This window comes from Nansenia antarctica, assembly GCF_963989245.1.
Source record: "Nansenia antarctica genome assembly, chromosome: 3".
Taxonomy (NCBI): domain Eukaryota; kingdom Metazoa; phylum Chordata; class Actinopteri; order Argentiniformes; family Microstomatidae; genus Nansenia; species Nansenia antarctica.
The window spans coordinates 60,384,617-60,528,795 of NC_137688.1; the positions used below are offsets into that span (position 1 = coordinate 60,384,617).

At 41.8% G+C, this 144,179-nt stretch overlaps 6 protein-coding genes across 6 annotated transcripts; 3 read left to right on the top strand and 3 right to left on the bottom strand.

Moving 5' to 3' along the window:
- Window positions 1-26,043: 26,043 nt before the first annotated feature.
- LOC308154236 (XK-related protein 6-like) lies at window positions 26,044-36,182 on the top strand (the record flags this gene model as incomplete). The annotated part of the gene is made up of 3 exons (XM_080527404.1): window positions 26,044-26,561; window positions 28,130-28,326; window positions 35,212-36,182. The coding sequence occupies 3 exons, from the start codon at window positions 26,044-26,046 to the stop codon at window positions 36,180-36,182; spliced, it is 1,686 nt and encodes a 561-aa protein (XP_080383530.1).
- Window positions 36,183-43,676: 7,494 nt separating this feature from the next.
- Window positions 43,677-72,861, top strand: ccm2 (CCM2 scaffold protein). The gene is made up of 10 exons (XM_080525886.1): window positions 43,677-43,709; window positions 59,451-59,627; window positions 60,314-60,397; window positions 60,911-61,094; window positions 62,932-63,068; window positions 64,339-64,474; window positions 67,952-68,009; window positions 70,378-70,516; window positions 70,747-70,885; window positions 71,717-72,861. Exons 1-10 carry the CDS (start codon window positions 43,680-43,682, stop codon window positions 72,013-72,015), a joined length of 1,383 nt encoding a protein of 460 aa, XP_080382012.1. The 5' UTR covers window positions 43,677-43,679; the 3' UTR covers window positions 72,016-72,861.
- Window positions 72,862-86,369: 13,508 nt separating this feature from the next.
- On the bottom strand, window positions 86,370-88,034 carry fam167ab (family with sequence similarity 167 member Ab; the record flags this gene model as incomplete). The annotated part of the gene is made up of 2 exons (XM_080527405.1): window positions 86,370-86,633; window positions 87,657-88,034. 2 exons carry the CDS (start codon window positions 88,032-88,034, stop codon window positions 86,370-86,372), a joined length of 642 nt encoding a protein of 213 aa, XP_080383531.1.
- A 7,690-nt stretch (window positions 88,035-95,724) lies between these two features.
- On the bottom strand, window positions 95,725-103,892 carry lca5 (lebercilin LCA5; the record flags this gene model as incomplete). Its single annotated transcript, XM_080527406.1, has 9 exons — window positions 95,725-96,617; window positions 96,945-96,995; window positions 97,427-97,649; window positions 98,088-98,260; window positions 98,433-98,529; window positions 98,665-98,802; window positions 101,079-101,384; window positions 102,399-102,643; window positions 103,514-103,892. 9 exons carry the CDS (start codon window positions 103,890-103,892, stop codon window positions 95,725-95,727), a joined length of 2,505 nt encoding a protein of 834 aa, XP_080383532.1.
- A 3,166-nt stretch (window positions 103,893-107,058) lies between these two features.
- On the top strand, window positions 107,059-123,954 carry sh3bgrl2 (SH3 domain binding glutamate-rich protein like 2). The gene is made up of 4 exons (XM_080526872.1): window positions 107,059-107,209; window positions 119,173-119,358; window positions 120,179-120,259; window positions 121,983-123,954. The coding sequence occupies exons 1-4, from the start codon at window positions 107,165-107,167 to the stop codon at window positions 121,995-121,997; spliced, it is 327 nt and encodes a 108-aa protein (XP_080382998.1). The 5' UTR covers window positions 107,059-107,164; the 3' UTR covers window positions 121,998-123,954.
- Window positions 123,955-140,066: 16,112 nt separating this feature from the next.
- On the bottom strand, window positions 140,067-144,157 carry LOC308154239 (SH3 domain-binding glutamic acid-rich-like protein 3; the record flags this gene model as incomplete). Its single annotated transcript, XM_080527407.1, has 3 exons — window positions 140,067-140,129; window positions 143,467-143,634; window positions 144,113-144,157. The coding sequence occupies 3 exons, from the start codon at window positions 144,155-144,157 to the stop codon at window positions 140,067-140,069; spliced, it is 276 nt and encodes a 91-aa protein (XP_080383533.1).
- Between the last annotated feature and the right edge of the window lie 22 nt (window positions 144,158-144,179).

Here is a 144,179-nt window from a genome sequence, read left to right on the forward strand (position 1 = left end):
TTTTAGATGGATGATTGAAATTTCAAATTAGAACAATTACATGGAGACTTTAAGATACATTCTGAAGATATTATAAGGCATCATACAAGCCTATAATAAGTTATAATGCATCACCTCATAGACAATGTTACCATGTTGTTTAATGCCTTTCTATACCAGAAGAAACTGTCAATGGAACAAAACCATATTTCAATGGTTGATGATGGATTGTGTGCTGCATACCAGAAAAGACTAGTACCGTACTGTATGGCAGAAAATAAACTTAACACAGATACCTATTGCCCTTTAAAAACCAACAAAAGATCATTAAAAAATTCACAGACCCAGCCATGTCCTGGTATGACTCATATCAACATGAATAACACTCCAAAGGGCAGCACTCCAAGCCTGTTAGCATGACGCTACATGTTAATTCATTGCCTTAATGTGGCTAATCGCTTGACAGAAGCCGCCCTTGGCACCAGCCAGCCTTTTAGCCCAACTGGAGACATAGAGTGATCCTTGGCAAAGTCAGTTGCACATTGGCTAGAAAGCCAATCGGAAAGGGCACTGTTTTCTACACAATTAGCCCCGTCCTGGTTCCTCACAGCAGGCTGTGGTACAGTACAGGCTCCTCACTGACCTCAGTGATGTCATGTTGACAGACATGATGTAGATAAAAACACTTGACTGATGAACCGTTTTATTAAAGAGAGAGTTGGACACTTCTTAGAATGGCAACAACAATAACAACCAGGCTTGAAGTCTCGAACGTAGCAGGCTTTCATCCTTCAGACCTGGAACATCAGGTGAGTGGGCTCTCTGGTGAATCAATCGATAACTCAATTAACGACCAGGGAGAAGAGAAAAACAGCTGTACTGCGGATAGGTTAGGTTGATGGACTGGCTCTTGGAGGATTTTCCTGTATTTAGTCCCCAGTTTTTCTTTTGCTCCTCAAATGATAACCCACACTGGACAGTGGAGCTCAATTGCTGTTGATAACTGCTAATTCAGTTAAATCCGTTACAGCAGAGTGAAAAGCCTTCTTAGCAAATGATCTAGCATCTGCGTTTCCTTATCCTTATCATTCCCTTCACCGTTATCTGCAAATGACCCAAACTGATCTTGGAAGCCGCATCTCAGGCTCACGTCCACGAGTACGCTGGTGAGAGGAGGTGGAGGGGGCCTGCGTCATCGAGCGACATCGCCTTCTCCTCAGAGTGAGACCATTGTCACGTGACCACAGCACGACGTAACGGTACCTGCGGACCGTTGCTAATGGTGACAAACGACTGGGGCGTGTGGAGAGAGGAACAGTGTGGAAGGAGCAGAGGAGGAGAGAGAGCTGCTCACTACATGCTGGGGGTCAGTGTGCGTGCTCTCTGCACAGTTAGGCGGGCATTTGACAACATCACATGAAAAAAGCAATATCGATAGCCCATGAAGTGAAAATGAATTGCGTTGAAATGACGTGAATTATGCAATGCGTTGAACTGCAGGGACACTAAATAGAGCTTTGTGGTAATTTGCATATATCTCCATTTCTAATGTCATAGATTACAACAGATTTGCATTCCACTGTTGTATTGGTTTTAGAAGTCAGTATTTTGGAGGTGGGGTTCATACTAAATCACTTCTCGTTATTGACTTTTAAATGCTGTTTATTTATGGGGTGTTATGGTTATGGTGCTAATATTCCGTAGGCAATGTCAGGGGTAGTTCAGTCCTACAGGATGATGTCAGAGGTGGTTCAGTCAGACAGGATGATGTCAGAGGTAGTTTAGTCATACAGGATGATGTCAGAGGTAGTTTAGTCATACAGGATGATGTCAGAGGTAGTTTAGTCATACAGGATGATGTCAGAGGTGGTTCGGTCAGACAGGATGATGTCAGAGGTGGTTCAGTCAGACAGGATGATGTCAGAGGTGGTTCAGTCAGACAGGATGATGTCAGAGGTGGTTCAGTCATACAGGATGATGTCAGAGGTGGTTCAGTCAGACAGGATGATGTCAGAGGTGGTTCAGTCAGACAGGATGATGTCAGAGGTGGTTCAGTCAGACAGGATGATGTCAGAGGTGGTTCAGTCTGACAGGATGATGTCAGAGGTGGTTCAGTCTGACAGGATGATGTCAGAGGTAGTTCAGTCAGACAGGATGATGTCAGAGGTGGTTCAGTCTGACAGGATGATGTCAGAGGTGGTTCAGTCAGACAGGATGATGTCAGAGGATGATGTCAGAGGTAGTTCAGTCAGACAGGATGATGTCAGAGGTGGTTCAGTCAGACAGGATGATGTCAGAGGATGATGTCAGAGGTGGTTCAGTCAGACAGGATGATGTCAGAGGTCAGACAGGATGATGTCAGAGGTGGTTCAGTCAGACAGGATGATGTCAGAGGTAGTTCAGTCAGACAGGATGATGTCAGAGGTAGTTCAGTCAGACAGGATGATGTCAGAGGTAGTTCAGTCAGACAGGATGATGTCAGAGGTAGTTCAGTCAGACAGGATGATGTCAGAGGTAGTTCAGTCAGACAGGATGATGTCAGAGGTAGTTCAGTCAGACAGGATGATGTCAGAGATAGTTCAGTCAGACAGGATGATGTCAGAGGTAGTTCGGTCAGACAGGTTGATACACACCGAGGCCTGATGGGGCAGAGCGGCGTTGACACAATGTCCCTCATCCCGCTGTGTCGCTCCTCATCGCTTTCAGTTATGATCATCTCTCACTGAATGTTCCCCCTGCTCCAGGTCTTCTTTCTTCTTTTCGTGTCCACAAGAGAGTCAGTTACACGGCTTGGCTAGATTTGGTTCAACCACAGCTGAACACATTGCTGTCCCTTCTCATTGAACTCTGCCAGGTCCAATGCTGTGCAGGGCTGCTCCAGCAGGGGGCATATCAGGAGGTGCTGCATGGTCTGTGGTTCAGTGCCACAGTCACACACACAACGTCCCCGTCATTTAGGCATTGCTCCAGGTGTACAGCAGGAGGGGCCTGGAGGCAGGTCTAGGATCAGCTTTCCCAGCCTGAATTTAGGTGAACCATTAGGTGATGAAGACATACTATCTGACCCTCTGTGAGGTTGTTAGGGGTTAGGGGTTGGGGTTGGGGTTGATGGAAAAAAAAAAAAAATGTTTTGTGTGTCCCGAGCAGTGTTGCCACAGTTACTTTGAAAAAGTATTCTGATTACTGATTACTGATTACTCCTTTAAAAAGTAATCTAGTTACTTTACTGATTACTTGATTTTAAAAGTAACTAAGTTAGATTACTAGTTACTTTTTTAGTTACTATTGGCAGCTGCCTAGGCACCCGACCCCCCCCCCCCCCCCCCCGCAACATAAAAATGAAAACTGGTTTTGCCAAAACTCACTTTATTTTAACAGTAACTTAAATTACATAATTAAACTTTAAACAATAACTTAAAACAACAAAATAAAGAGTCTTTCTTTGCCTCACCCAACATAAATACTTGTTTTTAAACAATAAAATAAATATAATCTTTATTTAACAGTAACTAGCACGGAGTGGTTTCACAAAACCTAAAACCTACCCTGACCATTCAGATATGATCCTAATATAATCCTAATCCTAAACTGGGTGAGTCTTATCAATTTAGTTTATCAATGATCAACATTTATGTTCTTGTCATCCTTTGCTGACACAAACTCAAAATAATCCTTATATTTCCAGCTATTTAACGCATATCTCTGTTCTCGCTCCATTGTGTAGGCTACGCTTCTGTTTACACTGTGCAATCAGCGTGGTGATACACGTGAGCGATTCTGCTGCAATCTCGCGATAGTCGAGAGCCGTTTTTTGCGGGCATGGCCTTCCATAGTAACCTCGTGTTGAAAACGTGGGCACTGACGTCACTCCCCAAGACGCGAGAAATGTTTGTTTACTATCGAACATTACAAAGAAATACTGCATTTAGCCTAAGTTATGAGGTAGTAACGCAATAGTAACGCACAGCCACTTGAATAAGTAACTTTAATCTGATTACTGATTTGGAAATAGTATCGCGTTAGAATACTCGTTACTGGGAAAAGTATTCAGATTAGAGTATCGCGTTACTTAGTATCGCGTTACCGGCATCACTGGTCCCGAGCCTCATTTACCACATTACTACTTTGGAATGGAATGGAATGGAATGGAATGGAATGGACTTCATTTGTCATTGCTACAGTACAGGTACCAAACAACGAAATTTAGGAGGGGTGGCTCCCCTGGTGTTAGGAAAGGGAAAAAAAACCTTATCAACCTATCCTGCTGTTGTGACATTTCTCACCTTTTTTTTTCTCTTTTTTTTTTCTGAGTGGGGCAGTCCCACTCATATTTTTTATTGACAGTACAGTATAGATTATGACAGGAAGGATGGGTGAGAGAGAGAGGAGGGATGACATGCAGGATATGTCCCTGGCTGGAATCGAACCGGGGACCCTGCGGTTACATGATCGACGCTTAACCCGCTACGCCACCTAAGCGCCCCATTTCTCATCTTTTTAAAGGACAATAAATAGGATGATTATTAGAAAATGATGTTAATGACAGCAAAGCTGATGTGAATGCGGGTTGTTTTTCCAAGTATTTTTCCCAGTGGCAATGTTTTGGAATGCTGACTGAAACTGTGAAATGGCTGAGACATGGTAATTCTTTCCATTTTACTGTATCTCAAAACTAAATAAGTAGCAGATAACGTGAGGCAATTTTACATTTACCCAAATTAAGTCTAGTCACAAATGGGGCTACATACTATAGATCATGGGTCACCAACAGGCGGCCCGCGGGCCAGATGCGGCCCACCAAAGCTTTCCATCGGGCCCGCCGAATATTCATGTTTTTACGGGGTTTTTTTAACGTTTTTTTTTTCTTTCGGAAATGAGGGAAATACCGTTTAGAACATATATCATAGATTCATATAGTTCTTACAATGCAGGAGGAGTCAGACCTACCTCATTCACAAAGCTGCAGCCTTGCTTCTGGTTGGGCACTAAATAGCAGTAGCGAAGCTGAAACTAATTCCCCTCTTTTATTAAATGGAATGCGGCAGACGTAGCGCTATTCTCATGCAAGAATGAGGACAAATTCATAGCTCTCATTTAACATTTCGTTGTATTTTATTTTTTCACATAGCCTACTCATAGGCCTATTTAACATTTCGTTTTATTTTATTTTTCACTCTTTGTTGCTCTTGTTTAACATTTCGTAACATTAACAGTGACTTAAATAACTAACTTCTCAGTCAGAAAATGAAAAAGATTAACATCACTTAAATAAAAAAAATAGCATGGCAAATGATAGGCCTTCATTGCCAGAAATGTTGTTTTCAAGTCGGTCAGTCAAACGTTCACCGCGGCATCCTGGTATCGCCTGGCATCTGTAGCCTATATCAAATAAAACGGTAATAACCAGGTCATTAAATTACACTTTAACAATGAATAAACCATGCCATTTAACATAGCAACAATAAAATCCTATGTCTGCAATACTTAATGAGAGAACTAACATCTCCCCTCTGACGCCAACTTCTTAAAATCAGGCTGGAGGTCCTCGTGAATGGCTTCAGATTCCAGCACAAACTTGCGGAACAGGCGATGCTGCGTACTGGAAGTTCCTCTGATGAAGTTAATTATTTTCATTGTTTTGTCCATAACCTCTTTCAGATCCCCACTTAGTTTGACACACAGCACGCCAAAATATCTCGATTGCCCCCTGGTGGCTGGTTGGATAATAGGTGTCAGGAGTCTGTTCACACTGATAATAGGCTAATAATCATTAATAACATTAATTTAGTAAGAAAATGAAAATATTAAACAGTAATATGCTAATAGTACTATATACAATAGTATGCCTAAATAAAATAATTATATATATATATATACGTATATATATTAAAGTCCGGCCCCCACAGTGTATGCTTTGAAAAATTCTGCCACTTGGACAAATATAGTTGGTGACCCCTGCTCTACAACCTCTACATTAACTATACTATAGTAGATTAACTGTTTCTCTGGTGAAACATGATTTCAAACTCAATTCAAGTAAAAACATTTTTTAAGTTGATTAACTGAAGTTTCCTATATAGAGGCACTTAAGTCTGTATTGACAGAACATAGGTACTGTACACACAGTAGTGCCCGTACACCATAAATAAATAAATATACAACCAGTGGCAGACTCAGGGGGGGGGCAGGGGGGGCGACCGCCCCTCCTCGTGCCCCCACGGTTGAAAAACATCTCTCTTAAGTGCCCTTTTGAGTGGCAAAAATGCCATTTTGAGTGGCGAAAATGAAAGGACGTGCCCTATTGGTGCCCCTCCAATGGTCTAAACTTGACCATGTGCCCCCACCGTTGAAAAACGTCACACTAAAGTGGCGGACTCAGGCTGTTTGAAGGGCAGGGGCGAAAAGAAAAATAGGGCACCTACTGCACAACATGGGACCCCATCAGTGCACATGGTCAAGTTTAGACCATTGGAAGGGCAGCCAATAGGGCACATCCTCTAATTTTGCCACTCAAAAGGGCACTTTAGTGCGACGTTTTTCAACTGTGAGGGCACATGGTCAAGTTTAGACCATTGGAGCCTCCAGTTAGAGATTTAATACCTACTCTCCTAGATCTACAAATCGCTCTGCCCCTTGTCATAAAAGGCTTTTGTTGGCCATTCAAGTACATGGACAGCCATCTGGCCCGGTGGGAGCCGTTATCTGCCCCGCCGCTACCGTCCCACTGATGGAATGTGGAACGTTTCAGGGCGAGACCCACTAGTCCTAAATCTGTCCCTGTCACACTTTCATAAAAAGGCCAAATTAAACTCAAAAGCTGTGTGTGTATGTGTGTGTGTGCGTTTGTGTGTGTGTGTGTGTGTGTGTGTGTGTGTGTGTGTGTGTGTGTGTGTGTGTGTGTGTGTGTGTGTGTTTGTGTGTGTGTGTGTGTGTGTTTCTGGACTCACTGTGAATATAACTGATACTATAAATGCTGGTGATGCAGGGAAACAGTAGGGGATCTTAAACCAGAAGAACAGACAAGAGAGGGGAAAGAGAAAAGACAGGTATGAATGAAGGACAGAGGGGAGGAGTGTAGAAGACTAGAAAGAGAGGGGAGGAGTGTAGAAGACTAGAAAGAGAGTGTGGAGGGCAACAGGAAAAGACTCAGAAGACAGATCTCTACTATGCCCTATCCATTCATCCCCAACCCTCTAACCCCCTTCCTCAACTGTTTGAAACTGGATTCCTCACGTCCTCTCCTCGGTCCTCCACTCACAAAAAGCATTGGAGGACAATATCTAAGCGAACCCCCTATAACTTCTCCAATGCAGTTTGAGTAGGAAGAGGAGAAAAGGAATGCAAGGAATCAAGTTTCTAACAATTGAGAACGGGCTATACTGACCAGACAGACAAAGGAGAGGATCCTAGACAGACAAAATGAGGGGAGGAGAATAGTATAATATAGACAGAGGGGAGGGGCATAGTAAATTGGACAGACAGACAGAGGGGAGGGGCATAGTCAACTACACAGAGGGGAGGGGCATAGTAAACATTTACATTTTTGGCATTTAGCAGACGCCTTATTCCAAAGCGACTTACAATCAATACATTTGAATGCTAAGCATGTGAATCATCAGTCCACCATTCGTGGCAGGAAGAGTAATCTAGCTCGGCCCGGGGCCATTGATAGAAGGATAAACCTTCTTCTGTCACCTTCTTCTAAAACCTAGTTTTTTTGTTGTTTGTTTTTTAATACTGGAGGAACAGAGAAACAGTACAAGGGGGGGAATAGAAGTTCTTAGGGACACAGTAGAGGGGAAAGCGGGCGTCTTTAGGCGACGTAGTGCTGAGGGGCAGAAGATGTCTCAGGAGGAGCAGTTAAGGTGTAACCTGAAGAGATGGGTCTTCAGTCTACGATGGAAGATGGGTAGTGACTGCCGTTCTGACAGCCGTGGGGAGCTCATTCCACCAGCAGGGAGCCAGTGTTGTGAAGAGGTGTGATCGGGCAGCACAACTGTTGTGCAGAGGTGGTGGGGCCAGTCGGCCAGCCGAGGTGGAGGAGCGGAGTGAGCGGGCTGGAGTTTGGGGGGTTACCATTTCCTTCCAGTAGGCAGGGGCTGTCCCTTTAGCTGCCTGATATGCAAGCACCAGGGTCTTGAATCTAATGCGAGCTGCTATCGGGAGCCAGTGCAGGGTGCGAAGGAGAGGGGTGACATGAGAGTGTTTGGGGAGGTTGAATACCAGCCAGGCAGCAGCGTTCTGGATGAGCTGCAGAGGTCTAATGGCGGAGGCGGGGAGCCCAGCCAGGAGTACGTTGCAGTAATCCAGGCGGGAGATGACCAGTGCCTGGGTCAAGAGTTGCGCTGCCTCTCTGGTAAGGAATGGTCGTATCCTTCTGATGTTGTAGAGGAAGAATCTGCAGGAGCGAGCCGTTGCTGCAATGTTCTCCGCACAGGATAGTCGGTTGTCCAGGATCACTCCAAGGTTCTTGGCTGTCAGGGAGGGGGTTACAGTAGAGTTCTCCACTGTGATAGAGAAGTATTGGAGAGGGCAGGCTTTCCCAGGGATGAAGAGGAGCTCGGTCTTGTTAAGATTGAGCTTGAGATGGTGGTCAGCCATCCATGTTGAAATGTCAGCGAGACATGCAGAGATACGGGTTGCTACGTGTACATCAGACGGGGGGAAGGACAGGAAGAGTTGAGTGTCGTCTGCGTAGTTGTGGTAGGAGAGCCCATGTGAAGAGATTACCGAGCCAAGAGACTTGGTGTAGAGAGAAAAGTAGGGGCCCTAGGACAGAACCCTGGGGTACCCCAGTAGAGAGGGTTCGTGGAGAAGACAGCAATTCTCTTCAGGTCACCTGGTAGGAGCGGCCCGCCAGGTAGGAAGAAAACCAGGAGTGTGCGGTGCCAGAGATGCCCAGTTCTGAGAGGATGGAGAGAAGGATCTGGTGATTGACTGTGTCGAAGGCAGCAGATAGGTCATGGAGAATGAGAACAGAGGAGAGGGAGGAAGCTTGAGCAGAGTGGAGGGCTTCCGTGACAGCAAGGAGCGCAGTCTCAGTGGAGTGCCCAGCCTTGAAGCCGGATTGGTGGGGGTCTAAGTGTTCCATCTTCCGGAGATAGTCAGTCAGTTGTTTAGATGCCGCGCGTTCAAGGGTTTTGGAAGGGAAGGAGAGAAGGGATACAGGTCTGTAATTGTGGACAGATGATGGGTCAAGGGTAGGTTTCTTGAGGAGAGGCTTGACTCTGGCTATTTTGAAGGCCGCTGGGACAGATCCTGTGGATAGGGAGGAGTTGATTAGGGTGGTAAGGTAAGGAAGGATGTCGGCGGAAATGGATTGGAGAAGAGGGGAGGGGATGGGATCGAGAGGGCATGTGGTTGCCCGCTTTGATGTGATAAGTGTGAGAATCTCATCGGGGGAGAGGGGGGAAAAAGATGACAAGCCAGAGACCGAGTGTCGAGGAGCGAGTTTGGAAGGGGTGTTAGCATCGTTAGTAGGAGGAGGGGAAAAGGTGCTGCTGATGTTGTCCACCTTTTTTTCAAAGTAGGTGACAAAGTCATCGGCAGACAAGGAGGAAGGAGGAGGGGGAGGAGGTGGATTAAGGAGTGAGGAGAAAGTGGAGAACAGTTTTCTAGGATTAGAGGCAGAAGAATGTATTTTGGAATGATAGTAGGATGCTTTAACAGCTGATGCCGAGGAGGCGTAGTTGGAAAGGAGAGAGTGATAGAGGTTAAGGTCATCAGAAAGGCCAGTTTTTCTCCATTTCCTCTCAGCTGCTCTGAGCTCTAGTCTACAAGCATGTAGCGTTTCAGAGAGCCAGGGAGCTCGAGGAGAGGATCGAGCTGGCTTCAAGGTTAGTGAACAGAGGGTGTCGAAGGATGAGGTGAGAGCGGACAGGAGGGTTGAGGATGCTGCATCAGTGGATAGAAGGGAGAAGGATTCAACAGAGGGTAGGGAGGATAGGACAGAAGAAGAGAGGGTGATGGGGGATAGGGTACGTAGGTTATGACGAGAGGGTCTTAAGTGGTTAGGGGCTGACAGGGAAGAGGAGGTTTTGAGGGGAAGGGAGAAGGATATAAAGTGGTGATCAGAAACTGGAAGAGGGGTAACAGTAAGGTTGGAAGTGTGGGAAGATCTGGTGAAGACAAGGTCGAGCTGATTGCCTGCCTTATGAGTCGGAGGGGAGGGGGACAGGGTAAGGCCGAAGGAAAGGAGAAGGTCAAGTACTGATGAGAGAAACTTCTCTGATTGGAAATTGAAGTCACCTAGTAGTACAAGCGGAGTGCCATCGTCAGGGAAGGAGCTGAGAAGGCCATCCATCTCGCCTTGGAAGTCACCGAGCTGGCCTGGGGGGCGATAGATGACAACAATGTGGAGTTTGACTAGGGAGGAGACAAAAACAGCATGAAATTCAAAGGAGGATATAGACAGGTGTGCCAGGGGAAGGACAGTATGTGACCACTTGGGCGAGATGAGGAGTCCTGTGCCTCCCCCTCGACCAGAGGGTCTAGGGGAATGAGAAAAGGAGTAGGCGCCAGAGAGGGCTGCTGGTGTAGCTGTGTTTTCAGGTGTGATCCAGGTTTCAGTGAGAGCGAGGAAATTGAGGGCCATGAGAGATGCATAAGCTGAGATATAGCCTCAGCTTTCCGGACTGCTGACTGGCAATTCCAGAGACCGCCTGTGGCGATAAAGTCATGGTCAGTAGAAGAAGGTGGGTAGATGAGATTGGAAGGGTTGCGAGGGTGGATGTAGCGTCTAGGTGTCCTCCTGAGTGTCAGAAGAACAGGAATAGGGAGAAAGCACATTGTGATAAAAGTCCGTAGAGGGGAAGAGGGCTAAAGAACCAACGGAACTAGGAGTTGCTAAGCGCACTCAGTAGACCGATGTAACAAGAGAAGACAGCAGCACTGCAAACAACTGGAAGAGAAGGTACTTAGTACCCTGGCTTCCTCTCAGGCCTTCCTCGATGGACTCCCACAGATAGACTCCCTTGTCTTGTTGTCACGAGTCTTAGTGTCAGGAGGCTGTCGCTCTCAGACAGGCCAGATATTTATGGACACTAGCAGGCTTGTAGCCCCTCCCCACTAACGAGCACTAATGAGAACGACTGACAGGTGTTCTCACTAGTCACATGTATGATCCCCCTGGCCCTGGTCTATCTACTATATAGGGGAGATAGAAGTCTCCTCCTACTACAAATTAGCACCTACTTAGGTCCAGAAACTGGTAGTTTCACTAGAATTACTCTGAAGCCTTTGTTTTTAAAACAGACAGCTATCACACTATTACTAATACACAAGACAGGTATCAGTAGTCCAAGTTGAACTAGATAGTCTTAAAACAGACAGCTATCTTGTACTGTATTTGCCTGTGCAATTGATAGATGAGGATGAGGACTGAGGGAGGAGGATGAGAGGAAACCTCAAAGAGAGAGAGAGAAAGGGAAAGGGAGGGAGAGGTTCGCATTTGACACTATAAGTAAGAGAATGATAGCCACCCACACCTCCCAGGAAAGCAAACAGAGACCAACGTGTGTGTGTGTGTGTGTGTGTGTGTGTGTGTGTGTGTGTGTGTGTCTGTGTGTGTGTGTGTGTGTGTGTGTGTGTGTGTGTGTGTGTGTGAGGGTTATGCCTTGTTGATAGTCAAGGCACTGCTGAGCCCCAGAGAGAGTGCTCCTGTAACTGGTCTCAGTGACTCAAGGAGTGACTCATCTGAGCTACCGTCACACAGCCTCCACCCACACACACACACACATACTCACACACACACATACTCACACACACACACACACATACTCACACACACACTCACACACACACACACACACAGACACACACACAGACACACACACATACACATACACATACACACATTCACAAAAGCCCACAGGTAATGTTTGGTTACATTTGTGTTACAGCCAGTTCCACTAAGGACAACAATGAGGGCTCCACTGTAGCGTCTCTCTGGCTGAAATAATATCAGAGATCCCATTATGAATCATCTTATGACAAGAGATGAGGGCAGTTTGAGCATCCAAACCTCCCACTGGCTTGCCTTAGATGATATATGCAGTTAATCCTGGTTACGGTGTGTGTGTGTGTGTGTGTGTGTGTGTGTGTGTGTGTGTGTGTGTGTGTGTGTGTGTGTGTGTGTGTGTGTGTGTGTGTGTGTGTGTGTGTGTGTGTGTGTGTGTGTGTGTGTGTGTGTGTGTGTGTGTGTGTGTGTGTGTGTGTGTGTGTGTGTGTGTGTGTGTGTGTGTGTGTGTGTGTGTGTGTGTGTGTGTGTGTGTGTGTGTGTGTGTGTGTGTGTGTGTGTGTGTGTGTGTGTGTGTGTGTGTGTGTGTGTGTGTGTGTGTGTGTGTGTGTGTGTGTGTGTGTGTGTGTGTGTGTGTGTGTGTGTGTGTGTGTGTGTGTGTGTGTGTGTGTGTGTGTGTGTGTGTGTGTGTGTGTGTGTGTGTGTGTGTGTGTGTGTGTGTGTGTGTGTGTGTGTGTGTGTGTGTGTGTGTGTGTGTGTGTGTGTGTGTGTGTGTGTGTGTGTGTGTGTGTGTGTGTGTGTGTGTGTGTGTGTGTGTGTGTGTGTGTGTGTGTGTGTGTGTGTGTGTGTGTGTGTGTGTGTGTGTGTGTGTGTGTGTGTGTGTGTGTGTGTGTGTGTGTGTGTGTGTGTGTGTGTGTGTGTGTGTGTGTGTGTGTGTGTGTGTGTGTGTGTGTGTGTGTGTGTGTGTGTGTGTGTGTGTGTGTGTGTGTGTGTGTGTGTGTGTGTGTGTGTGTGTGTGTGTGTGTGTGTGTGTTTATTGCTTATCATACCCAACACCCACTCAAGGGATTAGTGTAAGGGTGGCCAGATGACTCATAGGTCAATGACTTTGGAGGAGAGGGAGGCATGAAACATTCTGGGGCAGTCACCCACACAGATGGATGTGCGTGTGTGTGTGTGTGTGTGTGTGTGTGTGTGTGTGTTTGTTTGTTAGGTAATGCTCTATTGTTACCTCCAGAGAAACAACTTGAGTTTACCCAACAACAAATGTTGATCAGAGATCAGAGCATTTCTATTTTCAATGTCGACATAATTGGTGTAGTTTCAGCTGATTTAGAAACAAACCATGTCAAAATAGTCAGGAAGCTATCCAGCATTTTTCTTTTAGCTATACACACAGACAAATATAGGATTCTTCAACACGTAGCCTTCTCATGCACCTCATCTTTTGTAATTAAAACAATAACCTACATCTTTGCACAAAAACTATGTTTATCCTTTCTTTAGTAGCTTAATAATACGTACTAATCCACCTTATCTTTTCAGCAATTAAGGTGGCATGAGCGACAGGGCAACAGGGGATTCGTCTTTGTAGTGATGTGGCAGACGGCCGGGCTTGGAACATGACCCGGCGCGGCGTGGAGCTGTTAGGCCATGCGTACGCTGCTTAACGAGGCGTGAGCCATCGCTATGATCTTGCCACAAATAATTCATAGGGAGCCATGTTCAGGGCTATGGAGCTAAAAGGACAAAGGGCTGGACGACAGTCAGGAAGGAGGAAAGAGAGAGAGAGAGAGCCAAGGCATCTGACAAGTGTGCCTGGGCGAGAGCACCCATTACAATGACATGGCAGTGGGGGAGAGAGAGAGAGAGAGAGGGAGAGTGTGTGTGATGGGTGTGTGAGGAAGTATGTGTTCATAGCCCACTGATGTAGCAAAGTGGGAGGGTTGAGAGAGTTATCATCACACCGACAGTGTGCGTGTTTTTAGAATTGTGTGTCAGGCTCGGGCTGTGTGTTAGACAAAGAGCAAGCGACCTCAAATGTGTCTGACTACTTTCTAACCAAATGTGTTTCTTAATATTGTTTGTGGACTGAAACACAGGGAACATGAATGAATGAACATGAGTACTACAGTAAAACACAGGGAATAAAGACATATGACCACTATTATTGAAAGCAAGTCCAGGTTGCTTAATAGGACTAGGTGTTACAATCCCTGAAGATTCAGCATGCAACTTACCCGGAGTGGGTGTGAAGATGACCTCTTGGGTGGGGTTGGATTCGGTGAAGACCACCTGTACACCCTCGGCCCAACACAGGATGATCAGACCCGGGGGTGTGTGTCAAATGGTGACATGATGTGGTCATTTGGCAGCCCACACTGTCTCCTTTCGTTTCAGCCACAGCCAGTGACTACTCCTTTCGGCGACAGCGGCAAGTTCTTTAACTGTCTTCCATTGGGCCTGCCCTCTGATGCCTACTTCCTTCAGGAACCTTGTGGTGGAACTGGCTACAAAGCCCCTTACATCCCACCTCCACTGGACACACCTTTGCATTCCAGCCTTGCTCCTCTGCTTCAGCTGCCAGGTTGGCATACCGCATCCTTTTCCTTTTGTATGCCTCATCGACGGCATCCTCCCAAGGAACCGTCAACTCAACGATGAGGCCACGCCGGCAGGAGTTGGACCAGAGGACCAGATCTGGGGGCGCAGGTTGGTCACTGTGATGTGGGATGGGAAGGTGAGCCTCTGGCTTAGGTTGACACGCATTTCCCAATCCCTGGCTGCATTCAGTGGACCTGTGTCTGGAAGTGAGGAGTTAGTCCGCTTTTTCTCTCCTTCCCGGATGAAGGATGTTGGGTGTGGGAAAGTGGTTTGGGCATTTAGGGGCATGGAGTTGGTTGCTACTCTCTTGTACTCAAATGCTGAGGCCAGGCATTTCAGTACTTGGTTGTGGCGCCAGGTGTATCTCCCTTGAGTTAGGCTGGTCTTACAACCCACCAGGGTGTTTTTGAGGGTTGCCGGGGCTGCACACTGGAGACAGGCCGGATCTTCTCCAAACCAGAGATGTATGTTTGTTGGAGAGGGAAGGACATCATATGTGGCTCTGATGATGAAACGTAGCCTGTTAGAATCCATGTTCCATATCTCACTCCATGTGATTTTCCTCCTCTCTACGCCATCCCACCTCATCCAGCGGCCTTGCTGGGCTTGGGAGACTGCGCTGGCACACCTATCTGCTTCTTCCTGGTGGCGCACCTTCTCCACCACCAGTTGCCAGCGTTCAGTTGGAGTGGCCTTTTTTTTTCTTTTATTTAAAAGGGACAATGGACAGTCATTGACGCTCCCTGAATTAGCTGGGTAGCTAAATTGCATCAGCAGTCCCTGGGCAAGTAAATCCACAGGGAAATACGGCCTCAGATGTTATAAACAATTTAAAACAGAACTACAGGACATAGATGTATCACATAAAACAGAACTACCATGTGGGTGTTGTTGCTCCCAATCCGAGGCCCCCTCTGCCATGTTGGACGTGGCCCACTATGTACTGGTGTCTGAGGGCGGCCTTTGCCTCTGCTACTGCTACAGCGGGCTTCCATTTCCTCCCTGTTGCTAGGGTGGGGGCAGCACCTCTTACGAAAGGATCCCGGGACTCCGTGAGTGTCATGACCAGCCTTGTTTTGGCACATTTGTACTCCTCCACCAGGCTTGAGATTGGCAGAGAGAGGGCTCCATTCCAATACAGCCCTACGCTGCTGCGGCATCTTGGTAGCCCAAGCCACTTTTTTTCACCAGTCTCTCCAGCCGCTTGTCATGGGATAGAGTGACCTCGTAGATGGTAATTGGCCACATGAGACCCGGCAGCAGCCCAAACTGAAAGCACCACAGGCTCAACTTCCCTGGGAGAGCAGTGTTGTTGATTTGCCTCAGGCCACTGATTGTATCTTGCCTGAGTTGTTCCACCTGTTCGGCGTCTTTGAGCTCCGCATTGTACAATTGTCCAAGGCCTTTGATGGGCTTCTCCTGGACTGTTGATATTAGCTCTACATTAATGCAGAAACTCTCGTTGGTGAGCCAGCCCTTGGCAATTGAGATGCTGCGAGATTTGCTGGGTTTGATCTCCATTCGTGCCCATTTGATGTTTTCCCTGGAGTTTCTCCACTATTTTCCAGCCTTCTTTCTTTCACAAGTCTTTCAATTTCTTGCTGTCTCCTGGATTTGAGCTTGGCGGCTGGTTCCTTCTTGCTTTTTAACCCAAATCTCTCCTCCCCGTAGCTGTAAATGTTCTCTCCCATCTTTTCCAGTTTTCTTTCAACACCTCCTTTCAACCCTTCTAGAAGATGGACGAGGTCTGTGTTGATGGTTTCCCACCATTTCTTCTAGCAGGATTTAGGCCACAGGATTTGAGGCTTTCGTCCATCCATCTTCCTTTCTGCTGCTAGTTGTGGAAGGTTGGGCTCTGGGCTCATGCCCCTTGGTGGATCTGTATTTGGTTGAGCTTCGTCTGGGGTTCGGATATCCTGTGGACTGTGGTGGTTGTCCTGCCACTGGATGCAAGCACTTTTTCCTGCCCTGATGGATCTTGAGACCCTTCTCTGATGTTATCTTTTTCCATCCACAGATGCAGCTTTGTAGCTTGTGTCCTGCCAGCGCTGCTGCTCCATCAATTGCCGTGCTGATCATCTGACTCATCTAGGCAAGGGGTCACAGCCATTATAGGCGACCCTGGAGCAATTAGGGGTTTAGAGCCTTGCTCAGGGACACTTCAACACGTGGTCCACCGGGGATTCGAACCGCTGCGAGCTGCCGACTTTGTGATCATTAGACGCCGGCTCTACCACTTGAGCCACAGCCGCCCTCAAAAGGTAACAAAGAATAATCCAAAATGGTTTCCAAACTTTTGCACAGGACCCTTTTCCTTTTTTATCATTTAAAAACTCTGAAAAATGAAAAGAAAAAGAAAACTTGCTTTAAAATTTGCAGAACGGTGTCATGTTTAACTTTGTAGCATTTAGTGTTCAGGTTTGCTTTCAATCACTTGGAGATTAATTGTAACAGACATTTAAATCAGGGGTGCCTAATGTTTTGCACCACACTGTATGACAGTAAACAGTATTTTGTAAAGCTATACCGTTGGGAAAACTCACTATTGAATTATGCACTTATTATATCAATATAAAATGATATCATGCTAAAAGTATTATTAACATTTATTACAATTCAATTGGGTTTAATCTGTCTTGAAGTTTCCCACAAAAAACCTGTTCCTTTATTCCCATCCTGCGAAGATACGCAGCCATGTTGTCAGTGAAATAAATCTAACATAAACCTCCTCCAGGGGTGGTATAAATGTAATTGCTAATCGAGGTTTAAAACTACTGGTGCAACAGACTTGATTTAAACCAGGTTTAAACCTGGATTACCAGAGGCTTAGATTTAAACCAGGATTAAATTCAAACTAGGTTTAAGATAGGTTTAAAGTTTGGGGCAACAGGATTAGTAGATAAACCTTTATTTAAACCAGTTTAAAAGTTAAACCACGTTGGTGCAATCCAGCCTTAGTGTCGGAGGCCGTATGGACTAATGGCCAATATTGCAGAAAGAGGCACCACAGAAGTGGACCACAGAAACCCTTCACTGAAACAAATAGATGAATGAAAACTAGGCTAGTGAGATGGAGGGCTTGCGTGGATTTCTGTGGCATGCTATTAGTGGCTGGGGTCGGCTAGCCCTCCCTGACATTTACCAGTTGGACTGAAAATGTCACAAAATGCCAGGCTTTTCCTCTGGATAGAGGCCTGAGCTATTGATCCCAAAACGTTCCATCTTTTCCCTCTCCCCGTGCCCAATGTCCTGAGACAGCATTCCCTTCCCCTCCACTATTCCGTGAGCTACATTTTCCTGTGCATCAAGTTACGGTATTGGCAGAATATATAGCGGTTGAATCTGGGCTGTGTTTAATAATAATAATAATAATAATAATAATAATAATAATAACTTTAATTTATATAGCGCCTTTCAAAAACCCAAGGACGCTGTACAGGGGGATGAAAACGGACAGACAAAATAGAAAACTAAAAACTAAAACAATGACTAGGGGCCAAATGCCTTGGAGAACAGATGGGTTTTGAGGGCTAGTTTGAAGGAGTCCAAGGTGGGGGCATTGCGGATCACTGTGGGGAGGGAGTTCCAGAGAGTAGGTGCAGACACGCTGAATGCTCTGTCCCCAAAGGTCCGTAGGTTGGTGCGGGGGGTGGATAGCAGGCACATGTCTGCGGACCGCAGGTTCCGGGAAGGGGTATGCTGGGGGAGGAGGTCAGTTAGGTACTGGGGGGCGCAGGCGTGAAAGGATTTGTAGGATTTGTTTAGGATTGCAACGTTGTACAATTGCCTTTTCTGTTCATTTGTTACATATTCAATTCCGAAACTATGTTTGCAATGCACAGACCTGACAGCAAAATATTATGCCTACCTTGTCAGCTGGTGTGTGAGAATCCAAATGATGTTGTAGACAAGACTTTATCCTGGTTGTCTGTCCACCGTTTTGGAGTGACCTCAACTACTTGTAGCATGAAACATCACCATGAAACATCTTCTAACAGCCTCACTCCCTTCTCGTGGGAAACTCTGGCTGTCTCTCTGTGTTATCTAATTGAGTGACTGACTGGAAGACATGAAAGAGGCAGCTTTTTTTCATCCAAAACACTTTTTTGAACACTTTTTTGCCTGGTGCCTCTAATAGTAGCAATGGTAAGGCATGAAAATGTAATTCTGGCATCATATCATGTTCCCTGTCTGGTTGTACACTTAAATTAATCATTCGAATAAATCAGAGAAAAAATGACAACATAACAGAAATTATGTTTTAGCAACGGAACGTGGGAATTAGCCATTGTTTAATATTCTGTGTCTGGGGAGTGGGGTCAGGTAGGTTTAACTGCTCATGCCAGCCAACATAATAATCATGAGCAATTGATCTCCACTTGACCCAATTTCACTGACACTGAAACTTAAACAACCCTCTTCTGAAATAAGACAAAACATAAACAACATATGTGACAACAGCTGGTGAAAGCAGGAACAAGTCGGCAACTGACCAAATGTTCAGACTTTTATTCTGAAAAATTTAAATAAATGTAAACGTTGTTGAAAATCACTGACACTCGCTAGTCAAGCCAAAATATTGCATTCGGTGAGTAATCCCCACTACTACCTAGTTAGTGCATTGCATTGCAATATTTTGACTTGACTAGCGAGTGTGTTATTGATTTTCAACAACGTTGACATTTATTGACATTTTTCAGAATAAAAGTCTGAACATTTTGATCGGTTGCCGACTAGTTCCCGCTTTCACCAGCTGCTGTCATATGCCTCTCTCTCCCCTCTTTCAAATGCAGCGTCTGGAACCACTTCAAAGCCAGTGTGACTTTCAAATAGGCCAACTGTGTTAAAGGCCCAGGCCGGGCCAGTTTTCTTCCTGGATTTTCTTGAAAAAAAGCACTGAGTGGTGACATTAGTCATTCACAGAGCTATTTGGGAAAGTAATGGCAGATAAAGCTAGGAGCAATTTTCAATAAAATGTGTAGAACGGTTGTTTGACTCAGTCGCAGAAAAGCCAGTGAACAGGGTTCGGACGGTTATGTTTGACTCTGGGCGCTAGCCACGTCACACAGGCTAGCAACATCACACTGGAGCTCTATAGCTAAACGAAATGTCATACGTCACAACATGTGGGAAACTGTTTTAGGAGGCCCTAAGAAAATATTATGTATTGCCCAAAATACACATACCTAAATGGCCATTTTCAGACTTGAATAATTGTGCAATAACATTGTACAGCCCCAGAATGTCACATATCAGTTAAAAAAACCATCAACATGACTAATGTGGACCTTTAAATTACTCTTACACTTTTACTACTGTCTGAATTTAGAAATGCAGCCTCGTTCCTTGTTTTGAGAGGGCTACTGTCCAGGCTATTTCTGTCCTTGCTACGCTATTGTCCTCGGTTGAATGCCTTCACATCAAGTGGTAGATTTATTTGGACATTCTGCCAGCTCAGGCCTTACAGTTCCCACCAATACACAGAGGTAGAGCCACTACTATAGGAGCCACAAACCACTTTAACTAGTATGGAGCTTCCAGTGATTGTATTCTCAAAGGGCAAAGTGGGGTTAACAGTGTAGTGTCTATCCTCTGGGGTAGCAGGAATAACAGTCCTGCATTGTTTTGTCTACAGTACTTGTTTTGACTTGTTTTTGTCAGATAGATAGTTTGAGAAGGTTTACAGCACAATTTTAGGACATATGTGCGCTTCATTGACCACAGCTCATGATGATTTTTCTTTGTCTTTGTTGTTTGCTCGTTGTCTGCATAATTGGCGGCTCCAATTGCAGCATTGCAATCCACAATAAGCCCAAACCCAGAGACGATTACAATCTTAATTAGCCATATCAAAGCCCTCAGCTACATATTGCATTTCACTCAGTATAGTGTGTGCGTCAATGGCTTGTCGTTTTCAAAGGTAGTGGTACAGCATTGATTATGACTAGAGCTTGATTTAATTAGTCTCTAGTTTCAGTCTCAGCTGCACTATCCATTGTTCTGGTTGGGTGACCTAACCAGGGTTATCATTATCCCATAAATCTAGTAATACCAGCTTTCCACTGTGAAGTTTGATGGTACATTTTAGCAGAGCAAACATTTCACTTCAAGCAAGAAACAATGTCAAACAAATGATGCAACAACCCAAACCTCATTTCATTTCTGGTAATGGTGAATGTTCCAAAAAATGGAGCGACGGCATTCAGTGCTTACCATCGCTGACATTATTCCTCCACACAGGTACCACAGTATAAGGCTGTGCTAGTATATGTTGTGATACCACCGTTTTCTTATAATTGTAGAAAATTTGTGTTAAAAGACGTTCAAATTGTAGGAACAACATCTTTATGCACGTCCCCCATTCAAATCAAGTCTGTCGATCAAATACTGAAACAGACTCAGTGAGACTGTTTCATGATCAGTGTCATTCACAGATGGTGTGTGAAAGGGCTGCTCATTATCCTTGCATACAGTAACTAGGAACTACTTGTGATACTTTAGATGTTTTATTGTTTTTTGTTGTTGTAGAGTTCTTGTATGGGCATTCATGTAAATCGTTTCTAGCTTCTTCCCTGACCTTTGCATTTCCTCACCATGGCCTCACACTCACATTGGACTAATATGTTTTAGATAAGATAAGAAAAACTCATGGGATTACTAAGCAAGTGTTGTACCAAAAGGCCCACTTGAATGAATGTTTCTGAACAGATGGCTTTGTTATGGAAGGCAGACAACAGAGAGCCATAGTAGCAGAGTGGCACTCTTACACACTTACACTAACACTTTCTTGCCTTAGTAGGGGACCACATGCACATTGTGTGAATGAGGAAACTGCGAAGAAACCTAGGTGTTTTTTTTCCATTCCTTGTCCTGAGGACACACAGGGTGGCACATCTATGGTCTAGCCCAGCATTTTAGCTGCACGTTTGCAAGAAAAGTGCTATACAAATAAAAGGTTATTATTATTATTATTATTATTATTATTATTATTATTATTATTATTATTATTCACACACCTGATCCTATGAATCCAGGGCTTGAGGCCTTTTGGCTTTACATTACTTTTTATTTCTGCTTTTAATGGGATAGAGACAGTAGAGATTGACAGGAAGGATGGCATGCAGGATATGTTGACAGCCAGAATCAAACCAGGGACCCTACCCCACCAAGCATCCCTACATTACATTGTAACCATTTAGCAGGTTTTATCCAAAGCAACTTACAATTATTATTATTAGATTACAGGGACAGTCCCCTCGAGTAATTTAGGCTAAGTGCCTTACTCAAGGACACACTAGTGGTGGTGTTCCCAGGTGAGATTTGAACTCATCACCTTCTGATCACCAGTCCAACTCACTATCCACTACCCATTAGCTGATTCAGGTCTGTTAGTGTTAGGCTTATGCAGCATCAGTTGTAGAGGACAGTGTAGGTGTGTGTTAGTTTCAGGAAAGCAAAAGCAGGTTAATGGTAGGCAATATTTTAAGATTGTAAATGATTACTGTACATACAAGGAGGACGGAATGTGTGGTTATTTGTGCGTAAGTGTTCTTGTCTTTGCATGTGTGTGCAGAAAATGTATTTGTGGAGGATTGACTCACATCATGATGTTAAACACTGAACCATTTAGAAGCAACAATCAATGGAGTCACATTGAATGCAGATGAATGCAGGTTTTAAATACAGGATTGTAGTTGAGTATGCCCTCTAGTGTTTTCTCAAAATTATTACATGTAGATGTATGATGTATTCAGACTTATAGGTAGACTCTGGGATATGACTTCACACCTGTGAAAACAACTTTCTTAAAATATATTTAAGAAAGAGAGAGAGAATGAGAGCGCCCACTTTGTTCACTGCCCTTCACTTTCACTTAATTTCTTCCATGTGCCTTGGTTTCTTCTTTTTTGGTTCCATCACTCTGAAAACTAGCCTAAAGTAAACAGCTGCCGGGGATGAGAAACAAAACTATTTGAATTCTATCAGAGATGCTTTTTTTTTCTTAAGGGTATTTTTGAGTGGGGCAGAGATAGAGACAGTGATGGGCATGTCAACAGGGCACGGGCCAGATTCAAACCCATGCCAACATGGGCACACAAACACACCGTAGGCTACGGTGCTAGACCATTAGACCACCACAGACCACACAACAAAACTGTGACGCATGGGCTCAGTCTTAACACACGCTATTCTGTGTTTGTATTCTGTTGCGTCTCCGTTTTTTAAAGCCTCTGGTAGCGTTGCCCCTCTCGTTTTTGCCATTAATGTCATATCCCACACAGTATACCTTTAAAGGCCCAATCCGTAGTCTCTGCAATTCATTGTGGAAGGTAAACATTGCGTTTTGATCCAAAACATGAGGGCTGGCCTTGTTTTGGCCAAGGTGTGTCTTTACAAACATTCTGCCTACACAAGTTTTCAATTCAAGACAAAACAAAACAAAAATGTCCCCTCTAAGTTACTGCAGCACCCCTGTAGCTACCATGTGTCTTGGTGAATTTTACTCGACCCTTCCTTCCAACAGACTCCTCCAGTAGAAATAATATACTCTAGCCTAGCTAATGCTGTTTATTTGAGTAGTTTTAACACTACTGCAATTCTCTTCCATATCAGCAGAGGTCGCAGGGACACACACACTGTGCTGAATCTTCCTGCTTCAGTGCATTAGATTCAGTTAATAAGGTTGATATGTGTAACATAATGTGTTTATATATAGGCTATATATAACAATAGTAATACATAAGATATGTATATGTACAGACTGTTATGAAAATGATAAAGTGTACAGTATGTCTCCCAATCCCTTCGGATCTGAAGCTGGCTTTCCACAGTGGGTTTACCCAAGTTACATACGCAATAGTGATACGATATTCTGATATGTGTATGTACAGTTATGAATGATAAACTGTACAGTATGTCTCCCAGTTGTGTGTTGTATGCTATAGCTATCACAGAAAAATTATTGCAGTAGCCTACATTTGATTATCTCTGTAATCATCAACAAATATTATATAACGAACAGATATTTATAATACAGTATATAATGTATTGATAATGTATTCGCGGTTTCTGCTGCTGCAAAGTCGCTTGAAATGACGTGCATTGTGCATTCAATGGCACTATTTACAGCTGTAAAAATAATGCAATAGGCTATATACATGAATCACAGAAATGATCATCATGAATAGAAACATGCAGAGCGTGTATTTGACAAATAAACGTGTAAATAAGAACTAGTATGTTACAATGTGCAGTGAACTAACAATTGTTGGGTGAATAAACTCTCTCTTGCCACAAATCTCTGTATTCTCTTGCCATGAAATGTGTAAATTTCCATCTTGCATATGTTGGCACCATTGTGAGATATGAGATATTGTGAGATATATGGAGATACACACTCCCAATTGCGCACTGCTTCATTCATTCATTTGCCTCACTTCCCGGGGGGCTAACATCAAAATACACACATCCCCATGTTTAACACGCATGACACCGACCTGTGCAACATGGAACAAATAAAATGATATTTATAATACAGTATATAATGTAATCAAGTGTATTTACCCCGCTTGATAATGTATTTGAGGTAGGATACAATGTACAGTGAAATGTCTTGTACATAGATATATCAGATGGATATTTGTACTACTTTTCAAACATTGCAAACTACGAACACAGACAGAAAGACAGATTATTCAAATTACATTTTTATTTACTTGCAAATACTTGGGGGCCTGAACGTGACGTTCCATCGTGATCAAGCAGGTGCCACTGACCTAAGGCAGGTGCACACGAGCTAGCAAGAAAATTCAAAGAGACAACAAAATTGCCAAACGGTTGGGATAGAGAAAAGTTGATTCACAATGCAGGGTATTTAACCAACAGTGGACAAGTGATTATTTGTTTGTTCAATGCAAAGAAAAGGCTGTTTGTCTCATCTGTCAAGAAGCAGTGTCTTTGTCACAAAGAATACAATCTGTGCCGACATTATGAAGTCTATACAAAGACAAGTATGCTAGCTTGCAAGGCCAAATGAGAGCAGACAAAGTGTTGATGCTAAAAAGTAATATTCAGCTCAGCAGAATGTTTGTATGCCAAACCCAGTTAAACTAGTCATCCGAAAACCAGTTTTCAGGTAGCTAAACTGATTGTAACCAGCGATAGGCCATTCAGTGATGGTGAGTTTGTCAAGAAATGTATGAATGTGGTCGCAGAGGAGGTATGTCCGGATAAGAAAGATGTCTTAAATGCGGCGAGTCTGTCCGCAAGTATAATCACAAGATGAATTGAAGAAATGGGGAATGTATATGCCCAGCTGCAGGAGAAAACTAAAGAATTTGAGTGTCCGAGGAGCTGGCAGCCCTACAAAGTCTGAGAGGTACTACAACAGGAGAGGATATATTTGGTAAAGTGTGGCAAATGATGGAAGAGTTGGATCTAGACTGGTCTAAGCCGGCCAGCATCAAAGGGGCTAATAGGACGCATGAACAGAGAAATGGAGGAACGAGGTCTCACCCCCCCACCACAAGTCCACTGCCTGATTCACCAGCAAGCACTGTGCTGCAAAGTTCTGAAGTGGGAATCTGTTATGAAGGTGGTGGTGTCATGTATAAACTTCATCAGAGCAAACAGACTTAAGCACAGTCAGTTCCAAACCTTTCTCTTCGATTTAGATGCCTTTCTTCTGACAAAAGGCAAAACTATCCCAGAGCTGATCGACCCAGAATGGAAATGGGACCTCGCGTTTTTTAACAGATGTGACAGAAATGTTGAACGGCCTCAACTTGCAGCTCCAAGACAAGGGGAAACTAATTTGTGACGTATTCCCACATAAAAGCATTTGAGGTGAAACTAGCACTGCTTGTGGGACAAGTGCAAAAGCAAGACTTCACCCATGGGCCATCTCCCTGCTGCCCAAAGCCTCTCAGTTGAGGAACCAGCAGCCCCATTCTCAGCTGAAAAGTGGGTGGAAGTGCGATTCCGTGAGCAACATATCCACGCTAAAGAAATCTGTCTTTTCCAGAACGCCTTTGCCATCAAAGGCCTGCCTTCTTATCAGTTTGATTTGGCTGAGTTACAGAACTGTGATATTCTGAAAGACACATTCAAACCCAACAGTCTCATTGAATTCTATGCTGCCCTCCCTAACAAGACATACCCAAACATCAAAAGGCATGCAATGAAGATGTCCACACTTTTTGGCATACGTATATCTATGAGCAAACCTTTTCACGCACGGAAATGATGAAAACTCAGATGAGATCAAGACTCACTGATGAACATTTGCATCAGTCTTTGAGACTGGCTGTGACAGGAATGGAACCTGACATTGGACTTCTCCCCAGCCAGAAGCAGTTCACACTGAATAATATGCATAGGTAAGCCCACTGTTTTGATTTCAATAGCAATGAATATGAACAAAAACTGTCTTTTCCAGAAATATAAATAATGCTCTTTTAATGGGCTATATATCTCTTGAAAAGTAATGCCCACTTGTCAGTACATTGCATAACTAAATAATGAACTAATCTAGCATTAGGGGGCATAATAAACAAATATAAAATCTCCACAATAATAATGGTAGTCACTTTTCTGTTACAGACCGACCCCGGCCCCCCATCAGAAAAAGGAAAAATTATTTGGCCCTCACAGAAAACACTTTTGGGACCCCTGTCTTAAATCATCTTAAACAACACATGGCCTATCCATTAGAATACTCAACAATGCCTCCTGGTGAGTGTTTTGCCAAGGTGAAATACCTTAACCTTAACTTTGCCGGAGACCATCTGAACATGCCTGAAGGTTTCTGGAAGTCCATTCTCTGGACAGATGAGTCCAAAATTGACCTTTTTGGTCACAATCAAATCCACTACGTTTGGCGAAAACCCAACACTGCCTACCACCAAAAGAACCTTATCCCAACAGTCAAGCATGGTGGTGGGAATGTCATGATCTGGGGCTGCTTTTCCTCCTCTAGACCTGGCCGACTCCACATCATTAAGGGAACCATGAATTTTGAGGTATACCACAAGATCTTTGAAGAGAAGCCAGCAGCCAAGAACAAGACAAGGACCAGACAAGGACAAGACAAGGACCCAAAGCATTCAAACAAATCTACCAAAGAATGTCTCAGGATAAAGAAGATTTGTGTTTTGGATTGGCCTAGGCAGGACCTGAATCGGGCAGTTCATGCCAGACACCCCTCAAACCTCACTCAATTGGCTCACCTCTGTAAGGAGGAGTGGGCAAAAATATCTCAAAACAGATGTCAAAGACTGATTAGTGGCTATACGAGACGTTTACTCGAAGTTATCGCTGCTAATTTTAGGTTTTTGTAGTTTTAGTTTAGTTTTAGATTATCTTAGACTGTTTTAGACTAGTTTTAGTTTTAGACTATGTAGTTTTAGTTTAGTTTTAGTCCATATTGACGGAAAGTTTAGATTATCTTAGACTATTTTAGACTAGTTTTAGTTTTAGACTATGTAGTTTTTAGTTTAGTTTTTAGACTATGTAGGCCAGGTTTTGTATTGTATTTGTTTGTGGTGGATGTTGTATGCCTGTGAACAGGTCACACTTGAAAATGAGCCCTTGGGGCTCAATGTGTTCTTTACCTCTTTTTTTTTCTTTGGCCTCCCCTTGGGGCCCCCCGGCTGCCCCGTGTGCCTGGTCTGTTCCGCCGCCGGGGCACCTGCTTGGCCGTCCTTGTGCGGGGCCTCTTTGGTCTGTGCTTGCTTGGCTGGGCCGGGTGTGCTGGTGGTGGGGCGGGCTGGGTGCGTGGGGCGGCGGGGGCTCCCCGGGGGGGGGGGGGGGGCCACCGCTGGGTACTGGTAGGCAAACTGGCTAGTAGACGCTCTATGTGTAGAGGGCTGCAAGGGAATTTTCCTGGCTACATAGTGTACAGGTTTTTACTTTTGCCTGCTCGCGGCTCTGTCAGTATTGATTGATTGATTGACTGAAAATGTTCATTGTGTGAAGCGCATTGAGTTGCATCTTGTAAGAAATGCGCTATACAAATAAAATTTGATTTGATTTACCTGTATAAATAAAGGTTAAATTAAAAAATAAAAAAAATAATGGAGGTGCCACAAGCTATTGACTGAAGAGGTTCACTTATTTTTGCACCTGCACTCATTTCTTTATAATTTAGGGATTCACATACTTTCAAGCAGCACTGTACATACATGGGGTATTTTTTGTATTTCAATTTTAATACATTTACAGAAATAAAAAAAAAGAGTATTTTAATATAATCCATTTTAAATTGAGTCTATAACACAACAAAATGTGGGAAAAGTGAAGGGGTCTGAATATTTGAACCAAAAGTATTTTTAACACTGTTTTTATTCATTTATTTTAAGCAAATTTTTCAGCACTGCTCGCGGAAAGAGTTCGAGCAGGTCCGCGGAAAGGAGAGGGCTTTGGTCCGCCTTTCACCAGCCGCTGTCACAAATGAATTATTTGAAATTGGCGGCTCCATCAAAGGCCTACAATGTGATTTTGAATCCCACAGTTAAACTATAGAGCATGGTTAAATTTGGTGACGGTTTAACGGTATAAAAAGTTGGGAACCACCCACACACACCCACACACACACACACACACACACACACACACACACACACACACACACACACACACACACACACACACACACACCTTCCCTATCTCTTTATTTGAACCACTGGTCCCAAAAAAGCCAATAGTTATTATTCCTCAGGATTCCCCTTAAACATAGCATAAAACAGGACTGAAAATACTATAAGATTAATGCTGAAATCGTCTGACCACTTTCCCCCCTCCTCCTTGCAGGTACATTCGCACCATGTACCTCGGCATTCAGAGTCGTCGGCAAAAGGAGAACCAGCGGCGCTTCTACTGGGCCATGATGTACGAGTATGCTGACGTCAACATGCTGCGTCTGCTAGAGACCTTCCTCGAGAGCGCCCCCCAGCTGGTGCTGCAGCTGTGCATCATGATCCAGAGGAACCGGGCAGAGACGCTGCAGTGTAAGGGGTTCCCCTAGGTTCCATGTTGGGAACGCTCCACTTTCAGTCTCATAACTCATTTATACTATTTTCTTGTCAGTTTAGCAGTGTGTTACAATGTGTGTGACAATATGAAAGTGTGGAGGACTCGCAGACGAGGCTAAATTGTAGTTAAATCAGTTGTACAGTAATTTCCACGCTGTGGTTCACTATAAAGTTAACTAACGTTTTTACCAAAGTACACTTTCATGATTCTTGCATGATTTTGCAACATTATCACAATTAGATGTCTAAGGCGGGCAAATTACCATCAAGCTTTAACGTCTGTCAATATGTTTGTGTGATGACTAACCTTGCCTGACACAGAAAGACACTGTTATCTCCCTGATCTAGGCTGATGCATGTCTTCCTTTTTTTATTTATTCTTTATTTATCCAGGGGTCACTTTGAGACTAGGGTCTCTTTTTCAAGGATGTCCTTATTACATTCAGTTACATAAATAGAAGGTCAAAGGACAATCAATTTACATATGCGATTTATACAATTTGCACAGACAACAATCAATTATGACATGGGTACTCCACTGAGAAATCCTTAATCAATTGCAGGGGTGAAGCTACATTTCAATTATTTAACTGTTTTCCAGAATTAATCTGGGTTTCCATCAATACTATACACAGGGTTCCTACAAGTTTCAACAAGTAAAATTTAAGACCTTTTTTAGACCTCGTTGAATAGAATTTTAGACCTATCGCGACACCATATGATAGCTTTTTGTCATTCTGCCGTAGCTTCGTTCTCCAATAATTTCTCCCGGGGGCAGCGAATTGGCATTTTTTTGGTTCCAGCTTGATTCATTTCCACGTAAATAGATGTGGTCGGACTGATTTCTTTGCAGGACAAGCTAATAAACATTTTTAGACCTAGCACCTCATTTCTTAGACCTAATAGCTGGAACTTGGGGCCTTTTAGGCCTTATAAATCAGCTTGCTGGATTTTAGACTTTAAGGCTTTTTAAGACCAGGGCGGGAACCCTGTATACAGAGAATCTAAGTAATAAGCAGATTTTGCTTTCTTAATCATAACAATGAATCTGTTTCTCAATTGACTGAATGACTGCCAGTCAGTATTTCTTACTTTGGCCCAGGCAGTAATATAGTTTAAGGCAGACAAAAAATGCAAAAAAGAATGCCAATTCTGAAAAAGATGTTAGTCATTGAAGTTGCTAAAATCCTTTTGGTGAATTCTAGACCTAGTTTTTATTTTTTTATGAAGTTATTTTTTCTGAGTAGCTTCGAGTCCCACTCATATTTTTAATGACAGATATAGTATAGATTATGACAGGAAGGATGGGTGAGAGAGAGAGAGAAGGGATGACATGCAGGATATGTCCACGGCTGGAATCGAACCGGGAGCCCTGCGGTACATGGTCAACGCTTAATCCACTACGCCATCTAAGCGCCCCTAGTTTTCACATCTTTAACACAGGCCAATAGGACAACTGTCACTGATGTCTTGGGGAAAGACACAACTGGATCAACGTAGCGTTCACTGGGTCCTTAGCATTATGGTTGATTTAGTTATTGATTGAGTCAAATTCAGATCAGTACATGTTTCTGTTGTCCATGTTAAAGTCACCCATAATCAACATTTCTGACATTGCATTTTTTTAAAATTAAATTGCTAAATTGTCTAGAGCACAAGGGAGTTGATGATGATGGTTGTTATTACCAAAACTCACTCTAAGGGCCAAACTGATTTGGTACTGATGATGAGATTAATACAGACCTGCTGAAACCATATCACCCCCTTTCCTTTTTCTTTTTGCTATAAGATATGTATATCTATGTAGGATTACATCGGAATCAGATACTGATTTCTTTAGCCATGATTCTATTAAAGAAAACATGTTTGGCTTTATCTGAGAGGTCATGATTAATCAAATCAATTTTGGAAGCTAAACTTCAAACATTAACTGTGTAATTTCTAACAAAAGTACAGTAATGAGATTTATCCATAGACATCATACAGTATGTCAACCTGTTTGATTATTTGATTGATTATTCCCCATCAAACATCAAAGAGAGACATAAAAACACTGAACTGAACAGTTGTTTGTCATATGTCAGCATTTTGATATTATAATTTGTACCCAAAGTAATGAGAGTTAGAACATCCCATACTTGACAGTTTAAAGTCTTCATGTCTTGATGTTTGACATTTAATGATAGCCGTAGTAATATCATTGAACATCTGACAATTAAAGAACATTCATGACTTAATTTCCAAATAATGTGTATATCCTTCAAATATCAACTGCACAGTGTCTCATGACAAAAAGTCACTGCCTGACTTGAGGCATAATGTGTTAGTTTCAAATTAATTGAAGAAGAAGAAGCACACTTTTTATAATGCGTTTTCTTTCAGTGTGGAAATGCCAGCCCCACTCCATTCAAATCCATTCCTACAGAGAGAAACCTACACACACCTGTCCAGCTCTACCTGCCATCCAACCAGGCAGCAGAAATCCCCTGACACTCCCTTTTCTACACTCTTCTTATCTAAAGCCCCATGTTTGGAGAAAGTTGTTTGTTTTGATTTCAGCAGGTTGCATGCATGAAGCAGTAAGTGTGAAAAGTGTTTTATATATAGTCTATTGTCTTTTTTTTTTACTGTTCAAATTATGATGTTTTTAGGAGTTAATTATTTACAATTTAACATATCTCAAACAGTCAGATGGGGAGAATCGAAGTATACTTTTAATTGATATTAGCCATGCTAAATAATTTCAGTTTGAATCATTTAAACTAAATCATGTGATTTCAGTATTAGTGTGATTATTGTCATAATAGTTGTACTTTATTGTACTTATTTGCACATTATATATACATACACATATACTGTATATACATACACATTAGATATGCAATTAATGATTAATCTTCACACATTATTAGTTAGGCCTAGATATTGGAGGAAAGACGGGAAAGAGCTTTGTGTCACTAGTGATAGGAGAAGGACTAAATATTGCTATAAATCATGATACACCCTCAACATCTGTGGTCGATATGTTCCACGCTTGTGGGGAAAAGTACAATAATAGCAAGTAGAGACATTCAGTTGTGTCCCCTAACCCAATCACCAGTGTGTCTAACCAGTGGGAACAGTCATGTAGAAACAGACCACCAATGCCATGGCCAATTAATCCTATTTTATCTATGTCCTTTGTTGTCAAGAATAAACAAGTCAAGATAAATGAGAAATGCAGTAAGCCTACTTGCTGCAATAGCCAGTAGAGAAGACTAGTTAGCAGTATAATTGCAAACAGAGATATAGATAACACTACCTTACTTACTATACATAACTACACTAACTATTTACATTTAAGTCATTTAGCAGACTCTTTTATCGTTAAGGGATTTACAATAAGTTCATTTGTAAGTAAGTTAATCAACTATACATCAGCCATCGTGGTTAAAAACTTTGATAAGAACAAGTGCTATCGGCACGGCAGTCACAGTTTTTTTTTACCATTGGACCACGGTGTGTACTTCATCCACCGTGATTCCAGTTAGACGTTTGTGAAACATGGGCCTCTGCAATTGACTTCTCCATTGATTGTTGCCAACGAAGGTCTCAGGCAAGCCAAACACTACCCTGATGTCTCCGTTTACCATCCTGGTGTTTGTCTCTGTCAGTGATTGCAGCAAGTGTCCCTTTATCTTGCAACATCTTTGCTTGATCCTCCATGATCGACAGAAAAGAACATAACACTATTCAAATCAGATTTTCTGGCCATTGATGGTGGTAATTTTAACACAGAGCACAGTGTTGGCAATGCATGGTAGATTAGGCTTTTGCCATAACCTGCTGGCAACCAAGCAAAAATGTCTCCCTGCATGAAGTTTGCACACACATGATAGAACTGCATCAAAAACTTCTTCTGAAATGTCCTTGTTTCAGAGTAGTCACACGGGGGGGACATAAACAGTGGGCAGGGTTAGGGTTTCTTCAGAAAGGTTGAGGCTAGAAACATGATTCCACTATGTACAGTCCATGCTCAGGAACTCTCCCAATTAAAGCAAGTGAAAAGAGGGTCAAAGGTCAATCCATAGAGAACCACTGTCTTCTCCCATAGAGAACCATTGCCTCCAACACATAGAGAATCAATGCTTGTCTGTGGGTTGGATTAAGCTAGCAAACCGTCCTTTCACATAATTGATCGTGAATGTATAGGTTTGTGTTGAATTTCAGCTTCCTATATGCACAGGAAGTAGCTTACTTACCACTCACCATGGCCCTGCAGTCTGTCCCTGCCACTGGCGGACTCAGGGGAGGGGCAGGGGGGGCGACCACGGTTGAAAAACGTCCCGCTTAAGTGCCCTTTTGAGTGGCAAAAATGCCCTTTTGAGTGGCGAAAATTAGAGGATGTGCCCTATTGGTGCCCCTCCAATGGTGTAAACTTGACCATGTGCCCCCACCGTTGAAAAACGTTGCACTAAAGTGCCCTTTTCAGTGGCAAAATTAGAGGATGTGCCCTATTGGCTGCCCTTCCAATAGTCTAAACATGACCATGTGCACTGATGTGGTCCCATGTTGTGCAGTAGGTGCCCTTTTTTTCTTTTCGCCCCTGCCCTTCAAACAGTCTGAGTCCGCCACTGGTCCCTGCAGTTGTACATTTAAAGAGACATTTATAGAGTCTCGTGTCCACATGAAGTACTTGGATTAAGGGCCATAGGGGCTGTTTTGAAGGGTCAAAAAGGTTGACATAATTGGTGAGGAGGCACTCTACCAGTAGGAGGCACTCTACCAGCACAAGTAAGGTTTATATTTAGATCATCTTCTTGGATGTGAAAAACATGGAATTTATTTTGCTAGCAATTAAGATTGTTTTCTCAGATATGAATTGAAAGGGTTAAAAAAGTAAAATCCTCCTAAATGTGACTTATTGTAACAGATGAGCCTCCCGTAGCCAATCAGTCATAAAAAAAAAAAATCTTCTGACCACAATTGAACAGATTGGTCTTGGAGTCTTAAGTAAGACACAAATAAACTTGGATGTTATGCATTTCAAGTGGTATCTTTGTAATCATGACAACGTAATCATGTCTAAGAATGCATTTCACCATGTAGATTACCAAAATAACAGCTGTTTGTAAATGTGCTGCATGTAGGCTATTGCCAGGTTTGTGATGTCCGATTCCTAACAAACCTGGCCAGCAGCCCCGTTGCCCTTTCCTCTTACCTTACCTCACGGGACGTCCTGGGTCCAGCTCAGCTCCTGCTTCACTCACCAACATCTTTTCATCAGTGATCATTTACTAATACAACTTTATAACTTTATAAGTCTTTTTTTAGGGTGAGGGTTAGGGTTACTCAAACAGTTTGGAATTGAAATCAAACATTTACTATGGGGTCAAGGTAGAGATTCTCATGTTTAATTCAATTGGGGTTTTAAACATATTTCCTGTATTTCAGGGCTACAAACGTTTTGGAAAAAATCATATAATGTCCAAATAAATACTAATGTTTAGTATTTGCTCAACAATCCTTTGCATCTAATAACTGCCTGAAGTCTGCGACCCACTGATCCCATCAGCCGCTGGGTATATTCTCTGGTGATGCTCTGCCAGGCCTGTACCGCAGCCATCTTCAGTTGTTGTTTGTTTTGAGGCCTTTTTGCCTAAAATCTTATCAGGATATGAGATGCATGTTTAATTGTATTTCAATCTCCAGATTGACTTGGCCATTCAAGAACTTGATGCTGTTTGGGGCCTGCCATGCATTTGGAGGCAATTGCTTGTACTCGAGCAAACAAGATGTCTCTGTACAATTCAGAATACATTCTGCTCCTGCTGTTAGCCAGACAATTATAATACTATTTATTTTAGCCTAAACAATTATAATAATTTGTCATGCCATGAGGGCTCTCGGATCTGCGCAAATAGGTCCTGGAAACGCAAGCAGTCAAAAACGGAGAGGTCCCAGAACAGAATCTGACAGGGTTAACCCTAACCCTTGCAAACAGTTCTTATTATGCACTGCACTGTACGTGTGCAAGCTTGGTGTACTAAATGATTCTTGAGTTTCATTGCTCTGTTTGAGACTAAAAACCTTTTTTTGAATGCAAAATGCTATAGGCCTATACATTTCTAAACTGATTAACCACTTTCATGAATCAAGAAACACATGTTTTAAAGTTAGGCTGATCTCTCTTTCTTTAATATGTATTCATTACATTGTAATGTTTTAAACTTTTTTTATGAGTCTGAACATGTTGATGTTAGGTTAGGTACTTAAATCTAGACGCTCAAAGATTTCACTATGTAACAACAGATTGTTTTGACTGTTCAAGGCCTAGGTGTCATATCAAATCATCAAACAACTGTTAGTCCTCCATAATATCTGCAGTCAACTGAGTATCAACAGTGCATATGTGTAGTATGCTGGGGCCTCATTTATAAAGCTTTGTGTAGAACTGGCGTAAACAGCCTGCGTACGTACGCAAAGCAAGAACATTTACGCACACCAACATTCAGATTTATAACAGTGCGCACGCAAGTGGAATCACAATCAAAGATCTTAATTGTATTTATCAGAAGTGTTTGACAGTTGTGTGTTTTGTAGTACACCAAACCTGTCCTTTCAGACAGGAATTTGATCAAATTTTTCCTCTCTTTCCATTTCTTTCTACCAAACTTTTGGTGCTCTGCATGTCCTCTTTCTCTCTCTTCTTTCTTCTCTCTCTCTCTCTCTCTCTCTCTCTACCCCTCTTTTTCCCCTCTATGTTTTGTCTGGCCCCTCTATGTTTTGTGTGGAGTATCTACGATACTCTCCACCACACTATCTCTCTCTTTTCTCTCACTCCACCCCACTCTCTCTCTCCTTTTCTCTCTCTATCTCTAGGCGTCTCAGCCATGGCTTCCCTCCTGTCCCTGGCCTGGGTGCTAGCCTCGTACCACAAACTCCTGCGTGACTCACGTGATGACAAGAAGAGCATGAGTTACCGGGGTGCCTTGGTGCACCTGTTCTGGCGCCTGTTCACCATCTCCTCGCGGGTGCTCTCCTTCGCCCTCTTTGCTTCCGTTTTCCACATCTACTTCGGAATCTTCGTGGTGCTTCACTGGTGTGCCATGGCCTTCTGGGTCATCCACGGCGGCACTGACTTCTGCATGTCCAAGTGGGAAGAGGTGCTATTCAACATGGTGGTGGGCGTGGTCTATGTCTTCTGCTGGTTCAACGTGAGGGAGGGCCGGACCCGCTACCGCATGGTGGCCTATTACACGGTCGTGCTGCTGGAGAACGCCGTCCTGAGCGCCCTCTGGTACGCCTACCGTGACCCGGCTACCACTGACACCTATGCCTCCTCTGCTCTCTGCGGCGTCTTCCTATGCTTTGCCTCGGGGGTGGCCTGCATGGTCCTCTACTACGGAGTGCTTCACCCAATGGGCCCCGGGCTGCGGGTTCTGGCCAGCTCTTGCTGCGCCGAGCTGCTTTGGGGCCTCCCTCTGCCCCCGGAGGCTGAGCCCATGGCACCGACCCCGGGGCCCCGCGGTTCCCAGGCAACCCCCACACGGGGCCTGGCGGGAGACTACGAGGACGAGGACGAGGCCGCCACCGACACCTGCCTGCCTGTGTTCCAGGTGAGATCTACAGAGCCTGTAGATGCGGCCGGCAGGCCCATCCGGCCCGAGGGGCCCCTCATCAAGATAGACATGCCCAGGAAGCGCTACCCGGCCTGGGATGCTCACTTTGTGGACCGGCGCCTGCGCAGGACCATAAACGTGCTGCAGTACATCAGCCCCAACGCGGTGGGCATCAGGTATAGGGATGGGCCACTTCTCTACGAGCTCCTGCAGTATGAGTCCTCCCTCTGAAGGCATTCTCTCCTTCTCTCTCTCACACACACACTCTTTCACTCTCTCATTCCGTACTTCCTCTTCTCTAGATCTGAACTCTCTCCATTTGGTGCTTTTCTTTTCTTTCTGATCATTCGGTTATCCTGCAGGAGCTGTGAGTTATGTTCAACAAGAATCTGTCAAGACAATATTATATACAAACAATCATGATTTATTTTGGGAAAACATCCAGAGAAAAATTATAACCTAACATAATTTTCAAAATGGGATATAGCCCCAACTACCTTGGTTGGGGAGATTTCTGTATGAGTGTGTAGATAACGTATGAATGTGTTATTATGAAGTGTTTTGAACGCATATACTGTATTGGTGATTCAACCTGTGTATACTTGTGAAGGGCATATGTATGTCCCTGTCATTTGGGACTGGTGCAAAGCCTGATGGGAATGATGGAGGAGGGTCCCAGTAGTGTCAGTTCTTTGCACCTCAAGACTAACTGCCATTCTTTATGTAATCAAATACTTAAATTTCATTTACTGCACACAAGTCAAATCAAATCAATTCAATATTGTTGTGAAGCACATGAATCTCAAATTATGAAGGCAGGCGCATAAGCAGCCTTGCGTTTCCAATGTTTGCATAACAAGCATTTAATGAATATTGCATCTCCAGCAGTGGAAATGTATCATCCTTCATATCACTGAGGCAGAGGCTGCTTTCAATCAGTTCCACCCATACTGTCCACACAATAAACAGTGCCCTCTGCTGGTGGTAGCCTTGAATAGCATGCATGATTAGATGATTTTCATGCTGAATGTGCTGTGACACAATGTGAATTCAGTAAGTATCAAGGAAATAGAAAAGAGAATAGGGGCAAAAGGAGACAACTTGTCTCACTCCACTGATACTACATTATCTTCCCCCAAATGGTAATTTGTTGAAGGCAAAAAATATGACTTTGCATGGGATAGAGGACAGCACAAAAGTTTTCTGTTTTACATCTCTGACTAGCACAATGGTTGTACAAAAGGTGGAAATTGTGTTTCAAAGTTAAAACATTCCAAAGACCTTTTTTTAAGGATGCTAAGATTCTATAGGCTATAAGTATAGGTCTAATATCAAAGTACATGACATACATGAGACCTCATGGTGTGTCTGTTTAAAAGCAACAATCACACACAACAGCACACTGTTACATGCACAAACATGAGGTGTGGTGCAAAGACTGCCTTTTAGAAATCCTCCACCATTCCCTGCTGCCTAGAGAGTTATATGTACCTGTTCTCTCCTCTTCCTCTTCCTCTTCCTTTTTTCTTCACCATCTTAGTTTTTCACAGAGGTCTTCGGTTGAATAATAAGCTTGTTGGGTGCAAATACTTGTCACAGGTTCTTGAAAAAGCCTTGACAAGCACGTGTTGATATTTCTATTGTATTGTATTATACTTAAGTGTTATTTTTGTGCCCTTTTCTTTTGTGCACATTGTAATTATGATCTTTTTGCCTGAGTATACCTTTTTTACTTTACTTGTTGCAGTGTTGAAAGGTATACTCCTCTAAGCAGTGTACCCTAGAAGAGGCTACTCTCACGAGGGTGTACAGGGCAACTGTTCTGGCTACTGCTAGGGCAGATCAAAACAAAGCCAAATCGCATGTCTTATAGTACTGTCTATCCTTGCTAATAGCATACCTAGCCCCCTCGACCACTAGAACTAGCCAATGCGTACAAGCGTGCCATGTGTACCATACAATTGTACATGTCTATATCTCCCACCTGAATCAATGGGGGCTAGTCCACGGTTATCCATGGGGTGACAACTGTGTTCATCCCTGAGAAAAAAAATTGCCTTCTAGGTCATAGGAGCTTAACACAAAATCTCAAGAGAGGGCTACTGCACAACAAAATGGGGGGAAAATGAATGCATTTCATAGTCAAATGTATCCATTTACTTGATGAGTCATCTGGATATAATGTGTATTTTTACATTGTAGTATATGGCATGAAATTAGTATGAAGCATTAGTACTAAGACACCAACAAGGGATACCCAAGAGCACTGTACAAACTTGTGGTTCTCGGCTCTGTCTGGCCCCTCTGTTGGCCTGCTAACTACTAGAACATCGTACTGTAACATCGTACTGTAACAAGCAGATGCCATGAGGGTTGAGACCAATGGGGGTGAAGGGGTTCTTGCCAGGGGTGGAAAAGAACATGAGGACAGACTATGTGAAAGGGAGGTTTGTGAGTGTTTTTATGTGTGTATGTGCTTATATGATAAGCGTACAGAATTGTTTGTGTGTGTGTGTGTGTGTGTGTGTGTGTGCGCGTGCGCACGTGTGCTTGTGTGAGTGTGTGAGTGTGTGTGTGTGTGTGTGTGTGTGTGTGTGTGTGTGTAAATGTATTTGTATGTTTGTGCATGTATTTTTGTCTCCCTAGCCTGTTCACACAACTCTGTTCTCTTGCCGACAGTTCGGCTCCATCCCTGGTTGCTGCTCTGCCCCTCCACCCCTCTCCAGTGTGCTGAGCTCGGGTGTATTCCCATGCAAACATTCTCTTCCTGGGTACTGAACAAAGGGAGTTGTGGCTGAATAACTGGAGATCCTGACGTGAGAACATGCAATGAGGTGAACTGCCATGAAGAAGAGCTTAAACATCTGGGTCTAAAACCCTTCAGCCAGAGATGTTCAGCCCTGACTATTGAGAACTGTTGGGTCAGCTAAAGTGGGAACATCTGTGTTATATTCCTGTCAGTATGCAACTTCCTCATCTTTTTCATAGTGATCAGTTTGCTGTCTAAATAGATAAATGAACAACCTAGCTCACGGCTAGGCCACCATAGACAAAAACAACAATAAAACAGCCAACCCAAGGGTTCCTCAGGACCAAGGATTAAAACCACTGAACTAGCTGACTCAGGGGTCTCTCAATGCAGTTAATATCCCCAGGCATGTCCTCAAGGCATGTCCTCACCATATTGCATTCTAGTCCACCGCCGTCTGCTGGGATATTGCTAAATGTTGTTGTTTTTTTCTCGCGGGTGAGGTTACCTGTTCTTATGTGTTCCACAGTGTGCAGGTTTTGTGTGAGTTGGCTGCCTGGCATTCCATGGTGCATCTTCTTTAATCTCCATTGACCTTGTCCTTTTAGATATGGAATACATGTCAAAATCAGGTGCAGATACACTGTGATTCATTCCTTTCGTCATAGCCGTGATGCTAGTTAGCGTAGTATACAGGATCATTTGCTATGTTATGCTTCATTCAATGGTGCTTAACCTCACATGAAACCAACTCATGAAGACACTATAACATGCCGTCTAACATGATACAAGAAGTATAAGCCAGATAATATGAAACTTTGTGAATTCATACATTAACACTGAGTGCATGACATTTGCAGCAAAGTACTTGAGTGATTAAGCAGTTGTTTCAACACACATTTTGGACACATTCTATATTATTTGGACCATAGTCTTGAGTTCACCACCTGTTTCACTGTATGTCTAGTAGCAGTGGTTGGAAAGAACTAGAGAAGAATGATGAGCATAAATATTCTTCAGAATCCTATTGGTGCTGTACCTCCAGTCTGTGTCCAGTCAGTGTACAGAGATTAACAAGTGGCAGTCATCCACGGATAATCATGAAGTAGCCTACCGGTTTTGACCTGGTTTGTAACTGGCCTCAGTGTAAAGCTTGGTATGCAAGGCAACTTTAAACACAGTTAACAGTATTTACTTACTTGAGTAAAGACTACCTGAGAAAATGGCTGAGACTTCTATGCCCCTCAACAGCCACAACACGCAGCAAGAGTGACAAAACAACAACAACAAATCGTTTGCTTCTCACTCCTTGTTGTAGTGCCTTGTTTCTTTGGGTGATTCTGTTCAGCCATGGCAGCCAGTTCCGCAAACAACAATGCCAGTAGGGCCTATTTTTCTTAACTTGTACTGTACCATGTGCCAGCATGGTAACCAAGGTGATGACACCAAACAACCTATGTGACCTAATAACATAAAGTGTTTGCTGGTAAAAAAAAAAAAAAAAAGTGGTTACGATGGCGAAGTTAACTCCAACGGGTGCAACTGAACTGAACCAGAATTTGGGTACTTCTCTGTGATGCTCAATTTCTTGTTCTTCCAAGGACAGAGGGGAAATAAAAGCGAGGCAATATTGAACATCTGCTGTACTTGAACGTTGAGTTCTAAACATTTTCTATTTTCGAGCGAGCTGGATTAAAAAGCAGTTGGTTTTGAAAAAAAAAGAATAGTAATTGAATGTCCTCAATACCATTTGGGTTATAGGTTTGTTTGAGTGACAGTCTTGACAGATGACAGCTAAAATTAAGCTGAATAATTTGGTCTATGATTGTTATGTACTGTCTATGCCTTCTCCTGTCTTGCAAGATGAATGATTTGTAGTGCCAACACGTGAACCTTCTCTGTCTGTCGTTTGTCTTGTGAACAAAACGTCTAGCCAAATGGAAAAATGCCTGCAAAAAAAGTAGAAGGGAAAGACATAGTAAAGGTTTAGAGAAATGGTCAATGTTGACAAATGTTCATGGGGTTGAATCATTTCACATCTCCATTCAGATGAGGCAAAAGATTCTAAATGGCTCGATAGAAAGGCGCAATTGCCAACCCACTATCCATTGTTTCCTGGTTTTCCCACCATCTCCCAGCATGCCTATAGAGATCATCGTATGGTGGCCCTCAACATACTAGCATGTTAGTGCTCTCTTCTGTAAAATGCCTCTCTCTTTCTGAATTTCTCTGAATGCGTTTATGTGTAGCGGGGCCAGTCTTTGGCTTGGTTGAAGTCTGTGCATTTTCATGGCCATCCGTTTAGAATTTGAGCCAAATGCTCAGATGAATGAAATGAAAAGTTTTTTTTTTGTTTGTTTCTTAACCTGGTGCTGAACGAATACATCCTAAGGTGCTACCACAAATTGTGGACTGCAGGGTCCATCTTCTGGTTTTCACAGAGCATGGCCTTGACGTTGTCTGAAAGACCTGCCTCCAAAAACTTGCAGACTCAATGCTCGGGAAGAGCAAGCACCTCAATACTACACAGTTTACAGCAAAAGTCAAATCTTTCAAATAATGGTGCCACTTATGATTTATCAAACTGCACAAAAAAACAACAGTCTTTTGTTAATGTAATGTTTATCATAATGTTTTAAGCTTTAATTTAATTCAGTATGATTCAAACTGCACTAGGATTACTTTTTTTTTCTGAGAGGATAAAATAAAGAAATAATCAAATGCATCATTTTGGCACACACACAGAAGCATTAAAGTACTTCTGAAAATGGAATTTGGGTAAAAGTATAGAACGTGATTGCTGTGTTGTATATTCCTGTCATCTCTATGTCCTAAACCTGTGTGTATCTATTTTTGTTGTTACTGTAGAATTGGCTGTAATATTTTGTTTAAAAAAAGGATTTAATATTCCAATCAAGCGACTATGGTTGTCAGATTAATTGCTGCTGATTTTGGAAATTGTTATCAATGCTCTTGGGGAATATTGGTTTGTTAAATATTCATTAAATTTCTAGATTGTGTTAGATTGTTAATGTATTTCACAATTCTATTAGGATACTCCTATATATTTTATCTGGGGTATTCAAAAAGGTGGCACAATGTCAGTTAGCAAAGTATTTGCTACAATATGTAGCATTATATAAAAATGTACTCATACACAACATTGTTGAGATTGAGACCATAAAGAATGATTTATTTGTCGTTGTTGAATATAAAATGTAAGTAAATTGTTTCATGGAATCCCCGTTCTTTAAAAAACAAAACTGATGTCCAGTATTGTACTAACCCTTTATTTTTGGGAACAATATGAATATTATTAATAACATATGGTGCTAAAGTTCTTTTTTGTATGTTTTGATTTTTAGATGAAAAGAGAAATATTATGCCGGAAAATGTTATGTCAAGCCTTACTGTAGAATATATCAGACTGTTCATCCCAGAAGATAAAAATAAATATAGTCTTTGAAAGTGAAAACAAATATACCAGATATTGTATACTGTGTACACATGCACATTTACCTTTTGACAGATCAAAAGTGGCTATACAAGATGTATATGTACAGATGTGTGTGATGTATGATATAATACACAGTAATGATAGTTTTCCCAGAGTAACAAATGGCTGTTTATTAAAGAGTTATTACTAAGTTGCTCTCATTAAGAGTTATTATTGCAGAGTTATCAATATGTTGAGCTTGGCAATGGTTGCCTTGGCTTAGACCTTAGAAAATATTAAGCTTCATCAATGGAATGACTAATTGATTCATACAATATTATCATAAGATGCCACACTCATGACGCAGACTAATGCCTGGATAGGCCATCTGTGTCCCACAGTTCAGCCAAACTAATGATTTTAGGCATAACTCATCAGCCAGCCGTCAATTGAGAGGTAGTCCATCATTCGCCCATCAGAACACAGAATAGCACGTGTAATAGTCAGATTCCATAGTGATTGGGCACAAAATACAATGGAAGGTATTCCTTGTTGCAATTTTTTTTAACAAACAATATAAACCATTAGACATCAAAAATGAATGTGTTTTGGGTTTTGTGACACTGACCATTAGAAACGTTACATGACACCATTAGACACCATTACACCAACAAATAGATACCAATAAAAACCATAAGAGCTCCCAAATTTACATAAATATTTCCTGTGACCACACCAACTTGATCTCAGGTCATACCAACACATAATAATGTGTATTGTAGTGATCTGATCAATGCTCTAATCAAGTGGTTGTCCCCAAAACATGTCTGTCTTGTGTTTGTAATTATGTATCAAATCAGAGGTTAGTCAGATGTTCTCTGGGGTACACAATTTCAGTCAGGGTTCCCAATATGGGGTCTCAACCCCAAGTTGGAGAACTCCTGCATTACAGAAAATAGGCCTACATAGTGTGTTTTGGAGCACTATAAATAGCATGTTGAGCTTGTTCATTTGTGTGGATGCCTCCCACTCCCATCATATTAAAACCTAATCCTCTCCTATTAGCTCAGACATAATGGCGAAGTTAATGAAGCAAATCATATTTACCAACTCAAATATAGTTATTTTTTAATTATTGTTTTGCATATCACCAGAGTTAAATTTTTCTGGACTGTTTTGCTGTGCTTTGCAATGCATGCTGGGACTGCAGTTCTACGCCCAAAATGGCGGTAGGATTGAAAAGTTGATGATGTTTGTCTCAGTTTGTTTACCCCTTATCTTTCTTAGCCGGTTGTGAAAGTTATACAAAAGTACTTCAACCTAACGTAAGGACAGTAGTGTTTTGATAACGTTGAAGAATAATGCTAACTATGATTGTTCAGTTCTTTTTTTATGAACACATTTGCCGAATTAGCTAGCTAGCCTTTAGCTAGCTAGCCACATTGGGTGGAAATGTCACTGTCACTGTGGCAACATTAGATGTCTTTGGGCTGTCGAATCAATCCTCTGCTGAACTGAACATGAAGAGGATCTGTACATAGAGATGGAGGAGGATGTGAAGAAAGTGAAAAAGGTAAGCAGCTCCTTTGCTTGTTAGTTAGCTAGCGAAACCTGTTGCTACTTTCCTATGGGCTAAGGCTAAGCAATGCCACTGACAGCAGAAGTAGCTGGTTATGTGTCTACATGCCTCACTGTCACTGCATGGGTCTGACTGATCCAGTCAAGAAAGGTGTGTAGCTAGATACATCCTTCATACATTTCTTATTCGACAGAATTCCCCCCAATGGATTGGAAACGAGCTATGAACACAAAAGTCACGTTTGCTTTTGCTCAATCACGTTAGACTCACCCAGTGTTAATTAAAGGTACAGTTTACAACCAAGTGTTCCGTAAACATGAATGATGTAGCAGCCCTATAATATCATATATTAAGAGAGTGATGGAGAAACCTGTGAATGCAGCAAGACGTTTAGCTAATCATCCACTTCTGACTATGACACTCTGGTTGTCTGTGTTATAGAGCAGTGGGTTTCAATTGCGCAAGCCAACATCTTAAGGCACACCTGTATTCACAATTTTCACATCCATCCAAAATAGCCTCTATAACCGGTGTTATCACTCTTGTCACTGTAAAGGTACAATTATATTACTCAATTATATTACTCAATTATATTACTCATGAAATATTTATGAACAAAATAATTCAAGCATTTGTTAGAAACGTTTGTGAAGTTACATCAAAGTAGCAACATACCCATTGAGTAAAAAATAAAATAAATAAAAAGTTGAGTTTAACATTTTTAAGAAAATAGAAATGCACTGAGAATGAAAACGTGGCATGCAAAAGTGAATACAACCCTAGTATCAACAGTTGACATTGAGTTGAAAAGAAAACGTTTAGTCGGAAATTGTAAATGTAACTTAAATTAGAATCAGCATTAAAACATTTGCTATTGTTGATGTGTTTTGCCTACTTCCAAGCTAGTGAGACAGCTCATATGGACACAGTCACACGCTATTATATCTCACACCAAATCATCTTATAAATTCAACTACAATGATCTGGAAAAGCGAATTCTCTGAATCACTAAAACTAACAATTGTCAGCACTGCTACATATACCAATCAATTGTAAGGATGTTTCCATATGTCAAATACGTTTTTTATATATCAGAAACCACAACCTTGAGTTTTTCACTCCACATAAAATCCACAGAGCAATATAGCACCAAAAAGCTTCACTAAATCTTAATCTCTTAAGAAAGTGGTCCATATTCCCCCTCAGATTTCTCTGTCTTAACGTTTGCTGTTATCCTTCACACTGGCTGTCAATCAGGGCCTTTGATGTGTCACACTCTAAGAATTCTCAACTGCGTGAATAATGATCAACTACACAAACTGAGAAAACTGTGGTCCGCTTTGATGGAAGGTTTTTTGGGGGTATAGAATTTCCCCTTGTATTAGGAAATGAGTGCGTACGAAGTACTGATATAGTGATTAAAAACAGTTAAAATAAAACACTTTTTTTGTATGGTTGACACAAAATCCCATGGCACACCTGGATTTGCCAATATGTTCATCAGTGTTGCTTCTTACAGCTTTCTGTACATTTTTAGAAATATTATTTCTCAAATGCATCTCAGAGGCCGTGTCTACAAGCAAGCTTTAATTTTTAAACGGCGGCTGTTTTTCACAATGGAACTTTCAGCACTGTAAAACCAAAAAGGTTCAACGTTTGATAAAAAGCTGCACCCATCAATGTCACTTTTACACCAGCCGACCAATCAGGTTAAAGGAGGGCCCAGACAAACACACATTTCACAACTAGATCACACTTTCTGAAATGAATAGGCTACACAATTTTTGTATGAAATAAACATTAAATGTTTTTAACCCCCTCTTGCTAGCAAGCTACTTGCATAGAAGTTACTAGCATAGAAATGCCTGCAAAGTTTGTGTTAGCATATAATCGTTGCTCGCTATCTTGCCAACCACTAGGCCTATATCAGGTATTAGGTAGCCAAGCAATAACAAAAGTCCAGTGTTGCTTGAATAAAAAAAGCTAGCTGTGGACATGGCGCCTTGCTACACTCCTAGCTCTCCACCCTATTATGAAGTGTTTATTGACATCACCTCAAAACTCAAATCTCTATGGCAAGAAGCATCTTTCACTGTAGTTTTGTCAAAAGTGGGCCGGAGGAAAAGCTTGCGACATATGGACGGACAGCGGTGTTTCCACTAGGTTTGCTGCCTTGGCATGGACCGTGGCATGGACGCCCCCTCCTCTGTGAAGATAATACTAATCCAGTAACTCAGGGTTCTTGCAAGTTTCAACAAGTCAAATTTAAGACTTTTGAAGGAAAGAAGAAATAAGCCCCAGAATGACTTACAAAGTAAATGTATTCACGTTCAACATAAGAACGAACATAACAGTAAATGTAGCCTATGTTAAATTAAGAACAAACATAACAGTAAACAGAACTGGTGCCCCATAGACATAAGGTTTGGCAGTTGTGTAATGTGTGGAGTCCACAGCAACAAGCTGAGCACCTCCATACCGTTCTGCATGCTCTTGCTGGAGAAGTTCTAAGAATTTCCCGTTTACATTGGGCCCATCCATCGAGATGGACACCAGGCTCCTCAGTTCAAGATGGTCCACACACACACACACTACTGACAAAAAAAATGATTTAAAAACAGAATAGATCACATTTTGACATAGCATTGAACTTGAAACAAGACTAAGCAGGCCTAGTTTAAACAATTAAATAAATATTTGGATGATCAATAATTTATTGATTAGTTACTTTGACGTAGCATTGCTAATGAAAAGTGTCAATGAATGTGAAAGTCAAAATTAAGTAATACTTGCTAATAAATAAACATTAACTCAAGTTGGTCCACACACTCCTGAGAAATAATTCTGTTATTTATGCTATATCTAGTATTGTGTTGATAAGCAATGGAAATGAATTAAGAAATGTATAGAATAGGCTTACTTAGGCCTACATTGTCATTGCTCTATATGCAACTGTTAACAGAACAGATCACACATCATTGCTAATGAAAACAATCAATGAATGTGAGTCTAATACCAATACTTACTTAAATATACATATTTAATTATCAATATATCATTACTTACTTTGACATGTTCAACCAAGTCATGCGCTGTTGCATGTCCATCATCAGAACGAACGGACCGTTGTTACTTTAGTGACAAGTTCTCTCTTGGGTTGCATTCGTAAATACACTCTGGAAATCTGATCAGCACTCATGGAGTGCCTCTTGACCAATCAAATTACTTGGTCCCTTTGTGACGTTGAACCCAGTGTGCGCCGGCGCTCTCGGAGCGAATTTACGAACGCAGCCTTGATGTGCTCAGCTAAACTTTTGTGACGTATGATGTTTTGTCACTTACCAACTCATATTTAAGACCTGCCAATACTTTTTAAATCCTAACATTCTGATTATGGGGACTTTTTTTATTAGGGCTTTTTAAGACCCCCGGGAACCCTGTTTTTCTTGGGGGGCGGGGGGTCCCATTGGGGGGGGGGGGGGGGCAATTGTAGGGGAAACTCTGGACAGAGACTTCTGTGTCATAGTTCCCCTCTCAGTTCATCGGTGATGGACAGTAACAGTGTTATGTAGGGTACATCACTATTCTTCTTGCGCAAGGGAGGAACTGCCTTTCATTGGTTAGTTTTAATGTCTTGGCAGTTGGCACCAAGCACAATACGTAGTGCTACAGGTGCTACTAAATACAGGACAGGCTGCATTGTATTGTTAATTTCAAATACAATAATCTAATCTAAACACAAGTTAGAATACAAGATTTCTATTTTAATGTAAAAAAAATAACTCTCAGCTATAGCTTCAAAAAGAATGCATAGATTTCATTTTAGAGAATTGAATACCGTAGCTTAATTTCACACAGAAAACAAATTATTTTAGAACTTTGTCAGTTTTGGCTGCAATATAGACTATGCAATATACCGTAATTCAACAGAATCATAAGAAAATCAAAAAAAAGTTCTGATTCTGAGCCTCTTCTCCTTGTCAAAACAAGAAGAAAAAAAATAGGCTATGCTATAGAACACAGCTCACTTTTTGGAATGGATGATCTTGTCATCTGATTACCCATAATGCATTTGTATCTCACCCTTAGACAGATATCATTACATTTTATTTATTTTTTTACATTTTTGGCATTTAGCAGACGCCTTATTCCAAAGCGACTTACAATCAATACATTTCACTAAGCAAGTGAATCATCAATCCACCATTCGTAGCAGGAAGAGTAATCCAGCTCAGGCCCGGGGCCATTGATGGAAGGAAAAAACCTTCTATCACCTTCTTCTAAACCTAGGTTTTCTTTTTTTTTGTATATATATATATATAGACACTGGAGAAACAGAGAAACAGTACGAGGGGGTCAATAGAAGTTTTTAGGGGACACAGTAAAGGGGAAAAGTGTGTCTTCAGGAGATGCAGTGCTGGGGGGCAGTAGATGTCTCAGGAGGAGCAGTTAAGGTGTAAGATATAGACAGTTTGAATCTATTAATAAAGGAAAAGTGGTGTTCTCATAGTCTCTGCAAGGTGTTTTTGATGTTTTTGACATATTTCCAGAATGAATAAGACCCTATGGAGCCCAAAATATGCACTAATCAACTACAACCAAGATCTGGGCCTAACCAGAAAAAAACTTGTTTTGGGTGCAACATCCCTTTAAAACCCATGACTCTGGGTCCACGCTTCCTGGACTCATGCTCTCATTGTTAAGGCAGGCGTGGGTGTCGGAAAGGATGTCTACTTAGTGTCAGCTGTCATAGACCAGGGTCATCAGTGTCACTCATGGTAAGAGTCAGTATTTCATCTCGCACATGATTCTACAATCTCTCACACTATGGACACACATCTTATTTCTCCATTCTGCTAGACAGAACGACTCCCTATCCTAGATATCATAGGCCTGGTTTTTTTTGTTTTTGCATCTTTTTTCTTTACTTTTTTCATGCCATATTTTTCAGCAGGAGGAAGTGTTTTCATTTCTTTCGATTCCATTTTTTTCCTTCTCTGGTTCACCCTGGAGAATGAAGGGCAGGGCTTACAGAAGTCAGACAGGATATGACGACCCTCTGTCTGCCCGCACTGACATGGGAATTGGAATTTCTTGCATCTTTTGTGTGCCCTTTTTTTCCACCTTGGGGAAACTGCTGCTAGAATTTCCCATTAAATTGTCAGAGATTTGCAGGCTGTGTTGAACGTTTTGATTTGGAGGAAATGCATTGTTGGCAGGTGGGTCGTTTGAGGCCAGTCAACTATGTGCAAAGGACATTTCCTGGCCTTTGCTTTGATCCTGTTCACAGTAAAATAGAAACTGTGATGTTAAAGTTAGCATTGTTTTTATGTTTTGGTTCATACACTTGTTATGGTGCTGGCCACCAAGCCTGGTCCTATAGAGCCACAGGGTGAATAGGCTTGTATTCAAGTGAAGTTCAGTTAGATAGGCCTACCATCAAGGTCATTACTTTATTAGGTGCAAAAAAATAAAATAATAATAATAGGCCTATATATATACATAGATTAGCCTACTTTTTCCTGCTGTGACTGATGGATAGATGATTCACTTACTTAGTCAAATGTATTTGTTGTAAGTCGCTTTGCATAATGGCATCTGCTGAATGCCAAAATGTAAAGTAAATCTTCGGTTCCTTAACCTAAAATTAGTTAAAGACAGAAACTTTAATTGTTTATCAGGGCACTTTAACTAGGCCTAAACCTAAATTAGCATCTGTGAAATGTCATTCCCAAATAATCTCAAATTCTCTGAAGAGACTAGTTAGCTATTTGATTTAAATGCCTTTGTGATTATTTGAGCATGCTAATTTAGGGTCCATTGACTTGCATTGGGTTTAAATAATATCAATAATAATAAATAAATAGTTGTTAGTAAACAGAACCAAAGTGTGGATTAAAGTCTGCTCTTGTCCATACACTCCTTTAGGGTAAGGAACCTAATGTGATTTTGTAATTTAGGTTTAAATTAAGTCTTGTTTAATCCCACTAGATGGCGGTGTTGTGCTATTTTAAACTTGGCCCAGCTGTGCTGAAAGTGTATCAGAAATTATTATTTTTTATATATGTGCACATACAGGAAAATAACTTGGTGCGGTTGGTGCATAGGACATTAAAAACAACACTATAAGCAAAAATAATTTAAAAGATAATGCCAAAAAGAGTAATACAACAATAATTATGTAGGCTGTAAATTAGAATACATGTAAAACTAATAAAATTACCCTGTCAGTGCATTGTATGTGTGCTTTCCGGATGGAACTCTTTGCTGACCAGGGTGGGAGGGATCAGCGATGATCTTTCCTGCCCCCTTTTGTCCTGGAGTGGAACAGCTCTCTTACTGGTCCTGGAGTGGAACAGGTCTCTTACTGGTCCTGGAGTGGAACAGGTCTCTTACTGGTCCTGGAGTGGAACAGGTCTCTTACTGGTCCTGGAGTGGAACAGCTCTCTTACTGGTCCTGGAGTGGAACAGGTCTCTTACTGGTCCTGGAGTGGAACAGTTCTCTTACTGGTCCTGGAGTGGAACAGCTCTCTTACTGGTCCTGGAGTGGAACAGCTCTCTTACTGGTCCTGGAGTGGAACAGCTCTCTTACTGGTCCTGGAGTGGAACAGCTCTCTTACTGGTCCTGGAGTGGAACAGCTCTCTTACTGGTCCTGGAGTGGAACAGCTCTCTTACTGGTCCTGGAGTGGAACAGCTCTCTTACTGGTCCTGGAGTGGAACAGTTCTCTTACTGGTCCTGGAGTGGAACAGCTCTCTTACTGGTCCTGGAGTGGAACAGGTATTTTACTGGTCCTGGAGTGGAACAGCTCTCTTACTGGTCCTGGAGTGGAACAGGTATTTTACTGGTCCTGGAGTGGAACAGGTCTCTTACTGGTCCTGGAGTGGAACAGTTCTCTTACTGGTCCTGGAGTGGAACAGCTCTCTTACTGGTCCTGGAGTGGAACAGCTCTCTTACTGGTCCTGGAGTGGAACAGGTATTTTACTGGTCCTGGAGTGGAACAGTTCTCTTACTGGTCCTGGAGTGGAACAGCTCTCTTACTGGTCCTGGAGTGGAACAGCTCTTTCACTGGTCCTGGAGTGGAACAGGTCTCTTACTGGTCCTGGAGTGGAACAGCTCTTTCACTGGTCCTGGAGTGGAACAGGTCTCTTACTGGCCCTGGAGTGGAACAGCTCTCTTACTGGTCCTGGAGTGGAACAGCTCTTTCACTGGTCCTGGAGTGGAACAGGTCTCTTACTGGTCCTGGAGTGGACACAGGTCTCTTACTGGTCCTGGAGTGGAACAGGTCCAGGAGAGATGGCACATTGTTGCTGATGACCTTCTCGGCTGACCGAATAATCCGCTGTAGTCTGCCTTTGTCCTTGGCAGTGGAGGCAGCAAACCAGACACTGAACAATGAGCTGAGGATGGACTTAATGATGGACGTATAGAAGTCTACCATCACTTTCTGCTAGGGTTGGACAGTTTTATGGTTAAACCGAAAACAGCTGTTTCTAAAAATAGCAACGGCTTTTATTAACTTTTTTATTTTTAGTAGGCTATTTTTAACATTTAATTACAACGTCATAAATTGCTATATATAATAAACGCCATAAAAGTGTGTGGTTGAAGATGCCATGAAAGTGATTTTTGTAAATAATCTCATTTGTCAATAGATTAACTGTCTGAAAAGACCTGTCACATGACAGCTTCTCCTCAGAACTGAGAATTAGGGAACAGTGTTGCCTCATTTGGCGTATTCCCACCCAATTGGGCTACTCAGGGCTCTACAGTGCGACCATTTCACTCGCATTTGCGACTAAAAATACATCTGTGCGACTAGAGAAATAAATTCACGAGCACACGTGCGAGTACCGATTTTATTATTATTAAAAAAAAAATTTTTTTTTTTTTTTTATTCTAAAAATAAATCTGCGCGAACCGTGTGGCCACATTTTAAGCCGTCAGCCAGCCCGCTACGACCACGGGAAGTCATGTTAAAAGTGAAGTTACTTCTGTTAAACTGGCGCTAAGCTAACATCGCTAATCGCTAACTCCCTCCTGGGCCTTAAAGAGACAAGCGCCCTTTTCTCATCTCAAGCTTCATTAGCTTCATTAGCTCACCACATCTACAGATTTGGTCCCACACACTCCAGATTTGAACCCAAGGTTACAACCAGGGTTAACTACCCAGGGTAGAAAGTAGAACGCTCTCAGACCTTCAGAACCCATTTAAAGTAGTGGAGGTACTCCAGAAGTCCAAATGCATCTCTAATCCTAGGAAACCCTAGGAAGCAAGTTGCCTAATGGCATGAAAATGCAACATGTTGTACTTGAGTGTGGCAGAGAGGTGGGACCCCCGGGGATGGTGGTGTGCTAACAGCTAGCCGCCGCAGAGGCACCGTGCTGGGCTGGCCACCTCCACATGTCACCACCCCGGGCAGCATGGGGCTGGGGACTGGTCATCTGGATGTGGGGTAGTTTAATACCCCTAGATGTGGAGTTGTCTGGCCACCGTGTGTGACTGATGTAGCCTGACCCAGCAGCAGGGAGGTGGGCAGCATGGAGACAGACCTCTGCATGGCCTGGCTGGGCTGCTAGCTGACAGACCTAGCCCTAAAGCCTGGCTGGGCTGCTAGCTGCTAGCTGACAGGCATGACATGGATGAATGAATGAACATGCTGCTAACCAGGAGAACTTGACACAGCTAGTTACCATAATACAATGCCATCAACTCTGCGTCTAGTAGGGCATGGGCCAATGTGTGATTTTGGTACAAAAATGGCAAAATCACTAATAAAAATGTGTTATAATTACATTTTTCACTGTGCTCCTAAATTTCTTTGTGTGCCCCTAACATTTTTCATTTAGGAGCACATGTGCTCCTAGTGAAAAAGGTTAGCGTAGAGCCCTGCTACTTATGATCACACCGGTCGGTTTTTAGACTGTGGTTGGGTTGAAAATAAAGTGTGTTATGAGCACTTCTGAAGACTGTAAAGGTGAATACGCTTGTTTTTCTGGCCCAAAAAAAGTAGAATAGCCTTACGTGTCTTTGAAGTTGCTGCTGCGCTGCTGATGTGAATATGATGTTTGCTGGGTTGAATTTCCTTTCGGTCTATGCCATGGGTGCGTCTTAAATGCACAAATAATGTAGACTATTGAAAAGAAATTGCATTCCAGTAACCACTTATATTTGTGAGACAATGAAGTATCCTAATTGTGTTGCGACTGTGCTTCCGGTGTTTTCGACATGAATGTATTGTAGTACTATAATAGGGCTCAACAATGTCATTTTGAATCCTGGTTAACCAGAAAAACGCTTTTTCGGTTTAAAAAAATTGGAAACCGTCCATACCTACTTTCTGCGGCATATTGAATTTCTTCAGCTGCCACAGGAAGAACATCCTCTGCTGGGCCTTCTTGATGGTGGAAGCGATGTTCTCCGCCCACCTGAGATCCTGTGAAATTGTCCCCAGGAATCTGAATGACTCCACACTGCTAACTGGGGAGTCACACATGATAAGGGCGGTTGGGGCTGGGCTCCTCCTGAAGTCCACTACCATCCCTACAGTTTTTAGAGCGTTCAGCTCCAGGTTGTTCTGGCTGCACCAGGAAGCCAGTAGTACATGGACATTGAAGGTGGTGGCAAGATTTGAGCTCACACATGCCTTTACAGACCTTAGTCCAAGGTTTTACCAACCTTAATCATGGAGAGCTACTGAGAGCTCAGGTTTATGTCCCATCCTGCTCTAACACAGATTTGATTAACTATGGTGCAGAACAAAAACTATGAGTAGGCGAGCGAATCATTAGCCTTTGTAACATGATGTTGGGCTGGAACAAAACCCTACACACCCAGTTAGCTTTCCAGGAGTGTAGTTGGAGTACCTACAAACATTGCCAAGCTTTCCAATGCTGACTATAAAACCAGTTCCTCACAAAATGGCCTCCATTCATCTCAGGGCCATTTGGCAGGCAGAGGTCACCTGTGGTAGCTGTGGTCTCACATTACACCAAGGGCCATGAATTGTTAATGCAACTGTCCTATACTTGCAACAGGAGGCTTGCACTGTTAAATAATGCACCAGTAGAGTGTGATGTACCACAGCCATGCTCATGTGTGGGATCATGTGTCAAGACAGGATGACTGTAATTGAAAATGCCAAATGCTATGTTTAGAGACAACTGGCTTTACTCTCGTTTCATGGTTGAGAAACGATGTCCTGTTTACGTTCCGTTTACGATCTGAAATTGCCAACTAGGCCTTTTTCATTTGAGACCTGTCCTCATGCTCATAATCGTAACTAACAACAACATGCAACGATGAAACTGATCTGATAATATGTCGAAGCCCATGTCATAGTAGGCCTATGTTGACTAAAACATCTGCCGTGGTTTAAAGCACCACTATGGCAAAGGCGTGCAGCAGAATGCGTCATCACAGGAAGTTGGTGGTTGATCTCCTTCCTGTATCGCATAGAGAAGCAGAGGTACTTCCTTTACTTTGTGGGAGGCCCCCCCAGTGAGCTTGGCCTGTGTGTCAGTCTTCACATACCAACTGTTAGGCTATCTGTGAGTGAGTGGAGGCAGCAGGTGGTAGACACAGTCTGAGGGAAGCACCTTGCGAAGCCTGGCACAACCGGCTCCTCCGTTCAATATCACAGACGACTGTTTGTGGGGCTTCATGGAGAACGAGGTAAGGCATTCTGCAATGCTTCATGCACAGAGGTTTGTTTCCATCATGTGTCATTGGTGATTCGGTGGCCTAAACGTTTTGTCAAAGCTCTCTTGTCAAGGCACTCGTTGTAGGCTATGCCTTTTGCACATATGAGTGTTGCAACACTGGGGTCTAGACATAAGTAGAAGGCAGGGTTGTGTTCAAGTTTAACATGTGAACATTTGAAGAAAGAGGAAGGAAAACATTTTGATTGCTTTTTCCTTTTTAAGTCCAAAGTCAGTGGTTAGAGCCACCGCAATGGAAATGGCAGTTTCTTTTCATTGGATGTTGATGTCATTATCCTGTATCATCTTACCTCTATCATATAAAACCCTAGAGCAAATGTAATGTTTGTATTAACCCCCTATCTTTTTATTTTTATTTTCCTTTATTTCACCAGGGGAATCCATTGAGACCAAAGTCTAATTTTCAATGCTGCCCTGGATACAAAGCATTTTTTAAACAATACAAAAACATCACACATTAAAACAAATAACATTATGGCAACATCTTTTAAAAACATGCACAGACCTCGACCTCAACTTCACTTAGCCTATCCTATTTTTTAACTTGCCCAAAGAGACTAAGGCATCCAATTTGAGGGTCTCTTTACACTCATTCAAAGCTTGATGGGCACAGTAACTAAAAGCAGTTTTTCAAACTCAGTTCTGACTCAAGGGAGTGTAATGAGGCATGTCAAGTATCTAGGTAGCTTTTGTAAGATTGCTTTATAAACATACAGGAGCGAAATGCTGTGTTCTCCTAGCAGCCAGGAATGGACAGCCTACTGCATGCATGATAGGCCTATAGATTACAATGATGCATTCTAAAATTATCACCAGTAATAAAACAGTAAAGTAAAGTTCTGAATGATAAACAGTGTCCAGCTTTTTCAAGGTCGTAGAGAGGCAGCATGTATATACATAATGTCACTATAGTCAACTACTGACAAGTAGTAGGCCTAGACTGTAAAGCTTCCTGTCAAAACAAGATTTATTGAATTACACCGGCAACTTTACCGTGTGTGTGGCAGAACCTTTGCTGGACTTTTTATAGCGTCGTCCTCACTGCACGCCTGTTTGTTACGGCTCTACCTGCTACTTTAGCCCTATCTTTGTACATTGAGTTTGCCTTTGATAATGGCCATCAATAATATAATGTTTAATTTCACTTCATTATAAATTGTTCTGGGTTCGGTCTGCTCTCATCCATCCATCCTTAATGAGCGAAAAGTGAAACGACGCAGAACGCACACACACACACACACACACAGACACACTGATTCTGAGATGGCCACGTACATTTGAAGTAATTCCGTCTTTGGGTGTCACCTTCCTCATGCAAATCTTACACACAGCCTGGTCAAGATTTGCTGCCTCTCCCGGAACCTGAAATGCTTCCAAATTGCAGCAGTTTTTTTTAGGGACCAAATCGCTTGCGCACACCATCTCTTTCTCTGCTGTGTTCGAAATGGCATACTACATACTAGCATACTCAATGAGTATATACTGCCTACTAAATTAATAATAAGTATCCCAATACCAGCCGACCATTTACACTGCAGTATGCATACTGCATCCAAGAATGCATTTCGCACCGTCCGGCAGCAGGTATTTTAAATCCTCCATTGACTAAAAGCTGTAATTTTGGATCTACAAGTACTTGAAGTGTTAACTGAAGTTTAATATTTTTTTAGGCGAGAAAGTAACCATATACAGTACAGGCCAAAAGTTTGGACACACCTTCTCATTCAATGCGTTTCCTTTATTTTCATGACTATTTGGTACATTGTAGATTCTCACTGAAGGCATCAAAACTATAGGAATTATGTATTTAACAATAAAGTGTGAAATAACTCTAAATATGTCTTATATTTTAGATTCCTCAAAGTAGCCACCCTTTGCTTTTTTGTTGTTAATAAAATATATAATAATAATATTAAATATAATATGTGTTAATAATAATATGTTATTATATATATATATATATATATTTAATATTATTATAATATATTTTATTAACAACACGTTTATTTTATTTTATTAAAACAAGAGATGTGGCTGATGATGGCCAGATTAAAATGTATTTAAAATATAGTTTCTACTCAGGAACAAATGAAGCTGATAGTTAACTAAAGATTCAAGGGTTTTGGCTAAGCAAGATTTTGGAAATTGGGTGGTAATTATTAAGGTCTTTACAGTCACCACCCTTATGAAGTGGAAGGACATGAGCAGTCTTCCATATCTTTGGAACAATCCCCAAACTAAAGAGAAAGATTACAAATAGTGTTAAGGGCTCAACTATAACTGAAGCAGCTAACCTCAAAAGACCAGATTTATTTTAGCAAAAATATGGCCGTCATTAATAAAATGATCATTAAAGGCATTGCAGATTTCTACCTTGTCATGTATGGGACCAGAGTCAGACAGTAACTGCTGGGGAAGTACTGGGGCTGAGTTGTTCTTCATAAGCTTAATTGTTTTCCTAAATTTAGCTGGGTTACCAGCACTCATCTGTAGGGAATTAAGATAATATGCAGATTTAGCTCTGATCATAGTAGTACATCTGTTTTGCAGCTAAATCCAGTCCAGAGCAGCCCCAGTTTTTCTAGCTTTTGCCCATGCCAAATTTCTCTCAACAATTACCTCAGAGAGCTCTCATGAGAACCAAACCATATGTCTGTCCTTAATGCGTAGACTCTTAAAAGGAGCATGATTGTCAGCAATAGTATTAAAAGAAATATGCAAGGGCCAGGTCTGGATCCCTGTTCACACACATTTAAATCATCCAGGAACCCCTGAGCATCAAAGCTCCTAAAATTCCTCTTGGATATTATGCAGCTTTGTCATACGTAATTTCACATTCCTTTTTATTTTTTTCACAACTTTGTTTATTGACGTTTTCATGACGATACAAAATGAGCAGTAGGTCAAACTGTATGCTAGACATATTGCACATACCTACATATATGTAGTAAAAATAGAAGTCTATTGAACATAGACTACAGTAAATAAATCACACCCACAAAAAAAAAAAAAAAAGCTAGGACACATCCCAATTGAAAACACATTGATTGTATACTTAGACGAAACCTTTTTTTTTTTTTTTTATGAGACGGTAAACATTGGGTTACACTTCACCATACATGTAGATAGATTATCCCAACCAGATGATACTAGGATAAAAGTGATTATTGCTTATGGGGTGTCAATTGAACACTGATAATTTCACATTCCTAATACAGGCAATAGAGCAGTGATCACTGAAGTGTTGAGGAAAGATTCCACTGGATGAGTATGCCTGAGGCATATTGATTGAGGTATAATGTTTTTTTTCTCTGTTAAATGTTAATGGGTACATTTGGAGAACACGCGTTTGGTTTGCCACAAGTTTGCACTCTCAAAGCAAGCCAACAATCGTGTTTGCCGGTAACTGGAGCTTCCAGCTAGGGAGGGGGAAAAGTAAGGTCAGCAGAAATTACAAGGCATGTAAGACCAAGTCCACTTCTAGATTCAAAACATTGTTTAATTTTGAGAAGTTAGTTGCAAGGAATGTAGGTTCAGTACTCTCAGACTACCTGGAATATGGAATATGTGTGTGATGAAGGATATGAAATTAAGATAATTAGTGTTGTTCCGATACCATTTTTTGATCCCGATACCGATACCTGACCGTGCAGTACTTGCCGATACCGAGTACCGATCCGATACCACGGCGTTTGAAAAAACAAAACAAAAAAACATGTTTTTTGAGCCGCATACTAACCTCGATGTAAAATTATTGCTAACACTTAGTCACTGCTCAAAACCTTTGTAAAACTCGTAAAGTTTTTGTAAAACTTAAGTAAAAAAATAAAATAAAAAATACGTTTTTGTAAAGTACTCGCCGATACCGATACCAGCATTTTGGTGCGTATCGGTGGCCATGCCGATACTAGTATCGGTATCGGAACAACACTAAAGATAATGGATGTATGTTGTATGTTTATTTCTCACATGCTGCTAAAGCACTGCATGTAACTACTACCAGGGCTTGACGCTTACCTTTTCCCCAGGTAGCACTGTGCTACCAGGTTGAAAAATTTAGTAGCACACCAAGAATTTCAGTAGCACAATGAAAATTGCGCAATTTTCGTCAACAACGACAACAAATTATCATAATCATAACATATCAAAATGATCATAACCGGCTCTTGGCCGTAATAAAAATGGAGACTCACACAATATAAAGGGGAAGTAAGAATAGTAATTTCAGTTGGCCCACGGTTCGGTATGAACCTCGGTTTTTGGGTCACGGTTCACGGTTCGTTTTTTTTATTTATTTTTAAATGCTACTATTTATTTACAAACTGTTACTTTATTTTGCTTATACTTATGGAACTTTAACATTTAGACACATTCCAGAATATGACTGGTAAATTGTATAATATAAATATATATAAACAAAAAACACTTTCAAATGTAAAAAAATTACATAAACACTTTCAAATGTGACGTGTTGTGGATTGGAACTACGGATCATAAGCTTTCAAATGATGTGTCATACATTGAAATCCGAAAAAAGATGAAGTTAGTCATTTGAATGTTGTTAGACCTCAGGCACATATAGGGTTAACCTCTTTGTAATGAAACCGGAAGCAGACGCTGCTAGCAGCTAGCAGCTAACAAAACACAGCGCTACGAACTATGAGAGCTGTATCCCATATACCAATTATGCGCATTTTAAGCGCATATAGGACTCGCGTGAAGCATTTCTGCGACACGCGTTTCTGTTCACTGTTTTCATTCCCTCATCGCTTATACACATAAGTTTGACTGCGCATGACAGTAGTTCAGCAGTCTTTTAGTCGCACTGGTGCGATTGAATGTATTTCCAAGTCGCACAGAAATATATTCACTCGCAAATGCGACCAAAACAGTCGCACTGTCGAGCCCTGACTACTCCCTATTTCAGTTCAATGAGCTTTGGTTTGAAAAGGCAGTATCTTTCATTGCTTAAGTAAAAAACTCACTTTCTTTCACTTTCTCTCTCTCCCTCTAGCCTGGAATTGTGTCTCCATTCAAGCGTGTCTTCCTGAAAGGCGAGAAGGGGAGGGACAAGAAGGTGCAAGAGAAGGCCACAGAGCGCAGGGCCCTCCACACGTTCGCCCTCTCCCTCCCAGACCACCGCATTGACCCAGACATCTTGCTCAACGACTACATTGAGAAGGAGGTCAAGGTAAAGCCCAATGTATACTTCTGCGTTAAAATCTACGGCATAGCCGTAAGTTAACGCGCACCTCTCCAAAAATGTAACTACGCAACACACCTACGCAGACCGTAAGCACTGTGATTGGTCCGCTTGGTAGCACATGATTCCGACATGATTCCGACTCTCTCGTAGGCCAAAATGCGGAAGCCATGACAGAAATGTAATTTACTTTTTCTGTAATTACTTATTAATAAAGATTTGAAAAATTATGATAACCATCTTATTATCTTAGTTTAATGTCATTTCAATGCATTATAGACATTTTCTTTACAACAAGCATAACAAAAAAATCGCTATTATGCCGCTATGAGTACACTGACCAACGCGACGCAGACCGACCAACACGACGCAGACCGACCAACACAGAAGTATAAATTGGGAGAGTCCTTGCGTAGGCTACGGCGTAGCCGCTCGTAAATTCGACGCAGAAGTATGAATTGGGCTTAAGTGGTCCTGCCCATTGGTGTTCAGACTACTGACTGGCAAAGGTGTGATATATCTGAATTAATTAGGAATGCCTGGTTTGCTGAAACAAACAGCATTGTCAGTCTGATCATTCAAATGGACCATAATCAAAACTTGATGGCACTGTGTGTGAACACATTTTAGATGTTCATATTTAGGGAGGTGAATGTGTTACTTGTGTTTTATAGTACCTAGGGCAGCTGACATCTGTGCCAGGTTACCTTAACCCCTCCAGCCGAACAGAAGTTCTGCAGCTGATTGATAATGCAAGGGTAAGTTTCAAATTTACTTATAGTGTTTACTTATCCCAAACCTTGAATAGCCTGCTACATAAAAAGAAAATGCAGAATCTATGCTGTCATGGTTTGGAATTTCTCCCCCACGGTTGTGTAAGTGGCAAACCCCATGGCAAAGTGGTGGCTAGTAATGTGATTTGCTTAATTTCCGATAAAAAATGTGTCCTCATTTGAGCCGTGGTGCTGGTGTGGAGTGCGATATAATTGACCAAAAAAATTGTGAACTACAGTGAATACCCAGACTGTAACCGTCTCTTTCTCACTCCTCATTGGGAGATGAAACACATTTGACATGATTAGAAAGCTGCGATTCTCAGCCTTTCAACTTCTCACCCTTTGAGTTTTTAACTCAATATACAGTGGGGGGAGTATGCCACTGCGGTGGCACGGTTACTGCAACAGCCCTAATTTGCACAATCGAGAATAATCTGCTCTGCAGTCTGTTTCCATGGAAACAACGACAAAACTCTTGTTGTTGTTCTTTCACAGAAGTCCCACCAACTGGCTGGCCACCTGACGTCAGAGCAGGACGCGGTGGTCAGCCTGTCGGCGTACAACGTCAAGCTGGTTTGGCGTGATGGTGAGGACATCATCCTGCGTGTGCCCATCCACGACATTGCGGCAGTGTCCTACATCCGCGACGACTCTCTCCACCTAGTGGTGCTCAAAACAGGTACTACTGAGCTTCTTTTACAGCAGCGTTATCATCGAGTATATTACGAGAATATATGCCATTTACCAGACACCTTCCAGTGAGTGCATAATTGTTTTGGTATATAAGGTCCCAGTAGGAATTGACTGCTCAACCTTAGCATTGCTAATAGCGCTAGTAGTAGTTGTGTTAGTGCTTCGCGGATTAAAATGTCATACTAATTTGCATACATAGAAACAACATTTACAATGTTCTATAAAACTATATTATAGGCTACTACAAAGTAGGTGAGTGCAAAGTTGCTAGCTCCATGCTCTACCAACGAGCCACACAGGACCAGTATGTTTTTGGCACACTGTCTAGGGATGGACGGTTTTTCGGTTATACCGAAAACCGGGGTTTATAAAAATAGAAACGGTTTTTTATCAAAACCGTCTGAAACCGGATTTTTAAAATGTTTTAATTTATTTTTTATATATTCTATGTTGTTCAAAGAATAAAACTGGAACATGTCACATGTTTGTCGTGTGTGAAAATAACAATGATACAGTCTGAATCTGCCGCGCAATGAGTGAGAGGTTTGGTCAGTTGTGAAGAATAACTGAGGATTAATATCTAATTGGGATTATATTTAAGGGTAACGAATCACTCTATGGGAAAGATAGTTGCCTTCAGTTATTGGTAGATAGGAAAGGTTTTTTACAATTACTCGCTTACATTTAATAAGATCATTTTCGCTGCTCTCTGTAAAGCGCATTGGGTCACTTTTGTGAGAAATATAGAAATAAAATGTGATTTGATTTGATATCAATCAATCAATCAAACTGTATTTATGTTCTATAGCACAAATCATGCATTGAATGTAACTCCAAGTGCAGTATTTACTAAACCACAATATAATAAAACAAGAGCTATACGGATCAAGAGTGTTTGTGCACAGCGCCACTGTGTGTGAAGGCGCTACTGAAAGTGATGACAGAACGCATGTCTCAGAAGATACGCGGTCACTTAGTGACGCAAAGGTAGTTCTGTATTTATCTGTATTAGTACATTTATTTTGAAAGCTCTATTTTGACAGCTCTACCATGGGCACTTTTATTTTGATGGGGCATTCTTTGTTGATTGACTTACGACAGTTCAGGACGAGTCAGTCTCGCGGCATGTGGTTTTTATGAAAAGCTTTAAGTATGTTCACTGCATAATTCTAAGTCTAATATTTCAGTGATTATTGAGCAGTATTCAAATATTTAAATACATTGAGCAGCAGCTGAAACTTTGTCTAAGAACCAAGATATTGAGAAAGCAGTTCATTCAATGAAGACGCTGTTCCAAGAGATGATCTTCCATGCAGGCGTGCACCCTGGATCAGCGGAGCTGGTGTGTTAAGTGTTCATGTGTTTTCATGTATGGTGTAGCTTACAAAAGTCTGCCTTTCCACTTATATTTGTGAAACTGAGTAGCCTAAATGTGTTGCGACTGTGCTTACGGTGTTTTAATGGTGTTCGACATGAGTGTATTGTAGCAGTAGGGCTCAATTATTTGAAATTGGCGCTCTTTTTTTTTCTTCTTTTTTTTTTATTATTATTATTATTATTTTTTTTTCGGTTAACCGGAAAACCCCGGTTTTAGTCTTTGACGGTTTTTCGGTTTCAATAATTGGAAACCGTCCATCCCTACTGTCTATATGAAAAGTGCTTTGTCTACTCATTTTGTCTGACCCTATGTGGTGTGAAGAAGAGTTTACTCCCGATGCTATGTTATTCGTTTTATTCAGTTCCTTTGCTTTAATGCATATGAGTTCCTCTGGATAAACAACCCCCCCAAAAAATCTCCAAATCGCCTCCCTTTTTGTATTCAGCCCAGGAGGCAGGTGTCTCCCCTTGCCCCAGCACCTGCCCAGAGCTGTCAAAATCCCAGACCCTCAGCTCCCTCTCCGAGAGTGGCGCCGTGCTGGTGGATGTCTGCTGCCTGCTCGTGCTGGCCGTCGAGAACAAGGTATTCAGGGTATCCGCGGTGTCTTGAAAAGTATTAAAAGTTGATAAATCAATTTTGGGATCAAGTATTAAAAAGTCACGATTTTATGAGGTCTTGAATTTTGTAGGTATTTTTCTGAATTAGACTCTGTCCAAAGAGTTTGAGTCCTAAAAACTTTTAGTAAAAGTTTGTGAATTTATTCGTTTTATTAAAAAACAAAGATGAACCGGAAATTCTGTTGTATGATAGTGGTCTAGTCTATTGCAAACTAAAACTGTTAAATTAAAGGTGTCACTGATGTAAACGGTTACAGCTCGAAGTGGCGGTGAGGTCTGGAAAAATATTGACACAGTCTTTAAAAAGTCTTAGAAAGGTATTGAAATTAACCTCAAGATTCCTGTATAAACCCTGGTATTGCCACGGTACACAGGCCCAGTAGTTCAATGAGTGACCTTTCTCCTAAATAGAAAACTCTACGGGCAAACATAATGGCAGATTTTAGCTTTCTTTATTTGTGTTCCTCGCACACCCTAACCAAGTTGCACACCAGTCCTAGAGAGCCAATGTTACCTACTGGTACATTTGTTATAGCCCATTGGTTGTGATTGGTTATTTAATTTATGCAAGTGTTTTAGTGTAATATCTACTGTTGGCATGGGATAACCAATAGTCAACTTATCAGGTTGTCCTATCCCATTGATGCCTTTATCCTATGCTGTAATGTCCATACATTTGCCCATCTCTAATAAATAAAGTTCTCATCTAATTATCTCCATGGATAATAATATTTCTATTTTTGTGAGTGGGAGGAGGAGAGAACTTTTTAAGTTTTCAAATTATACTGAAATCTCACTTCCTGAAAGACTGTATGCACAAACATTTGGTATAATGTTTTTGCCAATACAGTGGGGGAAATAATTATTCAACACATCAACAATTTTTATTTTCTTATATTTCCTTTGCAACTATCCACATGAAATTTAAACCAGAAGTTCTACATTTTATTAACTCAATAAAACTACACAGCTAATGAAATTGTAACATTCCAATCCATAAAAAAGCAATGAGCAATAAAGTGGAGTTCAGTTAGTTCCGACCAAGTCATTTGATTGGACAAGAGGCATTCCATGAGTGCCGATATACAGTATAACAGCACTGGGTCTTTTAACTATATGCATCACTCCGCCGCACAGGTCTTCTATTAAATGATCGTTAGCTAATACAAAGTAGCTAGCCTGCGGATGTTTGTGTTCGGGTTACTTGGCAACAGTGGAATGTCTGTCATTTGCAGGCAGCAGCAGAGGAGCTCTGTCTACTCCTCAGCCAAGTCTTCCAGATAGTTTACACAGAGTCTACCATCGACTTCCTGGACCGCGCCATCTTTGATGGAGCCACCACGCCTACTAGGCACCTCTCTCTTTACAGTGGTGAGTACTAGCCGTCATTTAGTCCCTACAATTATTTTGTTATTGATTAATCTGTAGATTATCTTTATTGATTAGTCTATACCAGTGGTTCTCAACCTTTTTTGGGCCAGCGCCCCCCTGTCCATTATCCAGGTCTCTTACCGCCCCCCATCAAAAAAAGTTGGCTTTTTTTCTTCCCTGAATATTAATGTTGACTAATATTCTGTGTTATATCATTTTACGAACGTACCTGTAATAACACTGCTGACAGCTGATCAATCGCAAGCAGACAGAGTAGTGGTTTCCTATAGCAACAAAAGACGTTGACAGCTGGTCGGAGTGCTTATGTGTTCGTTTCCAGGACATCACAAGAGGATAAACATATCACTAAAAAGCGATCGTATATTTTAGTTTGTAAACGTTAAGACGAACACATCGCAATGCTAACCTCAGAATGGCACTAGGGATAACATCCACAACAACACTTAACAGTAATACATTTATGTAATATACTGTGATGAACCTGCGAGGGGAGGGGACATTCGTAGCTGATTTCTCCAGGTTAGATTATTGGTAGGCTAAGCGACAGAGAACTTTACGGACTGGTTTATTACAATACGATCGCTTTTTTGAGATAGGTTGTTCCTGCTGCGATGTTCTGGTATGGTGGTATGGTATTAGCACTCATTTTAACTAAATTAAATAAGCTCTATTGAAAGGAAGCGAACGCATAAGCGCAGAGGGTAGTGTGTATACGCGGGGAGTGAGTATTTGGCACGACAGGCTTATGACATGGACTGAGTATCAAAACTAACATAAGAAATATTCTCTCTCGCTTATAGCCAACAATTACAATGAGCCCACAAACTGAAACACATGTCACTCAAGCATAGCCTACAAGGAAAACACTCATAGAAATGAAACAAGACCGTAAATTGAACAACACCTTATCGCTGTTAGATGAGCAACACAAATTAAATAGCCTATTCCTCATAAATCTTCGCCAACTGGCTAAATCCAAAGACAATCAACTATTTACAGTTATATAGCCTATTCCACTCCTATCCGTGTTCATTTGCGGGTGCTATGCAAGAAAAGGATGGCAAGGGTTGAAACATGACATTACAGATGGGATGAACCGGGGTTCTTTCTATCGTAGACTAGCATAGTATTGCAATTTCTGCACTGTACATGAACTGTCAAGATTCTTCTACAATGCAGCTTACCCAGACACATTGGAAACTATCAAAAGCTCTGCCTTTGCTAGCTGAGTTTTTAGCTTCATCTTCTTGATGACACTCTCACTTTAAAAAAAAATGTGGGCGCTGCGCTACGTGTGTCTGCATCACAGAGCCCGGCCAAGTTCAGAACACTGCGCTCTGGGAGCGCTCAGAGATGGGTGCTCTGACTGAAAAGACTGTTTGTCCGAGCGAACTGACCGTTCGTGCATTTACGAACGTACCCGTAATAACACTGCTGACAGCTGTTTTTCATGAGAAAAATACTTAATGCGTGAACACCCCCCAAGAACACCTCAACGCCCCCCTTTTTAAAATATTTGCTCCAGCGCCCCCCGATGTTGTCTGAACGCCCCCGTTGAGAAACGATGGTCTATACGTTTCATTTACCAAATATATATTTTTTCGAATGCTATGATATTGATATACTTTTTAAAGTGTGGGTAGTTCTAATGTCATCATTCAGTGGTCACATACTTTATTTTATATTGTACCAGTTGATAATATGACATACATACATATTCTGAACAAAAATATAAACGCAACACTTTTGTTTTTGTTCACATTTTTCATGAGTTGAAATCAAAGACCTAAGACGTTTTCTATGTACACAAAAGGCCTATTTCTCTCAAATTGTGTTCTCAATTTTGTTTAAATCTGTGTCAGTGAGCACTTTCCCTTTGCCAAGATAATCCATCCACCTAACAGGTGTGGCATATCCAGATGCTGACTAGACAGCATGATTATTGCACAGATGTGCCTTAGGCTTGTCACGATAAAAGGCCACTCTAAAATGTGCAGTTTTATCACACAGCACAATGCCACAGATGTCGCAAGTTTTGAGGGAGCGTGCAATTGGCATGCTGACTCCAGGAATGTCCACCAGTACTGTTGCCAGTGAATTGAATGTTAATTTCTCTACCATAAGCCGTCTCCAAAATCGTTTCCAATTCCAATTCTCGGAGACGGCTTATGTTAGAGAAATGAACATTAAATTCATGGGCAACAACTCTGGTGGATAGATAGATAGATAGATAGATAGATAGATAGATATTTAGTCAGGACAGTGCACATTAATGAACAGTCGTAATGGTGACAGTAAATATGCCGGATTTAGCTGTGAGTTAATTTGCATCCTTAGTCCTCATGACATAAAATGTACAATACGTACAATAGATTAAATATATATATATATAATAATAATAATAATGGACATCACAACAGAATACAATAGGACATAAAACAATGAGTATGTGACCATAGGGACACACCTTGGTGCAGTAGAAAATAAAGTGCACAGGTTAAAAGTGCAAAATAAGACAGAGAATTAGGTAGTGCAATGGTACTGAGGGAAAGGTAGCTGGACAGTCTGTAGTGCAACAAGGGGAGGCCTAGAGAGAGTTATGGGTGGTTATGGTTACAGTATTGGTTTGTTTTTAGCCAGTTCTTAAGGTTTGCTTTAAAGGTTGGATACGTGGGGCATTCCCTTATTGTAACTGGGAGACTATTCCAGATTTCCCACCAGCGAGGGAAAATCCCAGTCTCCTCTCTGGCAAGCCCTAGTGGTCATCATGCCTTCCACAGCTCTCTGTTTGAGAAATTCTCCTACGGGAGGTGGTGCAAGACCATGAAGAAAACTTTTAAACACAAAACAGGTGTATCTGAAGGTTTTAAAATGATCGAAATCTCAGAAATTTTGCTTTTTCAGGACATTACAAATATAAAATGAAAAGGGTCTTGTATCAAAGATTTCTATCGCTTTTTTGAAGAAAAACAAAAAAAGATTAAATGGGCTTAAGTGCTGTTTTTACAGGCTAATGATCAGCTTGTTAAGCAGTAGTCGACATGGGAGAAAATCATTGCATGCAAGAACATCAAGGCGGCATCGTCAGTCAGTGAGTTTTTGATCTACCTGAAGTTTGAGAGATTATATTTTACCTTTTTAATGTGCTTCCGGAAGAAGAGTTGGGAGTCCAAGATTACTCCCAGGTACTTGAAATCCCTCACCAGGGACATTCCTACTAATTGCACGCTCCCAAAATGCGTAATGCTGGGTTAGATGTGGCTTGCTTTGTGCTGTACTCTTTTCATGGAAAGAAGGCCAATTCAATTCACATGCTTTGAATTGTTTTGGTTAGATTATGTATGAATATGCTGGCAACAACAGCAAGTGCAATACTCATGGGAGTTGTCACCTTCCAGCACAGGGTTCATATAACGTCAAGATATAGATCTGCATTTTGTTTTTCTAATCCTGCAGATGACTCTTCAAGCAAGGTGGATGTCAAGGAAGCCTTTGAGGCAGAGGCGAGCACATTGTAAGTATACGCTGCTTGGCCACTGATGTCAGAACTATACCTGTCTCCATTGGTTCTCTATCCAGGGTTCCCACGCTGGTCTTAAAAAGCCTTAAAGTCTAAAATCCAGCAATCTAAGTTATAAGGCCTAAAAAGGTCTCAAGTTGCAGTTATTCTGTCTAAAAGTGAGGTGCAAGGTCTTAAAAATGGGATCCTGCAAGGAAATCAGTCCGAACACGTCTATTTACGTGGAAATTAATCAAGCTGGAACCCAAAAAATGCCAATTCGCTTCCTTTTTTGTCTGTATGGCAGTGAAATCCTTAATTTCATCACCTCGAGGATGACAAAAAGCTATCATATGGTGTCGCGAATTGGTCTAAAATGTTATTCAAAGAGGTCTAAAAAAAGATCTAAAAAGGTCTTACATTTGACTTGTTGAAACTTGTAGAAACCCATACTCCAACAGTTTGGATTTTAAATCAAACGATTACTATGGGGTCGAAGTAGAGATTCTGTTATTTTCTTTCAGATTGGTTGAACCAAAATATATATATATTTAAACATACTCTGCCTATTTCAGGCCCCCAAAAGTATTGGAAAAATCCTGTACTCTATTTTTTGTATTTTGTCCACAATCGTTTGCTTGCAATAACTGCCCGAAGTCCGCTACCAATTGACAGGGTTCCCACGGGTCCTTGAAATCCTTGAAAGTTTGTGCATTTGAGAAAAGAAAAATCAAGGTCTTAAAAGTTTTTGAAAATAGACATGGGTCATTGAAAGTGCTTGAATTCCCCTCTCTCTCTCTGTCTCTAAAAAAAAAGATATATTCAAAAATGTTTTACTTAGCTGCTCGTCAACAAGTAGATAAGTATCTGTATTGCTTAACTTTACACATATTTCACAATATATTGTTTTGCTGTGCTGTGGTAGAGACCATCTAGTGTTCACACATTCAAGCCTCTCTTTTTAATTGTTGTCTGTGAGCGGATAGTTCCTATTATATAAATTATCATCTAGATCTGTCTCAAACTATGCTGTGTTGGGTCCTTGAATTTGAGGGAATTGAGTCTTGAAAGTCCTTAAAAGGTTCTTGAATTTGATGTTTCAGAAGTTGTGGGAACCCTGAATTGACCCCACCAATTATCTTCTCTGATGATGCTCTGCCAGAGCTGTACTGCAACCTTGTTTGTTTTGAGGTCTTTTTGCCTTATGTTCCCTCTTCAGCCAATGAAATGCATGTATAATTGGATTTAAATCTGGAGATTGACTTGGCCACTCGAGAACTTTCCACATTTTAGCCCTGAAAAACTCCCTAGTTGATATGGCAGTATGTTTGGGGTCATTATCTTTCTGTATGATAAAGCTCTGTCCAATTAGATTGGAAGCTTTTTTCTTGTACTTCAGCAGACGCGATGTTTCTGTACACTTCAGAATTAATTCTGCTGCTGCCACCGTTGGCAGTTACATCATCAATGAAGACAAGTGAGCCAGTTCCAGTGGCAGCCATACAAGCCACAAGAGCCCACCATATTTCACAGATGAGGTGGTATGCCAGGGGTTTTAGGCAGTTCCTTTTCTCGCCACACTTACTACACAGAGCCATCTAGTAGGCCTACATGTTAATGTTTCTCTCATCTGTCTGTTTCCCAGAACTATGGCTCAGGCTATTATTTTAGGTACTTTTTAGCAAACTGTACTAACTGTACTTACTGTTACTAACTAGTGGTTTCCACCTTGCAATGTACCTCCTGGAGAGAGTTCCTGATCTTTGGGACAGTCGTTTGGGGTTTTTGCTTAAATATGGTAATCTTCGGTCATCCATTATAGAAGTCTTCCTGGCCTACCAGCGGTTGCTGAGCTCACTGGTGTTTTTCTTATTTTGGACGAAGTTCCAAATTTGGTGTTGGCAAGCCTAAGGTTTTGGATATGTTTATGATAGTTTCTCTGAAGCAATACTAGACATTGAAGCTGCACAAATGATGTGACGGAACACACATGACTACTACTGGTTCCCTGAAATAGGAGGACTATGTACGAAGGGTAAATGGTGAAACCAATCTGAAAAAAACAACAACATTGAATTAAAGCTGAGAATCTCAACTTTAACCTCATAATAAATGTTATTTTATTAATGTTAAAAAATGTATTTAGCTAAAAGAAGACAAAATGCTTCCTCTTTCCAATACTAACATTGTATTTATGTAGTGTTTACAGGGATTAATGTGATGTCTGTGTCCTGTTGATGTACTTACCGGTATATGTATGTATTATAAGTGGAGGATCGTATTGTGACATGGGAATGCCTTTCTTAATTGCCCCTTAAGGAATGAATAAAGTGTTTGTATTGAGTTGAAAAAATAGGTTGTTCAAGGTTCTGTTCTTTGTCAGCTCATTCCAGGGTTCTCTGGACGCTGGGGGGAACTCCCCCTCCCCCTCCTCCACCCCGGCCTCTCCTCAGACCAAGACGGCCAGTGAGGGCGAGCTGAGCACCACCGCTGCAGAGCTCCTGCAGGACTACATGACAACGGTGTGTGTGTGTGTTTGTGTTTGTGTTTGTGTTTTAGGGGGGTCTGTATAAATGATGTACTGCATTATATGGTCTTACTTCACTTGTAGTTGCAATGTACCTGTGCTAGCAATGACATTCAGCTCACATTGTTTCTCATTCCACTCTATCTCTACCTTTTCTCCTTACTACTATCTCATCTCTCTTTTCTCTCTCTCTCTCTCCCCCCCCCCTCTCTCTCTCTCTTCCAGTTGCGGACCAAGCTGTCATCTCAGGAGATACAGCAGTTTGCCACTCTGCTGCATGAGTACCGCAACGGCGCCTCCATCCATGAGTTCTGCATCAACCTCCGACAGCTCTATGGAGACAGCAGGAAGTTCCTCCTACTGGGTGAGCACCACTTCCTGTACATTGACTCATCCAAACCTGCTGTTCCAGCTTCACTGTGTTGGCAGTGCATGAATTGGCTCCCAAGTATTCCCACCATTCTCCATCTCCATGACAACGTGTGTGTTCTGAAAGTTAATTGCATCGTCAAGTTCTTAATGTCTATTCATTTCCCCTACTGTTTACTGTCTATATTCCTTTCTCAATTAGCATTTGAAATAACTAATTTCTAATACTTTCACCTTCTAAGACCTATAAAATCGTTATGAAAGCATCATAACTGATTAGTTATTTTAATTTTAAGTCTTTCTGGAGAGTATTCCAGGCAGAGGGGGCACCGTACTCAGTACGAGCATGCGGAACATGCAATTGTAAAGTGTCCTGTGAGCGGACGCTATAATGTTCATGGTTTTGAGGAGATATACACAGATAGGTAGGGACCAGGCCACGGAGAGTTTTATATATAAAGCTCAACCAATGGGTATACCTGCATACATAAAAGCATGGCCAGTCCGCTTTTAAATACAATGTGCAGTGATGAGTAAGGTGTTTACAACCAGTGACAAATCTCAAGGCACAATGATACACAGAATCCAAAGAATGCAGACATTGAGCAGATGTGTTCATGTACAGGAGGTCACCATAATCTAGCAGAGGTAAGAAGGTCGTTGATACAAGATATTTCCTGGTTCCATGGGAAAAGCATGATTTGTTTCTAAAATAGAAACCTAACTTTACCTTGATCTTAGAGACTAGCTTTGAGATATGGGGCTTAAATGTATACATGCAGCTCCCATGGTTTAACCTACCAGTGACTCCTTCCCCTCTCTCCAGGCCTGCGGCCCTTCATCCCAGAGAAGGACAGCCAGCACTTTGAGAACTTCCTGGAAACCATCGGCGTGAAGGACGGCCGCGGCATCATCACCGACAGCTTCGGCCGCTACCGCCGCACGGCCAGCTCTGCCTCCGACTCCACCACCAACGGCAACGGAGCGGCGGGAGGTGACGGCGGAGGCTCGGAAGAGGGGCTGGCGCCCTCCGAAGGCGACGAATGGGACCGCATGATCTCCGACATCAGCAACGACATCGAGGCCCTGGGCTGTAGCATGGACCAGGACGGTGTCACGCCGTGATCTTGAAAAAAAGGGAGATTAGGAGGAACCAAGGGGATTTAAATGGTCGACACTAAGGATACTGCATTGTGGCCCGTCAGCTACTATCTCTACTGACTACTGTAACAGGATGTGGCAGACAGCCTCCGTTGTTAGCGGTCAGCTGTTAGTTTGGGCCATGTGTAGTTGTGTCGTCATTTATAGTGTGTTTTTTTATTTTATTTTATTTCAAGGACTTGATTGGGGGGTTTCTTGGGTTTGTGTCTTTATTGGCAGTATCTGCCATCGCTGACAAGGATGTAGCTGAGTCACCCCCTCGAGAATCCGATACCCAAAAGGCTCTGGAGTCTCTCACAATCATATTCACCAAAGGATTGTGTGGTTTTGGAATATTATATATAATGACTGAGGCTGTGGTGTTCTTTTATTATAATTATTATTTTTATGTCAATCAATAACTTAATCCACCAAGTGAACCTTTGCCTCACTGCATATTTACTTCATATCTTTTTGCGTGTATACTTTTCCTATGTGTTGTGTGCCTCCATGTTTTTCACGAGCATTTTCACAAGAGTTCACCATTTTGTTTTGCTACCATTGACTTCGGAAATTATTATATGTGCCTTATCTTAACAGAATATTCTCATTCTCGTTCAAAATATTTGGATGGAAATGTATTTGACAAAGCCAGCCAATGGCTGATTGACAATTCCAATCTCTTTGTTTTTTATACTGACCACCACCTTATGTGATATGACATTGCTGTGCATTCCCCCATGACCAGTCATTGTGCCTTTACATGCAGTACTGTTGCCAAGTGTCTCACCCGACAGGGAAATTAAATCTTAACTGTAACTGTGCAGTTGATGAGTGAATCATGGTTATTAAATAACATATACTTTAATTAATATAAGTACGTTTGTGTTTGCTTGTCCTTATTCCTTGTGTGCTCCTATATTATATTTTTTACTATAAATCTTCTTCTTTCGTGTCCACAAGAGAGTCAGTTACAAGGCTTGGCTAGATGTGGTTCAACCACAGCTGAACACATTGCTGTCCCTTCTCATTGAACTCTGCCAAGTCCGTTGATGTGCAGGGCTGCTCCAGCAGGGGGCATATCAGGAGGTGCTGCATGGTCTGTCTTTACTATAAATGAAACAAGCATTGAATGGCCTGTAGATGGTGTCATGGAGTGGCTTTTTACATTTACATTTACATTTTTGGCATTTAGCAGACGCCTTATTCCAAAGCGACTTACAATCAATACATTTGACTAAGCAAGTGAATCATCAATCCACCAGTCGTAGCAGGAAGAGTAATCTAGCTCAGGCCCAGGGCCATTGATAGAAGGAAAAACCTTCTAAACCTAATCTTTTTTTTTTTTTTTAAAGACAATCGAGAAACAGAGAAACAGTACAAGGGGGGCCAATAGAAGTTTTTAGGGGACACAGTAGAGGGGAAAAGCGGGTGTCTTCAGGAGATGCCGTGCTGGGGGGCAGTAGATGTCTCAGGAGGAGCAGTTATGGCTTCCTGATGTTTATTAAATATGAGTGGTCATTTGCTTGGATGCACCCAAGCAGCTCTGCAATTTCAACCCTGGAATATCAAAGCAAATCTTGAATGCCTTCAAAGTTTAGGATTAGAGTTTTTCAACCTTGCTTGAGAAGAAACTGGCATGGCAACACCACTTTGTCATGAGGAAATGGGTGCATCTCAATAGTGGCTTCCCTTTCCTGGTCTCGATCTGCACTGTTTAAGGAACTGTCACAAGGTGAAGAAGATTATTTAGACTATTGAGATCTATCAAAAACTCAATGTATTTGAAGGGAAAGGATATGTAGAATTAGAACACGTCATATTGAGGCTGTCCTTCCTTTGTAGTCAAACCTCAAGGCAGAACAAGTTATGGCTTGCACCCAGCCTATATATTTCAACTAAAGTAGCCTACTCGTTGTTATGTCATAAGCAAAGGATCATTTGGGATCATGATACATGCACCCTGAAGGGGCGGCTACTTTCTCACGCTGTGAAGGTGGCTTAATTGGCCCACTGTAAAGTCTCAGGTTAATCCATCCTTAGAGGGAAGAGAATCACTCCAATGCCTCAGTTCCAGCAAGCCATGATTCAATGGTGCATGAGCCTGAAGAAACCCCACACTTGTCTTAAAGAGTTGGGCACCGGCAGAGTCACATGGTTTAGGGGAAACGAATGATACCCCCTGTTGTAGCCTCCACGCACCTGAGATTGTTAAATGGATCACTTCATTCATAATATGTAAGCGTCAGACTGTGGAGTAGGCTAAATGTTTAGGAAAGGAGCAATTAACTTAATATCTGATGTTTAATATGCTATTTTCTCAGCAGCATTTATATTCTTGATCTTGTTTTCTTCCACTTGGTCCTGGAGACGCACGGAGTGTGTGCTGGCTTTTGAGCTAATTATCAGGTTCTTGAGGAGTTGATTCATGTTTGTACTAGGCCAGAGCAAAAGCCTGCACATCCTGTGGCTCTTTAGGGACTGGTTCAAGAACACAGGGCCACAAATATATATGCTGATAAGGGGGTTCTTATCAAACTGTACACATACGATAGCCAAGCCACTAACGTGATCAATAGGTTTAGGCCTATCGAGCAGCTTCTGAGTTTTCAGCTTCGGCTCTCCATAATGCTTATTTGGAGAGCCGGTTTGGACCTTGTTAGTTGGTAAAGTACCTCTTAACTTTCAAACAGTCTAACACAAATGTATTAGTTCACTGTCATCTCACTAGGGGGTAAATCCAGTGGTTAACAGTACACTTTGCCATACAATCTGAATTATAACACCAACTTAAGACAGTACTCAAATAACAATCTCTGCAGCGTGAACTGCGCCAAACGAGCTTCATTGAAGAGCACGCAATAGCGGCGCCCATAGAAAGCACATGGCCAAACTAATTGCTAGTGCTAATATAGGGGTCATCCCTATGTTCCCCGGGTCCTATGTTCCCCGATTTCTTAGAAAAAGAAAAAAAAGGGTTCTATGTTCCCCGCTTCCGTGAGAGTTTTTTTTTTTTTTTTTTTTTTTTTTAAACAACATACACAAATACATAATCATACTGTGGATTACTAATTGATAGACATTTACAGGAAATTGCAGGAACTATTATACATAGGAACAAAATTATTATGTGTACAACATTATTATATGAACAAAATGATTATATGTACAAAACCTTTTGTAGGTAGGAGTCGGACACTATTGGACCTCGGCCCAAATCTAGTACTGAAGCTGACCCCCCATTCTAAACCATTTGTCACGTCGGAATTCGACGTTTGGATGCGATCTCACGTCAGAATTCGACGTTTGTCCATAAACTTCGAATTCTGACGTCTGCCGTGTGAGACCAGGTTGCTCTAATTATTTAAAATACAAATAAATAAATAAACAAGAATGTGTTGTGTAACAATTCCCCCAAGATTCCCCTCCACCACAGAGAGACTAAACTGTCCTTCTGAAAGAGACTACACTGACATCCTCCATCCCAGACAGACTACAATGACTACCATCACAGTGTGACATGGGAGAGTTACTCCATATGAGAGTGGAGAAACATATTCTTCAGGTAGCATGTGTTCCTGATGTTGTGGACTACTCTTTTATCAACAATTTCACAGTATTGCCCATTGGTGGCAGTTGAATTCATACCTATCCCAACAAGTTGGCGTGGTTCCCAAAAACATTTATGATGTAAGAACAGGAGGGTGTCAGTGATGGCTGAGGGTGGGAAGAGAAGCTTTGCTCCCTCCTTGTACTCTTCACAGCCTGTCAGGGGATTTTCTCTGTGGAGTGGCAGGAACACGGTCTCTTCAAACAGGAGCTGTGGATTCTCTGAAAATAAAAGACATCAAGTATTAAGGTAGGCTATAGATTCCCATCAATATTTTTTAGACAAGGTCTTTCAGTAAGACTATTTTACCTGACATGGTAGCCCATATGCCTGTGATTTTCACCGGTGGCCTGTGGTTCCTGTCTTCACCAAGTAGGGTTGGGTTGAGTTGGGTTGGGGTTGTCTCCACAAATGACCCAACTCTGATAGTCTTTATATCAAATCTGAGAATGAAATTCAGTATGCTAATTATAAAAGGGGTATGCTATTGATAATAGCATATAATTTAGATTGTTTTTAATTTATTATTTTAGATAATTCATTATTTTAAAATATTATTTTCTTTAGATAAACAACTAAAATAAAACATCTAAATTAGATGCTATTGATACTGCATAGAAACACATTGATATAATATACTTGTATGTTTCAGGGGACAATGTTGCACTCTGATATTTAGTGTGTCTCTGTGCTGCTTGAGGCCCGTCTACTGAGGCTGAAAGGACAGTATATGCAGGGCCTCAGAGATCTGGCTTCGTACTGGAGGGCTGTCAGCCGTAGCGTCCGTATGGGCTAGATCTTTTAGATTTTTACATTTTTCCACATTTATTTTGATAGCACTTTGGCCTATGTTGTTGTTATTATTATTGTTATTGGCCTAATGTTGTTATTGTTATTATTATTATTATTATTATTGTTATTGTTATTATTATGTTATTGTTATTGTTATTGGCCTAAATATTGTTATTGTTATTATCCTCTTCTTATCCACCTCATTTTTCTGGTTTTCTGCTCGAAATGACATGCCCACAGTGAATATAGAATATCTCCACAATCACAAGGGCCTTCATAATGATCTTGTTATCAAATGAAAGCTAACACCTGTGGGGTGGCTGTAGAAGTGTCAGAATCAAAATCTATGTTACTGTGTCAGAGTAAATAGAGCTAGAACATTATAAAACATCTCAAATTCAGTCTCCGCCTAAAAAAACTATAGCTTTTACAGTGAATATCACCTTGGAAACCTGATAACCAAGCCCAAATCATCTAGGAATCAGTACTCCAGGGTCTTATTAGTACTTGTGCCACAGTTGATGCTAGTAATGTGAGCAAATGCAACTTTGTACCTGTTTTAGTACAGGTATGTTTAGGCGGACACCTATATGTTTAGGCCATTTGGAGATATGTTGGCACCATCTTTGACCTTTGACCTTTCTCATGTATCAGATTTCTTTTTTCTTTTTTTTTCTTTGTTTTTGGATTTTTTTGAGTTGAGAGGAAATTTGGCGTTGAAACCGGACATGACACATTCTCCAGTTGGAGAAAACTGGATGTGACTTAGGCCGTGTTTACCGTCTCTGGGAAAAAATGGTGGCATCGTATAGCATGCAAAGTTGTGAAAAAAATGTGATATCGATGAAGAGAATTGATCGAGGTAAACTCTTTATATCACTTCGGATGCCCATCTGGGTCCGTGGATATAAAGAGGTTAAGTATGCACAAACAGTCTATTTTTTTGGGTTGGTTGCAATAAAAGCCTATATTTTGGATTGATATCTCTACTGGCATCCGAGAGGCCAAGGCAGACCACAGAGAGAAGATTGAGGAATGCTTCCTGAGCAACGACTCCAGGCGGATGTGGCAGGGGGTTCAGCACATGACAAACTTCAGAGCCAACAGGCTCACAGCCGCAGAGGACGACCCCCTGCTGGCGGAAAAGCTGAACTCCTTCTACGCCCGGTTCGACGAGGGGCGAACGGAGGTAACCACAACACAAACACCACTCTCTCCAGCTCTCAGCAGCCTCACCCTCACAGAGCATGAAGTGAGACGCGTGCTGAAGGCGGTGGACCCCAGGAAAGCCTCGGGGCCGGATGGCGTCCTCGGACGGGTGCTGAGGGACTGCGCCGACCAGCTGGCCGGGGTTTTCACCAACATCTTCAACCAGTCCCTGTCCCAGGCCACCATCCCACCCTGCCTGAAAACCTCAACTATCATCCCAGTCCCGAAGAAAAGCACGGTGAGCTGCCTAAACGACTACCGCCCGGTGGCACTCACACCAATCATCATGAAGTGCTTCGAGAAACTAGTCCAGGCCCACATACTCACACGCCTCCCGCCCAACCTGGATCCATACCAGTTCGCCTACAGAGCCCACAGGTCCACAGAGGACGCCATCGCGACGACTCTCCACGCCACTCTATCCCACCTGGAGAGGGGAAACAGCTACGCGAGACTGCTCTTTGTGGACTTCAGCTCTGCCTTCAACACCATCCTTCCAGACAGGCTAGTGACCAAACTACTAGACCTGGGACTATCACACTCTATATGTGCATGGATCAAGGACTTCCTGACCGACCGCCCCCAGAGGGTGCGGGTGGGCTCCCACACCTCCACAGCCCTCAGACTCAGCACTGGGTCCCCCCAGGGCTGCGTGCTAAGCCCCATCCTCTACAACCTCTACACCTACGACTTCACCCCCGTCCACCCCAGCAACTCCATCGTAAAGTTTGCAGACGACACCACCGTGGTGGGCTGCATCTCGGGGGGGGACGAGGCGGCGTACAGGGATGAGGTAGAGCAACTGAGCAAGCTGTGCAAGGTTAACAACCTGCTGCTGAACAAGTCAAAGACCCAGGAAATCATCGTGGACTTCAGGAGGAAAAAGTCTGAGGTCCAGCCCCTGCTCATCGACGGAGAGAGCGTGGAGAGAGTCTCAGCCCTCCGATTCCTGGGGGTGCACATACAGGATGACCTGTCCTGGAAGAACAACACAGCAGCCACCATCAAGAAGGCACGACAGCGGCTCTACTTCCTGAGAGTCCTCAGGAAGGAACACAACAAGCAGGAGATAATGGTGGCCTACTACCGCGGCGCAGTGGAGAGCATCCTCACCTACGGCATCTGCAACTGGTTCTCCAGCTGCACAACCGCGGAGAGAAATGCGCTACGGAGAGTTGTGAGAACAGCCCAGAAGATCACCGGCGCCCCCCTCCCCTCTCTGGAAGAGCTGTACAACACACGCTGTCTCAGGAAGGCCTCCAAGATCTCCAGAGACCCAACCCACCCTGGGTCGTTACCCTCGAAATGGCGGTACAGGACCATGGCCGCAAGGACAAACAGACTGAAGCACAGCTTCTACCCCAGGGCCATCCAGGCCCTGAACACAGCAAAGACCTAGGTTCTGGGCCCTGGACAGTCTGGACGGATTGATGGCAGCTGCTGGACTGAAAAAATCAGGTGTAGTGCTGAGGCACAAATATGTACATTTCAAGCCTGCAAACTGCGACACTTTAAATGAATGTGCAATAACACTATGTGCAATATGACAACCCTAGTCGTCTATCTGTACAGTATAGTATAGTGGATAGTGTACATAGCCTTTATTTATGTAAACCAGCTCCTTCCCTTCTTGTGTTTTTTTTAGTTTTTTTTTCTTTCCTAGCACCAGGGGAGCCACCCCTCCTAAATTTCGTTGTTTGGTACCTGTACTATAGCAATGACAATAAAGACCATTCATTCATTCATTCATTCACATGCTCCTTCAGTTGAAATCAGAATCTCTAACATTTGCACTGACCAGGCCTCGCTGTGCTCACTTCCATCTCCCTCTTAACCCTTGTGTGATGTTCACTTTTTGGACCCTTTCGTAGTGTTCGGGTCCAGTTGACCCGGGACACCATTGGGGTTTTAAAAGCACTTATCTTGACAGGGTGCTCCTAGTCCCAAGGGTGACCCATACACGGGGGTATACTCAGGGCGCAAGAAAGCCCCAAAATAGCCCATAATATTAAAGGGTGCCTCCTGTGGGCACAAACAGGTACTGTACCCAATAATGCACAATAGGTACTGTGTACACATTCAAAAGTGCATATCTTTTGTTCTAGTGGATCTAGGGGGCTGCCCTTTGGAGAGGCTGGAGCAGAGGATGCTTAGTAACAACCCACAAAGTGTCAGGCTGAACGACAGCATGATGAGTAGAAGCGTTTTTACGCACATGATGCCCCTAACTTTGAAAATGCAAAATCCACTATAATAAAGACCTGGGTGTCATAAATCATACTTATCTAGGAAACATGTTAATGAAACAATGTTTTCATTGCTGTTTATTATTTTGAATTTATATTCTCAATTGAATTTCACATTTATCTAATTATAATCAAAGCTGTAAAGAAAATACAGGTGATGAACAAGAATAGAAATGAAAGAACCAAACTAAGATTGTTTTTGCCAATAGCTATGAAATACATCTCTCAAAAATGTCTGCAAATGCTGAATCACAAAACACGAACGGAATGTACACTGTTTTCACTGTCACTGTCGAAATACAGTATTATGTCTGAAAAATCCCAAATAATTCTGAAATACCACTGGCTACAATTGTGTGTGCATGGGTATGCCTGTCTACACAACACATGAAGCACAGAATGTGACAGTGTGTGTACCTCAAATGTACTTTTTGCAGTTGCTGCATACGTTCTGTACAGTGCAAGAAAATGTAAAAATGTTTACAATGTTGCACTTCAAAGGGTAAAAAGTGCGAGAGCAGACGGCTTCTTGGCACGGGAAAGCTAGAGCAGAGGTGTGTGAGTGAGTGAGTGAGTGTCAGTGTGAGTGTGTGTATGTTTCTGTGTGTCTCTGTGCATCCGGGCCTAAATGACCCGAAGATCCTATGAAGGACATAAATGTGTTGGGATATTGTAGGATGTGTAAAAAAAAATGTATTTCACTTTTACATGTTTTTCATAGAAAATAAGCCAAGGCCATAGAGTTTCATATTGATCAAATGTATTCTTGTACCATTTCTCACCAAGTAAAAATGTAAAACGGGTCCGGTTGACCCGAACACCACACAAGGGTTAAATCCTGGATGAGAAAGAATGTGCTGAAATGCTCTCGCTATCGAATATAGAGCTTCACCGTGGTGCACTCTGGGAACCATGCCAGGTCACATGGCTCACCTACCTTGGTGAGGCTTCTCCATTCATGCATGAGATGAGATGACCACACAAACACAACATGGCAACACTGTTTTATTTCGGTCAACGGGCCTGCAGAAGATGTGTTTTTCCGTTTGTATCAGATCCTTCTAATCTACACTGAACAAAAATATAAACGCAACACTAGTTTTCTTTAGTGTTGCCAAAGAGGGCAGCAATGTGCAAAACTGCATGGTACACCTTTATGTAATGAAACCCTGACAAAGTCTTTCTTAAAACTATTCACAATCAATACCATTAGCTTGATATTAGGGACCATTAAAACATTAGGTAATGCAGTCAATGTTAGAGAATATAGCATTCCTCATCAATTATAATCTGATAATCTAGTCATCACTAAACTGAGAGAAGCATACTCAGAGTGGTTAGTTAAGAATCGATTATGTTAACAATTTTAGGCTTTTCTACTTTTTCTAGTAGTAGAAAAATGTGTGCATATCCACAAAATGTACACAGAATACGTAAAGGCCAGTGTTTTGCCATGACACCAGTTTTTAGAAAGTGCCTTGTCTTCACTACTGATTTATCATGGCCATTTAACACTGTTTTGAAGCTCATATCTAAATTCAGCTCTGGGCCTTTAAACAAAACCAAAATAAATGAATGAATATGCCATAAACATGCAACCTTTGTAATCCGAACATGATGACCAGATCACTCTTCAATCATGATGCAGTGCTTCTTCACCTGCACACAAATACAACAATTACAGCCTCCTTTGCCTACATTTTGTGAAAAATAAATGTCTCCTGTGCTTTATTTAATACCGTAGGTTCTATGTGCTTAATGTGGCTGGTTTACATCCACACAGCAGAAATCCAGACACCATGCCTTCGCTTGTATACCTCCAGAGGTAGTGAATAACCTTTCAACTTGACTTTCATGCTTTGATACACGTTACTAACGCTGTGGTCTGGATGCACCGTGCGTTCCCTGACTACAGAGCTGTACCTCCAAAGGTGGTCAGGAAAATCTGATCAGAGTCAGTTTAGCGCGTGTATTTTGATTGTCTCCACCTGTCGAAAATGTGGGCATCATCAGAATGTTGTGGACACGATCTGTAGAGATCCAGATCTCTTAAACACCAACTTAACACCAACTGGAACCACGGTCATAGATTGCTCATGCAATCAATGTGACCTCAGCTGACATGTGACCTTAAAATATGTTTTTTTAATGATTTGAACGGTACAAAGGAATACAGCTACTTACTGGCAGTGCCCACAGTGACTTTCTAAAAAATCTATGTGGTGGTGTCATCCATCCTTAATTAAAGGGGCGCTTTCAGCAACGATGAGTTCAGCTCAAGCATGAAAATCCCAGCCTCAACAAAGTCATTCATAACATGCCACCCTTGATCATGCAGACTGAGAAAGAAAGGGGATCAGGGAGCAGGCGGCTTCATCACATGTACTCTCACACGCATGTTTGTCTTCACAGTTCCCAGAATGGTGGGGCCTTCGTCAGTGGGTGTAGCCTGTAGGCTGAGTTTAATGTGTGCGGGTCGGTAGACAAAGGCATCAGGACAAACGTATGGAGGGGCCCGTAGGGGGGTGGTGGTGGTGGTGGAGGGTGGGGATTAGTACTTAGTGACCTGGAGATTATGTCATTTCCAGGATCTTAAAGATGAGCTAAATCACATTTGTGGGAGGCAGTGATCTTACAACAATGATTCATGTATAATGTGTTATAACGTATTATACCATAGACATGTATCAAGCCATATAATGTCTTTATAATATATCATATTATGCTATGTCTGTCCATGAGGGATTTCTTTTCAGATGACGCAAAATTACTGATAATAGGTCAGGATCATTATGAGATGATAAAATACAGTTTAACACAGTCATACAGTCATGTTTGTAAAGTATTATAATGCATTATGAACACATTTTAATGATATGCTCTAGATAAAGTGTTACCAATGCGTTTTAGTCTAGTATTAAGTATACTTTTTTATCTAAGTTCTGGAAATCAGATTAATATTATTAATCAATATTTTAATATGAATAATCTGACTAGTAATTTAATTAGCACTATGTGCAAACAATTGTTGAGTTTGTGCTGACTTAGTGCAAGAATGGTCAAATAGAATGAATCAAATGAGGTATGGATAATTAGAGAGAGAGAGAGAGTGAAAAAGGACAGACCACATGATCTATCTAATGTACTCAGAAGCAACACCTGAATCTGTGACCAGAACACCCAGGCAAAGAGAGAAGAGATCTGTGTTCTTACTTCTGTTTTATACCCTCAACCATAGTATTACATTTAGGAGCCGTTTGCAAGGAGAACCAATGAGGTTCCATTCAGTTAACATCATTGCAATACCACATTCCACAGCCATTTGTCCCACCGGGGGAAGGGTCGTTTGGAGATAGGGGGGCAGCATGGATTTCTCCCCCTTCACCTATATTTTCTTTTCTCTGCCGTTTCTTTTCTGGGTCGACAAAGATTTGTACCAAACCATAATGGGATTGGTAATATGAGGACATGAAGAGGGTAAGAAATGATGGACCTGAATGTTCTTTGACATTGGAGTAGGCTGATTGTAAGGAGGCCACATTGTATTTCCGTGCCTAACCCTTGTCAAAGCGCTGGGCAGCGAAACATAATCACTTTGTGTTGGTACGCGGCAGGAACACACCACTCCTTCCTTTGTTCCTACACTGTCTGGAGTTACTCTGTGTCACTGTTGTTGGGTACCAATTAGACATGCAGGTGTTCTTGCATACAGAGGATTAATCACCTGGTTGATAATGACTTGAGGCACTGTGTCAGTGACGAACATGGAACAAGCCCTTTGTTAATATGCTGTATTGTATGCTAATGAGTAGGACTATGACTGAAGTCCTGATGATTAAGATAGACATAAAAAAGGTATATTACATTAAACATTGAGAATGTGCAGTGTGTGTGTGTGTGTGTGTGTGTGTGTGTGTGTGTGTGTGTGTGTGTGTGTGTGTGTGTGTGTGTGTGTTTGTGTGTTTGATTGTGCGTGAGCAGCAAGCCCACATGATTCATCTGGTTGACCATAATTTTAGAACGTACATGGAAACTTATACTTCAAGACACAACCAATTAAAGCTAATTGACAATAACATCTGAACATATTGCTGCATATTGTAGATATATGGTAAATACAGGTTTTAAGTTGTTTTGTACTCATTGAGGTATATGAAATTGGAACTGATTCAGGACATAACAAGCTATTATGCATCCCTCCAAGGCTCCAACTGACAAGCAGCATCATTTCTAAAATGTAACTAGAAAAATGCATACATTTCAAGGTAAAGAGGGAATCAAGTAACAATGTATGAATCTCAACAAAGTTTTATTTTTGGTTGACTAATAGGATAACAAGAAAATACACAGGACTTTTAGCTATTTTTTATTTTACTTTTTATTAAAATCTGAAATTGTTAGTAACATCGGTCTATGATTATAGCATGATTCATCACTACCTTTATTCATAGTCATTGTTTATTTATTACACACTATATCCTAGTCAAATTGACAAATACGATGTCTACATTTTGTATGAAACAATATTGTCATTTTTGTGCATGTATAAAACAGAAATACAGTATAGATGAACCCACTGGGAAATACTACAATCATTGAGCTACTTTACTAGTAGAGAATGGATACAGAGGTACAGGGCAGTATAAGTACCCAGCAAGCACCGACGGACCTGGACGAATTCGGACCAGCCCGATAACGGCCAGATCACGTAATATCACAACTAGTTAGTATCTGGCCCAGAATATCACCCTATTTCAAAATATTTTTTTACAGAAAAATACTTTGCCACTGAAATAACTAAATGGTTGTAATCGAGCATAAAATAAAAACATTTCCGACCAGCACTTATTGTGTAACATCAGAAACATAATTGGCGCTGATTTACAAGCTGTTTGAAAATGTGTTAACAAAACTCATTTTGATAATTTCTTCAGCTTGAAAGAGAGCAGCATGGACAGACCCTGATAGTGGCCAGATTAAGTCATATCATGACTAGTCCAATCTGACCCAGAATATCACCCTATTTCAACTAAGAAAAATCTTAGGGAAAAAGACTTTACCATCGAGTGTCACAAAACTCATTTTGATAATTTGTTCACCTTGAGAGAGATCAGCACAGACGAATTCAGGCCATCCCAATAACGGCCAGATCAAGTCATATCACAACTAGTTAGTATCTGGCCCAGAATATCACCCTATTTCAACTAAAATACATTTTACAGAAAAATACTTTGCCACTGAAATAACTAAATGGTTGTAATCAAGGTTAAAATAAAAACATTTCCGACCAGCACTTATTGTGTAACATCGGAAACATAATTTGTTACAAGCTGTTTGGAAATGTGTTAACAAAAATAATTTTGATAATTTCTTCAGCTTGAAAAAGAGCAGCATGGATGGACCCCAAAAGCGGCCAGATCAAGTCATATCATGACTAGTCAGATCTGGCCCAGAATGTCCAGATTAATTTTTGAATTGTATGTCTATAATAGCACTTGTCTTCATTCAGCCGCTATAATTGAGCCGCTATCACAGGGCGTTAATACAAACCTCATTCACCTGCGTTGAATTCCAAGTATGTTTGGTATTTATAGAAGGAAGCACGTACGCAAGTGTAGTATATTTTACTTGAACACACACATACATGGATTGTATATGGTATGGGCCTGTATGTATGCTATGAAGGAATGTCTCCTGACTGTACGGCTAGGGCAAGATATTTTATTACTCTTTGTTCTGTGATCATTACAAAATGGAGGGCCAAAGTGACTGTTATAAAATGGCTCTTGTGATCTGTGACCTGCCCCCTGACTTAAGGCCAGGTGACATCATATTGGGGTCTCCTACTCTTCACACCTCAACCATCTATATAGTGACTGTGATAGGATCATTGTTGTAGATATTAACCTCATAAGTTGAAATCATCTCAGCTCGTTTTATAAATAATGCTTACGACGGTTTAGAAAAATGTGCTTACGTCAAAGTCAAAGATGACGTTCAAGTACTTTTTTATGAATGAGGCCCCAGGACGTCTCTGAAAGACGTCAACATGACGTCTTTATAACGTCTTTGTGCTTGCTGGGTAAGGCTAGGAATGGACCAAAAGCAACTAGTGAAGACCTCAAAAGTGGCATCATGTATCTCATAGTGAGCTACAGTATGTTTTAGGTTGGGGAAGTCTTCAAAGATCATACATTAGCATGAACCAACAGTAACGTTATGACAGAGAGGGTATTATTAGCTATGTTTTGTGGCATTTATTTGCATTATCTGATATATAAACTGTGCTCAATCAGTGACAAGCCTCACTCCCAGTCATGTAGGCTACTGTATAAATAAGCCATTAAAATGTTAAACTTGGATCTGTATTTTTTTTTAAATCTTTTATCTGTGTTAGGGTTAGGGTCACACCAGTCAGTCAAGGCTATGGTCTAATGCACATAAGATATCCAATACCTAGCCAAGCAGAGTTCTCACTATTGCTAGCAGAGTGAGAAGCGGCGAGAGTTGATGTTCATCTTGGTGACGCCGATAAGTCGTAGCGGGGCGGAGAGGCCGAACCCCGGGGTGACGGGGCAGTCGCACAGCAGGTCAGAGAGCTCGTCCCGCTCCTCCAGGCCAAAGGTAGCGTCGTTGAGCATGCGGCGATGCAGGTGGCATGTCTGCTCAATCTTAAGCTTGTTGATGTCGCTGCGAAGACGCATGAGTTGGCGCGCCAGCTGCTGGTCCTGCAATCGCATCTCCGTCTGCCAATCACACAAAAAGAGAGAATCATCCCACTTAACTCGTCCCTCTTCCATTCCTCGCGTCCTCCCTTCTCACAACAAACACATTGGGGGATAAATCCAAGTTATGTCCCCTTAGATATTCTCCTCCCATGCATTTTGAGAAGGAAATGAAGAGAGAAGATGGAAGGAATGCAGTAGACTATTGGCAGGAATCAAGATAATACTAGCCATTTTCTCAAATTTAAGGTTAATGAAAGTCACAGATTCTGCTTTATTACACTTGGCATCCCTGTGATAGATTCAAGTAGCCTACACTAATTGCATTCTGTACCAACATTATTATTTATTTATTTTTTCAAAGAGGAGCTGTTCATTCATGTTTGTTCACTTTTTCATAGTCTTTCTTTTTAGTTTAATTAGACTTAATTCACTCAAATGATCTTATCACCCCTATAATCAGTGCCTGGCAGTTAGTCCTTTACACCTTTGGTGTGGGAAAATCCAAAAAGAAAATGAACAGCTTGATATCCACAACCATCCCTTTCACTATCATACCTATTGTTCTCATGCCTAATGTATTTTGTGCAAACGTGTGTGTCCACACACTGGGCAATGCTTTGAAGAAAATGGGTCCTCTTTTAAACCCTCTGAAAGGCACCCCGTTGCGTTGCTCTGCTGTAACAGCCCAAGCATGCATACAGGCAAAGGAGCAACATAATTGAGCAAAATAGAACCGATTACACTTGCAGAAACCGTGTATGAAAAGGTTTCCTACTCAATTTAACTTGAATGCAATTTCTGTGCAGCAACGTACAGTAGCAATTCAGTCTTTGGACATGCGGTCTATTGTAGAACCCTAATTAGCTAACGGACAGTAGATCATCTCTTCTCTGGCCTGTAACAACAAAGCATCTATCATTGACAGGAAGCTCCTGTTTCTCAAGCAGAATCACAGACAAATAAGTAACTGGAACTAACTGACAAACGTTCACGGACAGAGGTTGTCTCTCGGAGAGGCAGTCATACATGCTGTTGCCTCACCAGTTCCTTCCTGAGCCAGTTGAGAGCCTCATCAATACTCTCAAATTGTTTCAGCGGTCTCGAGGGTATACTGTGCTGGATCAACTCTGGGTTCTCGAGTTTCTCTTTGGGTACTCCATACTGCCTTTCGGACTCTCTCTCTTCAGGCTGGAGTTGCTCCTCTGGTACTGCCGAACCCTTGTTGCTTTGGGCCTCTAATCGGGCCTTCCATTCAAGATAGGAAGGTCTGCGGGTCTCCAGCCTCAATTTCTGAGTCAAGGCCTTCAAGCTCCTCAAGTGGTCGTCTGGGACTGATTCCAAGTCTTTTTGGTTGGCTTCTTCCAGGTCTGGGTCGCTAGCAATGTCTACTTTAATCTTGGGGATTGAGCCTGCTTCCATGGCTAACCCAGTTATAAATAATCACAACTACCACAAAACTGTTGTCGTCAAGAGGATTGTCGTCAAGTGATGTGTTCTTTATTGAAACCCCATGTTTGTAAGTGGGTGATTACTACTCATGTTTTGTCATTCTGTCCCTATTCTGTGCTGGTTTCTTGATGTGGCAAGACAAAGAGAGGTCATCCAGAGTGAGGCACTTGAGAAACTCCCTTCATTGAGCACTCCCTTCATTGAGCACTCCCTTCATTGAAACACAACTTAGTGTTTCCAGTGAGTTGATGTCCTTCAGCAGTCTACAAGTCAGAGACAAAACAGACAAAACATGCATGTCAAAAAATGCTCTGACACTTGCTGATTAAGAAAATGTCAACCATTTACAAAATGGCACGCTTCAAAAAAGCTATTCAGTTTGTTGAGTTAGTAGTTTTATATCTGGGATTAGTCATGTCCATTGCATTATTAGTAGCATGTCTTCTTGCCTGAAATATGGACCCTTTGCATCATTATATAACTGAGAGTACAATGTGTGCTACTATTAATCTGATGCCCTGCTTCTCAGTGTGTCTCAATAAGCCCCTGAGATCTACTCTACTTACTCCAACCGAAACCCTAATCATTATATGTCTAAACAACCATGGTCTTAGATCAGCATTCTCTTAAATACACGGTGTGTATTACTACTACTGGATTGTCACTAGACAGGGACATGGTGTTTCCATGGCAATGGGGCAACATAAGTGAGTCAGCACTATTCTGCCTCTAGCCTCAGGGGTGATCTCAAAAACCTGAGCAGCGTCATTGTATTGTGACAGCAGAAGACAGACTGTGGGGACAGATCGTAGACTGTGCCACAGACCCAGACTTTAAAGCAAATTGAATGGACCATCTTTTCTAGATTATTATGATTAGTTTGTGAAGGCCAACAACTATTGTACGGTAATGTTTTAATCAATCTTAAATACTAGTGACTAAAAACCAATAATTAGGCTTATGCTACGCTTAAATAACGTACCTGACAGGTAGATAGATAGATGGTCGGAATATAGAGGCAACCCATAAGGATAGAACCAACAGCCTTGACTGATATGATACTTGATACTGTACTATGAGATCAAATCCATGGTGTACACCTATTGTCCTGTCTATGGATCCATACGGTATTAGCGCTTTTCCTCACATTAATCTAGACACATTGATTCATACCTCCAAAAATAACCAGACAGAAGATTGGATTTCAGACACCCACTGACATCAATTTGAGTGTAAACCTCAAGGGTATTGGCCAGCACATTCCGCTGTCTCTTCTGTGTCAAATTCTTTCAATTGATGTTAATAGGAAGAGACCAACCACGGTCATCAAATAAAATGCCCCACAGTTCCTATATAATAATGCTTGTATAATATAGATACAGTGGGGTGCACACATTTGGGCACCACTGGTTTAAATGTCTGTTACAATTAATCTCCAAGTGAAAGCAAACCTGAACACTAAATGCTACAAAGTTAAACATGATACCTTTCTGCACATTTTAAAGCAAGGTTTCTTTTTAGTTTTTAAATGCAAAAAAAGGAAAAGGGCCCAGTGAAAAAGTTTGGGAAGCCTTTTGGATTATTCTTTGTTACCTTTTGAGAAGATGATTACTAAGGCCCAGACCAAAGTGATTTACTCGTTAGGGCTTCAATGAGTCAGGTGAATATAATTCCAGGGTTGAACTATATATTCTGAAGTAACTCCAAGCCTTCTAAAGTATCCAACTGCGGTGGCTGTTGTGTCTGGTGTTAAAAACCATGGGTTCCTCTAAACAGATGTCCAAGGATGTCAGAATCAAGATAGTTCACTTCCACCATCAAGGAGAAGGCTACAAAAAACTCTCGCAATGTTTCAAACTATTTCCACTGTCAGAAACATCATCAGAAAATGGAAAATCCAGTGGTCTAGCACCATGGTCTACAGTGCACACATTTATGCCCAAGCCCCTGCCGATGTAAGTTTGCCCACTGACAAAGAAATGAACGGTGTCATGGATATGACATTGGTGTTAGTGATGATGTTCAACAACAACATTGCTTTGGCTCAGGAAAAACTCTCGCAAAGTGTTAAACTGAGTGAGATCAGTCCTTCCACAATGGCCCCAGCAGCCCAGTGAAGTCATCACAAGTGTATAGGCTAGACTGTTTTGCAAGGTAAAGTAGACCTATCGCAATGCAAATGCAGACTAAGAATAACTGTTTTGAATATAGTAACTTTGCACTGGAGGAGGTGATTAGGGAAGGGATTCACACTTATTATTGTCATATGGAAATCAATAAATCTCTGGAGGTCTCATTGGTCTCTGGAGGTCTCAACAGCAAATCATTAAGGTCAGGGTAAATGAATGAAGTCTTACATTTTTAATGACTCTAAAGACAGTGTAAGGACGTTATTTGTTAGTCAGGGAAGAACATGACTGTTCAAAGCATACAGTGTAGGTAAAAGATATGCATGGTTGTGACGAAACCTAGATCAAATCAAAACCATGCCTTGCATTCATTATATAATATTATTCATTATGGAAAGAGTCCTTACTGTATACTATTATGTACTCAAACATGAAAATAAAGGCAGTAACATCATTACTTCTCTACATTAAATGTTGCCATACAGTAGGCCTACTGCTGTCATTGGCAAAAATAGCGTGGCATAGGCTAGTTTTGGATGTACCACTGTTTTGCATCTTTGCAAGGGTGATTGTAAGTCCAAGACAACTGAGAATTGACCAATGACCAGTGGGGAACTCTTCATGGTTCAACTCTTCAATGGTTCAACTGTCATAATTCATGGCTTTAAATGAATTATGACACTAATAGAACTTCAGAGGAACAAAATAACAATCTAACACTTCCTGAATTTCCAATTTAGCATGCTGAGTCTGAGTCACACTGTGCCAATCTTCCACATAACATTCCTTGTGTTCCATGGTTACTGAAAGAGCGAAGGTTGATTGCTCAGCAACGTCTCTAGAAACTTGTTTGCCACACCAATGAAATCCATAACTGTATGACGCCAAAAGCTGCTCTGGCCAACAACTTGAATGTCTGGTTCTATTTCCATCCAGGACATGCTGTCAATGTCTACATAGCAAACATGCCCACATTGTGTGTCTGGCAGCCCAATAACATAACATCTCAAAATTGTTATGATCTCCTTCAGAAGTCTTTCTCAAATTGTGTGGGTGAGAATAATGTGATGATTGTACACAACACTACAATCAATTCATTTTATTAACCCTGGCTAGTGTGCAGACAGCCTGCATGGAATGTTTTTTTTTTCTGTGCAGAAAACAGTAGTACAGTAGCATAATCTAGATTAATGAGGCCAAACCGCAAAACGTATAGTATTACATAACTGTTAATTTATTATAGGGACAGTAGGGACTTATGGAGTTTCATCATGCATACTGGTCGAGGTAATTGTTACTTTGTAAATGTTTAATGGCATAATATGTTGCTATACACAGTAGTTCATAAACACAGTAGTTCAATGAAACTACTTATAGCAGGCAGGTCCCCCTCCACAATTTGGCAACACAAGAAAAATCTGTACATTTGTCTCGCTGTACATTGCTGCATGTTAATGCCTTGATGCAGCATTATAAGAATGACATGAGGCAAATCACAAATATACAGTCAAATACAGCACGTGAGCTATCGTGCATAGGCAAAACCCATCATCGATAAAACAGTTATGCAGTTTATCTCTTGAAATAATTGACTCGTGCAGCATAAACTTACCCGGAGAGCTCGCTATACAGGGCAATCGAATTTCTATGCGTCGTTATCAGTTAAGACAATCGCAAAGATCCTCTGCAATAACAATGATATCCCCAAATTCCCGCTCCTGCTTCTCTGGCCACTTGTTCCTTTGAAGCCCGGAGGAGGTGCGGCGTCTGCGTCAAGTCCTCGTTGCCAGGAGACACTTCAGGAATCCCCGTCAAGTCTCCACGTCCTCCAGGATCCTGGCCTGGAGCAACTGCGTAGTGTGTGATACGCACAGGCAATAGATGTTAGTGATTTTTAAAAGGTTTTATTTAACAATAACACAATAACTGAACCCGTGTGTGTGTGTGTGTGTGTGTGTGTGTGTGTGTGTGTGTGTGTGTGTGTGTGTGTGTGTGTGTGTGTGTGCGCGCGTGCGCTTGCGCGTGTGGAGAGGATTGCAAAAATGGGAAAAGAAAAACAAGATAAAGGAAAAGCAGACAAAGACATTACAGCTATAGGCTAGACCACAAATAAAATGTTTGCAGTTCGAGGAAAAACGTTGCCAACAGAATCAAAATGTTACATACAGTACATAGCCTATATACATGCAACAGGTTACTTATTATCTATTGCCAATACCAAAACTGTTCACTGAATAAAGAAAATGTCTTACTGACTAAATTAATTAAAATTAAAATTAAATTAAAATGAATGACTAAATTACACATCCTACCTCGGCTTTTGCTGGACTTTTTGCAACGTCGAACCTATATTCATTTTGATAGAATCTATAAAGAAATCCATTATACAAATGTTTCGTCCTATGAATTCATAGCTTTCATGTGATGTCACAGCATAGTGGAAACGCCCACCTGACGGGCAAAAGGCACTTTTTGCGGGCAAAACCCACGGGCAAAACCCACTTTTTGCGGGTTAATAACTTTGATTTCCCGTGGGTTAGGAAAATAATTCCAACGTGTCCGGATAGAGTAGAAGACAGGGAATCCAACACTATTTGAATGGAGTCGATCCACCACTCCTATCACCGGCGTGGACACAGCAAGGAGCGAATTCCCGGATATAAATATTCCCTCGCCTCGCTGACAGCGGGAGTTGGGAGTTTCGTCCAGCAGCCGGTGAACGCCCGGTTGATCGATTTTCATATTAAAAGTATATCTTCTCGGGGTGTCAGCGCGGTGGTTAATTGCTCAAAATGACCGTATACTGATGGTGAATTTAGCAATAATAGTCTTATGTTTGTACCACCTCCATAACCGGTGTTATTCACGGGAAAAGCCGGTCAAGGAGGCACCCTTTGCAGGTCAATAACTTTGATTCTCCGGGGGTTAGGAAAATAATTCCAACGTGTCCGGATAGAGTAGAAGACAGGGAATCCAACACTATTTGAATGGTGTCAATCCTCCACTCCTATCACCGTCGTGTATCTTGATAGTTCTTCATGAGTGAGGTGGTCTAAATAGTAGGCAGCCATGTTGAGCGATGTTGCTATGATACTTTTTGCCCGTCAGGTTGGTGGTTGCTAGGGAAGAAACCACGTGACTGAAAGCTATGAACAAAACGCACACACATAGAGTCAATATACAGTACTTTGCCACTTTGTTTATGTGGTGCGAGTGATAAAACAGTAGAGGGCGCTGTTGTATCTCTAAGGTCTGTTGGTACTTACATTTTGGTCAAGGCAGTAGAATGAGACTCTTTTATGGTGCATTGGTTTTTAAGTATGGTTTTATGTCATTATTGTCTGAGAGGTAAATACACTAGCAGGTCACTGAGGCATCAAAACACACTCCAATGTTCATTCGCACAGTTGACATTTGTTCAGTTCGACACAGTTATACACTAATGCACGCAAACATTCTGCAGCCTGCAGAGTTCTGGAAAAAGGTCTTGTGGACAGATGACACAAACAATAAAAGAGCACTAACTCTATGAATGAACAGTAGATGATTCCTCTTGTTTGCTGATTGTTGTATTTCTTTTATTTACTTGTTTTTTTATTATGGATATTTGTAGCAAAAAAGTGGAAAGTTGTTGACTAGCCAAGTCAGTCCCCAGGTTTAAATCCTATTGAACATGCATTTTATTTGCTGAAGAGACCTATGCAAAATCTCCTCAAAACAAACAACAACTGAAAATGACTGCAGTACCGGCCTGGCGGAGCATCACCAGAGAAGATACCTGGTGTCTGGTGGGGTCAATGGGTCACAGACTTCAGGCAGTTATTGCACGCAAAGGATTGTAGACCAAATACTAAACATGAGTGCTTAATTTTGACATTTTATACATCTGTCCCATCACTTTTGGGTACCATGAAATAAATAATGCGTGTTGGGGACTAAAGGTGTTGTCTTTTCTGAATAGTGAAAACATATACAAATACCCTCAAATTAAAGCTGAGAATATCTTCTTCAGAATAGGAATTCATAGTAAATGCAAGATGCCTGAGACACAGATAAGATATCTGTTGGCATAAGGTGTATCTTCATATTCATAGAGGTTGCGTAAAAGAGCTTTCCAAAAAAACTGTTTGTCCTCTAGTAAAACACGTACAAAAACTCTTCTCCTAAGAAATTCACTTGAAATCCTTATGCATTTCTCCCTTGCCTGACATAAGGGAAACTCATTACAGAAGGATGCAGGATAGAATGGAAAGTGTCTGTTTTATCATATTATCTTCTTCTTAGTTCTCTATATTCTCTATAACACTAACATTTTGTTTTGATTGTACATTTGGAACAAAAATCATTGTAGCAATATTTTATGTTTTCAAAACAACACAAACTATTTGGACTGATCCCAAGCACGGTACCTTAGTGGTAGGCTATTTAGTTGAATTCTATGACGTATAAACCTGATATTCATCCACACATTCAATAAAATAAAAAATGCAGTTAAGAGCAAATAAACAAGTAAAGTGTAACCCGATATCTACAGTATGTGTTTCAAGAATGGGTCTCAGTGTCTGTACCTGACAATGCATTAACTATTAATAAAGACCCACACCTGAGTAGCACATACAATGGGGGAAATAAGTATTGAAAATAAGTATTGAACATATACATATTTTGTCCAGTAAATGTATTTCCAATGAGCCTGAAATTTGCACCAGATTTTGGTATTAACTCAAACAATCCAGATAAAAAATCTACCGATAAACATTAAAGTATCAAAGTCTGGTGCAAATTCCACTTGAATAGGCTCATTGGAAATACTTTTACTGGACAAAATGTTGATGTGTTCAATACTTATTTCCCCCACTGTACACTAATTTCATGGCACCATACACTTCTTCCTAGGTCACATGTCTGCATGCACGCACACACGCACGCACGCACACACGCACACACGCACACACGTACACACACACACACACACACACACGTACACAGTCTGCGTGACACTTCCAACTGTCTCTGTATGATGAGTGTACATCATCACCTCTACATGGATAAAACAAACAACTGAACTGATGCACCACCATGGTGGCCATTACACCACAGATACATTCATACAATGAAGGGTCATCCATAAGCCTTAGCCTGGTACTACGGGCCTTGTCAGAGCTTTCACTTCCTGCATGCATGTGACTCAGATCTCAGTCTCTGTCTCACAATTCCCTCATCAAACTTATCTCCCCAAAAAACTATCTGTGGAAAGAGAATGACAACGGAAAGAGCATAAAATGGAGAGATTTCATTTCCTGATTTTTGTGTACGAGGAAAGTTGAAATCATCAAACTGAGAAATTAATAAATCAAAACCAGTCATTATTGTTACATTGGGCTTTGATTTATCTGATATAACAAAACAAAGAACTCCTTTTTCCGTAGAACTCACCACCACCACATCCAGTCATATGGTGATTGACAGCTATGATGGCTTATTTTGCCAGAATTTGCCAATCAGAGTGCAAGTTCCCTCTTAAGAGCCAATCAGAGGGTGAGTTCCTCTATGTCGTCGTCGAATGAAGGGATGGCTCGGACGGCGGGCCCGCTCTCTGTCACATGCAGGGTGGTGAGGATAGGGGCCGGGGGGGCGGCAAGCTCAGGGTCAAAGAGCAAAAGCCCCTCTCTCCTGCCACGGCCACCAGTGGAGCCAGGGGGGCTGATGATCTCCATCTTACTGGAGGCTGGAGGGCCTTCTGCTGGGGGGGAGGAGGATGGGGGTCCGAAGAGCTGCTGCATCAGACTGGACTTATTTTCCTTCCCCAGTCCAGAACCCCCTCTTTCCTTCTCAGACCCGCCGAGACTGATACCCACCCCCCCTAGAACGGAGTCCGAATCTTCCCTCTGTGGTGGCGGGGGGAAGCCATTGCCTCGCGGCGCGGGGCGTCCGAAGGAGGGGGCGTAACTGCCGAAAGCCAGGTCCTCACTGGACATTTGGGCTCGCACACCTCTCCTAACCGGTCCTGGCCCACTCCCTGTGTCCACCCGTCTTGCCCCCTCCCTGCTGGCGGCACCCCCACGCAAGCCCCCCGTCTCCCCTGGTTCGGTGAAGCTGAAGATGGAAGAGTTCTGGTTCTTTGGCTCAGAGAACAGGGAGGGAGACAGAACGACGGAAGCGGAATTTAACTCTGGGCGGTCAGTGTCTGAAAACTGTCTGTGGGGAGCTTGGTTGTGTCTGTCGATCTCACGTAACCGGGCCAACAGCTGCTCTTTCCTGCGTTGCTCCTCCTCCGCCGCCGCCTCCTGATTGGCTAATGCCTCTTGGTTCCGTCTCTCCACCTCTTCCTGCACCAAGCCACGCCTCTTCCTGTTTTCTTCCTCGTTTAGTGTGTGGCTCCTCTTCTTCCTCTCCTCCTCCTCCTCCTTCTCCTTTTCCCAGCCTACAGAGATTGAACGAGAGAAAGAAAGAGACATTAAGATTCTTTTTGGCAGTTGGTAAGAAAGAGCCTTTCATATACTGAAATGACCAAAAAACAGGCACAACAGGACCGCACAGCAGAACAGCTAATCATAAACCACATGAAAAGAACCAAAGTCAGCCAAGAATCAGCTGGATAAGAGGTGTTAAAGGAACTGGTTGGTTTCGGGCAATAAGCTGTTATGGATGGGCTGGTACTGGTGATCTAGTCTAGCATTATAGCTCTATAAAGGTATCTATTCTAACTCTATGTAGGTATTCTCTATGGGTTTACTATGTGCATACTCACTGTCCCTCTCCCCAAGTTGTGACCCTGCCCCCCCACATTGCAGCTCGACCACTGCAGCAGGTAGGGACCGTGGTTAAACCACACAGAGTTATCAAGGTTAAACCACACACAGTTAATTATTGTTAAACCACACATTGTTCATTATGGTTAAACCAACACATGGTTCACACGGTTTAAGTCACTACACAACCTCATCACAGGGTAAGGTCGACCTGGACATGATTTACACCAGATGGCTTATATAGTCAGGGTACAGTTAGAGAAGTGTGGTCTAGTTATGGTCAAGTAGTGTTCAGGGTATAGCTTTTGAAACTATAGTAGTTCACGGTCTAGGCTAAGACCATGGTTAAATTGTGGTTAGTTAGTCAATAGGTTTAAGTTGTGGTTAATTTATTTTTATGGTTAAGTGGTGGCTAGTATAATAGTCAGGGTATGGTCAAGTTGTAGTTAAAACATGGTTGGGATGTGGTTCAAGTCCTCACCATCTCTCAGTCTCCTGGCCTTCTCCTCCAGTGCGTGCAGCTCCCGGTCAACCCTCTGCTGGTCCTCCTTCTCCCTCTCTCTCTCTTTCTCCAGCTCTTTCTCCAGCTCCCTCTCCTTTTCCCTCTCTCTTTCTCTTTCCACATCTTTCTTCCTCTGCTGTTCCCTCTGTCGCTCTTCCCTCTCCTTCGACACTCTTGGTCTTCGGCCTGTCTCATCAGGCTCCTGTCCAAAGAGAGAGAATCTATCGCCATTCAATTCACTGACTTGATCTCATTATAGATTTTGATTGGCTTTTGAGCAAACACAGCCAGCATTGATGACATGACTTTTAGCACATGGTTTTTTAATAAATTTTTTAAAGTAATCATTTCTGAGTGGGGCAGTCCCACTCATATTTTTCATTTTTTTTATTTTTATTTGACAGATACAGTGAAGATTTAGACAGGAAGGATGGGTGAGAGAGAGAGGAGGGATGACATGCAGGATATGTCCCCGGCCGGAATCGAACTGGGGACCCTGCGGTTACATGGTCAGTGCTTAACCCACTACGCCACCTAAGCGCCCCGGTTTTAGCATAGTTAAGAAAGCAGGTACTCCTGATGAATCCTCCCGCACAAGCCCCAGTATTTTCAGCTCCCCCCATTCATCCTATGACTTTACGAGCAGGTGATGGCATTGTGAGGTAAGGACACCTGCCTTGAGAGAGAGGTAGTCGCCGGGTGCCTGGTCGCCATGCTCAGTGCCGTCTGTGACGGCCGGGGGAGGGGATGGGAATTCCAGACTCAGTTTTCTGGTATCGGTCTTCATTGCCTTAGTGGTGTTGCTACTGGGGGCTGAGAACACACACACAGTATGGAGATGAGATATGCACACACAAGCCCACGCCAACACCCACACCATCCCTAAAATGGTGCTCCTATCATACTGGTGGCCATACTGGTGGCCTGATATGAGAATCCCAGAGTTTTTACACACACGTTCATGCAAACATTAGATATGCAGTACCTTTCCTCTTGGTGCCGTTGTCAGTGTCTTTTCTGGGTGAGGGCTTCATCATGCGGTTAGCGTAGATGTTCTTTGTGTCTAGTTCCCTCTCCTTCTCCTAGAATGGTATGGGTTAACGTTAAGGATGCAAGGCATTGTGGGTCTCCTACAGAAGCATCAGCGTGCATTACTTGTAACATGACTGTTAGCACTGAGTGTGTGTATGTGTGTGTGTGTGTGTCTGTGTCTGTACCTTCAGCTTGTTGCTGAGGCGTTCTAGCTCCTCCTGTAGAGCCTTAACTTCATCCTGGGCATTGATAGTTTTCCTCCTCTCTGCAGCCAGCTGTCTCTGGTAACTGCCACTGGTCAGCTCCATGCTTCGCTCCAGATCCTACAGACACACAGTTAGATTTTTTTTTAAAAACATTTCAGATAAACACTCTCAGAGCATCTGATTTCTCATCCTCCACTCCCATATGATACAAGATCATATTATTTGTCACTCCGTTTATACAAGCACAATATTAGTTGTGACATACTTCCACTGGGGCGGGGGGGCTCCATTTAGGGTGCATATAAGAAGACATATAGAATATAATAATAAAATATAAGGCAAAGAAAAATATAGTAAAAATTTGATAAAATGATCGAATTATATAAATTTACGGAAAGAAAAGAAGAAAAATTATACACACAAAATATACATTCAGAAGTTGGATAGCACTTGTGTGTATACAGTGGGGTGCGAACATTTGGGCATCCCTAGTCCAAATGCCTTTTACAATTAATATCTAAGTGAAAAGAAAAGGTAACAAAAATAAAGCTAACAAAAAATAATCCAAAAGGCTTCCCAAACCTTTGCACAGGGCCCTTTTCCTTTTTTCATATTTTTTTCATTATTAAAATGAAAAGAAAAAGAAAATTGTTTGTTTAACTTTGTAGCATTAGGTGTTTTTTGCACCCCACTGTGTTTGTGTGTGTGTGTGTGTGTGTGTGTGTGTGTGTGTGTGTGTGTGTGTGTGTGTGTGTGTGTGTGTGTGTGTGTGTGTGTTAATGTGTGTCTGTGTATGGTGTGCTTCCAGTCATGAGCACACATAGAAGCACACCATGGTTTTGCTTGACTTGGTCCACATGGTTTTGCTTCACTTGCTGATGGAGATGTTTTCTTGTTAACCCACATGACTGGGACTCTAGTGTGTGTGGAGGACGCATTTTCACTCACCCCCATAACCAAGACAAAAGCTCAACCGAAATACAAATAAAATGTCCTACTCTAAGTACCCTAACCGTGCTCCCATTGCTTAAGAGAACAGAAAACCTGTAAGATGGCAACAACGTTTGCTTACCTGCCAGTGTAGATTTCAGAGAAGCAAAGATACACACCGCTGATAAGGACTGTGAGTGTGTGTGTATGTGTGTGCATGCAAGCAGACACACATAGGTTGTAACCCAGGGAGACAAACCAATGAATGAGTACATCTCCTGAGAATACCCAAGAGAAATCTTTGGCTCTTGTTTTGCCTGCTTTGCCTACCACAATGTTGCATGGTCCGATCTGTCTGTCAGAAGTTGGATTTGAACCCATGTCCCACATCAGAGTGTACTCATGAAGCTAGCGTCCTGTACTAACCGTTACCATACCAAAACCTACGCATTGGTTGGACAAGGGCTATACTACTTCACACTCCCACAAGGATTTGAGGTTTTTTTCTGATATCTGCAGACAGGCTTGATTTTGCTGTGGCTTTTCTGACCATTAAAATGGTCTTGTCTCGTCGCAGATCTTTGGTCTGAATTGGCCTTTAGGCATAATACCAACAGCATATTAGGCAGGTGGTCATAATGTTTTGCTTGCGCATCGATGAGCCTTGGACGCCTAACACCCTGTCGCCAGTTTGTGGTTTGTCCCTCCTGGGACAACTGTTGGTAGGTACTCACCACTGCTGACCGGGAGCACCCCACAAGCCTTGCCATTTCAGAGATGCTCTGACCCAGTCGTCTGGCCATAACAATTTGTGACACAGTCTGATCATTTGGTCCGCATGTCGGCAACCAATCAAAATGTTTGGACTTTTCTTTTGAAACACGGTACTACGTTTCAACGTTGTTGGGAATCACAACACAAACTCACTAGTCAAGCCAAAATACTGCAAGACGACGGATTCGGTGAGTAATCCCCACTGCTACCTAGTTAACTATAACACTTGTTAGCAGGCGCACAAAACAAGCTGTGCTATTTGACCATGTGACATTTATTTTCAACAACGTGGAAATGTATTCACATTTTTCGAAAGAAAAGTCCAATCATTACATCAGATCCCGACATGAGGACCTAAGCATTAGAATGTGTCACATTTGTGTGCTGAGGACATTTTAAGTTTGTTCCCTGTGTTATCAATAAACAGGCGACATCCCAAGCAGACTCTGTGATCCGAAAAAGGGGATGGTCTAACGTCCCTGGGTATGGTCGGTTAACTGCTCCGCCAACGGAGTTAACTCCTTTAGCATTGCGGTTAGCGTGGCCGGGTAGGAAGCAGGGGATCGGAGTTCGAGACCCGCTGGGGGCGAGTTACTGGGGTACGCTTCGGAGCCCTATAGGTTTATTTCAAATATGTACTGGACGTCATACACACACACCCACAAACAAGCTAGCTGCTAGCTAGTCACCTTGATCTTGCGCAGGCCCTCCTGGGCCTGGCCCTTCTCCTCCTCCAGCCTTCGTGTCAGCTCCTCCCTGGGTCCTAGCTCCTGCTGGTCGGCCAGTTTGCGGAGCTTCCCCAGGGACGTCTGGCTGCGCTGCAGCTGCTCCTCCACCTCCTTGAGCCGCCGCTCGGCCGCCCGCTCCCTCTCCTGTGTCCGCCGCAGGCGCTCCCGCAGCGCGTGGGTCTCGTTGGAGTGGCGGGCTATGAGCTGGGCGATCTCGCTCTCCGTGTCGTCGTAGCGATGGAGGGCCCTCTCCTGACGGTGCTGGAGCTGGAGAGGTTAAAAGTTCATATAAGATGTTATCGGTTTAACGGAAGTTGCATTGGCTGCACCGATCGATCGGCCAGCAATCGGAATCAGCCGATAGTCAATACAAATATGAGATAAGGGAAATCCGATAATGCTTTCTAGCCGCCGATCACGACAACCGATCAGTGACGCAAATGAGGCAAACAACGTGAGACAATTCATTGGCACACTCTTGCATGCTTGTTCAACTTAACTGTCGGCGGTGTGGAAGTACTATAAAGTGTGTGAGACAGATGGCGAGCATGGCGAGTTTGAAAAGCTGACCGCGGAGAATGAGAAGAAAAAGGCAGAGAAACACCCGCTAACACAAACCACTATAGAGACCCACGCGTGTAACTCCGCATATTATTCCAAAAGAAAAGGTGCATGTCATACTCATAGATAATGCCCGAAACATGCTCAAATCAATGCAACTGATTACCAAGTCTGGGATGTATGGTTCACATGCTTCAGCTGGCTGTCCACTATGGAGTGCTGTCACAGCGCAGCATAAGTGATATCACAGCTACAGGGAGACACATCATGGGCCACTTGAAGCATTCTGCCCTAGCATATTCTAGATTGCAGAATGTACAGACACAACTCGGCCAGCCTATCAAAAGGTTTGTGGAGATTTTTTAAAAGGCTCTTAAAACATCTAGGCCTAGCTTTATCGGATGCTCTAAATGTTAAATGTCTCTTCTACACATTTAAAAAAAAAAAAAAAGATTAGCCTATTAGTATTAGGCTATTATTTGATCAGTATCAGCAGTATTATCAGTGATCGGTACCTATGGCAAAAAACGGTACTGGGGCATCCCTACTAGATTGTGTTGCTTGGATTGACATTCAAGTATGCTGCATTCCTCATAATATCTACTGTAACCAGGGGACCCATTCTGACACATAAAAAATTCCATGACTTGTCCATGATTTTCCATGAACCATCAAACCATAGAAATTTGCGCAAAGTCAAAAAGAAGAGGCGTGTGCCACCTGTCGCAGGACGCGGTTCTCCTTCTGCAGCTCGTCGCTGCGCAGCTGCAGCTCGGCCAGGGCGTTGCGCAGCTCGTTGATCTTGAGCAGGCGGGCCGACAGCATGCGCTTGGTCACCAGGTCCAGGTCTTTGGGAGGGACGGTGGAGTCTTTGCTCTGGGAGCGCACGCCCCAACGCTGCCGCTGGGACTGGGTCTGGGTCTGCCCTCCGGGCCGCTGGGGCCGAGACACACCCCGACGTACTGCTGAAGGAGGACACACAGGTTAGATAGAGACGTACTGCTGAAGGAGGACACACAGGTTAGATAGAGACGTACTGCTGAAGGAGGACACACAGGTTAGATAGAGACGTACTGCTGAAGGAGGACACACAGGTTAGATAGAGACGTACTGCTGAAGGAGGACACACAGGTTAGATAGAGACGTACTGCTGAAGGAGGACACACAGGTTAGATAGAGACGTACTGCTGAAGGAGGACACACAGGTTAGATAGAGACGTACTGCTGAAGGAGGACACACAGGTTAGATAGAGACGTACTGCTGAAGGAGGACACACAGGTTAGATAGAGACGTACTGCTGAAGGAGGACACACAGGTTAGATAGAGACGTACTGCTGAAGGAGGACACACAGGTTAGATAGAGACGTACTGCTGAAGGAGGACACACAGGTTAGATAGAGACGTACTGCTGAAGGAGGACACACAGGTTAGATAGAGACGTACTGCTGAAGGAGGACACACAGGTTAGATAGAGACGTACTGCTGAAGGAGGACACACAGGTTAGATAGAGACGTACTGCTGAAGGAGGACACACAGGTTAGATAGAGACGTACTGCTGAAGGAGGACACACTGGTTAGATAGAGACGTACTGCTGAAGGAGGACACACAGGTTAGATAGAGACACATACTTCTCCAGAGATAAGTCTAGCATGTACCAATCTGCTGCACTGTAGAGAAAACAATGAAATGTGCTATACAAATAAACTTGCCTTGCCATGCCATCTACAGGACAGTCAAATGACTTGCCAGTGTTTCTAAGGTTTCCCTGTCGCCTGTGTTTGTGTATACATGTGTGAGTGTGTGTGTGTGTGAGTGTGTGTGTGTGTGTGTACCTGTTTTGAGGAGGGGGCTACTGGAGACCCTCTTAGCACGCACCCCTCGGCACTGGCTGGGGGACGGGGTGCGAGAATAGGGCGATAGTGAATGGTCCGAGGGCGAGACGTTCTCGTAGTCCTCAGAGTAGAACGAGCCACTACTTCTCCGTCGCTCGCCGTCTGACATCCGGTCCCGGTCCGGATCTGGGTCCTTTTTTATCCGCGTTCTCGCCCGGTCCCCTGCACAACTTTCCCTCTCATTCACATCCCGACTCTTTCCCTGTTCACGTGTTCGCAATGAGGCATCGGAATCTTTCCCCGTACTCCGCAGGGACTGGCGGCTCCGTTCTGCATCCCAGGTATTATCATAGGAGTGGGGAATGTTCTCAGAATCCATGTTGTCCTTTGGCCTGGGAACGCTGAAAGGATACACAGACATGTCAGTGCACTCTTTAATGGTGAAGATAAATCCATTGATTTTGATCCATTTTTGTAGTTACTTGCGCTACATATTTGTGTGATGTCCTGTCTTTACTTTCCCCACTGTATTCAACAACAATGAAGTATCCATTTATTGCAGCCTGAGATGAGGATGTACTGTATTCGGTGCTTGGTGAGGATGTTGATGTAGTGGTTTGTCACTATTACTGTATGATTTCCAAATGTTTTCCGGCTGTCCCTGTGAAATAACCTTTTTGAAATCCTTTTAAGTTCGAGATAGAACCCTTTTGGAGCTTTGACATCTTTGCCTGGAAAAAGAACCTACTAAGGTTTTGTAAATAATATGCTGAAAAGCCACAACTATAGAAAAATAGATCTGAAAAAATAACCAGAATAGGAACAAGGATGCATTATGTTTATGAGTCTTAGCTTTGTTGTATTGTGTGTCTTGGTCACTAAGACACGGATCCATGAGGTGGAAATTTCCATGAGGTATTATATCATCATCATGTTCCACTAAAGTGCTAGCTACTCAGTCAATGTCAATGCCGCCTCATTTAGCCACACAGAAGTGTCAGTGTGTCTACACACACACACACACACACACACACACACACACACACACACACACACACACACACACAAAACATAACAAATAAGCCTCACTGATATTAATCTTTCGCAGCATTATTGGTAACCATGACAACAAGGAAACACTGATCGAAACTTTCCATATTGGGAGAAACACATGAGTGCAGTGTTTGTTTATCTATTTAGTGAGTGAGGTAGGCCCAGGAGAAAGTTTATTGAGGCTGGACCACAACCAGGTTCACCCGACAATGTCACAGCGATAAACCACGCTTGTCACCTAGCCTATGTCTATATCACATTTCAAACAATGACTTCCTTCTTTTCAACTACACTGATGTAATAGAACTGGGCTGTGAAAGGCATTTTTTTCAGTACAGATTGGAGTGGAAGGAAGAATTTATTACTCAATGTTTGCACACTAACTGCTTTGTAACTCAGTGACATTGATTATAAAGATGATTATGATAATACTACAGATAATGGCCTATACACAGCTGCCATTGTATGTATGCTGTGTACTACAGTATTAATATTGTGTTACTATATTGTATTGTGCTATTGTGCTATTGTAACACAACACACAACAAGCCCACACAGCTTCCGAATTAGAATGTCATTGTACACTGTACACTTCCCTTCCGGCACATATGACAATCATACACTTTGAAGTGAATCTGAGCATGGATTGATTGATCAGTGATGCCTCCTAGCTGATCACGCCAACACAACTGTCACTCACCACACGCAACCGACTAGTTGTTGGGCTAAAAACCCCCAAATAGATATAGATTGCCTATTATGCGGAGAGAGTTGACCAGTCGTCTACAGGCAACATAAAAAGAATATCATGCATGGAAACATTCTTGCCCCCCACAACCACACAAGCAAAACAAACAATACGTGGTGGCTAGAAAACTAGCTAGGGTGTGATCAGTAGGTTTAGCAAAGCCATACAGCCAGGTTGCTAGTTAACGAGTTAGTTCTCAGCAGCAATAACCAACCTCTCAAATGCAGGTCTCCATGGCCTCTCCCCTTCACCCTTCGATGCTCTGAGAGGTGAGTGACACGGTTGACTGACTGGTCCAGAAAGGGAGCTCGCTTGCTAGCGAAGGTTAGCTAGCACTTAATGTAGCTGTTATAAGACAACTCGAATCTAACAATGCTGGCTAGGTATGTTAGCTAGCTAGCTAGCTCGCTATCAAACTTAGCAAGTTGCTAAGTTGCTGACAACAAAGTCCTAATGTTAGCTATATCTGAGCTTTTCCTCTTTATGCCAGAAAATGGCCATGCCTCTATACTTAGAATATTGGCCATGTAGTGCCCTCTGATTAGCCAGGTGAACTAGGAGTTAAAGCACTGACCCACCGCTAAAGGTTGCAGCTTCGCAAATCCACGCCTGGATGCAGCTGTCACTGTGACGCCGTGCCATGGCAACCCCGTTTCAGTTCCACTTGTTGCTACAGCATCGAGCTGTTTAGGCCGGTGCCTGTTTTGTTTATTATGTTTTAGTTGATCAAAAAAGAGAGTGGGAGAGTGTGTGTGAGAAATAGAATATATATATATACAGTACAGGCCAAAAGTTTGGACACACTTTCTCATTCAATGTGTTTCCTTTATTTTCATGACTATTTACGTTGTAGATTCTCACTGAAGGCATCAAAACTATGAATGAACACATGTGGAATGATGTACTTAACAATTTTAGATTCCTCAAAGTAGCCACCCTTTGCTTTTTTGTTGTTAATAAAATATTGTTTTTGTTGTTGTTAATAAAATATAATAATAATATTAAATATATATATAATAACATATTATTATTAACACATATTATATTTAATATTATTATAATATATTTTATTAACAACAAAAAAGCAAAGGGTGGCTACTTTGAGGAATCTAAAATATAAGACATATTTAGAGTTATTTCACACTTTATTGTTAAATACATAATTCCTATGTGTTCATTCATAGTTTTGATGCCTTCAGTGAGAATCTACAATGTACCAAATAGTCATGAAAATAAAGGAAACACATTGAATGAGAAGGTGTGTCCAAACGTTTGGCCTGTACTGTATATATATTTTTGAGGGAGAGAGGCTGTGTGGCAGACATACACTAATACAACTAATACTACTAGCCTTCTGGGCATATCGAAATAGCGTAGTGTTCAGATCTCGGTAGGGTTGTCCTAGGACCTAGGCTATGCCTATACTAAGTCCATATGTGGGACTAATGTCCAGAAGGCTAGTAGTATTAGTTGTATTAGTGTAATCTTTTGGGCATCAACAAAGCCATTCGAGGTCTGCATTTAGGCACAAGTAATCTGATTTATTTATGTAAAGAACTACATTTCCCATAACCCCAGTGGTTCGGTCTGAAAGGATGTGAGACCGCTGAGAGCCAGTAGGGGGAGTGCGGACCTCGGCTCACAAACACGCTGTTATCATATGGCACCACTGGATACATACAGGGACGCGCATTGGCAGTAATTTGAACACAACACAGTTTGGCTCAGTTGGGGACAGAGAGACAGCAACGTTATCCCGACGTAAACTGTCCTACAAGAGGAATTAATTGCACAATAGTTTAGTTGTTTTGCCTGACTGTCGCCTGTAGCGACGGACTGTCAACATTAAAATGGTCATTAACGTTTACGTCGCCTCCTCGTCGGGCACTGTTGCGGTGAGTGCGATGGTAGTCCGTCTCATTTGCGTGGATTGTAGTATGAGATGTGTATCAACGTGAGGGATTCACTGTAATGTAATGCTGCTCTCGCATGATATGATGGTGGGGGCGGGGGCGGTTGTTTATGTAACTTCTGCGCTCAGCGGTGCGACAGAATACATGTTTTCACTCAATACGTGCAAGTCTCTTGTTTGTAACCTGATTCAAATGCATTTAATTTTGTTGGCTATTTTATGCAGTGTTGGTTAGATTCTGCCTATTTACACTTCTCTTATGGACCCACCGAGCCATCCTCCTCTGAGTCCATGAGAGGTGATTTAGGTGAGAGTTAATTTGAGGGTTTAAGAGATTGGATTTTAATTTTTGGACTTTAAACCGTATTTACTGGACTAGGGCCAATGGGATAATAATCTATCTCGGGATACGCAGTAGAAGTTGAAAGAAGATCTGTACGAGGTTGAAATGGCCAGCAGCTCCATTTAATGAAGTACAATAATATACATAAAACCATAGTTTATACACTTTTACTTTTATGCATTGTTGTTGTTTTAAACCTGAGTAATCATACGAGTAAAGGAATTAATGAGTTGTAGGCCACTTTTTTTGTATTCTCCCAGCTCCAAAATTGGTTTTTGTGAGAAAAAAGTGTTCCTTCACTCTTTTCTCTGGACAGGGATATTTTGTGCATACTCTTCCAAAAGTATGCATTGCATACCGTAGGCCTACTGCTGTATATGTCCAGATGGTAACATCAATATGATGAACAAGGGAACAACAGCTTTTACTGTTTGTGGTCTGTCCATTGTCCATGGTTTCAAAGGACAGTGAAGTGGATATGACTGTAGCATTTGATATAGATTTAGGCTACTAGTTGCTTGATTGATCTAAGTTGTATTGATTGGACAATAGAGATGGTCCATATGGTTCTTTATGGGTCTTTCCATCTTTGACATTGGTCTATGCATGAGAGATGAGAGGTCTGCATAGCCATAGACCATTGGGGACAGTTGATATTTGAGAGGATCATTCTAAAGAAAATCTCTCTTGAGTAAATGCCACAAGTCGTGGGTAATGGGACAACTTGTTAATGTGTTCAGTTTATTGTATGGAAGAGGGGAACAGAATTGGCTAGTGTCTACAAAACAGTTATTTATAGCCTTGTTGCCCACAGACACCCCGCGCACGCTTGTATACCCTTGGGGTCAGTTGTGTCAGTTACACGCTTTAAGTGCATTTAATGAACTTTGAACGGTATAAAATTGAGTTTCATTCAGATAAATTACTATGAAACAGGCAGATGTGGAAAGAGAAATGGAGATGGCAAGAGGGGGAGAGAATGATGGGGAGGGAAATAAGGAGAAAGAGATCAAATCAAATCAAATCAAATTGTATTTGTATAGCGCTTATAGATGAGGAGAGAGAAAGTGAGGGAGAGGTGGGTTGGTTAAGGGGAAAGGATAATGTCGCCCCAGGAATTATCAACTCCCAGGTTAGTGCGAACGGATTAGTGACATGGAAATCATCCACCCAGAACATTAGAGGTGCAAATGACTGTCCTCTTGGCTGAAACGATGAGGTTTACGTTTGACGTATGTTGACGTTTTCACCCTTAACCACTGATACGGGGTCAGATTTTGTTTTGTTTGTTCCTGTTAAAGCTAGCTAATAGTTAAACGGGCAACCTGGGATTCAAACAACTGTTGAACTAAACTCATTGGGCATTTATAAGTTATATTATTTATAATTTCATTAAAAGTAACACAAAATGTATTGTATTGTACCAATCCCAGATTGCCCCTTTCTTTTTGGGGATTGAGGGGTAGGGTAATGGCTGGCTCTGTTAGAGTTCCATATTTTACACAATGCATGGTACTACTGAGTGGTCGCAGTGTTAAATACTGTTCAAGTACTTTGGAGAGGTCAGTGCAAGTTGCAACCCAATGGGATCCTGCATCATCTTTTTCTGATGAAAGATATGCCCTCTCAAATGTTCTCTGTTCATTCACTCACTCTCTCTCTCACTCTGTCTATTTCTCTCTGTCACACACTCACACACACTCACACACACACACACACACACACACACACACACACACACACACACACACACTATCTGTGTCGTGACCTAGTGCGGTGAGAAAAGGATTAGCTCTCAGTCTTAACCTTGGTTAATCCCAGCAGCACAGAGGTATTCCACAACAATACGGATAGGAAGGAGGTTTTTACAGTGTAACCTCATTCTCATGCACATTCTCTCTCACTCACTAACTCACGCACACACTTTACGAAAAATACATTCACAACATAAGACTTAAGACAAAACAGGCACAGACAGACAATCTCACAGTGTAATCAAATTCACAAACAGGACCTCAGATTAGCCTAATGAGAGTATTATTAAATTGTCTTTAGAATCTGTGCTTGTTTGTTCAGTGAAGGGTGTGATTGATTTTTTAATGATCATGAGTTTTATAGTGCATAGTTACCACACACACACACACACACACACACACACACACACACACACAAACACATTCACACTCAAAGTGGCAATCAATTTCCACGCACCACACGTGGGGCCTCATTTTAAAAGCTTTGTGTAGAACTGGCGTAAAAAGCTTACGTACAGTGCATCTGGAAAGTATTCACAAGTTCACAACCCTTCACTTTTTCCACATTTTGTTAAAAGTTTTTGTAGTCTGTATATGGGGTGTGCTTGGAGATGGTAGTCAATTGTCTACAGTGGGCTTGTTCATGTTCTTCAATGTATGGACATTGCAATTATTGGACTTATCAGGAACGTTACCCACTGAGCACTCGGGAAGGGTGAATCAGGAACGGTGCTCAACTTGTCCAGCCTCGCACTACGTGCAATGAATATGAATGTAAAGAGTCAATATATTTGCATGAATATCAATATGATAAGTACAGTAAATATATATATACAGTGTGATGCGTACATGACAAGGGTGAATAAGATGTAGGCCTATGTGCAGTGTGCACGTATATTCTTTGTGTGCACTCCTTCATATATAATATGTGAGAAGTAATATTTTGATTTCTGTTGGTGGAAATGGTATCCATTTCAAAGCGTTTCTCCTGTTTCATCCTTCTGCCAGCGGAGTCGCAGTTTCTCATTTCTCCAGTTTCTATGCGTGTACACGCATGGATCACAGTGTGCGTAGAGGTGCGCACAGTTTCACACTTTTTTCGTTTTTTATAAATCCCCAAATTTGCATACGCAAGCCATAGAAATGAGGCCCCGGGGCACTTGTTTAATTATTCATATGCATACTTTCTGGCCTTTGAGCTCATGTACGGTTCTGTGACATCCAAGGACATCAGCCAGCTTTGTACTGTTCTATTGCCTTACAGTATATTGTAGTGCTGTAAGTTCTTGTATAGAGACACCACTGATGTCTGACAAAAAAAGAAACACAGAATTTACAAAAAGAACAGTTGTGTGTGTGTCCATCAATGATTGTCTAGCACTACTATTATCCTCTCCTATCTCATTTACATTGTCTTTGGGTCAAAACAATAGTTGCATTGTGCACTCTGGGTACCATTTATTCTACTGTACACATATTAGGACTAGAGCTTTTTGGGGGCACCAGACAGTGGGTAATGTTTAACCATAGCAGAGCAGAGTTTACAGTAACCTCAGTGTTTAGGTTTTTATACAGTGGGATGCAAACGAGCACCCCTGGTTTAAATGTCTGTTACTATTAATCTCCAAGTGAAAAGCAAACCTGAACACAAAATGCTACAAAGTTAAACATGACACCTTTCTGCACATTTTAAAGCAAGGTTTCTTTTTATTTTCAGTTTCTTCAGTTTTTAAATAGGAATTAAAAAAGCAAAAGGGCCCTGTGCAAAAGTTTGAGAACCCTTTTGGATTATTCTTTGTTTGAGAAGATGATTACTAAGGTCCAGACCACGGTGATTTACTCATTTCCACTGTCCGAAACATAATCAGAAAATGGAAAATAAATTGAACAATTGAAGTCAAGGCAAGATCTGGAAGACTAAGAAACATTTCTGATAGAATGGCCTGTGATCTGGTGAGAAATGCTGAGAAGAACCCACACATCACTGCAAAAGAGCTGCAAAAAAGAGTAGCAGACACCGGTCTAGTTGTTCACAGGACAACAATACAGCGTACCTTAAACAACAAAGACCTACATGGCCAGAAAGAAGCCTTTCCTACGACTTCAACGCAAAATTAAGCGTCTGAAGTATGCAAAAGAAAACCTTGACAAACCTGAAGCCTATTGGAACAATGTGCTTTGAACTGACGAAACCAAAATTGAACTTTTTGGCCACAACCAAAGAAGGTATGTTTGGAGAATAAACGGGTGAAGCATTTGTAGAGAAGAACACCTTGCCAACTGTTAAGCATGGAGGTGGATCCATTATGCTTTAGGGTTGTGTAGCAGCTGGGGACAGGCAATATTGTGCAGGTGGAAGGAAGAATGGATTCCACCAAGTATCAAGACATTCTAGAGGCTAATGTTCGAAGGTCAGTCCAGAAATTTAAGTTGAAGAGAGGTTGGGTATTCCAGCAAGCCAATGACCCGAAGCATACCTCAAAATCAACCATGAAGTTACCTCCAGGAAAGACGGATGAAGGTTTTGGAATGGCCATCACACTCCCCAGACTTGAATATTATTGAAAATCTGTGGAGAAATCTCAAACATGCCATGCATGCAAGAAGGCCGAAGCAGAGGTGTTCTGCCCGGAAGAATGGGGAAAAATTCCCAAAACAAGAATTGAAAGACTTAGCTGGCTACAGGAAGCGTTTGCAAGCTGTTATAGTTGCCCGAGGAGGAGTTACAAAGTACTAGCTGACAGGGTTCCCAAACCTTTGCACTGTAAAAAGTAAAAAAATAAAATCTTCATAATCTTTAAAATGTGATGAAATGTGTTGTGTGACTTTGTACCGGTTAGGTTTGCTTCTTTTCACTTTGATATTAATTGTAAAAGGCATTTTGACTAGGGGTGCCCAAATGCTTGCACCCCAGGCTAGAATGAATAAGACATTCAATCTGCCTGATGTTATTCCCTCTGTCCGTACTCTTATATCTTTTTAAATTCGTTTTTAATATTTTATTGACATTTATTTAGAAAGGAGGAAAGTAGGGAGGGTATAGGTAAACCTGGTTGGTGAATCTCGGCCCTTTTGGAGGGAGTTGTCACTAAGCCCCAACACCGGTCCAGATACTTTTAGTGGACTTTTTGTTCCGCCCCAAAAGTCGTTCCATTAGGTTCTTTAGCTGTCTGTGTGGAAGAACTCTGTGGGGTTGAAGAAGGACATGAAACCCAAAAGGGTTCTTCAAAGTCTTTCAATGCGGCAACCAGAGAACCCTTTTTCTGTGTGTTCTATCGATTATTGTCATTGAGACCATTTGTAAAAACAAACATTCCTGTAATTTTCCTATTCTGTTGTTGCTCGTAATTAAAGTCAGTTTCATAGTGTCCGGGACTTGCCATGAAACAGAACAAAGATCCTGTGTTGTGTTACGGTACATGTGGGAAAACTAGGGTTAGGGTGACTTGGTACATGCTGACATGTCTAACCCTAACCCTAACCCTAACCTTAACCTTAACCCTACCCCTAACCCTAACCCTAACCTTAACCCTAGCATCCTAGCACCTAACCCTAGTTTTCCCACATGTACCGTATTCCCACATGTACCGTAACATACTGTATGCATCAAATGATCAAACACTTCAAATGTTACACCAAAGCAGTTAATGTTACCCACCAACACATTTAGCTTTGATGAATGCTGTTCTAGTGACTGATTCTGCGAGTAGTCCTTACTTCTCTGACCGTTCTCATTCCTCTGAGGGTTCTGAGTTCTGGGTTTGGTGTAGCCAGACATCAGGTGGGAGTGGCACTCTGGAATCTGGGAAACTGGGCTCGTCAGGCGGGCAGGGAGATGTCTCCTCTATGATCCCATCTCACTCTTTCTCTCACACACATACAGTACCCACTCACACAGTCTCTCTCTCTCTCTCTCTCTCTCTCTCTCTCTCTCTCTCTCTCTCTCTCTCTCTCTCTCTCTCTCTCTCTTTAATCATGGTGACTGGGTTCAACTGGAGCACTCAGCACAGTCACTTTCAGCACTTTATGGGGCACTTTAATCACCCACAGAGAAGCGTGGGAGTTTTCTGTCTTCTTTGCAACATTCCCATTGGATTGTTTTTCAAACTTGGGACAGCAGTCACACACACACACTGGGTCATATCCTGTCCTCGTGCAACGATGGGGACAGCACCAATGGGAGTTTCTCGGCCTATTTATGGCAGCTGGGACTCTTCATGTGTGTACTAAGTCAGATCCAGACTTACACAACAGCACATGCAGAAAACAAAGGCTGAAATTAACATGCTCGATGCAACCCAAACTTATTGCTACACCAAGTCCACAAAAAAGTTCTGCTCAGCCAAACACTGTTAGTATGTCAATGTTCAGCACTGACAGTATAGGGTTATTTCCATAACCCTATGGAATGGAGATGGACCCTTATAATAATTAGACCCTCTTTAATGTCTCTATTACTCTCAGAGAGAGTAGTATTCAATATACAGTACACTTCCCACTGGGCATGGGTGTGTGTGTGTGTGTGTGTGTGTGTGTGTGTGTGTGTGTGTGTGTGTGTGTGTGTGTGTGTGTGTGTGTGTAAACCTTCTGGCTGTGAGTGCAGGTGTCAGTTTACAGTGTGTCGATATGGGAGTGGATGACACGCCTGACCCCTGAGCTAAGAGACCAGACAGACAGTACACTCTCACTTACATACGCATACACACACATATAGAGGTAATCTGAGCACAACTCCAATGTCTCCAAAGAATTGTCCAATGCATATCAAATATTTGCATTTGTTTGTGTACGTTTGCTTTCGTGTGTGTGTAAGTCCACTCTTTCTGCGTTTTAAGGAGCTTTAAGATCCAGAAGTCTAGATTTATACCTTGTTTTCTCTCTAAGCTGAGGGCTGAACTATTTAACCTGACAGTTCAGAAAAACTGAGCCAAGTCTGCAGTTATAAAAGCAATACAGTATTTTTTTATTGTTGTAAGTCGTTTTGGACAAAGGCGTCTGCTATATGCCATAAATGTAAATGTAAAATGTTATATAGTTGAAGAGTGAAGCGAAAAAGAGAGTTCATTGTGAAAAAAGACTCAAGGTAGAAGTTGTGTGTTAAAGTTTTTGGACTTTAACACAGATCTAGCACCAGCCTTCCCTCCCCAAAGCAAAATGGGCCGGTTTCACAGACATGGCTTAAGCCTAGTTCTAGACTAAAAAGCATCTTCAGTGGAGAAGTGTGATTTAGTCCAGGACTAGGCTTATGTCTTGTCTGTGAAACCGTCCCTTTAACTATTATAAGCATTACAAGGGAACCAGTAGTATTGGAAAATTGGCTTGACAGGTGTTTCTGGTTAGTCAGGTGTGTTCCGTCACATCATTTGTGTACTGAAACATCTGCTGAAGTACAAGCAAATGCCTCCAATCTCATTGGATGGTGTTTTATCATACAGCAAGGCAATTACCCCAAACATACTGCCATAGCACCTAGGGCAGGCCTATTCAATTAGCGGCCCGGGGGCCGCATACGGCCCAGACGTGACCCCCGATTGGCCCAGCCATAAAAGCAGAGAAAAATGTATTTCGCAAGTGTTCAGAAATTCATGCAGAAATGTCTACAATAGTAGCCTACAGAACGTGAATATAACACTCTAAACAAACTAAGCGGGGAGCTTAAAACAACAATGGACAACGTGATGGCTACAATTAATTTTATTCGCTCCACTTCGAGCCTCCAACATTATTATTATTATTAACTTATTCCGCAAGCTGCTGTCAGAAATATCTGCTGAGCACCACAATCTTCTTTTGCATAACGACGTCGAGTGGCTGTCCAAAGGCAAGGCACTGGAGCGTTTCTGTAATCCACCTGGCCCTGCGAGCTCTAGAACAGTGGAAGAGCAACAGAGCGACGGAGCCGAAAGTTAACATGAGTTCAGAGGAGGACGTGTTTGAGGACGTGCGGAGACATTTCTCCGTGGTGGAGTGGGCCCGCCTGGCAGAAGGGGAGAAGGTCCGCTACAAGAGCATGAAGCGGAACCACCTGGCCCTGCGAGCTCTAGAACAGTGGAAGAGCAACAGAGGCAGGCGCATTCCAAGTCAAACTGGACCTTTTCGCGGCCGACTTCTGCACCGGCAGAATGCTGCATTTTTCCGACGCTCCGCAAATACGTCTCATCCCCGGCACAAATCACAGATGTGATGACTGTTTTCTTTGCGAGGTTGAAAGAGAACTTTGCTGGTCGACTGGATGGACTTGCTCTGCCCGCAGAGGTGATGGGCTTTGCCAGAGACCCGTTCACTGCTGCAATAGAAGGGGACTTATCCACCAGAGGAAAGGGAGTGGTGCCTTCCATCGACGAGGGGAAATTCATACTCGAACTTGTTGACATGCAGTCATCCGTAACCATGGCACAGGAGCTTCGTACTAATGGACCTGCGAAGTTTTGGAGTGATGTCAACGTGCACCAGTTCCCTAACGTTAAGAAAGTAGCAATCCATGTGCTCAGTATGTTTGGATCAACATACACATGTGAATCAAGCTTTTCACACATGAACACAATAAAAAGCAGCTCTCGTTGTTCCCTGACTGACAGTACTCTTCACCAATGCCTTCGGATTGCATTGACATCTTATGAGCCAAATGTCGTGCTCTTGTTCAGAATAAAACATGTCACTTCTCACACTAAGAAAGTCAGCAGGGTAAGATTAGATTACATTTTAAATATAAATCTGACAGGCAGAATAAACTTGTTTAGGATGGCATGGCTTCCTAAGTTTCTTTTTTTGTTTTCAATTATACCAATTACTCCACCCAAAAAGTACTTTAATATGGTATACTCAGCCATAACAGATTTTATATGGGCAGGGAAAACACACAGAATTAGAAGGAATATTTTACACCTTCCTATGTCAGAGGGGGGCTTTAACCTTCCAGACTTGGAGCTATACCAACTGGCCGCCCAGGGGTTCTATCTGAGGCATATAGTCCAACACACAGCAGAAGAACAATGGATCCACATTGAAGATTCAGGTGTACATCCCCAAAACCTCTTAACTCTTTTATTTTCAGAACATAAGACTAAGAAAAAAGGAAACTTTATTGTAAATAATATAGAAACGTCATGGAAAAAAATTAAGAGGATACTGGGAGAATCAATATCAATCCCAAAAAGTACTATTTTGTGGAATAATCCTTGGATAGCTCTTCAGAATGCTACAATAAATTGGTCTACATGGAGAACAAGGGGAATAGAAACTATAAACGACTTAGTAGGAGGGGATACCATTATTCCATGGCACGACTTCCAAAGTAAATATAAGTTGGCCAACGCTGAATATTTCAGATACATGCAGCTAAGAAGCTACATAAATCTAAATTTTAATTTAAAATCATTTGGGCAGCAGAGTACAATTGAGGATATCATATTTGATGGAGAAATTGATAAGAATTTGATAGGTAAAATTTATAGAACTCTACAGAAGTCCTATGTAGCTGAAAAACTGTTAGAAAGTAGGATTGAGATGTGGAATCGAGACCTAGGAAGAACAGATATAGGTTTAAAATGGAAAGAGTGTTGGAATACTACAAATGACATGACAGTTAATGAAAATCTACGTTTAATCCAATATAAAATAATGTATAGAGTCTACCACACGCGAGATAAAATCCATAAGTATTATAGTAATGTATCAGATAACTGTTTAAAGTGTGGGAAAAAAGACTCACTAATACACGCATTCTGGGAGTGTCCCAGAGTACAGAAAACCTGGGTTGACATAGAACATTGGCTCTCAGGGGTACATAAGGAAAGATTCAAATTTGATCCTTCAATCTGTCTTTTCCAGGATGTAGCCACAGTAAGATACCCTAGGGGGTGGATAATTATGTACTCATCAATTATATTTAAAAAACTAATACTTGGAAGTTGGAAATCAATTAAACCTCCAACACTACAACAATGGAAAAACGAAATTCTTTATTATACCAATATAGAGAAGAATTTAGCCATAGACAATAATAAGAAAGATCAGTTTGAAAAGATATGGGGAGAGATAGTGAAGGCCTTAGCTAAGACGTAAAGATAGTGCAAGAAACATAGTACTAAGAGATTAATTTGAGTATGCATTAGAATTATTAGTTAGATAAAGTATAGGGGGTAAACTGGGATAGACTTTAGACGGTTTAAAAAAAAAAAAAGAAGTGGGGCTTTGGGATGTTAGGATGTGTTGTGATGTTTGTCAAGGTGTGATGTGTTGTGATGTTTGTCAAGTTGTGATGTGTTATGATGTATATCAAGCTGTGAGGTGTGGTGATGTATGTCAAGTTGTGATGTGTTGTGATGTATGTCAAGTTGTGATGTGTTGTGATGTATGTCAAGTCGTGATGTGTTGTGATGTATGTCAAGCTGTGATGTGTGTGATGTATGTCAAGTTGTGATGTGTAGTGATGTATGTCAAGTTGTGATGTGTTGTGAGGTATGTCAAGCTGTGATGCGTTGTGATGTATGTCAATTTGAGATGTGTTGTGATGTTTGTCAAGTTGTGATGTATTGTGATGTTTGTCAAGTAATGTGTGTATAATGTTTTGTGTAAAAAGAAAATGGAAAATGAAAATAAAATCTTACAAAAAAAAAAAGATTAGATTACATTTTATTGTTTAATTGTAACTTGTTAAATTGTGCACTCAAGGATGGTTATTTTCATTCAGTTAAAAGCACTTTGTGATGTGCCTGGGTCAGCTATGACCAACATTTTTATTTTACAAAAGGACATTTTTAAATTAATGTATACTACTGTACACTTTTTTATGCACTTTGAGATGTGCACGGGTCAGTTGAGACCAAAATGTTGTTGTATTACCTAAAAAGTGAAAAAAGTATTGCTATTAGGTTCTGTTCAATTACAGCTCTTTCATTGTGTTCAGTCAAGTCTTTTTGACGTGCCTGTGTCAGATGTTACCTACCGTAATTTGAAAGGAAAACTATAAATAAACTGCTTGTATTTCATTAGGCCTACATTCATTTGTGTTGGTTTGAAATGTGTCATTACCTGGTGCCTAGGCTACTGGCCGCTGAAAATGTCTGGCCCAGCAAAAGTTCTTGGTTTTCAAATCTGGCCCAACTGAATTTGTAATTGAATACCCCTGACCTAGGGTGTTTTTCAGGGCCCAAGAGTGGAAAGTTCTAGAGTGGCCAAGTCAATCTCGAGATTTAAATCCAATTCAACATGCATTTTGCCATACTAATGATTTATCTCTACTTTGACCCCAGAGTAGGCTAATTGTTTGACTCGAGTATAGAGCTAAAAGAAGTGTAGTGGTTAAAGATGTATGTAGTAAATGCTTACTCTTTCCAATCCTTATGGAGGGCACTGTAGATCATTGTCTGAGAGCAACTTCCTCGAATGTGAAGCTAAGAAGAGCATGCATCATGTATGTCACATACTGTATTTATGCACGTGCCAGCTGTTCCATGTATTGCTAAATGTGTATACAGTATGTCTATACAGAGATGAAGTCATTGTCACGTGGACTTTTTTCTCCAAACACAGATGGGCTCAAAGTTTCTCTCTTCCCGTCTCTCTCCCTCCCTCCCACCTTCACCCCCCTCCCTCCTACCCTCGCCAATCTCAAAACCTCCTCCCTTGCTTCTCTCAATTATTGCTTCATCCTCTCTAATGCCTCAAACACCCTCCCACTGCCATCCACATGGTTCTGTCTCCCCCACCTACCTATCACCCCCTCTCATTCACAACTCACCTCCCTCTCGTCCCGTCTCTCACTCCTCACCTCTACACCCCTTCCTCACCCTCTCCTCTGCCCAACTCTTCCATCCATCCATCCCTCCTTCCCTCTCTCCCCTCCAGGTGAAGAAACATCAGCAGGAGGTGGTGGACTTCCTGGAGGCCAACCGGATCACCTTCGAGGAGGTGGACATCACCATGATGGAAGAGCAGAGGCTGTGGATGTACCGGAACATCCCCGAGAAGAAGCACCCGGACAAGGGCAACCCGATCCCCCCGCAGATATTCAACGGAGAAAGCTATTGCGGGGTGAGAGACTAATCAATTCAGAGGCACAAAACAATCAGTATACCTGTAGCAGTTGCACTATGCAGGTTCCCTACTACACCTGAAAGCATAGGCTTTGCATGGTTCTGCCACACCCCTGTTACACACCCTGACAGAGAAGAGGAAACCCTCTTATATTTGCCAACGTTTGCATTTCTCCATGCTGTTTGGTGGTTAGTCTGTTGGTGTATCAGTGAACCAGTAGCTACTGTGTACACACTATATACTGTATACTACTACAGTATAAAGATAATGCATTGTTTGCACAATGCTATGAAATGGTCACAAAGACCACTGTGAATGAGCAGGCTAAGCTGCTAGCACGCCATGTAGCCTGGACTAGAACGGGCATTTAGGATGACATCCTAACTCAACATCTGCGGGTGTAACTCGATTCATTGTAAGAAAATACATTTAAAAAGGATAATTAATAATCCAATCGACATCAATGCAACGTCTGGCTCTAGAGTTAGGATTCCAGCCTTAGTAACGAGTTAGCTATGCTAACGTTAGCTGGTCTGTGTCCTCTGTTGAGTCTGCATGTTGGTCTGTAATCTGGTCTGTAATCCTGTCGGTCGAAGGGGCAGATTATCCACCATGGTCAAGATCACTATCAGGCCTGTTTACGCCTACATTACTCACCAGTGACACGCATATAGTGCATATTTTAACCAGATGAAGATGACACGTAGTGCCTATTTTAACCAGATAAAGATACTTGTCTAGAATGGGGTATTTTTTGTTATGAATGGTTACAGTGGAGATGAGTTGTGTAACTCTCTGTTTATTTGTGTCATCTCAGGACTATGAGGACTTCTTCCAGTCAAAAGAAAACAACACTGTGTTTACATTCCTGGGCCTCAAATCCCAACCCTCAGTAAAAGTAAGCAGTCACACTCACGCACTCAGACACTCACACGCACACGGCCCCAACCCTTAGCAAAGCTCTACTGTATCCGCGCACACACACACATACACACACACACGGCCCTTCTACATCACGTTATCACTGTTATAAATCAAACACTGCATTTTCATCACTGTCTGATGTTTCCAAAACCTCCCCTTGTTTTGGTACCTTCAACCCCCCCTCCTGCCTCTTTCCCCATCTCTCTCCGGGTGCAGGATCAGCACTTGTGTCTATATTTTCTCTGAAATATTCAGCTTCTATGATTGATGTTTTTTTCATACACTTAATAGCTTGTAGGTTGCTGAGTAGAGAAAATTTGATTTAAGAGCTTTAACTTCCTCTTCTCAGTCAGGACTAAATGAATGACCTTGTCTGGCCTCAGTCTGTATATCATGCCCATTCTCTCCATATAGAGAGGGATTGGCTAGACACTCCAAGTCAGTTACATCATATCATTCATATCATTCATATCATATCAGGTCCTCTAGAAACAATATTGACCAATGGCAATCCATAGAACTTTTCTGACTGAATTTTTTAACCCAGTCAACCAATGATTTGGTAAATATTTACAGTTAGAGCCTAAAAACGGAGAAAGAATGGTAGTATGGATGAAATGCTCAGAGGCATTGGAATTGGTAAATCAATGTTTGGACTTTAAAATGAATGATGTACAGTATATGGCCATTGATTCTTGAAGAATGTAATTGTAATTTCTTTTGTTTAAATAAATCCCTCATTAGATTAGTTTAACTGTCTTACCCCCATCAGAACCCACAATATAAGCTTGTTTTACAATCACTGTCTCCTTATAGCTTCGAAACATGGTTAAAACTTTTTTTTTTTTTTTTCATGGATGGTCAGTCCTTGCAACCGTACCTCTGTCTATTAATTTGAGAGTGGTTACATTTCTCCATCCCCATTCCTCAGCTTTGTACCCCAAAAGGTTTCAGGAGATCGGTTTGTTATCATTTGAATCCCAGTTTGCCCCTTTAATCTTAATTCTCAATGCCAGGCCGTCATGGTAAATAAGAATTTGTTCTTAACTGACCTGGTTAAGTAAATGTTGACCCTGTTGCTGTGGTCTCACTGTTACCATGGCTCTGAGTATAACTGAATTGCAGAATGAGATCATCTTGTCCCAGATTGCATCTGGGCTTGAGAGGGACCACAGTACCTCTTGATTCAATTGACCAGCAGACAAGTGATCATTTGATTTTCCTCCAATCACATGCTTTGTCTATCTCTTCCCCGGAGGCTGACTGGATAACTTGATTCCTTAAGGTGAATGTCATTAGGTGCAGACCAAAGGGTTTTTTAATGAGGGGTTGTTGATCTTGCTGTCAGAAATGTTCCTTCTGTGGAAACTTCCTTCCCCTGACAAGGACAGTTCTTGATTAACTTACCTGGCTAAGTATAGGCTTGAATGAGTATATACATCAATAGATTTTGTATTGATGGTCCTATTATGGCTAAATAGTGGTGGATTATGTCATCACTGTGCCCAAAGCACAGTCATGTGTGTTAAAGGTTTTGCTTTAAAATTGTATTGTAAAATTGAAGCAAAGCATGATAATGTTGGTTGTCCAAACATGTCCTGTGTCATTAATGATGGATGGATGGATGGATGGATGGATGGATGGATGGATGATTTGTGCTTCAGCATCTGACCTGCATCTGCCTCTCACTCCCTCAGGATTCTGAGTGCTAGACCCTCCCATGATACCACCGGCACTCCCAGACACGGAGGCCGAGGACAGACTGCATCACATCCTGCACTGCAACACTTCCTCTCCTCCAGAGGATCCCACCTGAGACACTACAACATTGCCAAACAGCTGAACACTCTGATATTCCCTTCTCACCCCCCCATCCACCCACCCACCCCCTACCCCCAACTTCTGCCATCTGTTTACAGACACTGGACATGGGGAAATTGTTTACCGCTGAAGCGATGGACAATGACTTTGAGGTTTTTCCTTTTGTTACCATTTCTTTGTAAGACTGCTTGCACAGTACTCTTTCATGATGCAGTACAGTAGTTTGTAGACTTTGTAGCTGTTTTGATCGGTAGCTAATGTAGCCGTTTCAGGGTCAGTGATATGCAGTATGTAGCATGACTTGTTTATGATCAGTGCTGTAGTGTGTGCGTGCATGCATGCGTGAGATTTGGTGACAAGCTGTTAATGAAGGCTGTGTTAAATGAGAGGGAGCACATAATAATGCAAACCGAAACGACTTGGGGGGCTGCCAGGTATGTGTGTTTATTTATTTTTGTGTGAGCTTGCAGGAAAAAGAGACAGGTGGTCTAATGGTCCAAATATTACTTCATCATTGTCGAAATGTAATAACCCTACATGTAACACTACACTACAAGGTAACATCTTCAGGCTCCCTGTGTTTTGACTCCTGCTTCTACATTTGCCCTTGGAATGCAGATTCAACAGAATATGAGGTCTTCTAGACAAGTCTTTCCCTCTTCTCCCCACATCACTCTCCCTCTCTCTCTTCCCTACCAGCCATCACTATCCCTCTCTTTGTAAGAAATGACGTCTACTCTTGAACTAGAAAACACCTTCGAAGAGATTGAACGTACTTAACCGTAACGTTTCACTCGAAATAAGACCTAAAAGTACAGAGAGAGAGAGAGAGAGAGAGAGATCACATGATGTCTGACCTTAGCCCCTTAGTTTAAGCAGATGGATTCCGTTTTCACAAACTCCTTTCTCTCTCTCACTGTTGTACTGTCTCTCACTCACCTCTGCTGTCTCATTGCTTGTTCTCCCTCCTTTCTCCCTTTCTCCTCCCCTCTCTCCCTTTCTCCTCCCCTCTCTCATACCCTTTTTAAATGATCATGAACGGATGAATAATCATTGTATGTTTACACATGACATACACACAGGCTTTTCCTCCCGCTTAGAGACTACACATGCACGCATGCACATACACGCAGTGACCCACAATGTCTGAATGTGGCGCTATCTTGTGATTGAAAATGGTACTGTTTATAAATCCATGGCTGTAACACACAAAACAAATTGCAGACTATACCTAACAAAATCAACATTCCCTTTTGCTATATGTCTTGTATATATGCTTTACACTGTATTGTTAAAAAAAAAAAAACTTGTATTGTAAATTGAACACTTTTTTTGTATGTGTGCATGTGTATGTATAGAATCAAGTGTGATGAAATTGATCAATTACTGCTGTCTGTCTGTTTTTCTCAGTGAATATCTGTGTCTGTCGGTCTGTTCTATGTGTACGGTGATGTTTACATTGACCCAAATATCCTTAAACCATATTCATTCAAAACAAATCACAAAAGCTTCCACATAGTCTAGTTCAGAATCAACCTAGAACCTCCTTGCTTCATGTAATACTCACATTACATTGCCCAAGCACCTGCCTCTTTGCCCACCTGCCCTAAAAGTGACCGCACATCTTTTCTATTTGTCTTCTCAGGAAGGCAATTAAGGTTGCCACGATGCAGTATATTCAGCTACACATTGAATTATAATCAATATGAATGAACCCATACATACAGCCTACATTAAAAAAGCCTGTTGTCCAACATTGACACGGATGTGGTGGAAAGGGTTAATTGCATTTTTAAAGCATGTGTAGGCCTACTTGATTTCCTGGCAAAACAATAGAGCGCCCTTTACTCCACACTGTCGGGCCTTAAGCCTTTACAGTCATTAGTTTAATAGCCATTAAATTAGCTAACTTCAGGGGGGACAAAGGTTAAACATTTGTGGCCAAATCACCTCAACTGAACACTCTGACTTGGTTGGAAGTTACTTTGAGGTGTAAAATAGATAATAATATATAATTAATATATAAAACTATACTACTATTCAGAACACACTGTCATGGAAACCAAGTAAATTAGAGGAAATCGTTTAGGATGCAAGTGGCCCTATATGTCCTGTATGGAAAAATAAAATAAATATAAATCAAACTACAAACAGACTTCTACTTGCAGAAACACTTTAAAGAAATGTGGTGTTATTCATTCTCTGTTCTGTTGGTAAAATATATACATATATGTTACGGTACATGTGGGAAAACTAGGGTTAGGGTAAGGTGCTAGGGTGCTACGGTTAAGGTTAGGGGTAGGGTTAGGGTTACGGTTAGGGTTAGGGTTAGACATGCCAGCATGTACCAAGTCAATGTAGCACCTAACCCTAACCCTAGTTTTCCCACATGTACCGTATTCCCACATGTACCGTAACATATATATATATATATTGGCTACAGTAGGCCTATAGAGAAATAAACGAGTGGGAGTGACTAGAAATAATAAATCACTCAATAATTTGACCCCACCTACAATCTGATTTAGTTGTTGATGCAGTTAAGTTGTTCTTCTTGAGTTGTGCTCTACCACTTAAGTATCTTGCGCCATCTTGTGGAATTAAAGTGAATAACAGTGAGATAGTAGGGTCTGAGAGCAACCTCGGAAGAACAGTTGAAAAAATAAATCAGTTATCATAATGTGAACACCCCTGATTTTACAATTTCTTTGAATTAACCTCTGCATATGTTACAAATACTCTTTGTACTTTACAGTTTTTTTAAATTAGTGTGATCCCCTGACAAACAAAAAACATATTACAGATTAAAGTGACCTATTTAGGAGGAGTAGAGTATGCACCAAATTAACAGAAACACACAAAAGCACAGAGCAAGATCTAATACAATTTATTGAACGTAAATACCACACAATAGCCTTATTAAAATAATCACTGACAATTATTACACTTAAATCAAATATTGTGATTCTGATTATTGCAGTATACTTTAGTTGTGAGTCCATGTAGTGTTGAAATAGAACCTATTAGTCTGGGAGCCAAAGCCTGCTTTTTGGATGAACCTTGTTTTGTTCTAATAAAAAAATTAAAGAAATAAAACGTTTTTTTTCTCTGCTGTTTCTTGTTGATTGGGGGTACCTCTGCCCTGTGATATCCCTTGAGCATTTTCAGATATTAACCCCTTCATTCCCAAAATGCCCAAATCCCTGAAAAATGTATGAGATTTCATGCAAAATACTCAAATCAAATGCATCATGTACAATGGAGGTCATGTACAATGTATTATTATATTTTTGTGTTACTATTCATATTTTATTTTAATTTTTTTAAGGCAGTGGCTTGGTCGAAGACTTGCTGGAACGGTGCATCCACATTACCAAAGGCTGATAGTTCGTACCCAGCTTTCTGTCAACTTTGATGTTCAACCGTTGATGATGTCAACCGTTCCAGCAAGTCCTCGACCAAGCCACTGCCTTAAATAGGAAATTGCTTTTTTAGGAATAGCCCCTTGAGATATGCTATCTCGTTTTCGAGGGGGTCCTATACAACAGCAATAGACAACAGGACAATTAGACAACACAAACAAAAAACAAGAGAAGAAAAATAAATAAAAGTGAAATAAACAAAAACTACAGTAAAAACAGGACCGATGAACCACACAAGACATAACAGACAAAATAACAAAACAGACAAAACAACCCAAAAACATCTAAATTAGAACAAAACATAAGGAGCATACAGATGGATCTTTCAAGGATCTTTTTATGATATTATAATGGGCATGTATAGTTGAGCTTATAATAGGCGGAGAGTGCTTGGATATTTGCAGGCAGATTAAAAGCAGGAGTAAAAAAAAAGAGATGAACAGAATGTCTCAATTGATAAGGAGAAAAATAAAATGTAAAAATTAAAAAATGTAATGAAAAGTTTAAATGAAACTTAAATGAATGAATAGTAACACAAAAAATACATTGTACATGACCTCCTTCATGAGTGAACATTGGAGAAAGCACATTTGATGCATTTGATTTGAGTATTTTGCCTATTTTTCTGGGATTTTGGCATTTCGGGCATGAAGGGGTTAATATCTGAAAATGCTCAAGAGATATCACAGGGCACCCTCCTGTATTTTGATGAGGTACCCCCAAGCAACAAGAAACAGAGAAGAGAGAAAGAGAAAAAAACGAGGTTCATCCCCATGGCTTTCTGATCCTGACTCTCATCGCTTCCCCCCTTCTTGTCTTGGTCTCTTGGGGGGGGTGGCCTGGTTCTGGGCCTGGGGCTGGTTCTGGTCCTGGGGCTGGTTCTGAGCCTGGGGCTGGGGCTGGTTCTGAGCCCACCGGGGCAGGATCCTGGATATGAGCCTCCGGAGGGCTTGGATGATGGTTCTTCCAGGACCGAGAACGCGTCTCATCTCTCCTGCCTGGACTGTGCTGGTGCCAGACTGGGAACTACCATCATCCCCTTCATCATCCCGTCCCATCATCCCGTCCTCTACTCTGGCTCTCTTCCGGGATGAAGTTCTGGCAGCCGAGGATGAGGGGGCCTGGACTCCTCCTCCTGTGAGAGGGGTAGTAGCTACAGGCATCGTCATTGTTTTTTTGTTTTTTTGTATTAATACATTTTTTATCGTCATTGTTAAGGGAGAGCTCTGGAGATGTGTTGGAGGATGGAGGATCATCTTCTGCACGTAGAGGCATCTGTATACGAGGCTGCAGCTCTGCGGGTCTGGAGATAGGCCACGCTGCGTCCAGCTGTCCATCAGGTGGGCCTGTAGGGAGGCCAGGTTGTCGTGGGTCATCCCACACTTGGCACAGTGGATCACCACCACTGCATCAACACCACTAAAGAGAAAGGCGGAGGAGTCGAACACAAAGAGAGCCTGGAGGTGCTCCGTGTTGGGCATCCTTAGCTGCTGTTCAAGAGCACTCAGAGGGGGGGTGTTAGGCCGAGACCTGGGCTCACCGTCCTCTACTCTGGCTCTCTTCCGGGTTGAAGTTCTGGCAGCCGAGGATGAGGGGGCCTGGACTCCTCCTCCTGTGAGAGGGGTAGTAGCTACAGGCATCGTCATTGTTAAGGGAGAGCTCTGGAGATGTGTTGGAGGATGGAGGATCATCTTCTGCACGTAGAGGCATCTGTATACGAGGCTGCAGCTCTGCGGGTCTGGAGATAGGCCACGCTGCCTCCAGCTGTCCATCAGGTGGGCCTGTAGGGAGGCCAGGTTGTCGTGGGTCATCCCACACTTGGCACAGTGGATCCCCACCACTGCATCAACACCACTTAAGAGAAAGGCGGAGGAGTCGAACACAAAGAGAGCCTGGAGGTGCTCGGTGTTGGGCATCCTTAGCTGCTGTTCAAGAGCACTCAGAGGGGGGGTGTTAGGCCGAGACCTGGGCTCACCGTCCTCTACTCTGGCTCTCTTCTGGGATGAAGTTCTGGCAGCCGAGGATGAGGGGGCCTGGACTCCTCCTCCTGTGAGAGGGGTAGTAGCTACAGGCATCGTCATTGTTAAGGGAGAGCTCTGGTGATGTGTTGGAGGATGGAGGATCATCTTCTGCACGTAGAGGCATTTGTATACGAGGCTGCAGCTCTGCGGGTCTGGAGATAGGCCACGCTGCGTCCAGCTGTCCATCAGGTGGGCCTGTAGGGAGGCCAGGTTGTCGTGGGTCATCCCACACTTGGCACAGTGGATCCCCACCACTGCATCAACACCACTTAAGAGAAAGGCGGAGGAGTCGAACACAAAGAGAGCCTGGAGGTGCTCGGTGTTGGGCATCCTTAGCTGCTGTTCAAGAGCACTCAGAGGGGGGGTGTTAGGCCGAGACCTGGGCTGGTGTGGTGCACCGAACACCGGTGTAGACCCTGTAGGTGGAAGAAGTCAGTAAAGATATTAATGCCGCCCCCCTCTCTTTCTCTTTCTCTTTCCCTCTCTCTCTTTAGCTCTCTCTTTCTCTGTCTCTCTCTCTCTCTCTCTCTCTCTCTCTCTCTCTCTCTCTTTCTCTATAGGTCTCTCTCTCTCTTTCTCTCTCTCTCTCTCTCTCTCTCTCTCTCTCTCTCTCTCACACACACACACACACACACTCACACCCTCACACTCACTCACACACACATACAGCAGGCTCCTACCTGAGTAGCAGCCCATATCGGAGGCTACAGAGTGGTGGGAGGTCTGGGCATTGTTCTGTGGACCAGCAGGTCCTTGAACACGGTCGTGGTCAGGAGGGTGGAGTTGGTCCTGAAGTAGCCGCGCTGGAGAGCCGTTAGTGGGACCAGGGCTACTTCCAGATAACGACTCTGTTAAAAAGAGCGGGTAATGATGGATTTCACCTGATTTTTCTCTTCAGGCTACTTGACTGTCCCTCCTAAAGACCACTTCACCCACCAGTACCCCTATGGTACAGACTAGTTCTTCTACTGTTAATAATTAACAATTAAAAATGTAAAAATAAAGTAATCTTTCCTTCTCTTAGTATTGTGACTGCTAATGGCACCTGTTTCTAGCATCGATTTTTGCTTATGATGACTGATGTATAGATGATTCATTTCCACATTTAAACAATGTATTTCACTGCATGTTTTACTTTGTATTTCTGTGCATGTGACAAATAAAGTACCCTTGAACCCTGGTAGTGGTGGTCTAGTGGATAGTGAGTTGGACTTGTGATCGGAAGGTTGTGAGTTCAAATCCCGCCTGAAACCACCCCACTACTAGTGTGCCCTTGAGTAAGGCACTTAGCCCTCAATTACTCCAGGGGGAATGTCCCTGTAATTCGTAATTGTAAATCGCTTTGGATTAAAAGCGTCTGCTAAATGGCAAAATTAAAATTAAATTAACCCTTGTACAATGAGTAAGTCGCTTAATGTCCAAAATATCAAATGTAAAATGAAGCACGAGTGTCGCGAAAGTTGCTTCAGGCAGCCTGCAACATTACATCGGTCAATTGCATGTGGTCTAAAAGTCTCAAACATTCTGTCAGCAGAAATCATAAAATAGAATGATTTTCTAAGTGGGATATCTTTTAAGTATTAGGAAAAAGGTCTGCTCAATTTTTCGAAAATTATAATATACTGAACTATAATAAAAAATAAAATAAAATCTATATCCCTAGGCCTACCTGGGTCTCCGATATAATCGGACATATTTTGAGAATTCTCGTCGAAGTTAATCTTGTTAATCTCGTTAATCTCGTTAATCTCGTCGAAGTTAACACGTCTGTACTTCTGCTTATCACTCAAGCATGTGTTCTGAAAAGAGCGGTGATGTGGTGAACAATATAATGGTTCTATGTTGGTCTCTGATTCATTATGACGTCCTTTAGAATTAGCGACAAATAATGTTCCATCTCCATGGTGTGAAAAATAACGTTTTTTTTATTATTTTTATTTGAATCCTCTTTTACCAAGAAACGATTTATTCATTCACAACACAAATATTACTGACGAGTGACAATGAATTCTGCCGAGATTTCCAATGACATGCTCAAATACATAGATATGAGTCTCTTTTTCGCTTGAATAATTTTTTGGGTTTGCAAACTTTTGATTTAAAAAAAGTTATAATCTTTGAATACTCTACCAGATTTAATTAGACTCTCTAATATAATTATTATATAATTATCTAATAGCCTAATGTAATGTTGTCGGGAGCAACATTGACAGCGAGGACCTCGGCTGCTAGCGACAGTTGGACGCTCTGGAGGCATGTGGAGGTCCTGGAAGCTCAGAGAGAGAGCCGTGAGTCCTGGTTCAGATGGTCTTCAGGACGGAGACCAGGCTCTCTATGTGCCTGACCTCGACCAGACGTGGTCAGCCTGTGGTAGATCTGGTACGCCCGGTTGGTGTGGGAAACCTGGTCAGTCCTTTATGCCTATGAGACCACTACACCGACTACCACCGAGGTTGCTATAGTGTTATTGATAATTCTATATAGTTGGTTGGACTGGATAGCAAATACATTCTATTCATTATCATATGTTGTCTAGTGTCCTTGTACGTTTTTCATTCATTGTTTAATGATACAATGAATTGATACAGTAGGCCTATATGTGATTGGTTCCAGTGGCATCGTGCCCATAGGACGATTTTTCCTGTTTTAAAATAAATAACTAATAATAAGTTGAAATAGTAGAAATTATTAATTTTATTTGATAGACATTATGAGGTTCGGACATTTGCTGGGAGGTTTTAGTAAGTTTTCAACTAAGCTTCAACTAAGTTTTAGTAACTGGACCTCTGAATCTTAGTTGAAGACCCCTGCTGTAGATAAATAATTTGATATTCTGATAGATAGTTTGATAGATAGTGTGCTAGATAGATAGATAGTGTGATAGATAGATAGATAGATAGATAAAATGGTGTAAAAAGGTAGGTATGTGTATCAGCTTGCTTCTGAAATAGCAGCGCAGTCTGTTTGGCACAGGGGTTAAGGCAGCCAGCTTGCAATCAGATGGTTGCTGGTTTCGATCCTTGCCTCAAGTGAGGGGAGTTGATTTTAATTGAATGTTTATTTTCTTGACATTTAACAGAAGCCTTCATGCAAATCGATTTACAATAAATACATCTGTCTAAGTAAGTGAATCATCTATCCATCAGTAATCATAAGAAACAATAATCTATGCCAAATCCAGGGTCCAGTTACAATGCTAGAAGAACATCATTTACTAGTAAGAAAGGCTTCAAACACCATTGTAGTTATGTCAGTTCTCTAATAAATTAGTCTACACCATCATTTTAAACATACATGTTTAGATTAGATTCAGCTTATTGCAGAGTACAAGCATCAGACATCGAAATGCAGTAAAAAGTGTATGTAAGAAGCAGGATTCAAACGCCCATCTTAAAAATAAGAATATGCACTGGTGGCAGCAGCTGATAGCAGCAGCTGACAGCACATCCTAGTGATCTGAAGATTTATAGCCTGCTGCTGACCTTGCCCTACTTGGGGACTTTTTCATCAAACCCTGTCACATTTGGTCTGACAAAGACATGACATTCAAGAAAACATATGGAGGCGCTTAAAAGGGAGCTAGGGTTAGGCCTGGAGCTAGGGTTAGGCCTGGAGCTAGGGTTAGGCCTGGAGCTAGGGTTAGGCCTGGAGCTAGGGTTAAGGCTGGAGCTAGGGTTAGGCCTGGAGCTAGGGTTAGGCCTGGAGCTAGGGTTAGGCCTGGAGCTAGGGTTAAGTCTGGAGCTAGGGTTAGGGCTGGAGCTAGGGTTAGGGCTGGAGCTAGGGTTAGGGCTGGAGCTAGGGTTAGGGCTGGAGCTAGGGTTAGGGCTAGTCAGACCCTGTCACATTTGGTCTGACAAAGACATGATATTCAAGAAAACATATGGAGGCCCTTGTTAAAAGGCTAAGATTTAAGGTGGGCTTGTTTTATAGGAATAGATCTTGCCCTGAACAGCAGACAACTGATTGTGCAATCAACCTTCATGCCAGTGCTTGATTATGGTGATGTCATCTACCGAATTACAACAGCCACTACCCTTAAACCTTTGGATGCCATCTACCATATCGCCTTTCGCTTTATCACAGGTGATAGTTTTAACATCATTGCATACATCAAAAAGTTGGCTGGATCTTGTTAAAGTCTCGTAGATCTCTGCAATACAATACTCCCTTTTCGTGTTGTGGCATCCCTCTCTTGACTGAGACCGAGGGTGAGACTCAGCACCGTGGACAGCGCCCATTCTGGCCTCAGGGCCGAGAAGCTGCAGGTAAAACACAGCACCATGGACAGTGCCCATTCCAGCCCCTGGGCAGAGGAGATGCAGGGAAACCCCACAGCTATACGACGAACCCCTACTCGGACCCTGACGTAGGGTGAGAGCCGTGCAGTGGCAACTTATTGCAGAATATCTTTATTAATGTGTTGTATGCTACCTCCATAGCACCAGTCGGGCGCAGCCTAGTGGAGAGGCCCCGACAGCCGGAGAGGACGCCTGCAGAGCCCCCCGGCTATCCTTCTAACACCCCCCTTCTTTTTTTTTTTTTTTTATACTTTATTGCAGGACTTTACATTACATTTCATTACAAGTTCATTTCACACACTTTACAAGTTTTCTTCACTTGTTTAAGTTCGTCCTGCATCATTTTTGTTTGTTTTTTTTTATTTTTATAAAGAGAACAAGAAATAAAGAAAATAAAGAATAAAGACTAGAGAGAAAATATAGAAAAGAAAGAGAGAAATTATAGGGATAGAAATAGAAAAGTAAGAGACAAAGGGAGGGGGGGGGGTGGGAGGGGTGGGATCGGGGGGGGGGGGGGGGGCTTCCTTCCTACTCATTCATTCGATCCATTTACTCCAGTTCATAGTGAATTGCTCTTCACGGCCTCCCACTTTGCAAGTAATTCTTTCCATTTCTTTTATCTCTTCAACAGTTTTTTTCCAATTATTAACAGATGGTGGGTTTAAGTCCAACCATTTACGTGTGATTTGCTTTAAAGCCGCGATACGTAGTATGGTGTACAAATATTTATCTCCCTCTCTGTATATATCTAATGGAATAAGACCGAGTATAATATTGACTGGATGTATAGGATTTTGTAAGGTAAATGTATTTTTTATTTTTACTTGAACTGCCTCCCAAAACCTTTTCAATTTAGGGCATGTATAGAAAATGTGTGTGTGATTGGCTTCTCGTTCCGTACATTTCCTCCAGCATTCTGCATTGCCTGTTGGCCTATATTTTGACAACATTTTCGGTGTTAGGAAGATCTTCATATTTATTTTCCAAGCAAATTCTTTCCAGAATTTTGATTGTGTTGTCTTAAATATTCTTTTGCATGCTTCTTTCCAATCGTCATCCGTAATTGTTATTGCTAATTCGTTTTCCCATTTTTCTTTAGTGTTATCTTCTTGTATCTTGATTTCTTGCATGATTTTGTAAATTTTTGAGATTTTTGTCTTTTCACTGTTTCTATTTTTGATCAGATATTCCATTAGTATATGTGATCTTTGTTCCTGTCTCCTCTGCTGTGTTATAAGGTAGCTTCTAATTTGTAAGTACTTAAAAAAATGGCTATTACTTATATTAAATTTATTAACTAAGGTTTCAAATGAGTCTATCATGTCATTTGTAACCATCTGTGAGTACACCTGTAGTCCCTTCCTAGCCCATTCTTCTAATATTTTGTCTGTTTTATTAGGTAAAAAGTCTGGGTCACTGGCTATCTCTCTCAAATAAATACATTTGTCATCACATTTATACATTTTACGAATAGTTTTCCAATTTTTGAGGGTATTTTCTATGCATCTGTTATTTCCACTATATTTTTGAATATCCTTTAGACTCAGAAAAGGTAGTGTTCCTATTGATATTGATATTGCTTGTTTTTCTATGTCTTTCCATTTGGTTTGAACCGAGTTATTAATCCATTTCATTATTGTATCTATTTGAGTTGCATGGAAATAGGACTTTAGATCAGGGAAATTAAACCCTCCTTTTTCTCTGGTTTGAGTTAGTATACTAAGTTTTTTCCGTTTACTTTTGTAGTTCCAAATGAAATTTGAGAGCATTGTATTCCATTTTTTGAAGCTACGCTGTGGAATGGGAACTGGTAATGTTTGAAATAAAAACAGAAACTGTGGGAGGATCATCATTTTGACGCTTTCCACTCTACTCATTAAGGATTCAGGTGTTATCTTCCATCTATTAAGATCTTCTCGTATTTTATTTTCTAGGGCTTGATAATTGTCGGTGTATAATGTTGTTATATCTCCAGTGAGATAGATTCCTAAATATTTGATTTTCTTTGCATCCCATTTCAACTTGTATTTTTCCTTAATTTCCAAATCTATCTGTTCTCCAATTGTTAATACTTCACACTTACTTTCATTTAGTTTATAACCAGAGTGTTTACTATATTCTGTAATTGCTTCCATTAGGTTTGGTAAGGATTGGGCTGGTGATGTTAAATAAACAACCACGTCATCTGCATATAATGCCAGTTTGTGCTGTTCCTCTTTTATCGTTATGCCTTTGATGGTATTATTTTTCCTTATACTTTCTGCTAGTCCTTCCATGCATATAGCAAATATAACTGCTGAGAGTGGGTCTCCTTGTCTTGTACCTTTATAGATTGGAAATCTTCTGGATATTGTGCCATTTACTTTTACTCTTGACACTGGATTTTTATACATTCCTTGAAGCCATTTATTAAAATTCTCATGAAATCCAAAGCTTCTTACAATTTCAAACATGAATGGCCATAGCACTCTGTCAAATGCTTTTTCTGCATCCAGTGTTAAGAGTAGAAGGTTTGCACCATTGTTTTGTGCGTAGTCCATTATATTTAACGTCCTCCTTATATTATCTGACAACAGCCTACCTGGTATAAAACCACATTGGTCGCTGTCTATTATATCTGGCACGATGTCCTTTAACCTATTGGCAATAATGGCTGTTACTATTTTATGGTCCGTATTCAGTAGTGATATTGGCCTGTAAGACGAACATTCAGTAGCGTCCTTACCTTCTTTATGTATAACCGTTATTATAGATGAGTTCCAAGTAGTTGCCCAATTTCCCGTTTGTAATACAAACTTATATGCTTGTAAAAGTAGTGGTATCAATTGTTTTTGAAAAGTTTTATAAAATTCATTAGTATATCCGTCATCACCTGGTGTTTTCCCCATTTTAAGATTATTTATTTGTTGTTGTATTTCATTTACTGTGATGTCCTTAATGAGCTGTTCATTTTTTGATCTTGTTACTTGCTTTAAGTTTAACTTATGTAAGAAATCTTTCATTAGTCCCAGGTCAATGTTTCCTGTGTTTTTATAAAGGTTCTCATAATATTTTACGAATTCTTCAGCTATTTTATCCTTTTCCGTTATTGTTCCAGAGCCTTCTACAGTCTTCAATTTCGAAATGTGTGCTTTTTTAGTCTGTGTCTTAAGTCGATATGCTAGGAGTTTTAAAGACTTAGGTCCTCCATCGTAATATTTCTGTTTGGTGTATGTCATTAATTTCTCCACTTCCTCTGTACGGATTTTATCCAACTCCTTATACTTCTTTTTTAATTCATTTTTTACTATTATTTCATTTGTATTTTTTAATTTGTCTTCCAAGTGTTGTATTTGTTGTTCAAGTATTTTCTGTTTTTGTTGTGTTTGTCTTTTCTTCCATGCACAATATGATATTATCTGTCCTCGTAGTACCGCTTTAAGGCCCTCCCATATAATAGTTGGATTAGTATCTCCATTGTCATTTATCTCTACGTATTCTTTTATGGCTTTATTGATTTTTTCAACAAAGATCTTATCTTGGAGAAGTGAATTGTTTAATCTCCATATTTTTTCTCCTTGCTTTATATCCAAATGTATAGTTATAGATAACATAGCATGATCTGATAAATCCCTTGTGCCTATTGTGCATGTTTCCATCCTCTCTACGTCTTTTTTAAACATGAAGAAATAATCCAGTCTATTGGAAGTTGGAAATCGTCCAGAATAATATGTATATGTTTTTTTAGTTGGATTTAGCATCCTCCATATGTCTACTAATCCAAATTCTGACATTGCACTTCTTAAAATTGATGATGTTTTATCAGCTCTGTGTGGTTTATTATTTGAGGAATCTAGCCTAGAATTTATTGTAAGATTCATATCTCCTCCCATTAGGGTGATTCCTTTACATTTTGTCATTAACATTTCGATTATTTCTGACATGAATTCTGGGCCTAATTCCGGTGGATAGTATACATTTAAAAATGAGACAGTAATTGACTCTATTTTACCAATTACTAAAACAAACCTGCCCTCTTTATCGTATATATGTTGTTCTTCTTTAAATGGTATGTGTGGTTGTATAATTATAGCAACACCTCTCTTCTGTGTTCCATATGAACTGGAGTAAATTTGTCCCCTACTCAATTTGTCATGTTCTTTTTTTTTTAAATGGGTTTCTTGTAAAAAGAGGACATCTCCTCCAGCTCTCCTCAGCTGGAGGATAATCTTTTTCCTCTTAATTATGTTATTCAAGCCATTAACATTTAATGATATTATTTTCAACTTTTTCATATCTCTGTTTAAGGGCTTCATTTTAAATTAACATTGCAAGTATTTCATAAAGTAAGCATATTATCGGGACTAAGAAAACAGTAGGAGGGGGAAGGACAGTAATGAAAGGAGAAAGAGGGAAAGAGGAAGAGGAATAGAAACGAGAAGAAAAGAAAAGTAAAAAGAAGAAAAAGAAGAGCAAAAGACAAAAGAAAGAGAACATAAAACATTTAATACAAAAAACACATTCAGGGTAGTGAAAAAAAACATACAGGACAAACACAAAAAAGCAACATGTACAACACAAACACACAGACACACAGTATATTATGGTGTCAAGTAAGCACACCATATAAACACAATTTACTCTGAGAGGCTAATCCTCAGCACTCGGGGGAAACCTGGTTTTACATTAATTCGTATAACAGCTACAAAGGCTCAGATATGCCTACGTAGCGTTCCATCCTATCGGTGAACAAAGTAGTAGGCTGATAGTTCAGACACGTGATATAGCTACACAAGTGAACCGTAACAGAAAGAAACATAAACAGCAGGGCAACAGAGTCTCAGATAGCCTATGCTTCAAAGTCAATCAGACAAAGTCCACGCAGCAGTAGGCTAATAAATCAGTCTCAAAAGGTGGTCACACCGGCAGTCAGTAAACATAAAAAAAAAAAAACATCGCTACAGGTGGCCACACCGGCAGTCAGTAAACATCCCAAAAAAAAACATCGCTACAGGTGGCCACACCGGCAGTCAGTAAACATCCAAAAAGAACATCGCTACCGGTGATCCATAACCAGAAAATCATAAGAAGCAGGGCAACAGAGTCTCAGATAGGCTTCTCGTTCCATCCTGTCGATAAACAAAATCCACAATAGGCTAATAATTTAGTCTCAAATTTGAGCACACAGGCAGTCAATAAGCATCCAGAAAAAAAGTCGCCAGATTGAGGCATTTCATAATGGAAGAGGCCAGTCTATTGTGTACCAAACCAATTGTGGGCTATCTTAGAATACCTAAATTGTGTAAACATCCACAAAAAACATCGCTACAGGTGGCCACACCGGCTGTCAGTAAACATCCAAAAAGAAAACATCGCTACAGGTGGCCACACCGGCAGTCAGTAAACATCCAAAAAGAAAACATCGCTACAGGTGGCCACACCGGCAGTCAGTAAACATCCAAAAAGAAAACATCGCTACAGGTGGCCACACCGGTAGTCAGTAAACATCCAAAAAGGAAACATCGCTACAGGTGGCCACACCGGCAGTCAGTAAACATCCAAAAAGAAAACATCGCTACAGGTGGCCACACCGGCAGTCAGTAAACATCCAAGAAAAAACATCGCTACAGGTGGCCACACCGGCAGTCAGTAAGCATCCAAAAAGAACATCGCTACCGGTGATCCATAACCAGAAAATCATAAGAAGCAGGGCAACAGAGTCTCAGATAGGCTTCTCGTTCCATCCTGTCGATAAACAAAATCCACGCCACAATGGGCTAATAATTCAGTCTCAAATTTGAGCACACAGGCAGTCAATAAGCATCTAAAAAAAAAAAGTCGCCAGACTCCAAGCCTACTTCATTCTGCCACGTTAGACAGGTTGTATACAACTGGAGCCCCACTGAGCATATCCCAACGTCAGTGATTAATGTGCGGCTTATTAGAAAGTTGTAGGATAATAGGAGGAGAAAAAAAAGTGTCAATGAAAGTGCTCCTTTGGAGCAGGGCTTACCCAGATACACGTAGTCCTACTCATGTGAACTCCATGTCCGGGAATTCTTTCACCATTGCCTCCTTGGCGGCTTGTGGATCTTTGAAGGTGAACCATTCCGAGTTTATCCGCACCTGTAATACTGCTGGGTGGCGAATTCGGGTCTGGACCTCCTTTTCATGGAGTTTTTGTCTTAATGGCCAGTAATCCTGCTCGCGTTTTCTCAGCCTTGCTGACTTGTCCGGAAATAATTTGAGCGATTGTCCTCCAGTGTTGATATCCACTGACTTGGCAGCCTTTAGAATGTCCATTTTCTTTTGGAAGTGATGCATTTTAAAGATCACCCTCCGTGGCTTCCCTGTTGGTCTCGCTCACCCCCCTTCTGAGTTTGAGTAACGGCGAGAAGCCTTAAGCTGGCCTTATTGCCCTTGTTCTTTTCTGTTAATAAAATACGCCTAGAGTGGCTAACTGTTCCTCCTGTTTTGTGTCGTCTCTGGCTTGTGTGTGCACTTTTCCCCGGTCTCAGTGAGAGGGATATCACAGTGTATAAAGCCTTATTGCATAAACTAGGTTCAAGAGCCTCAAAACGTCAATTACCTAATTCGTTCTCAGAGTTGGTTAACTCTTGAGGTTTCTCCAGGTTTCTCGGGTCTTCACCGAATTGGGTAAATCCACTTTTAGTTATGGTGCACCTCACTGCTGGAACAATCTTATGGAGATATTATGTGGCCTATGCCACATATAACTGAACTAAGTTAGTGACTATTGTCACAACTGTAAATGCATGGTATGAGATCTCTTCACATATAACTGGATTATCTTAAGCCAAACACGCGTTGTTCTCATTACCATCATTCCTAAACTATATGTGGTATCAAAAACATTCCAACGGTAATTCAAAGCACGAAGCTCATTGGATGGCACGACGCTGTGGAGACAAGCGAGCATATTTTAGTGGTGTTTTACGTGTGGTGTTTTTATATGTTTGTGAGTTTGTGTACATATTCGAGTGTGAAATGTCACAAAGATCATCTAGGGTTACCAAACCACGCAAAAGATTCATTGACGACGACACAGAGAGCCAGCTTGGGGTGACGAGAGTGCCCTCGCTGCAAAAGGAGCTTTCCCTGGCAGTGTGTGGAGTGTAACGTGGGCCTGTGTCTGCAGAGTTCCACAAAGGCCCCAAAACACCTGGACATTCTTAGAGAAAACAGGGCAAAAAATCTAAGCCCTAGGCTCACAAACTTTATTGGACAACTAATATAGTTCATATTTCAAATTGAGCATGCTAAATATTTTGTTTATGCTCAATCACACTTTCCACTTAACAAAACCTTTAAAATCCAATTCCATTTTTGGGTTTTTCTAGTTTAAATTACACTCATAACATGCAGTAATGTTAAATAAATAAAGAAACTGCCATATTGAAAGCTGAAGTAATCCTGGAAAAGGGGGCAAAAGCACTTACTCCTAGGACATTTTCTGACACCTTTATAGCCATAAAAACAAAAAATACAAAACAATTGGTCTAATAATTACTAATAGAGTTAATTAAGGCTATTATAATCGTATGGACATAAAGAGTCAAATTAATATAACGTTAACTGCAATGTGGGCTTTGGTTTACATTTTGACATCACAATGTCATGGCATTAGCCCTGTTGAAGTACCAGTATGGGGTCTCAGGCACCTCACATTGCTTTTACTTGGGAGTGTAGCCCTCCTCATGAAGTTGCATTGAAGGGGATTGACTGGGACAGTTAAAACTAATGGTACTTTAATCTGGGACTAGGTCAATTCAAAACCACCCCAAAAAAGACACACAAACAACTTTTCAACTTTTTATTTATTTTTATTACAGTATGGTATTGTATATCTTTTGAAAGCTTTATCTTTCCATGGCACATGACAAAATAATGCTTGAATAACGTATAGCACATAGTGGGGTAGTGGTGGTCTAGTCTAGTGGATAGTGAGTTGGACTTGTGATCAGAAGGTTGTGAGTTCAAATCCCGCCTGAAACCACACCACTACTAGTGTGCCCTTGAGTAAGGCACTTAGCCCTCAGTTACTCCAGGGGGAATGTCCCTGTCATTTGTAATTGTAAGTCGCTTTCGATTAAAAGCGTCTGCTAAATGTCAAAATTAATTAATTAACATAGTGGTGGGGATTCGACTCCCCTGGTTTTAATTGTCTAAATAAAGAAAAATACTAAAAGTAAAATGAACAAACATTGTGATCTTCTTTGTTAAAGCTTGAGGAATGATTCTACTTCTTCTGCCTCCACTGCTTCACTAAACATGGTGTAGTCCTGGAGAGAGAGGGAGGGAGAGAGAAATGAGAGGTGACATTGTTCATGTAATCTTCTGTGATCATAGAACTGATGTCTTCATTCTATCCTGAAAGATCATGTTTACACTACAGTACAGATATGACAGATATGTCTGGGGAAGCTGTCTGTTCCTCGATGGAAATAGATGGAAATGTATGGAACATTGAAACATAAAACAGTACTTAAACCATTCCATCACAGGACGCAATGCAACATCCGACAACCAAAAGAAAACAAGGAAAAGTAATTGCCTTCAAGGGTTATTTCCTCACTCTGTGAAGCTTAAAGACAATAGGCAGATTTAGATTCCAGCCCAAACATGACTGATGTTAGGCGCATACTCATTAAGTTCTTAAAGGGCGTGTCTTCTGTCTATGGTAAAATTCCAGCATGTGTCTGTCTGTGCGTGTGTGTGTGTGTGTGTGTGGGTGTCGGGGAGGGGTTATTGGGTTAGTCATTGGTCCACATCCCATTGTTTTGCCCCACACAGCAGTACCAGAGAGTACCAGTATTGTACTGCCACTGGTTTAGTACAATGGCTTAAGGCTTACATGGTGAACAAGTATGTGGGGTTGGGGAGCACTATTACCATATAAGGCATTATACTAAACCAGTGGCTGTGTGTGTGTGTGTGTGTGTGTGTGTGTGTGTGTGTGTGTGTGTGTGTGTGTATTGACAGGAGGCGTGTGTGTGCGTACGTCGTGTGTGCATGTGTGTGTGTTGTCAGGAGGTGTGTGTGAGTAGATTGTGTGTGCATGTGTGTGTATTGTCAGGAGGCGTGTGTGTCTATGTTTGCTGAAAGCTTTGGGCGTTGTTCAGTCTAAATACGTAATGATTTAGTCATTGGTACCACAGAGCAGATAAAGATGCATAAAGTACAGCATGTACTACCCGCATTATATGGTAATACTGCTGTCTACATCCTGTTACTCCAGCCAGCCAATAATTGACCTCTCCCAACCCCAGGTACGTGTTCACCATGCATCAGAGGTCTTTCATTGGGTATGGATGATTTTGAGAGGGGTTCTTAAAAGGGTTCGTTCTCACCATGGTCCTTCAGGACTGGGGCTGGTGCCTGCTTCTGTCCCAGCCTCAACTGATTCAGCGGATCCACTGACATTCAAATCCTTAATTTCTTTTTTATGATATACAGTATATCATTGATTCTTGAAGAATATAACATATAAATGCCTCATGAGCTTAGTTCAGTTGTCCTTCTCCATCAGAACCCACGCTTGTTTTACTGCAGAGAATGTTCAAATAATCTTATTTTGAAGTATAAACGCTTTTTTATTTTATGGAACAAATTCAGGGACTGGGAGCAGTCAGGATACAGCAAACGAGTCAAACAAGATCAGGAGGAACAAGTTTGTGGCTAAGTGCTGTTAGTTTGTTGTTCTCACTTGTGAGCTTCTCAACACACACACCCTCTCCCTCCGCTCCCCACTCACTCACTCAGAAACAACCTGCCTCCCTGCCTCATAGTCAGCAGCAGCAGGTCACAGTGAAAAATAGAAATGCCCTCGTGGCCACAATTTAGAAGCAGCCCAAAAACCTGCACCCTGTGACCAATACATTTACACCTGCAAACTAATTTTCAAAGTAGCCTAATTTAGCAGGAAACCGTTGACATGGCAACCCTAGTGGTTACATTTCTCTGTTCCCGTCCCTCAGCTGTTTACCACTTTGTTGTTGTTATTAGTATTAGATTCATTTTTACATTCTGTTGGTTGATAATAATAATAACTTTTATTTGTATAGCACTTTTCCTGCAAACATGGAGCTCAAAGTGCTTTAATCATTATATAATCATAATTTAATTATTTAGTCATTTAAAGGCAATATTAAAAAGATGGGTTTTTATTCTTGACTTGAAAAGATTTGCTGAGGTTGCATCCCTAATGTAAACTGGCAGTGCAAAAAAAAAAATAGGACTTATATGAGCTCTTCCGCTTGTTTTGGTTAAAACTCTCGCTGCTGCATTTTGGACTAATTGCAGCTGGCCAATAGCTTTCTTCGGAAGACCAGAAAGGAGACCGTTACAATAGTCCAAATGGGTAATAACAAAAGCATGCATTAACACTTCTGCATCAGCTTGCCGGAGAAAATGTCTAACTTTTGCAATATTCTGTAGATGATAAAAAGTATTTCTTGTGATAGATTTGATGTGAGGCTCAAAGCTTAAGTCAGAATCTATAATCACACCTAGATTCTTAACTTCATGTTTGCAGTTTGAAAGCAAGGTTCTCATGGTATTCGACAATTTGTCTTTTTGTGGTTTTGGTTCAATGACAAGAATCTCAGTTTTTTCCTGATTTAGTTGTAGAAAATGTTAGGACATCCAATAGAATGGTTTGTCTCCTCAAACTGTCTCACAGCAAAACAGAGTTATTTTAGTTGATCTGTGATCAGGCTGTTGGGCTGGCTGAGACTGGCCCTTGTTTCTGTTGTAAAAGACACAAAGTTCCTTTCTAGCTGAGTGAGGTTGTCTCTCAAGGCATCAACTTCCAGAGTGTTGAAGTCAGGGGAGAGACATTCAGGAGACAGGGTGGAGGGAGGTTTAGGCTCATGGTGGGTCTCTATCTCTGGTTCTGACTTGAAACTCTCAGCTTGTTGTTTAAAAGTTGAAAAACTGGAGTGGAACTCAGTTGTCAGGCAGCTCTCTGGGCCTTGTATCAATACCGTGCCATTATGGTAGATGGTGATGGAGAATTTCCTCTCATCATGCAAGTCAACGATGATTTGTCTTCCATTGCTGACAACCCTCAGTCCTCAGTAGGGTAGAGGGTGTAAAAAATTAGGTTACACCTCATCCTTCTCTCCTCTGGTTCACTATAGTAGTCAGAGAAAAGACTCTCTGGGTGCTCTCTTAAAATCTTCTCTTTGTAGATCTTTTTGGCTTTAATACCCTGTATCTCAGGTGGAACTCATCAGTATTATAAGCTCATCTTCACATTTGAAAAATGCTTCTTGTTCTGTTAGGATGGAAATGGCTTGGGCCTCCATTATGACATCAGAGCTATGCATCAGCTATGCCTTTTTTGAACAAGCTAATGTTAATGCTAGCTTTCCAAATTTGTATCAAGGTTTTATGATAGTCCTTGGTTATTTTCAACGGTCCTACCGTCTCAGAATAGCCTCTGTAGTTAGTTGACGACAGGCAATTAGATGTTGACAAATCCTATATTTCAAGGCAAAAAACTGCAAAAAAACTCAGGAGCTCACTTTTTTTGCTACCAGTCACCAGGTGATGATGTCACCAGATGTTGTTTGAGGGGCGGGGGGGGGGGGGGGGGCACTAGGAAGATAAACTCACCCCACAGTATGTATCCCCGTTAAAGATCTGAGGGGGCAGGGCGGTGGGGTTGCCTGTCTTCTCCCTCATCTCCTCCTTCAGCTCTGTACACTGGGTGATGTCCACCAGCTGGTACTCGATCTTCTTACAGTCCAGGTAGCTGAAGATCTGGGCCTGTTGCTGCTTCAGCTAATAAACAAAGTGTTCAGTGAAGTTAGTTTAAGGGTTGCAGTCAATCCTGCTGTATCTATTTAGACATTTCATGAGTTGAAAATCCAAGTCAGGACATTTACAAATTAATAAAAAATAAATTAGATTTTTTTCAATTAACTTATTGTACTACAATTCTGAATTGAATTAAACGTAATTGATCCAGACACTGGATTGTGTGAACACAAATTCATTAGAATGTTGGCAAAGAGAGTAAACAAAACTGTGAGGGTAAAACTTCTTAAAAATGCCCATTCAAATGAGGAGGCTGTAGCTACCACAAACATCTACACAAACAAGTGTTAGTCGCTATTACAAGCACCAGCAGAACAGCAACATTGTATGGGTCATAGAAACAGATCACTGTATAAAGTAGAAGTACAAAATAGGAAAGTCTTCGGCTCACAGGTCTATGAAAGAATGCAGGTAAAGGAATGAAGCCGGGAAAACCACATACCTCTCTGGAGCCGCTTACACTGCTGTAATACACTCTGATAGTCATACCTGCTGTGGCTGTGGGATAA

Bases quoted from the DNA above. Each gene is read 5' to 3' on its own strand.
- ccm2 (XM_080525886.1), top strand. From the start codon at position 43,680: ATGGAGGAGGATGTGAAGAAAGTGAAAAAG. The intron at 63,069-64,338 runs GTATTCAGGGTA...TGTCATTTGCAG, and splicing joins TGCTGGCCGTCGAGAACAAG to GCAGCAGCAGAGGAGCTCTG. The intron at 70,517-70,746 runs GTGTGTGTGTGT...TCTCTCTTCCAG, and splicing joins TGCAGGACTACATGACAACG to TTGCGGACCAAGCTGTCATC.
- sh3bgrl2 (XM_080526872.1), top strand. From the start codon at position 107,165: ATGGTCATTAACGTTTACGTCGCCTCCTCGTCGGGCACTGTTGCG. The intron at 107,210-119,172 runs GTGAGTGCGATG...TCTCCCCTCCAG, and splicing joins CCTCGTCGGGCACTGTTGCG to GTGAAGAAACATCAGCAGGA. The intron at 119,359-120,178 runs GTGAGAGACTAA...GTGTCATCTCAG, and splicing joins ACGGAGAAAGCTATTGCGGG to GACTATGAGGACTTCTTCCA.